The sequence below is a fragment of the Eleutherodactylus coqui genome, chromosome 13 (genome assembly GCF_035609145.1).
Source record: "Eleutherodactylus coqui strain aEleCoq1 chromosome 13, aEleCoq1.hap1, whole genome shotgun sequence".
Classification (NCBI taxonomy): domain Eukaryota; kingdom Metazoa; phylum Chordata; class Amphibia; order Anura; family Eleutherodactylidae; genus Eleutherodactylus; species Eleutherodactylus coqui.
In genome coordinates this window covers 103267691-103403503 of record NC_089849.1, presented here as the reverse complement: position 1 = coordinate 103403503, position 135813 = coordinate 103267691, and the positions used below count along the sequence as shown (strand labels likewise).

At 46.2% G+C, this 135813-nt stretch overlaps 2 protein-coding genes across 3 annotated transcripts; one reads left to right on the top strand and one right to left on the bottom strand.

Annotated features, from left to right (window-relative positions):
• Positions 1 to 17128: 17128 nt before the first annotated feature.
• Positions 17129 to 134198, bottom strand: LOC136587426 (zinc finger protein 850-like). Its single transcript, XM_066585994.1, has 22 exons — positions 134025 to 134198; positions 112334 to 112474; positions 108973 to 109155; positions 106932 to 107039; positions 97247 to 97301; positions 95514 to 95611; positions 94667 to 94781; positions 92409 to 93560; positions 85478 to 85492; positions 83412 to 83533; positions 69780 to 69971; positions 69577 to 69700; positions 69395 to 69489; positions 67528 to 67636; positions 63734 to 64938; positions 62040 to 62129; positions 26552 to 26647; positions 26145 to 26397; positions 25944 to 26041; positions 25802 to 25855; positions 21513 to 21624; positions 17129 to 19876 (listed from the first exon to the last, which is right to left on the bottom strand). Exons 2-22 carry the CDS (start codon positions 112409 to 112411, stop codon positions 18990 to 18992), a joined length of 5241 nt encoding a protein of 1746 aa, XP_066442091.1. The 5' UTR covers positions 112412 to 112474; positions 134025 to 134198; the 3' UTR covers positions 17129 to 18989.
• Positions 38196 to 48026, top strand: LOC136587462 (uncharacterized). Of its 2 annotated transcripts, none has more exons than XM_066586040.1 (2): positions 38196 to 38233; positions 45199 to 48026. In XM_066586040.1, exon 2 carries the CDS (start codon positions 45200 to 45202, stop codon positions 47543 to 47545), a length of 2346 nt encoding a protein of 781 aa, XP_066442137.1. In that variant the 5' UTR covers positions 38196 to 38233; position 45199; the 3' UTR covers positions 47546 to 48026. The 2 variants fall into 2 exon arrangements, with proteins under 2 accessions (XP_066442137.1, XP_066442136.1); XM_066586039.1 differs by lacking the exon at positions 38196 to 38233 and adding an exon at positions 41658 to 42980.
• Positions 134199 to 135813: the final 1615 nt, after the last annotated feature.

Sequence of the window (135813 nt, the reverse complement as noted above, 5' to 3'; positions counted from 1 at the left end):
CACCAAGAAGCGCTGGCTGAAGACTACATAAATGTGCTGCAGCTTCTGATGTAGAAGTGTGATGGAGTGGACAGCGCCTGTTAGGTAATGTATTGCTTTTTTTTTTTTTTAATGGATGCAGGGCTTATATTTCAAGCCCCCCAAAAATTCCGGCAAAAGAGCACTACAAAATTGCGATATCACCGCGAGAAAACGCAGCGATATCGCACAGAATACAGGTGCGATATAGCTGCAATTTCTCGCGGCGATGGCGATATTGCTGTCACCCGTGTGAATAAGGCCTATCACATCTGGCCATTTCTTCCTACTTTTGTGCTTTAGGGGTCAGTTCAAGGTTTCGGATTCTCTGCTCCATTTTTTTAGAGGAGAGAAATTGAAAAACAAATAAAATTGAAAAAAAAAAAAAATGAATCCATCCTTTTTTTTCATTGACTTCCATGGGGTTTCAAAAAAATGGAAAGCAAATGAAAAGCCTTCTGTACGCTTCGATTCCATCAGGTTTCTGTTTGTTTGGATGGAAAAATAATTCTGCTGACGGAGTTATTTTCCCATTTAAAAAAAATGTAAACCTGCTGGAATGGAAGCAAATGGAAGCCAAGTGTGTAAGCAGCCTTAATAATACTAGATTGACCCCACGTTTGCTGCGCAGACATAAAATGTTTGGAAGGATGGTTGTAAATGTTTTAAGAACCGTCGAGCCAAGAACAGACAAGCAGCTGAGACGCGCCCCAACGTGACAAGTAATTCCTTTATTTAGTTGTTACTCTAGGGGCATCAACCAGTTTGCTCAATTATCTGTACGGTGCACCGGAGAAGAACTTAGACACAATATGGAGTGGATGCTCGAAAACAGGAAGAAGAGGATCCAGCCGGCTGGAGGAGCCAGGAGAAGATCGGTGAGGAGAGGATGCGGTAAGAAGACTGCCTGGGGAGGAATAGGTAAGTATTGGGTTTTTTTCTAATAACAAAACCTTTTTAATCTCATCATTTCTGTAATATACTTGTATTAAAAATTGTGTTTTATCACTGTAAATCATGCCACTAGAGGTCTCCTTTCCAATTCTCTGCAATCCACAGTCTATTGTTAGGTACAGAGCTTCTATAGTAACAAGAACATTTCCATAACAACAGGGGGAGGGGCTATCTTCACATGAGGCTTTGTGCACTTAAGGGCTGCAGGCTGACAGATCTGTAGACACTGTGATAAAATTGTGCACAGTTTCTGCCTCTCCTGCTGTTACAGGGAGTTTATCTGTGTGTGTACACATAATGGTGAGTTTACTAACCATTTGACCAGAATGTCTCTAAAATGCCTGATCGCCATGGGAAAGCAGAGGCGTGGGCATTCAGATACTCGCTGCTAAATGAACCACAGACTGTGCAATGTGCTATGGGAAATAAGGGCAAGGAAGTCAGGGCAGTGTACTACTGGTAGAAAGCTAGACTTGCTACATGCCCCATTGTTAAAAGTGGATTACAAACAGCAGGGCAGCAGAAAAATGGAGAACACCACCTGAAAATCAGACCTTACAGATATGAAACCTGGTGCAAACAGCAGTAAATAAGAGGAGGGTAAGGAGAACCTGGTGTATTTTAGAAAAGTTGTTGAAAACTCAGATACATTTTAAAATTGCTTTACAACCACTCTGTCTTTACTAGTTGCTGCTAACCAGGACCTTTAACTGCTGCAGCCAATCACTGATCGCAGCATTGACCTACTATAAGCAGCGGTTGGGTGCAGCAGTCACATGTTCTGGTCAGCAGCAACCAGAAGTACAGAGTGGTGGTGAAGCAATTTTGAGTTGTGGGAAAACTCGTTTAAGATTTAAAGACCGCATCACCAGATACTAAGGACTGTGTTGCTGAGTTTGGAGTTGGTGAAAGACTACTAAAAGTCATATCATTTGTATAATTTCAGGCAGCAAGTCCAATTGTAAGAGACTGTTTGAGGGGTGTTGATAGCCCAATGTGTTCTTCAGCTATTAATATTCAGGACAGTAATGTTCAGGACATTCAAAAAGTGATGATGAGCCTTCGAAAGAAGAGAAACGGTAAACGTCGGTTTAGTAAGTCTTGCTTTTTGCTGTACTCCTGCCTCGGCCTGCTTACTACTGTGCCATTCTAACATTTCTTGCACCCTATCCTCTACAAGCCGTCTGTTACGTGTGCTGCTATTTGTTGTACTATGTACTCCTAGCAGCATAGTCAGGTGGTTGAGGGTTAATTGAGCTGGCTGGGTGTAGTATTTCCTGCTAGCCAATCTCCTGGGTCTGTGCTCACATATAAACCCAGCTCCTGGTAAGTCTCTGGCTGGTCCCTAGGGTGTGCACTCATGTTACTTCTGTGTCCTGTAACTTGTTATCAGTCATGTTCAGCTTGTTCCCACTCTATCTGTGTTTGCAAGTAGGTCTATTGTCTCTCTGCTTCCCCAAGATTGTTTGGACACCTGTAGTCCTAGTCTGCAGTACATGCAGCCCCCTTTTCCTTCCCCCTGTACAGGTGCAGCCTCCAAAGGTCTTATGTCTTTTTCTGGGTGTCAGTTGGTGTAACTGGACACTGTTCCCTATGTCAGCTTGTGTAGTTGACTGTCTGTTCTGTGTGTCAGTTGGTGTAACTTGACACTGTTCCCTATGTCAGCTTGTGTAGTTGACTGTCTATTCCCCCTGGTATGAGGACACATAGACTTGCTGTGAGTTTCATCTGTGTGCATGTGATCTTACTGGAGTCTGTCTGGCTGTGTGCCCTGTACTCTGTCCTGTTCCTGATGCAGCTGGCTCTGTGTTCAGTGCTCTATTCTGTCCTGTTGCAAGCTTTGCTGAGTAATCTGTCTTGCTGGTTCATGTCCGTTTGTACGTTTAAATTCTGTCAGTTTTGTGTCAGTTTGCTGCGTGACCTGCTATCTTTGTCCTGTCCTGTTTCAGCTTTCTGTGTGAACTCTGTCCGATTCTTCTGGACTCCTGGTTAGTGTAGGGACTAGCGGTATAACCAGGAGCCGTGAAGTGGCCCGCTAGCTTCAATGTTTTGTACAAAATGTCAACCAATATCTGGTATTTATATTCAGCTTATCATCTGTTCTATTGGTTGCATTGTGGCTGCTGTATGCTGTGTATGCTGTGTATCCTGTGGTTCTGTCTCTGTCATGTAGCATGTGTATGTCTCCTGTTCTGTGGCGTGGCCCGCACGATCGTAACATAATGCCTCCCCAGTTACGAAAGGGAGTGCATTAGGTGTTATGCATTATATGTTATATTCATCTAGGTTATATGTTGTATGTTGGAAAATATGAGACAGCGCTCAACCCACTGTAATGAAATGCCACTGCAATAAATAAATGGGACTTGCCTGGCGTAGGCGGGTGGGTCTCATAAGGGACCCCCCCACCTAACACCTCCACGTTCCGGTAAACGTTGTATATATCAAATTTCAATTCTTGGAAGACTTCAATCCAAATTTTCTAAGACTCCTCTCTCCAGTCCGGAAAACAAGGAAAACTGTGCAAAGAGCCAGCAAGGATCTGTCGCACCCCTAAGATAGGGATGCGACTCCGTATAAACAAATATAATGAAAAAAAACAAAAAAGGATCCAGCGCTCCAAAGCAGATCTCTTTAGCCCAGTAAATACAAGGCCCTTTAAACTTCAAAACTTATGGATACTTTTATTGAGAATATGTCCGACGCGTTTCGTCGCATAACAGCGACTTTTTCAAGTGACATATAAAACACATACTGACCTTATATACCATACATAAACCCATCTTACCTATGAGACACCTGCTGCTTATTCACTGATCGATAGTGCGGACCGCCGTCCCATGACTTCCGGTGAACGGAGATGTCAGTGGATGTCTTCCGGTTCATGTTAATCCTTCCAGATACATCCCCCACGTTAATTAACTGGTGGTATAGCGTATTGCTGTACTGATCACGTGACGTAATACGTCTCGTGATTCACCAGCGTCATGACATCATAACGCCCAGCGCAGGTCCATAAAATCAATAATAGAAGGATGCGTTACCATAGTGATGGAACGCATAATTCCCAAGCGCTTAGAAGCAAAGGTGCCCGGCGTAGGTCCTTCAAATCTACATGTGAAGGAAGCGTTACCATAATAATGGAACGCTCTCCTCCCGATTGGAACTACTGAAAATTATATATATACCACTTAGGTTTGGCATATCAATAAGTGAATAATGCAACTAAATACATTTAAAAAAATTTTTTCCCTTACACAATCATTATTACTAGAGATGAGCGAACGTACTCGTCCGAGCTTGATATTCGTGCGAATATTACGGTGTTCAGGATGCTCGTTACTCGTAACGAGTATCACGCGGTGTTCCGGTTACTTTCAGTTTCCTCTCTGAGACGTTAGCGTGCTTTTCTGGCCAATTGAAAGACAGGGAAGGCATTACAACTTCCCCCTGTGACGTTCAAGCCCTATACCACCCCCTGCTGTGAGTGGCTGGGGCGATCAGATGTCACCCGAGTATAAAAGTCGGCCCCTCCCGCGGCTCGCCTCAGATGTCTTGTGAGTTAGCTGAGGGAAAGTGCTGTTCTATTGGAGTTGCTGTAGGGAGAGTGTTTGTAGTGAGTGTAGGCTTCAAGAACCCCAACGGTCCTTCTTAGGGCCACATCTACGTGTGTGCAGGCTGCTGTTAGCAGTGGAGAAATTTTTTTTTCTTCTCAAAATCGGCAGTGCAGAGCATTGCACCCGGTATTAGGGACAGAAGTGGTGCTTAGGCAGGGAGAGTGTTAGGAGTGAGTGTAGCCTTCAAGAACCTCAACGGTCCTTTCTAGGGCCACATTTAACTGTGTGGAGTACTGTGCAGGCTGCTGTTAGCTGTGTTGCTAATTTTTTTTTTTTCTCAAAATCGGCAGTGCAGAGCATTGCACCCGGTATTAGGGACAGAAGTGGTGCTTAGGCAGGGAGAGTGTTAGGAGTGAGTGTAGCCTTCAAGAACCTCAACGGTCCTTTCTAGGGCCACATTTAACTGTGTGGAGTACTGTGCAGGCTGCTGTTAGCTGTGTTGCTTTTTTTTTTTTCTTCTCAAAATCAGCGGTGCAGAGCATTGCACCCTCCATTGATACTACAGGCACAGAATTGTGTAGGCAGGGCCACAACACAGTTATTAGTCATTGAATAGACGCAGTGGGCCTATCCTTTTAAACAAAAGGGAAGAAAGTATATTTGCCCTGCCTCTGTCAGTCCTAAGGGCTCTGGGTACGTGTGTGCTGCGTGGAGAACGTAAAAAAATCAGACGCAACCAGCTACGGTTGAGTGCAGCCTTGCGCCAATTTCTTTCCTGCCTGGGAAATACCTGCTCTGCCACAGTTAATAACTCTGCAACAGTAAAGTTCTGTGACACTTTTGCAGGGCCGCAACACAGTGTCAGTTATTAAACTTATTATTCAGTGAATAGACGCAGTGGGCCTATTCTTTTAAACAAAAGGGAAGAAAGTATATTTGCCCTGCCTCTGTCAGTCCTAAGGGCTCTGGGTACGTGTGTGCTGCGTGGAGAACGTAAAAAAAATCAGACGCAACCAGCTACGGTTCAGTGCAGCCTTGCGCCAATTTCTTTCCTGCCTGGGAAATCAAATCACTGCTAATACAGCATGCTGAGGGGTAGGGGTAGGCCTAGAGGACGTGGACGCGGCCGAGGACGCGGAGGGCCAAGTGAGGGTGTGGGCACAGGCCGAGCCAGTGCGGTGTCCAGGGGTAGAGGCAGGGCCAGACCGAATAATCCACCAACTGTTTCCCAAAGCGCCCCCTCGCGCCATGCCACCCTGCACAGGTCAAGGTGCTCTACGGTGTGGCAGTTTTTCACAGAGACGACTGACGAACTGTGGTGTGCAACCTTTGTCGCGCCAAGATCAGCTGGGGAGGCACCACCAACAGCATGCGCAGGCATATGATGGCCAAGCACCACACAAGGTGGGACGATGCCCGTTCACCGCCTCCGGTTTGCACCACTGCCTCTCCCCCTGTGCCCCAACCTGCCACTGAGATCCAACCCCCCTCTGAGGACACAGGCACTACCGTCTCCTGGCCTGCACCCACACCATCACCTCCGCTGTCCTCGGCCCCATCCAGCAATGTCTCTCAGCGTAGCGTCCAGACGTCGCTAGTGCCACAGTTTGAGCGCAAGCGCAAGTACGACGCCACGCACCCGCACGCTCAAGCGTTAACCGTGCACATTGCAAAATTGATCAGCCTAGAGATGCTGCCGTATAGGCTTGTGGAAACGGAGGCTTTCAAAAGCATGATGGCGGCGGCTGCCCCGCGCTACTCGGTCCCCAGTCGCCACTACTTTTCCCGATGTGCCGTCCCAGGCCTGCACGACCACGTCTCCCGCAACATTGTACGCGCCCTCACCAACGCGGTTACTGCCAAGGTCCACTTAACAACGGACACGTGGACAAGCACAGGCGGGCAGGGCCACTATATCTCCCTGACGGCACATTGGGTGAATTTAGTGGAGGCTGGGACAGAGTCAGAGCCTGGGACCGCTCACGTCCTACCCACCCCCAGAATTGCGGGCCACAGCTCGGTGGTGGTATCTGCGGCGGTGTATGCTTCCTCCACTAAAGCACCTTCCTCCTCCTCCTCCTCCAACGCAACCTCTGTCTCGCAATCAAGATGTGTCAGCAGCACGTCGCCAGCAGTCGGTGTCACGCGGCGTGGCAGCACAGCGGTGGGCAAGCGTCAGCAGGCCGTGCTGAAACTACTCAGCTTAGGAGAGAAGAGGCACACGGCCCACGAACTGCTGCAGGGTCTGACAGAGCAGACCGACCACTGGCTTGCGCCGCTGAGCCTCCAACCGGGCATGGTCGTGTGTGACAACGGCCGTAAGCTGGTGGCGTCTCTGCAGCTCGGCAGCCTCACGCACGTGCCATGCCTGGCCCATGTCTTTAATTTGGTGGTTCAGCGCTTTCTGAAAAGCTACCCCCACTTGTCATACCTGCTCGGAAAGGTGCGCCAGCTCTGCGCACATTTCCGCAAATCCCACACGCACGCTGCCACCCTGCGGACACTGCAACATAGGTTTAATCTGCCAGTGCACCGACTGCTGTGCGACGTGCCCACACAGTGGAACTCTACGCTCCACATGTTGGCCAGACTCTATGAGCAGCGTAGAGCTATAGTGGAATACCAACTCCAACTTGCGCGGCGCAGTGGGAGTCAGCCTCCTCAATTATTTACAGAAGAGTGGCCCTGGTTGGCAGCCATCTGCCAGGTCCTTGGAAAATTTGAGGAGTCTACCCAGGTGGTGAGCGGCGATGCTGCAATCATTAGCGTCACCATTCCTCTGCTATGCATCTTGAGAAGTTCCCTGCAAAGCATAAAGGCAGACGCTTTGCGCTCGGAAACAGAGCCGGGGGAAGACAGTATGTCGCTGGATAGTCAGAGCACCCTCCTGTCTATATCTCAGCGCGGTGAGGAGGAGGAGGAGGAGGGGGAAGAGACATCTTGGCCCACTGCTGACGGTACCCATGCTGCTTGCCTGTCATCCTTTCAGCGTGTATGGCCTGAGGAGGAGGAAGAGGAGGAGGAGGAGGATCCTGAAAGTGATCTTCCTAGTGAAGACAGCCGTGTGTTGCGTACAGGTACCCTGGCACACATGGCTGACTTCATGTTAGGATGCCTTTCTCGTGACCCTCGCGTTACACGCATTCTGGCCACTACGGATTACTGGGTGTACACACTGCTCGACCCACGGTATAAGGAGAGCCTTTGCACTCTCATTCCCGAAGAGGAAAGGGGTTCGAGAATGATGCTATACCACAGGGCGCTGGTGGACAAACTGATGGTAAACTTCCCATCCGACAGCGCTAGTGGCAGAAGGCGCAGTTCCGAGGGCCAGGTAGCAGGGGAGGCGCAGAGATCAGGCAGCATGTACAGCGCAGGCAGGGGAACATTCTCCAAGGCCTTTGCCAGCTTTATGGCTCCCCAGCAAGACTGTGTCACCGCTCCCCAGTCAAGGCTGAGTCGGCGGGAGCACTGTAAAAGGATGGTGAGGGAGTACGTAGCCGATCGCACGACCGTCCTCCCTGACGCCTCTGCCACCTACAACTACTGGGTGTCGAAGCTGGACACGTGGCCTGAACTCGCGCTGTATGCCCTGGAGGTGCTTGCTTGTCCTGCGGCTAGCGTCTTGTCAGAGAGTGTGTTTAGTGTGGCTGGGGGAATCATCACGGATAAGCGTACCCACCTGTCAACCGACAGTGCCGACAGGCTTACACTCATCAAGATGAACAAAGCCTGGATTTCCCCAGACTTCTCTTCTCCAACAGCGGACAGCAGCGATACCTAAGCAATACGTAGGCTGCACCCGCAGATGGAAGCATCGTTCTCTCTCACCATCCAAAACGGGGACATTTCTGCTTCATCAATCTGTGTATAATATTCCTCCTCCTCCTGCTCCTCCTCCTGAAACCTCACGTAATCACGCCGAACGGGCAATTTTTCTTAGGGCCACAAGGCTCACTCATATAATTTTTCTAAAAAATTTTTATACGTTTCAATGCTCTTAAAAGCGTTGAAACTTTAACTTCAACCAATTTTTCGTTAAACTGGGCTGCCTCCAGGCCTAGTTACCACTTAAGCCACATTAACCAAAGCGATTAATGGGTTTCACCTGCCCTCTTGGTTGGCCATGGCCAATTTTTCTGATGTACATTAGTACTGTTGATACAGCAATTTTTGTGGGCCCTCGCCTACAGTGTAATCAAATGAATTTTTAGCCCACCTGCATTACAGCTGACGTTACATCCGCTGTGTTGGGCAATGCAATGGGATATATTTATGTACCGCCGGTGACTTCCTGGCACCCACCCATGCTGTGGGTCCACAGGGAATTATAAATGCATCTGTTTCCACTTGTAAAGAACCCCAGTCTAACTGGGGCATGCAGTGTGGGCCGAAGCCCACCTGCATTAAGCACGACATTACTACCTCAGCTGTGTTGGGCAATGCAATGGGATATTTTTGTGTATCGCCGGTGGGTTCCAGGGAGCCACCCATGCTGTAGGTGCACACGGAGTTTAACCTACATGTGTCCACTTGTAAAGAACCCCAGTCTGACTGGGGCATGCAGTGTGGGCCGAAGCCCACCTGCATTAAGCACGACATTACTACCTCAGCTGTGTTGGGCAATGCAATGGGATATTTTTATGTACCGCCGGTGGGTTCCAGGGAGCCACCCATGCTGTCGGTCGACAGGGACTTCACAATAGGGAGTTGTACCTGCCTGTGTCTATGAATTAAAAAGCCCGGTCTGACTGGGGCATGCAGAGACACCTTGACAGAATGAATAGTGTGTGGCACATAGGTTCCCCATTGCTATGCCCACGTGTGCAGCTCCTGATGGCGGTGGCACAGGATTCTATTTCTCATTGCTTCTGTACAGCATTGTGGGCTATCGCCCCGCCTCTTTTAAAGAGGGTCGCTGCCTAGCCGTGCCAACCCTCTGCAGTGTGTGCCTGCGGTTCCTCGTCATGGCAGACGCACTTCTAAATAGACATGAGGGTGGTGTGGCATGAGGGCAGCTGAAGGCTGCGCAGGGACACTTTGGTGTGCGCTGTGGGGGGGCGGTTGGGCAGCATGTAACCCAGGAGAAGTGGCAGTGGAGTGTCATGCAGGCAGTGATTGTGCTTTGTTGGAGGTAGTGTGGTGCTTAGCAAAGGTATGCCATGCTAATGAGGCCTTTTCAGAAGTAAAAGTTTTTGGGAGGGGGGGGGGCCCCACTCTTGCCGCTATTGTGGCTTAATAGTGGGACCTGTGAACTTGAGATGCAGCCCAACATGTAGCCCCTCGCCTGCCCTATCCGTTGCTGTGTCGTTCCCATCACTTTCTTGAATTGCCCAGATTTTCACACATGAAAACCTTAGCGAGCATCGGCGAAATACAAAAATGCTCGGGTCGCCCATTGACTTCAATGGGGTAAGTTACTCGAAACGAACCCTCGAGCATCGCGAAAAGTTCGTCCCGAGTAACGAGCACCCGAGTATTTTGGTGCTCGCTCATCTCTAATTATTACCAATATTCATATATAAAATTCCATTAAAAAAATACCGTTAAGAAACTATATTGGCATTATTATAACAACGTTCATCTAAAATGTAAACGTGTATACCATGCAGATTTCATTATTATCTATAATTTACGTGACACCCTCATTTAAAATATATAAAATCTATAAATAATCCTATTTATAATAATATACAATATTATACCATTCATATAAATATATATTTTGTCCCAAGAGTATAAACACTAAAAGATTTTTCCTACATATCATATACACATGGTCATATTAACAAACCTGCCTACCTAGATAGAGATATCAAAACCACCTGAATAAAAGAGGAAATCCACATTAAAATTTCTCCAAAACCTCATTTAGGCCATGTGGGATAAGCGTGTTTAATTTATATATCCAGTACATCTCCTTGATACGTAAATGACTCACGGACCGTAAGGAGATGCTCTCTAATGGGGTAACCTTCAGGCTGGATGGATCACTATCGTGGTGGATTTTAAAATGCCTGGAGATACTGTGCTGCATGAATCCCTTTTTTATGTTGCTCTTATGCCTTGAAATCCTCGCTCTCAACACGTTAAGGGATCTACCAACATATTTTTTATGACATGGACATTCCAGTAAGTATATTACATTCTTGGAGCTACATGTAAGATGTTGTTTTAACTGGATCTTCTCCTCCTCCTGAGTAATTACTTCCATGATTCCATGAGTGATATGCGTGCAACTTTTACACCTCTTTTTTCCACATCTATACGCACCCTTTTTACAAATTTTTTCCTGTTTCTCTAAATGATCTCCTTCTCTTTTTTCTTTTTTTGGGCGTGATGGGGCCAACATATTTTTAAGGGTCTTGTTCCTTCTGAAGATGCATCTTGGATTTTGATCTATATATTTCCCTAAAAACGGATCATTTTTCAATAGGCTCCAATTCTTTTTAAGTATCATTCTTATTTCACTATGTTGTGAGCTATATTTGGTAATGAACATAGTCCTCAAGGATCTATTTTCTTGTATCTTTTTCCTATCCTCTCCTTTCCGACTATTTTCTGATATTACACATACCCGTTTGTAGGCTCCTTCTATCACTTCTCCAGGATAACCCTTCTCTCTAAATCTTTGTTTCATCACTTCCGCCTGTGTCTCAAAAATCAGATTTCTTGGAGCAATTCCTTTTTATCCTTCTGAGTTGGCCATATGGTATATTCGTTCGCCAACTCTTAAGGTGGCAACTACTGAACTCTAAAAAACTGTTTGTGTCGACTGGTTTGAAAAATGTTTTCGTACTAATCTTTTCTTCTCCATCAGAAAATATCTCCAAAATTAAAAACACTATACTATGGGAACTAATCGTGTCGGTGAACCTCAAATTATATTCATTTGTGTTCAAGATATCTATAAATTCTCTCAGACTTTCACGATCTCCTCTCCAAATCATTAGGATGTCATCAATATAACGTTTATACAGCCCAATACGTGGGTCCTTAAACCGGTTCCTCTCGAATATACCCATGACAAGATTGGCAAAGCTAGGGGCACATTTAGTGCCCATAGCTGTGCCTTTTATCTGCCTATAAAACACCCCATTATACGTAAAGCAATTATTACTCAAAATGAAAGACATGGCTTGTATGAGAAAATCCTTCTGCTGATTGGGCATAAGTGGGTCCTCATCCAGGACTTCTCTTATGGCCTCCAATCCCTGCTGATGTGATATATTCGAATACAGGGCCTCAACATCTAAAGTACACCAAAGTGACGAATTATGCCATTTTTCTTCCTTTAAGATCTCTAATAGATGGCCGGTATCCTTAATGAAGGACGGTAATGCTTTTACATACCGTTGTAGCTGTACATCTACATATTCAGATAGGTATGTTGTATGTTGGTATGCTTTATGCATTATATGTTGTATGTTATATGCATGTTTTGCTCCCTGTTATGTCTGTCTGACAGTCTGTTTCATGTCTGCCTGATCCACCCGTCCATTGGTTGTGGACGCCTGATTCCTGTATTTCTACCCGTCCGTTGGTGGGCGGACGCCTAATCTGTATCCTGTCCCCTAGTCCGTTGGTAGGCAGATGTAGAGTCCTGTCTGTCTGAGCCACTCGTCCATTGGTTTTGGACGCCCGATTCCTGTTCGGGTATAGCTAGTCTGTTGGTAGGCGGATGTTAGGGCCTGTTTGGTCTGAGTTCCAGCTCTGTTACCCGTCCTGCGTTATGCGGTCTGTATACCTGTCCCAGTGTCCGTCCTGCGGCGTGGTGCGCCCAGCGGACATAATTTGCTGTAGACCCCTGTATGGTATGTACCTGAGCTTTTCCCCTCCTCCTGCTGACTGGCTGGCGTTCGCACTAGGCCCGTATGGATAAGTCCTGTGCACGCTATGTCAGCAGGGTGGCTTGCCATGTCTTCCCCTCCGGCTACGTGCATGGTATATGTTACGTTTGCCCCCTCCTTCACAGGTGTTTGTGTGTCCACACTAGGCCCATATGTATAAGTCCTGTGCTACACCTATCCTGGTTACAGTTTTGGCAGTACTAGGCCATAGGGATAAGTCATGTACTGCGTCTGTCTTTTGAAGGAGTTGCATAATTTTTGAGGTTATGCTTAAAGGGTCCGGAGGCCCCTTTTTTTAAAGGGGAGGTACTGTTACGTGTGCTGCTGGTATTTGTTGTACTATGTACTCCTAGCAGCACAGTCAGGTGGTTGAGGGTTAATTGAGCTGGCTGGGTGTGGTACTTCCTGCTAGCCAATCTCCTGGGTCTGCGCTCACATATAAACCCAGCTCCTGGTCAGTCTCAGGCTGGCCCCTAGGGTGTGCACTCATGTTACTTCTGTGTCCTGTAACTTATCAGTCATGTTTAGCTTGTTCCCACTCTATCTGTGTTTGCAAGTAGGTCTATTGTCTCTCTGCTTCCCCAAGACTTTTTGGACACCTGTAGTCCTAGTCTGCAGTACATGCAGTCCCTTTTTCCTTCCCCCTGTACAGGTGCAGCCTCCAAAGGTCTTATGTCTTATTCTGGGTGTCAGTTGGTGTAACTGGACACTGTTCCCTATGTCAGCTTGTGTAGTTGACTGTCTGTTCTGCGTGTCAGTTGGTGTAACTGGACACTGTTCCCTATGTCAGCTTGTGTAGTTGACTGTCTATTCCCCCTGGTATGAGGACACATAGACTTGCTGTGAGTTTCATCTGTGTGCATGTGATCTTAGTGGAGTCTGTCTGGCTGTGTGCCCTGTACTCTGTCCTGTTCCTGATGCAGCTGGCTCTGTGTTCAGTGCTCTATTCTGTCCTGTTGCAAGCTTTGCTGAGTAATTTGTCTTGCTGGTTCATGTCCGTTTGTACGTTTAAATTCTGTCAGTTTTGTGTCAGTTTGCTGCGTGACCTGCTATCTGTGTCCTGTCCTGTCCTGTTTCAGCTTTCTGTGTGAACTCTGTCTGATTCTTCTGGACTCCTGGTTAGTGTAGGGACTAGCGGTATAACCAGGAGCCGTGAAGTGGCCCACTAGCTTCCATGTTTTGTACAAAATGTCAACCAATATCTGGTATTTATATTCAGCTTATCATCTGTTCTATTGGTTGCATTGTGGCTGCTGTATGCTGTGTATCCTGTGGTTCTGTCTCTGTCATGTAGCCTGTGTATGTCTCCTGTTCTGTGGCGTGGTTCCTAGGATCAGCTAGGGCCCAGATCCGAAGACCGCTGGGCTGCCCTTATTGGGGCAATGTTCCCCGCTTAGGTAGGGCCATGCCATCCTCCCGTGTAGCACAGGGTCAGTTGCCTGAAACCTGTGTGAATCCCATGGGACCCTGGTGCTACCTGTGTGCGTCCATCCCATCCATACTATCCCTTTTTGGGTGCGATCGTGTGGGCTCCCGTGCTTAGGTTGCCCGCACAATCGTAACACCGTCCCTCTGAAATTGAGTAGCAGAATACATGCTTGACCACTGCTTCAATCATTCATGGACCTTTGGGTTCCTGTCTTCATGATCAGGGGAGGTTGGACCTTCACTGATTAACTACTGTAGTTATTTATTATCCTGATGACAGGGTAAACATTTTTTGGGTGAGTCAACATATTTAAAGGCCAACTGTCCACCTACCTCTAAATTTGACATTGGTGTCAATATGACCAAGATCACTGGGGCCTCACCAGTCCTTCATAATAATCTATCAACCCAATCTATACTGTGTCAAACATGAGCGACAGACATTACTATTTAACAAGCCTCATCTTTGTGACAGATTCCCCATCTGTTCCCCTAATAAATGAATCCTCCACTACCAAAACCTGTTTGGTCTCCCCTACGCTACTATTCCCCTCATTAGAGCTTATTTATACAGGCGAGAATCCCACACGAGTTGTGTGTGATGCAAGACGCTCAAAACTCAATCCTGAAATGCATTCTTTTGAATGGACTTATTCATATGAAAAAGAACCACAGTACATTCTATCTTTGGGCGTTTCCGCAGAATGCCTCCCCTATTGGTTTCAATGGGACATTTAAAGACAAAGCATGGCACCCGCATCGGTCAACTTGGCAGACATGTTGGGGTGTCTCAGACCGCGACTGATAAGGACCAGTCTCCTTGACATTCTTCCTTCTACCCCGCCCATTGTCACCCAGCTATCTGCCTAATTTTCCTGTAACTGTAGAGAGAAATGGCAAAGGACTGGCCAGTCAGTAGATCATTACTGAATACAGGAAGAGACGGTCAGAGAAATGCAGTGTATCTTAGTGAGGACCCATCCACGTCACAGCCTACACCCGGGAGGGGGTCAACTAGCCAGAAGTGTTTTCCATCAGTAAGGATCAGTTAACACTGGAGCCTTCCATTGGATCAGCCACAAGTTTTCCTTTGGTGTTTTATGTGTTCCCATGACATCTCAGTATGTGTTATATGTAAACAATGGGCCAGAGTTGTGATGGTGAGCTTCTCACAGTGGAGAATTTTACATTACCCATTTCCAGGAACATTTTATAAATTGGGCCTCCACTGAGTTTTGGTGAGCACATATGTTCATATTTGCTACTTTCAGGTTACTTCCCCTCAAGTATGTACTTAAAGGTCTTTTCCAGGCAAAAACTATTGATGACCTATCCTCAGAATCGGTCATCAATTGTTAATTACCTGGGACCCGCAGCACAGGATCCCCGTCAATCACCTGATCGCCCAGCCTGGCTGTGCCTCATATGAGACAGGACTGGAAGGGATCTATATAACTTGCATCGAAGGGTGCTGAGATCTTAAGATTAATTGACTCCACTGTTATAAACCAAATATTCACCTTGCCGAGCTTTGTGTTGTAGAACTGATGGTTCTGACTTGACTTCTTTGTTATAAAGAGCTGGTGTTGCTTCAATTATTTACTGTTTTGGCACCTTGTGTTCTATAAAAAAAAAATTCTGGTTTTGAAAAAATATTGACATTGTAGAATTTTATTTAGTATTTACTTCAAATATTGGTATTAAAAAAATCATTAAATTTTTTTTTTCTACCCTCCTATGTGCACTTCAGTTTGAGACTCACTAGACTCTTGATATGTTTCCATTACAGTAATTGATGTGATATTTGCGTTGTCTTCTACCTGGTCCAGTGCCTGTTGCTGGTCTTTTTTTTGCTTGTACCCTCTAATATTTAAGATCTCCATCACACAAACGGTTTTTGCAGTGTTTAGCGCTGTGCTTTCACTGCGGCCGAAAAATAAAGTAAATTGTGGCGCTTTCAGCAACACCTGCGTGGGCGAGGCCTGAAATATAGGTTCTTATTTTAAACCTATGTTAATAAATAGCAATTTAGCTGAATGAATAAATACATTTATATCTCTAAACTACAGTACTTAATCCCCGTCTCCTTGGTCCATTACACCAGAAGTAATACTGGATCCCAGGCAAGGATCCTCATCCTCACCCTTTTCCTCCGAATTAACCTCCTTGCCCGTATTCGGTTCCGAGGTCGTGTGCAGCTCTTCGCTATCGTCCTCCATATTGCCACAAATGGGTATGAAATTGAAGGGGACTTCCAGGAAAATACTACAGTATTGATGACCCATCCTTAGGTTAGGCATCCCCGGCAGTCAGCAGATTGTCCAGCCCACTGTCTGTGTAGGAGGGTCAGAGCAGAAAGTCTCAGAGGCAGCTTCACTCCTACTGATTTCAATGTGGGGAAGCCATCTCTGAGACTTCCTGCTCCAACCCTGCTGCATTGACAGTGGGCTGGATGATCAGTCGATCAGTGGTGATCAACTGTTGATGACCAATCCTGCGCAAACCTAATCAATAGTGTTTGCTTGGAAAACACCTTTAATATCAGCCTCCTTTCCCCACTATTTGATTTTAAAAGAGGACATCATTACCCCTCCCATCACCTTCTTGTTATCCCATCTCTATATTAGTGAGTGGCGGCATTATCTCCCCCATCCTCCTTGCTGCCCTTTTCATTTCATTGTTTCTGAAAACAATCCCTACTGGTCTTGGTGGATGGGCCAGCATAGTTTCATGTTCTCCTGTACCTCTGAATGGCTGTCGATGAGGCAGTACCGACACCTAGGAATTTCGATAGAACCAATGTTGTAGAGAAAAATAAAAAATAAAAAAACTTCCTCCAAGGTGTAAAGCACTCTGGCCAACTCTGCTGGAAAAATGGTCATATCAGCCGTTAAAGGTCTTCCAAAAAAAGAGTCCTGCACAAACCCTCTTTGCTCCTGCACCATGTAGTGGGTCATCAGACTCAGCCCCATCATTAGGACACACTATATCCTAGTCGTTATGATGATAAATAAAATATTATGTGCTAAATGTAACCTTTAGGGCACCTTCAGACGACGGTAGATCGGCCGGGTGCCAATATATGGCGTCCCTCTCTGCAGGAGGCTGGAAGAGTCGGGAGCAGTGCCCTGAGCTCCCGCTCCCGCCCCCTCGCCACTATTTGCAATGGGAGGGGGCAGAGGTAAGGCCTGGATCTTAGCTCCACCCGCATCCCGCCCCCTCCCATTGCAAATAGTGGCAAGGGGCAGAGAGGGGGCGGGAGCTCAGTACACTGCTCCCGACTCTTCCAGCCTCCTCCCCCCGCAAGAAAGGACGCCGTATATCGGCACCCGGACGACATATGGTTGTCTGAAGGCGACCTTAGTGTCAGTTTTTAATGTCATCATGGGCTTTTGATTAAAATAATAGTTTTACATACAGTGTCGGGTTCTTTTGACCTGATGACATCACATTTTAAAATTTGTGTTGTGTTTTGTTTTAACACTGTATAACTGGCCTTACAAGGTGTCAGTCCAACACGCATTGCCGTTAGACTACTCACGGGTCCCGCAACATGCACATGGCTCGTGACGTTTTGTAGCCCATGTTTCCCTATGGAGCCTTCCTCTCTGCTGCATCACATCGCACGAAAACGTGGTTTTTGTACGGTGCAACTTTGCCAGTAGGTAATCTTACTATCAAAGCCATAACCAAAGCCCTAGCTGCAGAAAAAAATACTTATTCAAGTGATTCTGTGACTGTTCTTTTATCACACATTTTACTTTAAATCCCCGATAAAGTTTGGTAGGGATGTTTTGTGTTTATTTAGAAAAAAATCCAAAATGCAGGGAAAAGTTTAGAAAAATTAGCGTTTTTCAAACTTTGGCATTTTCTGCTTGTAATACAAATAGTCATGCCACACAAAATAATTATAGAAAATGTTATTTATGAACTTATGTCCATGTTATGTCACCCTCATTTTAACTTTCCTTTTTATGAGAGGAGATGCCTGACTTCCAAGATGGAAGGGAGGGCATAGCCATGCTTTGTTACAGCCATCACATGCCAGGAGACAATGCCGATTGGTCTCAAGGCAAAGCTCTATGATCTGGGCTGTCATTAGACTCTCAGATCACGGAGAACCAGCATAGCAGGGGGAGAACCTCTAGGGGGATTCTCTGTAAAAACATTATAAAATGTCCCTGCAAAGATACAGTAGATAAGGACGGCCTGGACACTTCTAGTCTATGGGTGGTCCTGAAGTGGTTATTCAGTTACATTTATGAGGAAAAAAAATAAGACACTTAGAATGATTCAAAATAATAAATACTACTGATCTACCTCCGATCCCATTCTGGCACTCCTCAGGTTCGCGGTTGGTCTCTGTGCTTTCTAATCCCTGATACATGGATATGCAATGGCTGTGGTCAACAGGGAGAAGGAAATACAGAAAACTAATGCAGGACTCCAATGAGGCTGAATGCAAATCACATGAATGTAAAGGCCGATAGAGACACGATTATCGATCAAAAATCCCTCAAAGCCGTCTTTTGAACGATAATCGTTGTGTCTAACTGCACGACAGTTTTCGTTAAGGAATTGCTGATCGTTGTCTTTCAGCTGCTACTATTGTTTCAGCTGTATCCCGCTCCCTGAACACAGGCGGGATATGAAGAACACAGCGGTCCAGCTGTGTTCTTCATACTCCACACGGAGAGCACAGCTGTATACCAGCTGAGCGCTCCGTGAACAGCCGGAGTATGAAGAACACAGCACTCCAGCTGTGTTCTGCATACCCCACTTGGAGCGCTTTGCTGTATAAAAGGTGGGCACTCTGAGCAGAGAACAGCTAGATGCAGAAGACAAGTGGACCCGGTTGTCTTCTGTATACCCCGCTCAGAGCGCAAAGTCATCTTTTGAGCGATAATCATTGTGTCTAAACCAGGCTTAACAGACTCCTGGCAAGACAGGGGATTCCAAATGAAAGGGACAATGTACTCCCCCCTCCATTGAATTAAAAAAATATATATATATATTTTTTCTTCTTCCCCCCTATAGTATGTGTGATGGGACTGCGCAAATGCTGGAGTGTGCAGTTAACAGTCTCTTCATATCAAACAATGTATCTATTGCTTGTGGGGATTCTATTCTCGAGAATACATGGTGCCAATGTACTGTCCTTTCTATCACTTCTGACAACGTTTCACCCAGTTACTGCGTGTGCTCTTTGATGATGTTTAACAAGACTCGATTTGTGTCCAAAGAATTTCCCACAGTCAGAACAAGAATATGGCTTCTCTCCGGTATGAGTTCTCTGGTGACCCAGAAGTTTGGATTTTTGAGCAAAACTTTTACCACAATCAGGACACTGAAACGGTCTCTCTCCTGTGTGGATTTTTATATGATTCACAAGAATTGATTTCTGCGTAAAACATTTCCCACATTCGAAGCATGGAAATGGCTTCTCCCCGGTGTGCATCCGCTGGTGGTTGACTAAATCCAAATTACTCGCAAAACGCCTCCCACACTGTGAGCATGCAAACGGTTTCTCCCCCGTGTGGACTTTCAGGTGTTTTAGTAGATCCGATTTCTGCATAAAACATTTCCCACATTCAGAGCACAAAAATGTCTTCTCTCCAGTGTGTATGACCTGATGCTTGACCAGATGAGACTTTTGGGTGAAACATCGCCCACACTCTGAACACGTAAATGGCTTCTCTCCTGTGTGAATTCTCTGATGAGCTTCAAGTATAGATTTATGCGTAAAACATTTGCCACATTCACAACATGAAAACGGCTTCAACCCCGTGTGAATCCTCAGATGTCGAGAAAGATTTGCACTGTTGTGAAAGCACTTGTCGCACTCGGCACATGCATGTATTCTCCTCGCACGGCCTGGACTACCTGTAAGGTGATTGGATTTACCATGATAACATGGATCACGATTGGGGAACTCAGACGAGAGAACGGAGGAAAGCTTCGCAGGCGCCGACTCTACTCTTGAGGAAGCTTCAGTTAAATCCTCATTTGCCATTTCATAATCTCTAGTTGAAATGAGCTCTTTAGGTGGACTCCAACATTTTTCTGCATCTGTTAAAAAATAAAATATATATATTTTTTTAAATGTGTGTTAGCCGTGTTACCGCTGGAGAGGTCCTATATGTGTATACAAGGCATCCCCTCATAAATCTTCTGTTCACTCTGTTGGTGGAGATTTTATAGGCTCCTATACAGAGGAGATTAGCAGCTGATCTCGTCAATTTCAACAGGTTCAGGCCCCTTCCACACAGGCGGATTTGTACATGCAATATGCAGAGAATAGAACCCATCGATTTCAAGGGGTTCGTTCACATGGGCGCATTTTTCCTGCGCATTTTGGTAGTGCAAAAAAACCTGCAGCATGCTTTATTTTCCTGTGCTTTTGCAGACCAAAAGTCGCCATAGGAGCCAATGGGATTGTGCAAATGCACGCAAAATACTCTAGGAGATGCGTGAAACACTGCGTAATTGCGTAAAAAAAACAAACATATCTGGAACTCATTAGACTAATTAGCCATTTCAGGTGGTGCGCATTTGTTCACCGCACACAAATGAACATGCCTTGTGCAGAAAAGTGCAGTAAACACACCAATACGCATACAAACAGGTATCGTTCATTCTCCACCCCCATTCAGTAAGCAATTATTGCTCCCGTTTGAAAGCACATGGGTGATAATCGTTAGGATGTCTCTCAGGTGCATAAGTGCCAAACAGTCGCCCGATGTAAATGTGCCCTTAAGTGTTTTCTAGCACAAGCCCTTTTATCACCTGTCCCTGTCTCCTCCTCACTGCACCCCCTGCAGTGAACAGACTTAATGGAGTGATGGACACATGTACAGTGCCGCTCCATTCAACTTTCAATGGATCTGCCAGAGTACATCAGCTGCATTGAAATGAATGGTGGAGTGCCAGCTGCACAGGCTCGGTCATTGCTCCGTTCAATCTAACATCACTTTGGGTGGCAGAAGTATCCCCTCAGAGATCAGAAGAGGGGAACACGAGTCCCCTGTTTGTGGGATTGGTGGCGGGGGAGGGGTGTCTCAGGCTTGGGACCCCACCAATCAGTTTTATCATCTATCCTATAAAGGTGATAAAAGTGTTTTCTGGTACAACCACTTTAACAGAGAGTGAGAAGAATAATATTGGTTTATGGGTACAGTCTCCTCCACAAGATAGAAACATCTTTGGGGGATGCAGGGTAGAGAATAGGGCCTCATATGTCCACGGGCGGGTCAGATGCCGCATGTGGGAGCCCACAGCGGAATCCGACCGTACCAGCAGCGGCGTCCCTCACGTTTTCTGTACTGCAGGTGGTCCGCACGGCTCGCCGTCGGACATGTGCAGTAAAAGGTTTTTTTTTAAAAAAATCTCCTGCTTTTTCCGCGGAATCCATGGCCCATCTGCAATTTCAATTGTGGATGGGCTGCAGATCGGACGGCTTCTATTGACTTCAATGGGAGCCATCCACACAGAATCCATGCTAAAATGAAGCATGCTGCGATTTCATTTCCACACGCAGGATCCGGAAAGCAAATCTGTACGTGTTAATAGAGGTGCAGACACCCATGCTTCTTTGATTCCGCAAATCAAATCCGCCCGTGGACATTGGCCCTTAAAGACACTTGTGGCGGAAGAACAAGGACAATACTAGGACGATGCTTCTCTGTACTTACATGTTACTACTCACCTGCACTTATATCTTCAGGACTGCCCTCCTCCTTGCATTGCTGATCGCCCAACAAATACTTCTCTTCTTCTCCCTCTACAACCTCAACTTTAATATGAATCAGATCTTCATCCTAAAAAACAAAACCCCGAAAGATTTACCTTAACCTTGGTCTTTTCTTGATTTGTTTTAACTTTTTCTAAACAAGCTAAAAGAACGCCAAGACAGCTTTGCTTTACATAAGGGGATGCATGCCCAACAATTCCTTAGCCACCACAACAGTCACATCAAAATTGGAAAAACTCTCCCAAAATGTCACTTTTTTATTGTAGATTTTGAATTTATGTCTCATGTAAATATATTTTTTAACACCTTAGTATCATAACTAATTTCAGTAAATCATTTCCCCTTTTGTGCTCTAGTGGTCAGAATTTGTTATTCTTTCGTCAATGTAGATGTACGATACCTTGTATTTTGTGGGACGAGCTCTAAAGTTTTTATATGAACCAATTGTGAGCACATATAAAGTATTGAATAACTTTTGTTAATTTTTTGCAGAGGGGGAGGGGCAATGAGAAATAAAAAGAATTAAGAGTTTGAGGGATTTATTTTTTCAATGTTCACAGTGTGGCATAAATATTTTTTACCTTTATTCTACAGGTCATTAAAGTTATGGAAACACCAAATTCATAGAAGTTTTATTATTCAGAGACACTAAGTGTAAAGGTTAGCACAAGAACAAACTCCAGCCATGCAGGTGATTATGGGATGCCAACTCCTAAACTTCAAGCATGTGCAAAGAGGATTACAGTATTACAGTAGAGATCCAGAAAAATATGCTGCTTTATTTATATTATCGCACATAAAGTGTAACGTGTTGTCAAGATTTTTATTTTTTTAATATTTAAAACCTTCTGTAAGGGGGGAAAAAAAACTACTTTAATCCCCCGGAAAAACGTTTAGCTGCTGCAGTTAGCAATAACGGCAACATCTGCAGGGTTAAATGACATGGAGGAATGATAAGATGAGCAAGTACTCATCCTCTCACTCTTCTGGAAAACAAAAAGACCCCAATATGTGACAATCAGAGAGCAAATTCTCTGATTGATAAGGGGTGGTAAGTAAGCCAATGTTACCCCTTATGTGGGACAGGGGGAGGCATATTAGCCTCTTACTCTCAAGCTCAGTACTATGGAGCAATTCCAGCAACCTCATTGGTTCCGATTCACAATTCCAGCAACCTGATTTGTTGTTTTGGGTTCCCTGGTCCGTTGTAAGTGCCGAGCTTGAGAGTAATATAGAGAGTAATATCAGTCGTTTAACCCCTTGAGTGGCGGGTTTCTTACCACCCTGTCAGACCCACCAGGGCAGGTTCTTTAAATGGTCTAATCATTTAATTTCAACTAATTTTGCAGTCGCGTTCCAAGAGCCATAACTTTTTCATTTTTCCGTTGACACGGCCATGTGAGGGCTTGTTTTTTGCGTGGCGAACTGTAGTTTTTATTGGCATCATTTTTGGGTACATTGACTATATTGTAAAACTTAAATTTTTTTTTTATTATAGCAGGGAGAGAAAACACATCCATTTTGCCATAGATTTTTTTTTTTTTTTTAACAGCGTTAATCATGTAGCATAAATAAGACAATCCATTTTTTCTGCAGACCGGTACGGTTATAATGATACAAAAATTCTTACTTTTTTCCACTTTTCTGCAATAAAAACCCTTTTTTTTGGAAATCTTTTTTTTTTCTAAATCGCTGCATTCAAAGTCCTGTAACTTTTTCATTTTTTGATGTACGGAGCTCTGTGAGGGCTTATTTTTTGCGAGACGAGCTGTAGATTTTACTGGTACCATTTCGGGGCACATACAGCTTTTTTGATCACTTTTATTGTGTTTTTAGTGAGGCAAAAATGCTAAAAATTAGCATTTTGCCTCAGTTTTTTTAGCTTCTTTTTTGCGTTTTTTTCCGTGCACAGTCAAAAGCACGTGCATCTTATTGTACGCGTTGTTATGGATGCGACAATACCAAGTATGTGGGGTTTTATTTATTTTTTACCTTTTTTTATGCTAATCTGAGAAAAAGCATTAAAAAAATGGTTTAACATTTTTTTAATCTTTGTTTTTTTTTTACATTGACCACTGCCCTGATGATCGCTGTCATAAGGCATGGCAGAGCTACTGCTCTGCCATGCCTTATCGCTTATACAGCGACCATAGGCATTGGTAACACAGGACGCCAGTGTCTGGCGTCCTGTTACCATGGCGACAGGCCGGGCTCTCGCGATAACATCGCAGCCGGAGACACAGAGGGAGCTCGCTCCCTCTGTGAACTCTTTCAATGCCGCGATCTACTTAGATCGTGGCAGGGAAGGGGTTAACAGCGGGGGGCGCATCTCCGATGCCCCCCCGCTGTTGCAGCGGGAGGCCGGCTGTGGCTGACAGCCGACTCCCGCTGCGGGATAGCGCGGGATCATATGTGATCTTCTGTCCCGTTGAAGGGGCCGCTCCAGCGGGCTCGCGCCGCACAGCGTCTAATCGAGCCAGGAGAAGGCTTCGGTCGGCGCCAGGGAGACGGCCAATATTTAATGCACGATATATATTACAAAGTGAATGTATATGGCCATACAGAAGTGTTTAACTTTACTTTATTTTGCGGGACAACCCCTTTAAGGGGTTAAATAATGTACTAACTTCCTTCTCTGGGCCACATGTGAAATTTTATTTTTTTTATTTTAAATTTTTTACACAGTAAAGGGAGACAAGTGTTTTTATTTTTTTATAAGTTTTTTTCCTTTTTTTTTTTTTTTTGTCCCTTTAGGGGACTTCCAGAGACCCATCATGACCCCCTGATCACATTCCGGGGGTCCGATGGTGACAGCCCATTACATGCTGCAGTCACATAGACTGCAGCATGTAAAGAGTTAACACAGCAGAGATTGGAGGTTTTCTCTGATCTCTGCTGTAAGAGATGGTGCCTGGCTGTCCTCTGACAGCCAAGCACCAGCTCTCCCTGCCACAGAGACCATGGGCTGGCTTCTGACAAGCCGATGGTCTCTATGGCAACTTGTAAACATACCAGTGCAGGAGTTTGAATTCAGAAGCAAGAGATTGCCGGCAGATCAGCAATATTTTCTTCTGTTTTTCAAAGCCCTTGCTTTGTTCTCTCTGGGACTGTGCAGGCAGAGCACAATGTCACAGCTTGTGGCATTTGCTCTGAGGCTCCCATAGTGATACATAGCCCGGAAATCTACCAGCAGTGGAGCTCGTCCCGGAAAATTTCCGGACATGCCACTCAAGGGGTTAAATTCAAACAGGCTCAGCTCATCCAAAACCACACTGCATTTTTCTGACAGAACTAGCTCTGTTTAGACTAAACTTTTTTTGGGGGGGGGGGAGGGGAGGGGAGTTTAATATATAGGCTACTGATTATCAGAATTATATGGGACAATTCTGATCAGTACATATTAAAGATTCTTTGCTATCAATCCCATGATGCATTGCCACAGCATCACATGCGCAGCTAGAGCCTGAACCTTCTCTACTACAGGGAAAACACTGCAATTACATTGTGTATACACCTAAATAAGCTACAGACCATAAGTATGCAGTCAAGAGGACGAGCTGTGAGCTCCTCTATTATAACTGTGTGACAGGAGCTGTGATCATTAGCAGTAAATGTTATGAGAGAGTCTGTGTCCTCTTCTGAGATCACATGACCACCTAAGAATAAATAGGCCAGAAGTTGCAGATAGAAAGGAATATCCAACCAAGGTAACACTAGCCGACTTATATTTACTGAGGACACATGATGGAAAAAGAAATAACTGGAGTAGGCCCCTTTTAGGAATTGCTGTGCATGCATGTCACTTATATAAAAGAATGGGGTATGAACTTTAGTTAAGACACACATGAAGGATGGGTTTCTATTTCCTCAGTCATCACTGTCCTGATGTACTATCCAAACACACACCCCAGTCATCACAGTAAATGACTGTGATGTCTGTGGAGGAAAGGACAGTATATGGTGTACCTGTGATGACTGTGGTTAGAGGAAAGTATATGTGCTATAATGAGTGGGTGGGTCTATAGTACATAGGAAGTATTATGCTTTAATGTAAATGAAGGGGAATGCCTTTTATTGACCAGAATAGAGAGACAGTATAAAGAACAACTCTTTGCTTTGATTATAGAAAATCGGGAGGTGTATTGTCTCTCCTTGAGGAGAGGACCTAGAAGGTGAGTGAGGAGACTTATAAGGCCATGCTAGCTCCTCTGGGTAATATGCAAATAAGGAAAATGGAACAATACCTCTGCAGCGCCACCTATTGAATGGCAGCATTTCTTCAAATTATTAATGGAGTCCTGTGAAAAAACATCCATTCCAGACTCTGTGGCAAGTTCTAAAGTGTTCAGAAAAATCAAAGCCAGTAAAACCCTCAACTTCAACTACCTGATGATCCTGTAGGACAGCGAGATCTTCTGCTAGAAGATCCTGGGAATACAGGCGGCTGGGACATCGCTCCACTGGATTTCTCTTACTGGACCCATCTGTAAGCAACACACAGTGACTGAACATATGTGATGATCAGATAGGAGGGTATCTTGGTGACCCTCTCTCTTCTCCCTACGATGCATGAAAGTCTCTTCTTACCCCGTGACGGGAGGTGCTGGTTGTTCTCCATCACGGCTTCCTTATACAGATCGCTGTCCACTTCTCCATTCAGCAGCTCAATGATCTTGTTGGCGAGTTCCAGGATCTTCTGCTTGTTGCTTCTCTCGAGCATTAGTGAGCGAGGTGAAGGAATCGTGATGGGGATGTGGTCCGTGCTCCATCCTCGTGACACATGGATATGGTTACTTGGAGTCGTCCATTCACCAGATGTCTTCTTCACTATGGTGCAATCCTGTATATGGAGGGAGACCCTGATAAATATCACTATATACATTCCCAGGACCCTTCACCTCTCCAGTCATGTCTCTATTATAAGGAGAGAGAAACAGTTGTGTGATGTGGCATAACTCCCAGGAGGTCATGTGGCAAGTCCAAGAATGCCTCACCTCTCCAGTCAGCAGGTGGATGATCTCCAGGGTCAGCTTCAATATAACTCCAGCTTTATCTCTCCGCTCTTCTTCCATCCTCAAAGTTTCAGCAATAATTCATCTTGACCTATAAGGAACAGATAAGCGATTGACCCGAGAAGCTTCTTCACATGACAAGTCACAAGAATGAGGACCTTGTCACACAGTGATCTGCAGCTCATCGCTCCTCAACAGGATGGAAAGTTACTTTATTTACTTGACAATAAATGTAAATTAAACAGTCCTCAGATCTTCTGATATAAATATACGGCTCTTAGTCCTGGGCTTTAATCCTGGCTGATAGCAGAAGTATGGCGCGGGATTAAAGCCTCAGCTCCTGCAACCAAGCAGAAGGAAGTTGGGTCCTTGGTAGAGATAAGCGAGCGTACTCGTTAAGGGCGATTTCGCAATCAAGCATCGCTATTTTCGAGTACCTGACTACTCGGGTGAAAAGATTCGGGGGGCGCCGGGAGTTGCAGAGGGAAGTGGGGGGGGGGAAGAGAGAGAGAGAGCGCTCCCCCGTTCCCCACTGCTACCCCCTGTTCCACCATGCCGCCCCCCGAATCTTTTCACCCGAGTAGCCAGGTACTCAAAAATAGCGATGCTCGATTGTGAAATCGCCCTTTAACGAGTACGTTCGCTCATCTCTAGTCCTTGGCTATCCGACACAGCAGAGGATCCGGAGAAGGGAGTCCGCTCCCCCGTAACATAATAACTGGATACAGACGGGACCCCCCAGAGTCCGCTCCCCCGTAACATGATAACTGGATACAGACGGGACCCCCCAGAGTCCGCTCCCCCGTAACATGATAACTGGATACAGACGGGACCCCCCAGAGTCCGCTCCCCCGTAACATGATAACTGGATACAGACGGGACCCCCCAGAGTCCGCTCCCCCGTAACATGATAACTGGATACAGACGGGACCCCCCAGAGTCCGCTCCCCCGTAACATGATAACTGGATACAGACGGGACCCCCCAGAGTCCGCTCCCCCGTAACATGATAACTGGATACAGACGGGACCCCCCAGAGTCCGCTCCCCCGTAACATGATAACTGGATACAGACGGGACCCCCCAGAGTCCGCTCCCCCGTAACATGATAACTGGATACAGACGGGACCCCCCAGAGTCCGCTCCCCCGTAACATGATAACTGGATACAGACGGGACCCCCCAGAGTCCGCTCCCCCGTAACATGATAACTGGATACAGACGGGACCCCCCAGAGTCCGCTCCCCCGTAACATGATAACTGGATACAGACGGGACCCCCCAGAGTCCGCTCCCCCGTAACATGATAACTGGATACAGACGGGACCCCCCAGAGTCCGCTCCCCCGTAACATGATAACTGGATACAGACGGGACCCCCCAGAGTCCGCTCCCCCGTAACATAACTGAATACAGACGGGACCCCCCAGAGTCCGCTCCCCCGTAACATAATAACTGGATACAGACGGGACCCCCCAGAGTCCGCTCCCCCGTAACATAATAACTGGATACAGACGGGACCCCCCAGAGTCCGCTCCCCCGTAACATAACTGGATACAGATGGGACCCCCCAGAGTCCGCTCCCCCGTAACATAACTGGATACAGATGGGACCCCCCAGAATCCGCTCCCCCGTAACATAATAACTGGATACAGACGGGACCCCCCAGAGTCCGCTCCCCCGCAACATGATAACTGGATACAGACGGGACCCCCCAGAGTCCGCTCCCCCGTAACATAACTGGATACAGACGGGACCCCCCAGAATCCGCTCCCCCGTAACATAATAACTGGATACAGATGGGACCCCCTAGAGTCCGCTCCCCCGTAACATAATAACTGGATATAGACGGGACCCCCCAGAGTCCGCTCCCCCGTAACATGATAACTGGATACAGACGGAACCCCCCAGAGTCCGCTCCCCCGTAACATAACTGGATACAGATGAAACCCCCCAGAGTCCGCTCCCCCGCAACATAATAACCGGCTACAGACGGGACCCCCCAGAGTCCGCTCCCCCATAACATAATAACCGGCTACAAACGGGACCCCCCAGAGTCCGCTCCCCCGCAACGTAGTAACTAGACGTACATTGGACACTGGTCAGCTCCTCCTGTATGATAAGCAGACAGGACTACGACTATTACATTTAGCGCTGTCCGTCTCGTTAATGGCTCTCCTCTTCTTCCACCTCTTTACCTGCCGCCGGGAAGACGTCAACTGCACCTACAAATATGCCTCCGGGCATCTGACTTTCTGGTACATACTAAAGGACCTTTGATGATGTCATGACCATGTGACCAGTCACGTGTGTGGGAGGAGTCAGGTTGTAGGGTTGTGATTAAATTTCCTTGGATTTCCCTTTACTGATCAGGACCTTCTTGCCCTCTAGTAGTCCTGAAAAAAAAAATAGTACACTCATTGTCAAAACCCTTCCCTCACCTAGATGTTGTCAGAATGGAATGAAACTTTCTCTGTGATTGTAACATGGATATAAGAAAGTGATTACATATCAGAGCAAAAGGAGAATTTATTGTGGAAAACCGCCCCTTGTAAACGGCTCTAGTACCCTGTTGTACCCCTCTAGCTTGGATACAAGATGTGATACAGGTGGGCATGGAGCCTCTAGTACCCTGTTGTACCACCTCTAGCTTGGATACAAGATGTGGTACAGGCAGGCATGGAGGCTCTAGTACCCTGTTGTACCGCCTCTAGCTTGGATACAAGATGTGGTATGGGGGGCATTGAGGCTCTAGTACCCTGTAGTACCGCCTCTAGCTTGGATATAAGATGTGATACAGGCGGGCATGGAGGCTCTAGTACCCGGTTGTACCGCCTCTAGCTTGGATACAAGATGTGATACAGGCAGGCATGGAGGCTCTAGTACCCTGTTGTACTGCCTCTAGCTTGGATAGAAGATCTGATACAGGCGGGCATGGAGGCTCTAGTACCCTGTTGTACTGCCACTAGCTTGGATACAAGATGTGATATGGGGGGCATGGAGGCTCTAGTACCCTGTTGTACCACCTCTTGCTTGGATACAAGATGTGATATGGGGGGCATGGAGGCTCTAGTACCCTGTTGTACCACCTCTTGCTTGGATACAAGATGTGATACAGGCAGGCATGGAGGCTCTAGTACCCTGTTGTACCACCTCTTGCTTGGATACAAGATGTGATATGGGGGGCATGGAGGCTCTAGTACCCTGTTGTACCACCTCTTGCTTGGATACAAGATGTGATACAGGCAGGCATGGAGGCTCTAGTACCCTGTTGTACCGCCTCTAGCTTGGATACAAGATGTGATACGGGCAGGCATGGAGGCTTTAGTACCCTGTTGTACCACCTCTTGCTTGGATACAAGATGTGATACAGGCAGGCATGGAGGCTCTAGTACCCTGTTGTACCGCCTCTAGCTTGGATACAAGATGTGATACGGGCAGGCATGGAGGCTCTAGTACCATGTTGTACCGCCTCTAGCTTGGATACAAGATGTGATACAGGCAGGCATGGAGGCTCTAGTATCCTGTTGTACCGCCTCTAGCTTGGATACAAGATGTGATACAGGCAGGCATGGAGGCTCTAGTACCCTGTTATACCGCCTCTAGCTTGGATACATGATCTGATACAGGTGGGCATGGAGCCTCTAGTACCCTGTTGTACCGCCTCTAGCTTGGATACAAGATCTGATACAGGCGGGCATGGAGGCTCTAGTACCCTGTTGTACCGCCTCTAGCTTGGATACAAGATGTGATACGGGCAGGCATGGAGGCTCTAGTACCATGTTGTACCGCCTCTAGCTTGGATACAAGATGTGATACGGGCAGGCATGGAGGCTCTAGTACCATGTTGTACCACCCCTAGCTTGGATACAAGATGTGATAAGGGCAGGCATGGAGGCTCTAGTACCCTGTTATACCGCCTCTAGCTTGGATACAAGATCTGATACAGGCAGGCATGGAGGCTCTAGTACCCTGTTGTACTGCCTCTAGCTTGGATACAAGATCTGATACAGGCGGGCATGGAGGCTCTAGTACCCTGTTGTACCGCCTCTAGCTTGGATACAAGATGTGATACGGGCAGGCATGGAGGCTCTAGTACCATGTTGTACCGCCTCTAGCTTGGATACAAGATGTGATACGGGCAGGCATGGAGGCTCTAGTATCCTGTTGTACCGCCTCTAGCTTGGATACAAGATGTGATACCGGCGGGCATGGAGGCTCTAGTATCCTGTTGTACCGCCTCTAGCTTGGATACAAGATGTGATACGGGCGGGCATGGATGCTCTAGTACCCCGTTGTACCGCCTCTAGCTTGGATACAAGATGTGATACGGGCGGGCATGGAGGCTCTAGTACGCTGTTGTACTGCCTGTAGCTTGAATACAAAAGGTGATATGGGCAGTGATGGAGGCATACAGGTTCACATTTCCTCTGAGCTTTTAGATCATGCAAACGCATAAGCTGTGGAAGTTGGCATCTCAGATGGTCTCATACATGTTTTATTGCCAACTAGCTTACCCGTCGCGCGTTGCTGCTAAGACAGACAGACATTCGTTTTTATATATCTAGATAACAACCAATTACAGCGCAGCTTTCAAGTTACCTCAGCGGTATAATATATAGCAACCAATCACAGCACAGGTTTCATGTTGCCTCAGCAGTATAATATATAGCAACCAATCACAACACAGCTTTCATGTTACCTCAGCAGTATAAGAAATAGCAACCAATCACAGCACAGCTTTCATTTTACCTCAGCAGTATAAGAAATTGCAACCAATCACAGCACAGCTTTCATATTACCTCAGCAGTATAAGAAATTGCAACCAATCACAGCACAGCTTTCATATTACCTCAGCATTCTCAATATCCAGCAATTGTCTAGCGAAACGTTCGGCGGATGCATCATTTTGTAGTTGAACACTCATCCCGTTGCTCGTAATGCCTTTTGCTTTTGTGCTTGAGATGGAAACCAAACGATCTTTGTCTGGGGGGCATAACTGTCGATGATGCTCGCACGCGCGCCACCTATCGTAGGATAGTTGTACTATGCCAGTAATCTTCCCAGGAGTGTACTCAACAACTTCCCAAAGTCTCATGGCGATTAATGCATGAAGGACAGACAGACAGACATACATTCATTTTTATATATATAGATGACATCAGGAAGTGAGAGAATTATATTCCGTACGTAAAATTTGGACGCTAATTCTTTGGTGCTTAAAATTGAATAATCGAGATGGGACCCATTAACTTTTCTATTTATGACATAATCAATGCTCGTGCCAAATTTCAAGTTTCTATTACATTGGGAAGTGAGAGAATTAGATTCCGTACGTAAAATTTGGATGCTAATTCTTTGGCGCTTAGAATTGAATAATCGAGTTGGGACCCATTAACTTTCCCTATTTATGACATAATCAATGCTTGTGCCAAATTTCAAGTTTCTATGACATTGGGAAGTGAGAAAATTAGATTCCGTATGTAAAATTGGACGCTAATTCTTTGGCGCTTAAAATTGAATAATCAAGTTAGGACCGATTAATTTTTCCTATTTATGGCATAATAAATGCTCATGCCAAATTTCAAGTTTCTATGACACCGGGAAGCGAGAAAATTAGATTCGTTACGTAAAATTTGGACGCTAATTCTTTGGCGCTTACAATTGAATAATCGAGTTGGGACCCATTAACTTTTCCTATTTATGACATAATCAATGCTTGTGCCAAATTTCATGTTTCTACAATATCGGGAAGTGAGAGAATTAGTGGCAATGATGGAAATCGAACGATCTACGTGGGGGGGCGTAACTGTCGACGACGCACGCATGCGCGCCATTTATCGTAGCATAAATGTACTATGCCTATAATCTTCCCAGGAGTGTACTCAACAACTTCCCAAAGTTGTGGCGATCGGATGAATCGTGTAGTAGCGCATAAAGGACAAACAGACACGCATACATTCAATTTTATATATATAGATAAATCTGGTGACCGGGCAGCCACGGAAGTGTGACAATGTTGTGGGGGCTTCCTGTGACCCCCTTGTGTGTGCGGCCGAGCATTATCCTGCTGCCTCTTGGAAGCCACCATGAGGAACATATGTGGCTGCAGGGTATTCTGAACATATCGCTGAGCTGTCATTGTCCCTCGTACCACTACTAGGGGTGACCGACTGTCGTGATAGTCCCTCAAGATCATCACACCAGCAGGGGGCAGTGTGTGGCTGCCCAGCAAAAGCATGATTGAGGTGCTCACCCGAGGTTTACAGACATGAACACGGCTGTCGTCAGTGCCAAAACTAAACTTGGATTAGTCACTGAAGAAAACCCGGTTGCAGTCTGTAGCGTCCAGTTTTGTCATTCACGACGCCGACGGTGTCAGAGGCCGTTCATGTAATGGGCAGCGTGAGACCAAATGTCTTTCAGTCAAGTGCCTGGAAATGGTTCCAACAAACACGTGTCTACGGATGGTGGACAAAGTAACAGTTGTAGCTGCTCCTGCTTGTCATGCAATCAGACAATCCTCTGTAGGGGGCATCCTGAGCCCGGTTGCCTTTTGTGCGTGTTCTCACACATTCACTGGCCCCAACACCTCCTAACAGTCTGGTCAGACGCTCCTCTCTACTGGTGGTCTGTTGGGGGTCCTGAGCCCCATCACCTTGTGTGCCCCTATCCACTGGTCCCAACACCTCCTAACAGTCTGGTCAGACGCTCCTCTCTACTGGTGGTCTGTCGGGGGTCCTGAGCCCGGTCACCTTGAGTGCCCCCATCCACTGGTCCCAACACCTCCTAACAGTCTGGTCAGACGCTCCTCTCTACTGGTGGTCTGTCGGGGGTCCTGAGCCCCATCACCTTGTGTGCCCCTATCCACTGGTCCCAACACCTCCTAACAGTCTGGTCAGACGCTCCTCTCTACTGGTGGTCTGTCGGGGGTCCTGAGCCCCATCACCTTGTGTGCCCCTATCCACTGGTCCCAACACCTCCTAACAGTCTGGTCAGACGCTCCTCTCTACTGGTGGTCTGTCGGGGGTCCTGAGCCCGGTCACCTTGTGTGCCCTCACACATCCACTGGTCCAAACACCCCCTAACTGTCTGGTCCGACGCTACTCTCTACTGATGGTCTGTAGGGGGCATTCTGAGCCCGGTCACCTTGTGTGCTCTCACACATCCACTGGTCTCAACACCTCCTAACAGTCTGGTCAGAACGGCCCAGGTGGCAAGGAAATTAATCAATACGACCATCCAGCTTCTCACATTCCAATAATCTCTTGGCGTCTAGTGGTCAACAAGCTCTACACAAGCGGAAAAAGAGGTCACTACACACAAGGGGCCCCTGAGAGCCTTTTATAGGTATCACTTTTAGGGCCTCAGATGGCAAGACCGTTCACCTAATCACGCCAGAACTCTATTGATTTGTATATCTGAGATGGAACTGCAGGATGGGTTTTGTATCAAGATGGCAACTCTTCCCAGGTGCTTGATTTGATAAAGAGTATAACAGTAGAACCTCAACTAACGTTATTAATCCGTCCAGAATCAATGGACTTTAGTAAAAATCAATGTTAGTTGAGGACATTGTTTCCATAGGAATTAATGTAAATCCAATTAATTGGTTCTAGACGTTCCAAAAACACACCAAACCCCAGTTAATAAAGAATAACTCTGGTCTTTAATACCCAAAACAATAACAATACTGAATGAATATAAAACACAACTGTAAAGAATAGATTAACATTGCAGGGACATCATTATAGCAGTAGGTATCACTGTGTTATCTGTGCTTTGACATAGGAGTGCAGGGACATCATTATATCAGTACGTATCACTGTTATCTGTGGTTTGACATCGGACTGCAGGGACATCATTATAGCAGTAGGTATCACTGTGTTATCTGTGGTTTGACATCGGACTGCAGGGACATCATTATAGCACTAGGTATCACTGTGTTATCTGTGGTTTGACATAGGACTGCAGGGACATGATTATAGCAGTACATATCACTGTTATCTGTGCTTTGACATAGGACTGCAGTGTTTATTTGCAAACGTTTCTTTACTGTACTCATCTGTACAGTACTTACATTTTGCAGTACAGTGGAGATTCAGGGGGCAGGCAGCGTTCAGCCGACACTTTGGGGATTCAGCTGCTGTACTGCGTCAGGAGGCAGGCAGACACAGCAACGTTCAGCCGGCGCTGTGTACTGTGGAGGAGGAGTAGGCGTGCACTGATGCAGGAGTAGCAGGAAGTGACCGGCGTCAGCTGGGCGATGGCTCTCTGAGCGCCGCCCGGGGTCATGGAGCAGTCGGCCCTCTTATCTCAGAAATGCAATTTTATTTGAGGGACCGCCGCTACCCTGACACATCGACTTTAGTTGAAAACAGCTTTACTTAAGAGCAATGCTACTCAAGGGTTTACTGTATTTAACCAGATCATAGTGAGGTGACTAAATCCCATGTTCCAGAAGGACCTGGTCCTTACCAGATAGACAGCTGCTGTAGAATTGGCTATTTCCCATCACTGGGAGGAAACTTTTTAGTCCCTAGTGGTCGGGTCCTGAACCATCCTAGTATTTAGCTGTTTCACAGTGATTTGACCAACTCCCATTCTCGTTAAGGTCCCACTCATTATCTTAAAGGGGGGTGGGACTTGTTATTTGTATAGCGCCAACTTATTCCGCAGTGCTTTCAGGTAATTTATTACCCAGTAAGCTGGGTACTCATTTTACTGACCTCGGAAGGATGGAAGGCCGAGCCACCCTTGAGCCGGCTACCTGAACCACGCTGAGATTGAACTTGCAAACTTCAGGTCATGAGCAAGAGCTTAGGACTGCATACTGCACCACGAGACACCCTTAAAGTTACAATAATTTATTTTTATTGGGTATGGTTTGTCATTTTTTTTAAGTGCACAAAATAATAAGTTATAGTAATAAATACATTTTAGATGTTTGCTACAAAAATCAACAATAAAACCTGATGAAATAAGTATCATCCTGTGTCTACTAATGACATACTGTGCCAATGGCTCTACAGATACAGTTCCTAAGCTAATTCTAGGCATGTGTTGGTTGTGATAAATATATATATATATATATATATATACAGACCCTATAAGTGAAAAAAACAAACAAAAGCAATTGTCAAAAAAAGGGACCTTTGTCACAAGTTGTCCATTTCTTAAGCCTGGTTTAGACACAACGATTATTGTATGCTTTTAGCGCAAGGTAATTGCTCAAACGTTGAGCGATCACCTTGTGCTCTGAGCAGGGGATGCAGAAGACAAGCCGGGGGCCCGCTTGTGTTCTGCATCCAGCTGTTCCCCGCTTAGAGCACCCGGCTGTCATACAGCCAAGCGCTCCGGTCGGGGGATGCAGAAGACAAACGGCTTAACGAAAACTGCACGATGTGAGTGCAGTTAGAACGATTATTGCTCAAAAGACGGCTTTAAGCGATTTTTGAGTAAAAATCGTTTTTTAAATCAGCCTTCACCTCATAGGACAACAGAGCTATTGAATGATAGTCAGGGTTACCTGTTTTTACTGTGACCACTGAGCCATTAGGTCACCACACAGCCCTCACCTGTATGCAGTGAAGAGCCTTTTGGCACTCATAGAAACGACTATTTCTCGAATTCCAGAAGGACCTTTTCCATATTTTACATACCAAGGTTTCATAATGATTCGGTCCTTTGGAGCGATGGGATCTAGCCGAATCATGTAAAAAGGAGTATTTGCATGTGTTATATATGAAGAAGGTTTCATAATGATTAGGTTCTTTATAGTGATAGGATGCAGCCAACTCACATAGAAATGACTATTCTACATCCTTGGGCAGAACCTTTCCGAGCCGGCTGTTCTATGTAGGAGGCATTGATGTGCCGTCCCGGTTCTGCAGTATACAATATGCAGGTCGAGTAGTTTTCACTTTTTTGTGTAGGTTTCCTTCTAGGCTTGTCATTTTACTGACTAAAGCCTCCCTCACACAGGCATTTGCAGAAATGTAGCAGTTTTCAATGCTGCGTTTACTGCAGATTCCGCCCGCTTTCAGCAGCGCTGGCATTCTTTATGCAGAGCTGAAAGCGCAGCCAAGGATGCTGGAAAAAAAAAAGCAATACTCACCTAGCCGTGGCTGCTGGTCTCTGCCGCTGATCCGGGCTTCTCCTGCACTTACAAGTCTATTGCCGTAGGCCAGGTTTAAGAACCCCGCTCCGGCAATAGATTGCTGTGATTGGTTCTCGGCGCTGGCTCGATGCCCAATCACAACTCTTCATTGACTGTCTCAGCCAATCAGAGCCCTGTGTGAGAGAGGCCCAATACTCATTAATTTATGGCGGTAGATCGGCGGCGCCTCTCCCCACGCAGCGGTAGATCGGCCGCGCCTCTCCCCACGCGGCGGTAGATCGGCCGCGCCTCTCCCCACGCGGTGGTAGATCGACCGCACCTCTTCCGACGCGGTGGTAGATCGACCGCACCTCTTCCGACGCGGTGGTAGATCGGCGGCGCCTCTCCCCACGTGGCAGTAGATCGGCGGCGCCTCTCCCCACGCGGCGGCTGTACCGAATCTCCACAAAGGCCACAATAGGCAGATGGCTTTGAGACTCCAACATCTGAGATAGTGAAGTCCGAGGAATACAAACTACCGCAATACTATAGCTTACTGCGGAGACAAATACAGCAGGACTGAAGGCCCTTTTACATGGAACAATTATCGTTAAAAAAACAAAAATCTTCAAACATAATCATTGAGTGTTAGCGCAGCCGGCGATCGGACAGGAAACGGAAAATCATTCGCTTTTCTTTCACGCAGCATAAAAACCACCCTTGTCTCGTTCACTAATCGTCCGGTTAAGCGGCGCTTGTTCAGTCGTCCTCCGTCACTTAGGCTTTATTCACATGAGCGTATGTATGCGGCTAAGTAGGCGCGTTTTCACGGCCAGCCAATATATGTGACCATCCGAGGCATCCGTTCACACAGAGTGTAAAAAGGTCGCGCCATAAAAAATACAACCTACGTGACTGAAATCCGCGCCGGCTATTATACGGGGGGTAAAAGGATAGTTCTGGATCTCTCTTCCAACCGATACACGCCGGAGACTCCCACAGACTCCTATGGGAGCTGGGAAAAGAAGGAAGGAGGAGGCAATTCAGCCGCGTCCAACACAGGGAGAAGATTAAGGCTCTATTCAGGCATCAGCAGTCATTCCGAGGATTTATGCCGAGCGAATGGATGAGAAAACCATCATTCAGCCCGGGAATCGTCCATTCATGCGAATTCACGAAGCATCGGCGCGAACGTAAATACGCATCCGCTGGTGTGAAGGAGCCCCTATACAGAGAATGTGAGCGATTCCCGTGTGACCGCGCCATGTGGCTGTCAGTAACCGGCCCCCCAGGCGGCTCGTTACCCGGCAGCCACCCTCTCGGTGACAGCCCCGCCGTCTGTAGGCCGCTGAGGTAAATAACAAGACGGCGGCCGCATTCCCGCCGCTTCTCCGGAGACGTGCAGGCGCCCCGCTGCCATCCTACAATCTCCCCTGACAGACCGGCCGCCTGCGGCCCTCTGCTGGGGGTTAGCACCACACCAGTGCCGGGGGCGGCCTCAGCACGGCGGATGTGATGCTACACTTCCGGAGGAGAAGGCAGGAGTCCGGGCGGTGAGGAAGTAGTGCAGGTAATGGCAGCCCTGCTGGATGGGACGGGTGTCCTGCTGCAGGGAGAGGGCTGAGAGGAGGCTGCCGGGCGGCCTCTAGTTGTAGAGCGCTACTACACCCCGGCGTCCTGTGCCCGGCTGCTACAGTGTAGGACGGGGAGCAGGCTGTGGTGTCCCGTGTGTGCCTGCTGTAGGACTGGGGGAGCAGGCTGTGGTGTCCCGCATGTGCGGGTTCGCCTGCTGTAGGACTGGGGGAGCAGGTTATGGTGTCCCCCCTGTTGGGGTCTGCCTGCTGTAGGACTGGGGGAGCAGGCTGTGGTGTCCCGCGTGTGGGGGTCTGCCTGCTGTAGGACTGGGGGAGCAGGCTGTGGTGTCCCGCGTGTGGGGGTCTGCCTGCTGTAGGACTGGGGGAGCAGGCTGTGGTGTCACGCGTGTGGGGGTCTGCCTGTTGTAGGACGAGGGGAGCAGGCTGTGGTGTCCCGCGTGTGGGGGTCTGCCTGTTGTAGGACTGGGGGAGCAGGCTGTGGTGTCCCGCGTGTGGGGGTCTGCCTGCTGTAGGACTGGGGGAGCAGGCTGTGGTGTCCCGCGTGTGGGGGTCTGCCTGCTGTAGGACTGGGGGAGCAGGCTGTGGTGTCCCGCGTGTGGGGGTCTGCCTGCTGTAGGACTGGGGGAGCAGGCTGTGGTGTCCCGCGTGTGGGGGTCTGTCTGCTGTAGGACTGGGGGAGCAGGCTGTGGTGTCCCGCGTGTGGGGGTCTGTCTGCTGTAGGACTGGGGGAGCAGGCTGTGGTGTCCCGCGTGTGGGGGTCTGCCTGCTGTAGGACTGGGGGAGCAGGCTGTGGTGTCCCGCGTGTGGGGGTCTGCCTGCTGTGTAGGACTGGGGGAGCAGGCTGTGGTGTCCCGCGTGTGGGGGTCTGCCTGCTGTGTAGGACTGGGGGAGCAGGCTGTGGTGTCCCGCATGTGCGGGTTGGCCTGCTGTAGGACTGGGGGAGCAGGCTGTGGTGTCCCGCGTGTGGGGGTCTGCCTGCTGTAGGACTGGGGGAGCAGGCTGTGGTGTCCCGCATGTGCGGGTTGGCCTGCTGTAGGACTGGGGGAGCAGGCTGTGGTGTCCCGCGTGTGGGGGTCTGCCTGCTGTAGGACTGGCGGAGCAGGCTGTGGTGTCCCGCGTGTGGGGGTCTGCCTGCTGTAGGACTGGGGGAGCAGGCTGTGGTGTCCCGCGTGTGGGGGTCTGCCTGCTGTAGGACTGGGGGAGCAGGCTGTGGTGTCCCGCGTGTGCGGGTCGGCCTGCTGTAGGACTGGGGGAGCAGGCTGTGGTGTCCCGCGTGTGGGGGTCTGCCTGCTGTAGGACTGGGGGAGCTGAATTTTAAAGGGTTATTTTGTGTTTTAAAATCGGGGTCTTATCTGTCATAAGAGATCATCCATATTAGATCGCTGGGGGTGGGGCCTGACTCTGGTGCGCTTGTGATGTGTATCAGCTTCAGTCTGGTTCATACTTGTCCCTGCTGTACTGCTTGTGGGGGACTGCTCTGCCCCTCAAACACTAGATCTGCAGAGTATCCCCACCAGTGTGATATGTAGGACTTCTTGTAAGGATAGGCCCTCAGACGTAGGCTGCCTGTCCATGGGCGTTTTTGCATAGTGAACGTTTTCCATAGCAAAGCGCAGCCCCCCTGTCTACGAGCGAAGAATCATTGCCATTCTCCACTCGCGGGCGGCAAATTGCGGCGATTCTTCGCGGTGAGCCTGTCAGATAGGCTGACAGCGGAGATCCGTCTGCCGGCTCCCGCGGCGAACAACAACCTCAGAAGGTTGTTGGATCCTGCTGCCGTACATAAACGAGAAGCTTGAGGGTTAATTAAAGGGGTTGTCCTATCTCATCAAGTTATCTCTTTACCACAAGACATGGGACAACTTGCTGATCTGTTGGGATCGGTGAGCCGGTGCGTCCTGAAGTACAGTGGTTGCACATCGCGGCTCTGCCCTAGTCACCTCAGTGGGACCGCTGCTGAGTTCAAGCACTCGGCACTCTCCTGTAGTCCCATTACAATGAATGGACCGGAGGCGCGCATGCGCAGTCTCTACTGCCAGGACTTTGGGATCAGTGAAGGTCCCAGCGGTCGGACCCCCACAGTTATCCTGCGAATGGTATCGGTGTGGCACGTCTTCACATTCACAAAGTGTTTGGGGTCTTCTCCACATAACGTGTAACAGGGGTCTCATCAAATACGTCTCACAGTACGACCTACCTTCTGGTCCAGAGCAACCAGTTAAGGCCGAGTATGTGCAGGAAGCGCAGATCTGAGCGCAAAAACTACATCTCCCATAATGCCCCTCTGTTAGTTATTGACCAGGTCACGGCTATCGATTACTAACGGAGAACTAAGTGGGGGGGGGTATCCCTCCAGTTGTGGAAGACAAGTTATAACGTTATATTGCAAAATGACATGTTATCACCTTATGACGTATACGAGATAGCTTTCACCTTGATTAACCCCTTCCCACCTCAGGGCCTAAGTGTACATCCTGGCAGGGTGGTACTTAACACAACAGGACGTACACTTACACCCTGTGGATGCCGCAGGATCAAAAGAGATCCCGCGCTATCCGGCAGCGGGAGCTGGCTGTCAGTAATAGCAGGCCTCCCACTGCAGCAGCGGGGATGCATTGGGACAGCGACCCCCGCTGTTAACCCTCTGTGACGTCATCAGACCCCCTCGATACAGAACGCCAGATACAGATGTCCTGCTTTGTCATTGCCTATGATCGCTAACACAAGTGATAAAGCAGAAGTCCTGCAATGCTTTGTCATAGCAGCTATGGTACAAATCCAACAGGGATATAAAAAATGTAAAAAGATGAAAACAGTGGAAAAAGAAAAATATTTTTTTAAAAACCCCTATTAGTATAAAAAAATTAAAATCCCACATAATTGGTGTCGCCGTATGCGTAACAAGTTGTACAGCAAATTGAACACGTCTTTTATTCTGCACGGTGAAAAGCGAGCCCCCCCAAAAAAACGCACTAAGGCCTCATGTCCACGGGCAACATAGGATTTAAAATCCGAAGCGGATCACCCACATGCGGATCCGCACTCCATAGGGATGCATTGACCACCCGCGGGTAGATAAATACCCTCGGATGGTCAATAAAAGGGAATTTTAAAAAAATGGAGCATGAAAAAAAACGTGACATGCTCCATTTAGGTGCGGGTCTCCCGCGGGGACGGCTCCCGCAGGCTTCTATTGAAGCCTATGGAAGCCGTCCGGATCCATGGGAGACCTAAAATAAGAATAACTTACCCGCAGCGGACCGGGCAGTTCTTCGCTTCTTCACAGCCGGATCTTCTTTCTTTGGCCGGGCGGATGTGCCTGGCATGTACATCCGCAGGCCGAAGAAAGAAGATCCGGCCGTGAAGAAGAGAAGAACTGCCCGGTCCGCTGCGGGTAAGTTATTCTTATTTTAAGCGCTCATGTCCGCGGGGCAGGAGGGACCCACTACGGATTCTGCATGGAGAATCCGTAGCGGGTCTGATTTTCCCCGTGGACATGAGGCCTAAGTGATCAAAAAAGCCATATGTACCCAAAATGGTACCCATAAAAAATGCTTGTCACGCAAAAAAAAGCTCTTACAGAGCTCCGTCCATGGAAACGTAAAGTTATAGGATTTTGAATGCAGCGATTTACAAAAAAAAATGGCAGAATCGATGCGTTTTCTCTCTCTACAATCATAAAAATGGTAATAAAAGTTTTACAGTATAGTCTATGTACCCAAAAATGACACCAATAAACACTACAGTTCGCCACGCAAAAAACAAGCCCTCATACGGCCGCGACGGCGGAAAAATTAAAAAGTTATGGCTTTTGAAAAGTGGAGATGAAAATCCCCCCAAAATTGTTGCGTCCTTGAGGGGTTAATGGTGGTGGGTTTTTTTTTCAAGTTTTCACCCATGTACTGGATTGGTGAAAACTGATAGGTTAGTGAGGGTGGAATGCCAGCGATCCCAAGACCAGCGGGTTCGGTCGGTCTCCAAATGAAGTGAGCCGAGGTTGCACAAGCGCAGCGCTGCCCTGCTCAGTGAGAGCCCGTGAGATTGCAGTGTGCCAATTCATTGGACCGGATGGAGCGGCGTGGCACCTGCGCGACCTCAGCTGCTTTCATTTGAGGCCTGACTAGATCCTGTTTTTGGGATCCTTAGTCAGACTCCCACTAATCTATCAGTTTTCGCCTTTCCAGTGGATGGGTGAAAACCTCAAAAAACATTCTCTTTAGAATACCTGTTTAACTACTAAGAATAGTGATTGTTATTTATTAGCCCGCTTGCTTCACAGATCCTGGGGTCAAAAACCTGCAACTTTGGCTCAAGTGCAAAAAATTGTGACCTTTTTGAAAGTTTCCACTGCTCCTGGTAGTTTTTTTTTTTTTAGATGGGTGGGGCTTAGAGTTAGGGGCGGAGCCATTGGTGGCCTGACAAGTTTATTATAAATTCTAGCTGAAATCTACGCTATTTTGTATCTGGTGTAGATGTCATTTTTTGGCACACGGGTGGCCTGAAAGTTCTGACACATGTAGTGAGAGACTTGTACCTCTTAATAGATTTGTCGCGCTGCACGCCAGCGCCATCTTTACTTAGAGCGGTGTATAAATATGCCCCCGTGTCCGCAGTGTTGTGGGTTTCGCCTCATGTTCTCTCTCTGTTTCATTTCTAGATCATTTTATCCTTTTATTTCTGGGCGTTTGCACCAAGTTATCCTTGGATTCCTCATCAGTCCAGGTAGAAATCATCCAGAGGCGTCTGCAGGGGGTTGCCTAGTAATCTGTGGCTAATGATTTCCATTTCGTATTGAGGTCCGGATTCTTCTAACCCCACTGGGCACAGCGCCACCATTGTGCACGATGAAGGGGTATTGCCACCCTGGAACGCGCTGTACTTGCTGGTTGTGATAGAGAAGTCGGGTTAAACGCCTTGACTGTGGTTTACTCCACGTTTTCGGACGTAAACGCCACATCTTGGTTTTCTAGCTCTCGTCTCCCCTGGTACTTATTCACGTTCACTCGCTTGTAGGGTAGTCTTCGCCCAAGTAGGCAGCACACTTCACACCATCATTGGTAAAGTCATCCTTTAAGATTACCACCAGTGCACCATTTGCCGAGGCCCCTACAGGTGCGGGGCTCTGCCATTAGCATCTCTCACACAACTGCTTAAACCTTTTAGTCGGTTTTACACGGGCAAGAAAATCATGCGATTTTCTTGCGATGCCACAGTGCTACAAACCGCATGTATGTGAAGCCCAGGCTTTCCAATAGGTTCCTTCACATTAGCCGTGTTTTGTAGGCGGCTACATTGCAAGAGAAAAAAAGTCATGGGTTGCTAAATATTGGTGTGATTTGCGCTGTTCTGTAGCCCTATGGAGCCTTCCTTTCTATTGCACCCTATTTTCGTGCAGTGCGATACAACTTTTACAGTAGGAAGTCCTACTGTAAAAGCCCTAAAATAAGCCCTAGCTGCATTAAAAAAATAAATAAATACATCACCTAAGAGGCTCTGTCGGCTCCACCGCACTTCTCGCAGGTTCACAGCACTTGTTTGAAGTCTTCTGTCAGTGCTTCCTGGATTGGAGGTTCAAAATCCCTGCCTCCAGAAAGCGCTGGCTGGGACTGGCTGAGATGTGGTGCTCAAGAATCAATCAGAGCCAGCGCTCTATGAACCATTGAATGGCTGTAATTGGTTCATTGAGCGCTGGCTCTGGTTGGCTGAAGACTGAAGATAAGTGCCAGGGGGCCTGCAAAAAAAAAAGTAGTGCAGCAGAGCTGACAGTGCTTCTTAGGTGATGTGTGTGTATATATATATTTTTTTTACGCAGCTAGGGCTTATTTTCAGGGAAGGCTTTATATTTCAAGCCACCCTTTACCCCTGAAAATCCCAGCAAAGAGTGCTACATAGTTGCGCGATTTGTATCGGCACACAATCCTGATATTGTAGCGAGAAAACGCAGTGATATCACACAGAATAACAATGCGATATTGCTGCGATATTCGTCACCTGTGCAAATGTACGGCGCATTGCCTAGGGCTTTAGGCTGCTTCTACACAGGCTACAAATCACACGATTTTATAATGATGTGACAGCACTACAAAACGCGTGTATGTGACGCCCGTGCTTTCCAGTGGGTTCCTTCACATTAGGGAGGTTTTCACTGATGCTATGTTGCTACAAAAAAAAAATCGCTGCATAGTGAATACAGCCGTGATTTGCAAATTTTTTTTTTTTCGTAGCTCATGTTTTCCTATGTTTATCGCATCGCATGGCATAGCAAGTACTTGGGATTTTCCTGCTATGCGATACATTTTTAACATTAGAAAAGCCTATTAACTTGTTATAAAATCGTGCAAAAAAATCACAGGTAGCAGCGACAGGATGCAAGGTTTTTCACAAGAAAATAGCATCACTGACGCTACAAAATTGTGTGTACAAAACTGCAATATCACTGTCGCCCGTGTGAAAGAGACCTTAATCGCAGTTGATAGTAAAAATATGGTGCGAGATTAAAGCTCCTGCAATCTACCAGAAGCAGGTCGGGTCCTCGGCTGTTAGATAAGCCAAAGACCCAGAGGAGAAGGCAGGAGTGATTTTTAACCGCTTTTGTCTTCTCCTTTACCTTACATGTGATTGTCCTTCTCCTGGGCACACCCTGTGTTGTGCGCTTCCATCTTTTTCTATTACTGAATATAAAAAATTACAATAAAATTTTTTTTGGGGGAAAAAAAAAAGTTCTTGCACATTTGTCACTTTTTCTGTTATGTGTTCAAGAAAGTCAAATGAAAAGCTGTAATGGCGACCATCTTGGTTGCCGCCTAGCTTTCCTGGAGATGGTTATAACTAAAAAGCGGTGGAATAGATATTTTAACCTTTTTATTAGCTTTATTTTGGGGGGTATAAATGAAACACTCTTAAAGAAAAATCTCTAAAAGCGGCTGTTTTGTCCTTGCAGTATGCCTGTCTGCATTGTCGCTGGATGTCCATCAGGAGGTCGCCAGAAAGAGCATGGAGTCATCGTTCATGTTTTTCCAAAAGACAAGAACATGATCAGGGCATGGCTGGTTCAGACAGGACAAGATTTCGGAGATCTGGACCAGTTTGTGAATAAGGTTTATGAGGGGAAAAAAACGGACAGCTTCAGACTGTGCTCCAAGCACTTCACTCCTGATTGTTACACACACTTGGATGGATGGCGCAAAGTTTTGAGAAAAGATGCCGTCCCCACCATCTTCCATCCTCCCAGTTTACCATCTAGTAGTTTAGGGTGCAATGGAAAAATTCCTGCTCGAAAACGACGCAGAATGGACCGAGATGGTTACCTAGGACCGCTTGGGTTTTGTGAACATTGCGGGCAGCAGTCAATCAGTGTCCCGAAAGTTGTCTCTGTTGGCGTTAACACCGAATCAGTCATTGTAAAGTGGGACCGCTCCACACAAACTGATCCAAAAATGAACACCAGGGCAGTTGCTGTAGAACATAAAATAAAGACCTATCGCAAAAAAATTCAGTGCAATCTGCCCTTTAACAAAAACAAAATGAAACTCCCAACTAGTGATGGCAACAAAACGCCACATGCCAATTTGGTTTTTAATGCAAAAGTAAGTTCACAGGGTGGCAACATGGTGCCCTCTCGTGATTCATCTCCAACCATCCGCACCCCAGTGGCTTTACCCTCCCTTTCAGTCGATAAAGGAACTGTTGTGCAGAATATCATTGTAGAAAAGACCCCCGATTCCAGATCACAACAAACTTCCCAAAATGAGCCTAGGCCCACGTTTCAAGCCTCAGATGTTGTGCAATCTTCCACAGAGGGTGACATTGAAGAAGCCCACCACAAAAAAAGTATCCAAAAACAAGGCATCGTGAATCCAGAAATTCTCAATCACAACTTGATAACCGAAAGAAAATTTATTGTTTCTGAATCGTGCCTGGATGCCCTGATCACAATGGTGTCCTGCAAAGGGCCCGGCCCGTGTGGGAAACCCATCATGAAAATCTTCAAAAAAAGAGTTGGAACCTTTGTTAGTGTATATGTTACCTGCGCAGACAACCACCGCACACATCTATGGGAAAGCCAGCCTAAGAAAGGCAACATACCTGTAGGGAATCTGGCTCTCTCAGCATCGATTTTATTTAGTGGCGCTACCTTTAGGCAGGTGCACAATTTGTTTTACCATATGGGCCTTGAATGTGTTCGAAAATCCACCTACCACAAATATCAAAGAAAATATTTATTCCCAACAGTGCAACAACATTGGAAGAAGGACCAGGCCAAAAATCTGTCACGTTTGGGCAATTCTTCAATATGTGTGGTCGGTGATGGACAATTTGATGGCCCAGGCCGCAGTGCCAGGTATTGTCTGTACACATTAATGGATGCGTCCACTAAGAAAATACTTAACATCCAGATTGAGCAGATGCGGCCCGGAATTTCATCTACCCACTTGGAGAAAGAAGCTTTTCAAAAATCCTTAGAAAAACTTAAGAAAAAAAACGTACGCATCAAAATAATCTGTACTGACAAATGTGCTGGCTTTAAAAAGCTGATCAAGAATGATTTTAAGACTATGGTCCACCAGTTTGATGTGTGGCATATGGTAAGATCCATAGGGGCAAAGGTTCTTTCGGCAAGCCGAAGAAAGTATTGTGGGGACCTGAGCGCATGGGTGAGCGCTGTTAAGGATCACTTGTGGTGGTCCGCTAGCACATGCGATAACAATCCGGAACTGCTTCTTGAAAAGTGGAACTCGTTGCTAAACCATACGGCAAACGAGCACACTTGGTCTGGCAACAAACTATACCACCACTGTGAGCATGGGTTTGTAGAGCAACATCGGCTGAGGAGGTGGCTTCAGTGGGGAAGTGCTGCCCACAACTCCCTTCGAGAAATTGTGCTGAACCCAAGGTTACAGAATGACCTAAGGCACCTCTTCACATTTTGTCACCCGGGTGACATTGAGCTATTCCACAGCGCAATTTCAAAGTACCGTCCGAAGAGAGGCGATTTTGTCAGGGACAGCGTGAAGGCCAGGATTCGATTGGCGGGTCTACACCACAACTATAACCTTCACAGAGTCCAACCTGAAGTCAGGAAAGCCACCACCAGATCTTTAAGCCGAAGGCGTCAAGCTGTTTGCAGCAAGGACAGAAAGCATCAGTTCCTGTGTGCGGTTTATGAGCCAAGCAACCAGGGGTTCTTATTGGGAATTATGATGGATGTCTTGGAGTTGGTAGATGGAAACAGAAGCTTCGGCTGTAGAGAAAAGGTTTCGGCAACCCCATTGACAATGGAACTCTAGACCACATGTCTAACTAGATGTAATAACATTATTATGTATATTTTGCGTTCTTTTGTCAGTATATTGAAATGAGCTGACTTCACCCTCACATTAAATTTTTTTATATAGAGATATATATATATATTTTGTACAAAAAATTTATACATCAAATTTGTAAACGAGAAATGGCTCCATCAAAATCAGATTAGAGATCCAGCCACGGCATTCCCAACTAAACCTTGAGAATGGGTAATTGCTGGTAGTGACCACCAGTAAAAGGTGGTCGTTCATGTACAATTACTCTTCATTGCACTAAAAGGGAGGTACCGAACCCATCAAAAGGAAGGTGAGATGGTGACGTTCTTGTACTTGGTAGGGTTCAACGTGCCAACTGCCTATTCATATTATGATAGTTGCTTCTGGGACAATTGTATGTTTTGTAATATTTTTCTGAGACGCATTATTTTAGTGTCCTGTAAGTCAATAAAATCTTAACTTTCTATTTCTGTGGTTTGTCTCTATAAACATATATATATTAAATCTCATGTCCACGGCACGCATGGATATTTCATGCGGATGCACTGCGGGGAAACATAAAATTGATTTTTATTTCCTTGTGGGAGATCGCAGATTTTTTCCGTGTGGATGTAGGGTAGAAGCAATCCGCAATCCCACCTCCCAGCCTTTTCCCCACCTCCCTAATTGCTTCTAACTTTCAAATCCGCAGCAGATTCGCAAATGCATTTAACCCTTTGCAATCCAATTTGTATCCCGGTTCTCCTAGGGGGCTTACTCTTTTTCTGCCATTTTACAATGGCACTATATGTTGGCTAAAGCCAGTACTGCATGAGGTGACACGTTGAATAGGCTCCGACAGCAGAGAGGCTGGCAATATACAGTAAGAGAACCCTGACGGACGTCTTACAACATCATAGCTGTACAGCTGTTACAGTACTAGTGGGATGCTTAGGTACGCACGGTGCGGGGCTCCCTGATCTACACCCACGCCACTGTCCCTTCCTGGAGATGGCCCTGATGGTGGACACGTCCAGGCCGCCAACTCTGACCCTATGCTTACTAGGGGGGACAGGCAGGGACTGCAGTACCTATACAAGAGACAACTACCCACTAGCACCGACAGGAAAGGCAGATGACAAGAACCAACATGAAACAATACAAATAGAGCAGAGGCAGATGGTAAGGCCTGGCTGATAACAGCGAGGCCTAGTGGACAAACTGACAGAAGGAAGATACAAACAGAGAGGTCTAGCGGACAAGATGACAGCAGCAGGATACCAAATGAGGCAGACTAGCAAGCAGACTGAGGGAATGGCACAAAGTATCATGGCCAGATTACCAGCAGGTCAGAGTAGCTGGACTACTCAGCAGACACTAAAAACTGAACAATAAAAGCAAGGTCTAGCGGACAGGCTTGGCCGATAACAGAAAGTAAAGCAGACAATAGCAAGGTCCAACGGACATGAAAAACAGAACAATAATCGGCCAATCACAGGCAGCATGAGCTGGATCTAAGGGTGCATTCCCACGAACGTATATTGGCTCGGTTTTCACGCCGAGCCGATATACGTTGTCCTGGTGTGCAGGGGGGGGGGGGGAGTATGGAAGAGCCAGGAGCAGGAACCGAGCTCCCGCCCCCTCTCTGCCTCCTCTCCGCCCCCTCTCTGCCTCCTCTCCGCCCCTCTGCACTATTTGCAATGGGGAAAGGCGGGCAGGGGTGGGGCTAATTTGCGGGACTTAGCCCCGCCCCCAGCCCGCCTCTCCCCATTGAAAATAGGGCAGAGGGGCGGAGAGGAGGCAGAGTGGGGGCGGTAACTCAGTTCCTGATCCTGGCTCTTCCATCCTACCCCCCCCCCCCCCGCACACCAGGACAACGTATATCAGCTCGACGTGAAAACCGAGCCGATATACGTTCGTCTGAATGCAGCCTTATAGGGAGATGGGAGAAGGCGATAGATAGACCTGTCAATCACCAGCACACTACTCAGGCACATAGCAGGGTAATTAACCGGACTAGAAGCCACAGGAGATGTTAACCCTGGCTAGTCTGGACAAAACAAGGTGTGCTAGCAAAATTAACCATGAGCAGACAGGTGTAACAGCCTTAAATCATAATGTCAGACAGTGGATTGGAAACGGTTAAATGTATTTGCGGGTCCTAAGCTCCCATAGAGATGAATAGAGCCAGATCAGTGGGTAAATTGAGCATGCTGCGATTGATTATCCACGCGTGGCATCTGTAAATCATTTAAAATCAAACCCGCAGGACGTAAATGTAGTGCGGATCCGATAAATAAAACCCGCCCGTGGACATTGGGCCTTATACACATGAATATGAAAAAAAGGTTCTGGGACAAGCTTTGAAGGGAATCTGTTACCTTTTTGATCACCTCCATAAACTAAAGTAATGATTAAATACTGTGGTTTGGTTTCAGTAATGCACATTACATGAAAAACCTTCAGATTGGACAGTTTTTACAAAAACAAGGAAAAATGTGTTCAAAGTATTCTGTCAATGAGTACTAATTAAAATCAAAGATACTTAGAGAGCCTTGCGATGTACACAACCAGCCTGTTGCAGCTGTCACCGAGGGGAAATGTAGAACTTAAAATATGATTTTAGATATTTTTATCACTAGGTTTAAAATTGGGCATTGCAAAATTAGGAATATCTTACACCATTCACACATTCTTTTGAATGACCCATGCTTAATGAATAATAGATACAAGTTTATAGAATTAATATACACGAGTGAACAAAATATTAACAAGTGAACAAAAAAATGACATAATGGAGAAATCCCTGAGTTCCACAGGATAGGTGCAGCATAGGAGAAGTCCTGGAGATGGGACTGAGAGGAGGTCCTACGTACCCTGTGATATTACATGCAATGTTTTATCTCCACCAGTGTTCTCCCTTGGAATATTCCTTTATACCGTTTTTCAATTGCATGTATGTCCTGGTGAAATTGGCGCTCATCTGATAAGTCACTGCAGCTCTCTGGTAAGTACTGTTAGATCGTTTTGATAAATGAGGTCCGTGGTTTTAATGATCAATATACTGAAACAAAATGGTACAATATTGAATATAGTCAAACCTCTAGTTTCGTTGAAATTTGTCCGAAAGCAATCCGCCAAACTAGATAACCAATGAAACTCAAGGCAATTATTTCCATAGGAATCAATGTAAATCCAACTAATTTGTTCTAGACGTTCCAAAAAACACACCAAACCCCATTTAACCCCTTGAGTGGCGGGTTTCCTACCACCCTGTCGTGCCCACCAGGGCAGGTTTTTTAAAATGGTCTAATCATTGAATTTCAACTAATTTTGCAGTTGCGTCTCAAGAGCCATTACTTTTTCATTTTTCCATTGACATGGCCATATAAGGGCTTGTTTTTTGCGGGACAAGTTGTGATTTTTTTAAACAGGGGGGAGGAAAAAAAGAAATGGGGAAGAAAGAAAAAAAGGGGCCATGTCATTAAGGGGTTAAATAATGCATTAACTTCCTTTTCTGGGTCATTACGACGCATGGATACCACATGTGTGATTGTATTTTTGATTTTTTTACAAAGTAAAGGGAGACAAGTGTTTTTATGTTTTTTATAATTTTTTCCCTTTTTTTTTTAATTTTTTTTTGTCCCTTTAGGGGACTTCCACAGGGACCCATCAGGACCCCTGATCACATTCCGGGGGTCCGATGGTGACAGCCCTTTACATGCTGCAGTGACAGCCCTTTACATGCTGCAGTCACATAGACTGCAGCATGTAAAGGGTTAACACAGCAGAGATCAGAGGTTTTCTCAGGTACTAGCTCTTACAGCAGAGATCAAACTGTCCTCTTACAGCCAAGCACCAAGCTCTCCCTACCACAGAGACCATCGGCTTGCTTCTGACAAGCCGATGGTCTCTATGGCAACCTCTAAACAAAGCAGGAGGTTGCCGGCATATCAGCAATATCTTCTGCTGGTTTTTCAAAGCCCTTGCTTTGTTCTCTGTGGGTCTGTGCAGGCAGAGCACACTGTCACAGCTTGTGGCATTGTGCTCTGCAGCTCCCATAGTGATACATAGCCCGGAAATCTTCCGGGCTATGTCACTATGAGCAGTGGAGCTCGTCCCGGAAAATTTCCGGGCGTGCCACTCAAGGGGTTAATAGAGAATGTTTTTTTTTAATACCAAAAACAATAATAAATGAATATAAAAGACTGCTGTAAAGAATAAATGAACATTTAACATGTTATTATGTTTTATCTGTGCTGTTACATAGGACTGCAGGTCACATCTACTACATCATCTGTCCTTAACGTTATCATTGTGTTCTCTGTGCTGTTACGTAGGACTGTAGGTGACATTATCTAGCCTCAGTGTTATCACTGTGTTCTTTGTGCTGTTACATAGGACTGCATGTAACATCATTATCTGTCCTCGGCGTTATCACTGTGTTATCTGTGGTGTTACATAGGACTGCAGGTGACATCACCGTGTTATCTCTCCTGTTATCACTGTGTTATCTGGGTAAACATGGCCACTTACATTACACTGCAGTACTGTTTTACTAGCGCCCACAGCGACGCTGGAGAAGGGTGGGGAGCATTTCAGCATCAGGAGGAACATACGCTGAGCATGAGATCACGTGGGCCGTGTCAGCAGCGAGGTCACGGGGGCCGGCTGCAGCCAGTGAAACTAGAGGCGCAATTCTGGCTTGCAAAATCTGTGAAACGAAACCAGCTAAACTAGAAGACAACAAAACTAGAGGGTTGGCTATATGCTACTTTCTCATGATGTTTATAACTCTATTATCTTTCCTAACAGACAGTTTTGGTTGCCGTACTTGGATTCAGCACCCTGAATATAGGTAAGAACACTTGTAACACGGTGTCATCAATGGATAAGAGCCTTTACTGGCCACAATACAAGTCATAGACCAGGTTTACGGACTGAGAGGAGAATGGGAAACATTTGGGCAGCACACAGTATAGGTAACAGCAGTAATGGCCCTTTTACGCACAATGAGAAATAAATGATTGACGTTAGTCCGAGCGGACCATCTGGTGACGTCATCAGCAGCTCTCCTGCAGCCCGCTTAGACAGGCAGATCATCATTGAGAATCGTTCACTTCTCGTTCAGGGTTTCATGTTCCTATATAACACACTGAGCGGAGAGTGTTTAAATGTAGTGATAAGTGAACGGGCCAACAATGTAACTGAAGAGAGATGAGCGAGCATACTCGCTAAGGGCAATAGTAGTAATACGTAGATATAACTCGTCAAACTGAAAAGTGACAGGTACCATGCCCCGTCCCTTATGTTAATGTGACAGCTGCCCCCCTTCTGGAAGCAGGGAGCTGCATCAGCCTAGGTTATTATGCCGCCCCCTTTAGTTCAGTGAAATTAGCATGGGATAGCAGAAATGTCAGTCCTATAACGTGTCAATCATAATACACTCCGCGGAGCAGAGTATATTCTGAATATGTCCAGATTAATCTACATCCAAAGCCTATTACGATTATTTCCAGCTTTATCTACAGCTGATATTAAGTAAAAAATGAGTATATTATGAGACTTTATCTACAGTCTCTTATTTCATGAAGTTATCTATCTCCATGAGAGTGTATTATAAATCCCCAGCCTTTTAGCCCCCACCTTTTTTTGAAAAACATACCCCTTCATAAAGTTAAAGGGGTTGTCTCGCGGCGAAAGCGAGAAAAAATTTTTTTCACTTACCCCCGCATTCTGCCCTGTTAAAAATAAAGCATAGGTTAGTTTTTAAAAAGCACATTGCACTTACCTGCATCAGCGTTCTGCAGCTTCTTCTATTCTTCTTTTAAAGATGGCGCCGCTGGTCTTCTCCCACGTTGCACCGTGGGTCTTCTCCCATGGTGCACCGTGGATTTTCTTCTCCTTCCTTGCGTTCCATTGCCAATTCCAGCCTCCTGATTGGCTGGAATCGGCACACGTGACGGGGCGGAGCTACGATGACGACGCGGTGAGCAGCTCTCCGGCACAAGAGGCCCCATTCACCAGGCAGAAGACCGCACAGCGCAAGCGCGTCTAAAAAAGCAAGAAGCCAGCGAAATTAGACGGATCCATGGCGACGGGGACGCTAGCAACGGAGCAGGTAAGTGAATAACGTCTGTATGGCTCATATTTAATGCACGATGTATATTACAAAGTGCATTAATATGGCCATACAGAAGTGTATAACCCCACTTGCTTTCGCGGGACAACCCCTTTAAGCTTTTATCCCTCAGTCTTTATGTCAGGAAGCTGCAGACCCCCACAACCCCCACCTTTTTTTGTTTTCACAACAAGAGAGAACGCAGGAGACTGATGCAAAGTTTTAAAAAGCTTTATTGAGTACACGTGCGAATACATAAAATATTATTCATATAGTTACATGGGTAATAACATAATTATATTAAATATGTCGTATGAGGTAAAGCATTTGTATAAAGTTAAATGCATCCTATAAGAGGTTTTGAACTGCAATGTACAGAGTCCTCAGCCAGCAAGGCTCCTTTTTCATCAAATAATGCATGTGTGAAGTAAAAGTATCTTTTTTCTTACAATTTCAGAAGAAGGGGTGTTAAAGGGGTTGTCCCGCGCCGAAACGGGTTTTTGTTTTTTTTCAACCCCCCCCCCCCCACCGTTCGGCGCGAGACAACCCCGATGCAGGGGTTAAACAAGAACACCGGACAGCGCTTACCTGAATCCCCGCGCTCCAGTGACTTCTTACTTACCTGCTGAAGATGGCCGCCGGGATCTTCTCCCTCGGTGGACCGCAGGGCTTCTGTGCGGTCCATTGCCGATTCCAGCCTCCTGATTGGCTGGAATCGGCACATGACGGGGCGGAGCTACACGGAGTCGGCATCCTGCACGAGCGGCCCCATTGAGAAAAGAAGAAGACCCGGACTGCGCAAGCGCGTCTAATTTGGCCATTAGACGCCGAAAATTAGACGGGCACCATGGAAACGAGGACGCTAGCAACGGAGCAGGTAAGTGAAAAACTTCTTATAACTTCTGTATGGCTCATAATTAATGCACAATGTACATTACAAAGTGCATTAATATGGCCATACAGAAGTGTATAGACCCACTTGCTGCCGCGGGACAACCCCTTTAATATTAACAGTTTTTTAATTTCTTAATAAAGAAGAACTGGGTTTACAAGCAGTTGGCATAATTTTTATGTAAGGGTTGTACCTTTGAGAAAAAGTGATTACTTACAAGGGTCTCTCTCTTAGGCTTGGGACTCACTCCAATCACATTCAAAATGCAGTCGCTATGGGATATCTCTCCTTCTGCTCCATCTTCACCACAAGGAAGCTGAAGGTGCTTCCATGTGGCTCTGTGTTAGACTCTCTCAGATTGAAGACAAGATGGAAACTAGACCACAGATTGAAGAACTGACTCTTTCCTGCTCTCTATCACTCCTAATTATTCCCTCACTTATACCACATGACATGACAGACCAATAAATTCACAGACAGGCAATGATTTTATTAGCGTTAACCTCCCAAGCACCGCAGCTGTGCAACACACATACTGGAAATGACAAGATAAGCTTGCACAGTGCATCCACATAGGACAAACGTATGACATTTATGGAGGGGACCAGGATGATGTTCTGGGACACTATAATAATTATACAATATATTATATGTACCCCAGAGTGGTGCCATTAAAATAAACAACTTGTCCCAAAAAGAAAAAACAAGTCCTGAATACAGATAGGTCAACAAGTTATAGCTCTTGCAACAGGATGATGAAAATCGCTTGGTCCTTAAGTAAAAAAATCAGCTTGTTATTAAGGGGTTAATACTGGGACTAGGAAGGCAAGAGACATTAAATATATTCCTTCTGAGTTTTTTTTATACATCAGGCACAGTAGTTATGAGGTGGAAAGGGGGAGATTCTTCAGAGACGTACCCTGCTGACACTTGGCTGGGGCTAAGCAGTCTGGTTATTTATATTCAATTGCTTAAAGAAAGGCTTGTCAATGTAAATATGTTCTATAATTTACTCGTCAGGGTTTGTAATGCACTTTTGAAGCACATGCCTTTGTAAATCAGTCTATTTTTTGTGCATGTATGAATAAATTGATAAACTGGTCACAAAGGCAAAGAGATACAAGTGCACAGATAGAAGGTTGATGCATGCAATTCTTTTTGAAGGTTATTTCCTAACTGCATCTGAAAATTGCTGTTCTAAATAATAATAATGTATCCAGTGTCATTCTACAAGTAAGGCCGCCTGCAGACGAGCGGGTCGGATCCGGCAGCGAGAATTCTCGCCGCGCGATCCGACCCGAGCGCCTGCAGGGACGAGCGCGTACTCACCCGCGCCTGGCGGCCCCGGCTCTTTCATGTGCCGGCTGCCGCGCAGCCGGTGCATGCGCAGACCGGAGCCGGCGGCCGGGTGAGTGCGTGCCCCGCAGAAAATTAGGACATGCCGCGGTTTGTTTGCCGCGCGAGATTTCGCGCGGCCAAACCGCGGCCGTCTGCATAGGAGTGCGTATTTTAATGCACTCCTATGCAAACTTTCAGCGGTGGAAATCCGCGGCGGGATTTCCGCTCGTGTGCAGGCGGCCTAATACACAGACTCATTCAGCTACTTCTTGTACATCCTTACGGGATCTCAGCAGCGAATACCGTTTACTATTGTAGATGAAAGTCTTGTACTTCCTGTCAAGCACTATATGGTCGGTGCCCTTAGAAGTCAGTTCTCAGTTCCGTTCTCTTGTAATGGAGCCAATTAGTTCTGTTATTAGGTGGACTTTTAACAGAATTCAAGATTAGAGAATATATAGGACCTCAAAGGTACAACCCTTACATAAAAATTATGCCAACTGCTTGTAAACCCAGTTCTTCTTTATTAAGAAATTAAAAAACTGTTAATATTAACACCCCTTCTTCTGAAATTGTAAGAAAAAAGATACTTTTACTTCACACATGCATTATTTGATGAAAAAGGAGCCTTGCTGGCTGAGGACTCTGTACATTGCAGTTCAAAACCTCTTATAGGATGCATTTAACTTTATACAAATGCTTTACCTCATACGACATATTTAATATAATTATGTTATTACCCATGTAACTATATGAATAATATTTTATGTATTCGCACGTGTACTCAATAAAGCTTTTTAAAACTTTGCATCAGTCTCCTGCGTTCTCTCTTGTTGTGAAAACAAAAAAAAGGTGGGGGTTGTGGGGGTCTGCAGCTTCCTGACATAAAGACTGAGGGATAAAAGCTTAAAGGGGTTGTCCCGCGAAAGCAAGTGGGGTTATACACTTCTGTATGGCCATATTAATGCACTTTGTAATGTACATCGTGCATTAATTATGAGCCATACAGAAGTTATTCACTTACCTGTTCCGTTGCTAGCGTCCTCGTCTCCATGGTGCCGTCTAATTTCAGCGTCTAATCGCCCGATTAGACGCGCTTGCGCAGTCCGGTCTTCTCCCTGGTGAATGGGGCCGCTCGTGCCGGAGAGCTGCTCCTTGTAGCTCCGCCTCGTCACGTGTGCCGATTCCAGCCAATCAGGAGGCTGGAATCGGCAATGGACCGCACAGAGCCCACGGTGCACCATGGGAGAAGACCCGCGGTGCATCGTGGGTGAAGATCCCGGCGGCCATCTTAGTAAGGTAAGGAAGAAGTCGCCGCAGCGCGGGGATTCGGGTAAGTACTATACGTTTTTTTTTTTAACACATGCATTGGGTTTGTCTCGCGCCGAACGGGGGGCCTATTGAATTTAAAAAAACCCGTTTCGGCGCGGGACAACCCCATTAACTTTATGAAGGGGTCTGTTTTTCAAAAAAAGGTGGGGGCTAAAAGGCTGGGGATTTATAATACACTCTCATGGAGATAGATAACTTCATGAAATAAGAGACTGTAGATAAAGTCTCATAATATACTCATTTTTTACTTAATATCAGCTGTAGATAAAGCTGGACATAATCGTAATAGGCTTTGGATGTAGATTAATCCGGACATATTCAGAATATACTCTGCTCCGCGGAGTGTATTATGATTGACACGTCATAGGACTGACATTTCTGCTATCCCATGCTAATTTCACTGAACTAAAGGGGGCGGCATAATAACCTAGGCCAGTGATGGCGAACCTTTTAGAGACCGAGTGCCCAAACTGCAACCCAAAACCAACTTATGTATCGCAAAGTGCCAACACGTCAGGGGGCGGGGCTTATCACGACATGATTTTACCCCCGTCGTTCTAAAATGGGCAGGGCTGCTTCAAAATAGACAGGGTGCAGATTCTGACTGCTTTTTGGATGTGGAAAATTCTGCAGCATTTCCGCATCCAAAAAGTTGTCAAAATCTGCACCCTGTCTATTTTGAAACAGCCCTGCCAGTTTCTGCCGCATGTAAACATACCCCAGTGGTAATAGTGGCCCTCCTAGCGATAATAGTGACCCCCCCCAGTGGTAATAGTGACATACCCCAGCGGTCCCCCAGCAGTAATAATGCCCGCTTCCCCCCCAGCGGTTCCCACAGCAGTCATATTACCCCCCCCCCCCAGTGGTCCCCCAGCAGTCCTAATGCCTCCCCCCCCCCCAGCGATTCTCCCAGCAGTCATGCCTCCCCTCCCCCGCTAGCGATTCTCCCAGCAGTCATAATACCTCCCCTCCCCCCCAGCGATTCTCCCAGCAGTCATAATACCTCCCCTCCCCCCCCAGCGATTCTCCCAGCAGTCATGCCTCCCCTCCCCCCCCAGCGATTCTCCCAGCAGTCATAATGCTTCCCCTCCCCCCCAGCGATTCTCCCAGCAGTCAGAATGCTTCCCCTCCCCCCCAGCGATTCTCCCAACAGTCATAATGCTTCCCCTCCCCCCCCCAGCGATTCTCCCAGCAGTCATAATGCTTCCCCCCCCCAGCGATTTTCCCAGCAGTCAGAATGCCCCCCCCCCAGCGATTTTCCCAGCAGTCAGAATGCCCCCCCCCCCAGCGATTTTCCCAGCAGTCAGAATGCCCCCCCCCCAGCGATTTTCCCAGCAGTCAGAATGCCCCCTCCCCCCCCCCAGCGATTTTCCCAGCAGTCAGAATGCCTCCCCCCCCCCCAGCGATTCTCCCAGCTGTCAGAATGCCCGCCCCCTGCCCCACATACTTACCCCTCCTCCTCGCGGGAGCGCCGCTCCTCTCCTGCCTGATCCCAGGTGCATACTGAAGGCAGTGTGCTGCTGTTGGATGCCTTCTCCCCCTGCTCTTGCGGAACCAAAGTAGGAGACGTCGGGGGACGGGGGAGAAGGATCCTAGCTGCACACTGACTCAGTGTACGCCGGGATCAGCACAGAAAGCAGCGCTGAGTGAATATCAGCAGGGGAGCCGCGGCCCCTGCAGGCATTCACTAAGGTGGTGAGCGGCAGATGGCGGCGCGTGCCAGCAGGGAGGGCTCTGCGTGCCGTCTCTGGCACGCGTGCCATAGGTTCGCCACCACTGACCTAGGCTGATGCAGCTCCCTGCTTCCAGAAGGGGGGCAGCTGTCACATTAACATAAGGGACGGAAAGTGACAGGGGGCGTGGTACCTGTCACTTTTCAGTTTGACGAGTTATATCTACGTATTACTACTGGCAATTACTCAATCGAGCATTGCCCTTAGCGAGTACCTGCCCGCTCAGAAGAAAAGGTTTGGCTGGCGGCGGCGGGGAGGAACAGAGGGGAGATCTCTCCCTCTCCCCCCCGCGACCCCCTGCTACCTGCCGCAACTCACCTGTCACCCGCGCCGGCACCCGAATCCTTTCTTCTGAGCGGGCAGGTACTTGCTAAGGACAATGCTCGCTCAAGTAATTGCCCTTAGCGAGTATGCTAGCTCATCTCTATAACTGAACGACAGACTAAAAGTGCACAATTCGCGTTTGGTCGTTGCCTCGCGCTTAAACCGAATGCTTGACGCTCACACTTGCTCGTTTGAATGCTAATCATTACCTCTAAACGCAGCATTGTTCATTGGTGTGAGGATAGTTAGACCGCTGCTCCTGATTACAAGGCCCGGGCTGTGGGAGAGATCGGCTGATATCATGGAAACTACATCACCAAAGTAAAGTAAGTGACTCACTGATGGAATCCGGGTGTCTGTCACTACTTTATGCCGTCCCCATACAGAGGAGCATAATTCTGGTGACAGACTCCCTACGCATGGGAAGCCTCGGGGTGCTGCCATTAATAGTTGACACCAGGACGCCGTACCAAGTCGCCAGACAGAGTGCAAGCATGAGAATAGACAAGCTAAGGTTAGGGCAGGTGGAATTCAAGCAGTATAGAAGAGGGGTAAATGATAGCATACAAGTTGGGTCACTGCCAAGGAATACGCGTTGGGGCTTATTCACACAACCGTATTTATGCAGGTATTTTAGCGCGTAAAAAAGTTGCACATAAAACACGACCCTACGACGCATTCCTGCAAGTCAATGTTGGACTCTTTATACAAGTGCATGCGATTTCCTCAGCCATGTAAAGAAGTATTATATAGCTAACCATTGGTGTCTGGTTCAGTTTTTGCATCATTCTCAAGGGGACCTCTGTAACTAGTAATGCTATCCCATGTACATCTCTGCAATACCTGCAGCCTTTGATCAGCCATTTGAGGGTGCATTCTGCTTTAACGCTTTCTTGTTGGGAAAAATGCTTTTTTTGTTTTTGTTTTACACTGGACTTTTCTTTAAACTTTTTTTGACACTATCTTTTTAGTCCCTGAAGGGGGACTTGAAGATGGAATTGTTCGATCGCTAGAATTACTTAAGCCCCATTTACACGCAACGATTATCGCTCAAAATTCGCTCAAACGATGTTTTTTGGGCAATAATCGTTGTTTGTAAATGTTACCATCGTCTGCTTTTCATCCAAACGATTTTTAATTGAGTTCAAAATCCATTGTTTGGACGGTGAGCTGATAGCATTGTATTCAGCTACAGTCCCATGGGAGAACAAAGGGGCTATATGCAGATAACAGACCACCAGCTGTTTTCTGCATACAGCTCAGGGAGGCTCATTTACATGCAAATAAAGCTAAGAAGCTGCTAATGAGTATTCGTGCCCATTAGCAGCTTATGCAAAATGATCGCTAAAACAGTCAATCATCCTATCTTTTGAACGAACTTTGAGCGATCAACCTTACGTGTAATTAGGACTTTATGTAGTGCATTTTACAAAGCCTATGACAGCAGCCTATTAGACTCCACAGGAGAGGGCGCCTAATAGGCTGAGTAACAGGGCAAACATTGAGGCCTTTTGTCAGGCTTCCAGCTGCCATAGAAACCCATTGGTACTTTGCAATCGCATTATGGGGTGCCGATGGATGACAGAAGGAGTCCCATCCTGCTGGCATTTGCTTACATGCTGCAGTTACTATTGATTGTGGCATGTAAGGGGTTCAACTAGCTGTTAGAGCAGGAGCCTGGCTGTCAGTAATCAGTCAAGCCACTGCCTTAAAAAATATGTGCGGGTGTAAAGTCCCATTAGTGGGGTCAGTAAAAAAAGCATATTGCGTCCTCCAACAGATTAAGGACTCTATAGTGATGGGGTCAGTTCCACAGAACTGCTGTATAGCAAATATTTAAGAAGCGAGCCTAGAAACTATAGGCTGAAAAGGTTACGTTCTGATGTGGGTAAAATGCTTGAAGGGTTTCTAAGATGCTATCCTGGAGGACCTCAGTGAAATACATTTAACTACGTATCCGCATCAATCCTGCCAAACTAATCTGATCAGCTTCTACGAGGGGGTAAGTTCTAGACTGGACCAGGGAGTCATTGGCTGTTGTATATCTCAATGTTTCCAAAGCATTTGATACTGGTGGTTATAAGTAGTACATATTCTGATTGGGTCACCGTTACTAGTGGGTACCACAGGGGGCAGTATTGGGCCCAATTCTTTTTATATGTGTGTAAATATATATCATATAAATGACCTGGTAGAAGGATTGTACAGTAAAATATCAATCTTTGCAAATGATACAAAATTATGTAAAGTAATTAACACAAGAGAAGACCATATACTATTAGGAATGGATCTAAATAAGTTGGGGGCAAAAAAATGACAAATGCACACGGGCAGGAAATATGTCACCGTTACACACTAAATGGGAACCACTGGGAAACATTGACATGGAAACAAAGGGTATGTTCCCATGTGGACTTTCCATGCAGAATACTATGCCTAATGCGACTTATATTTCAGAGTTTCCCCACCAGAGTCTGGACTGTCCAAATAGAAGTTGCACCAGCAGCACAAACAAAATGTAACCCTATTAAGGGGAGGCAGGGTCTGCACTATTTTGGAATTACCCAGAGTCCGGACTGCACATCCACAGAAGTCCCCGACTCAGACTACCTTTCACACTAGACGGAGTTCACTGCAGTGAAACGATGTCTGCCAACAAAGCTTACAGAAGGACAAGCTCTCTCTAAATCTTTTACACTTCAAGCACATTATAGGGGTTTTGTCAATACTTGCCTATTCCTCCTCCATCAGTCTTCTTACTGGATCTTCTCCAGTCCTCCAGGTTACCTCATCGCAAGCCATCCGGATCCTCTTCTTGTTATAGAGCGTTGATTCTCGGCATTCTTCTTCCTGTAGATCAGTGTAGGTTATGTCACTAGTGATGGAACGTTCACTGCCTAGCAAGGAATGCCGAGCTATTGCCAAGACTGTGCATGCGCACTGTCTCGCTGCGAGTGTTAATATACAGCACGCATGTGCAGTCTCGCTGCAATAGCTCAGCATTCCCTGCTAGGCAGTGAACGCTAGGTCACTAGTGACTGGGTGTACTGCCCTGCAGGAAGGAGAATGCTGGTAATGTACGCTTCGTCACAGGAAGAAGAAGAATTAGCTGGGCTGGAGGTGATGTGACCCGGGGGACTGCAGGAGATCAGCGGGAAGAAGATGCGGTAAGAAGACTGCCTGGGGAGTAATAAGTATAGAATTTTGTTTTTCTAATGACAACGCCTTTGACTGCCAACCAACAGTTTAGATACTGCACTGCAGCTGATTGCTGCAGGACTAACCAAGGCAGCATAGGAGGAGCGGGAAAGGAAGTCCTGACCAGTACAGTACTGGTAGAATGGCTGCTTAAGTCACATCCCCCACCTGGATTGCAAACAGCAGGGCAGCATAAAAATTGTAAAATCTACATGGAAAACTGCATTGATAAAGGTCAAAGTGGGTGCAAATAGCAGCAAAGCCGCAGCCAGTGAAGACCTGAGCTGCTTTTAAATGTTTTTGAACTCTCAGGTACGCTTTAACCCTTTGCAATCCAATTTTGGATTCCGGATTTCCTAGGGGGCTCTCTCTTTCTGCTATTATACAATGGCGCCATCTGCTGGCTAGAGCCAGTACTGCAGTATGAGGCATGCTGGAGAGGCCCCCAGACAACAGAGCGGCCAGTAATATACAGTAAGAATACCCTGCCGGACGTCTTCCAACATCGGAGCTGTACAGCCTTCAATCAGAATGTCTTTAGACGTCAGACAGTGGATTGAAAAGGGTTAAAGGGATTCGATCAACGGGTTCATGAAGTTTGACTGGAAGCTAAGCTCTGAGTCACTGAGATGGGCCGCACTGACAGCTTTCTCCCAATGCACAAAAGGGGAGAGTGAGCTGTCAGTCTGCATGATGTAGGCAGGGAGAAGCCAGCAGAGCCTGCCTCCATGATTCAGAGCCCGCCTCCATAATTCAGAGCCCGCCTCCATGATTCAGAGCTCAACTGAGCCAAACTTAAAAGAACCTGGTGACCGAATCCCTTTAAGGGCGTGTTAGATCATCTATATTCCAGTATGTTGGGGGTCACTATACAAATGATCTGATAGTTAAAATAGTTATCACTTCCCTTTCTGAAACAAGAAGTTGGTTCGATTGTTGTAAGAAACATTTATTTCACTTTTTTATTTCCAAGACACCGAATGAAACCACAGCAAACCGCATACTGCAAACACTGGGAACTGTAAGTATTACCTATATACACTCAATATATTGCTTGTGAGATAAGTCTCTTTAAATGGGAAAATTAATGGCCCAGTAGAGAATTTCATAGTATTGCCACGGAAATCACTGCATCTGAATGGAATTTTCCCACATCTTCTCACTTGATTGAAGGGAAACAGATTTCCCCTCTCATAACTAAGACAACTTGGCTTTACAGTCAACCACATTGCCAATCATCTTAATTTTCTTAATTAAGTGATGTCTATGGTCAGTAACGTATCTTTTTGTATATTTCCTGATCTTAGGATGCCGTATTGCTTCTCGTCAACATGAATTAACTGATGATTCAAAAGCAATGACTTCCTTGCAAAGCATTTACCACACTCTAGACATGAAAATGGTTTCTCTCCTGTGTGAGTTCTCTGATGATAAATTAGTGTTGATTTTTGTGTAAAATACTTGTGGCATTGTGGACAAGAAAACGGCTTCTCCCCGGTGTGAATTCTTTGGTGCCTGACCAGATCAGACTTCTGAGCAAAACATTTTCCACACTCAGAACACCTAAATGGCTTTTCGCCAAAGTGAATTCTCTGATGTCGACCGAGTTCCGATTTCTGCAAGAAACATTTGCCACACTCTGAACAGGAGAACGGTTTCTCCCCGATGTGGACCCTTTGATGTCTCTCAAGGAGCGATTGTTGTATAAATCGTTTTCCACACTGGGAACACGAGAAGGGCTTTTCTCCTGTGTGAAGTCTTAGATGATTAATAAGGGCTGATTTTTGGGTAAAACTTTTGTTGCATTGAGGGCATGAAAACGGTTTCTCTCCTCGGTGAATTCTTTGATGCCTCACAAGATCAGATTTCTGAGTAAAACATTTCCCACATTCTGGACATGGAAACGGCTTTTCGCCTATGTGTATTCTCTGATGTCTAGAAAGTTCTGATTTCCATGTGTAACACTTCCCACAGTCGGAACAAGCAAAAGGCTTCTCATTGATGTGAATTCTCTGATGTCTTTCCAGAAGCGACTGCTGTAAGAAACGTTTCCCACACTCGGAACACGAAAATGTCTTCTCCCCTGTGTGAAGTCTTCGGTGTCTGAAAAGGTTGGCTTTCTTTGTAAAACATTTCCCACATTCGAAGCAGGAATATGGCTTCTCAGCTGTCTGGGACCTTTGAGGTCTGATAAAATCAGGATTTTGAGTAAAATATCTCTCGCCTCCTGAATATGTAAAACTGTCTTTTACTGTCTGAGCAGAAAAGTTATGTATTTTGTCAGAAGGTTCTTCATGATTAGGAGGGTCAGATGTCAGATCTACAGTTTCAAGTATAGGAAGTAGAGTTGGCGTAATATGGTTTTGTCCCAGAGAGGCTTCAACGATTTTAATATCCCATATTTCACAGTCAGGAGATAAATTATTACTTCGCTCCAGGATCTTTTTTCTATTCAATATATCTGTTGAAAAATATAAATTAACAATTCATAATTAGTTTATACTTGAACATGTAGTTCAGGGGTGTGCAAGCTGTGGCTGATGATGCCCTACTGTGTAGCTCAACACATCAGACGGCAGTTTAGAAAAACATGGTTGTCTAAGGACAACTGTATCTCTCTGATGCAGACATCAGAATGCCATCGTTGGTTAGCTGCTCTATGCTCTCTTCCTAAGGCCTCATTACCACAGCCATGTCAGACTCCGCCAGCAGAATATCGCAGCGGAGTCCGACTCAGCGTCACACAAAGACCCCATACTCACCTCTCTGGATCTGCCGCGAAAGTCCCGTCTGGCGAGCTGGCGCACATGTGCAGTGCAGCGCATGACGTGCCGGCGGTGATGCACAATCATGCGATACATCCGCTGTGCTCACAGCAGAAGTATCGAGTGACGAACGGCTTCCTTTGACTACAATGGAAGTCAGCCGCACGTTTTTCCGCGGCAAATAGAACATGCCGCGATTTCTTTCACGCTGCAGAATTCCGCGGTAGAATTCTGCAGCGTGAAGATTGCAAAGCAGAACGCTATTAGATTCAATAGAACCTAATAGCTGCGGAATAATGCCGCATTAGCCCTTAAGGTAGATTATCGCCCGAACTCTCGCTAGAAATTTGGGCGAGAATCATCCCATATACATGCGACCGCAGATAGGGCTGTGAGCAAGACATCGCTCACCTGTCACTCATTCTTGGTTTTCAACAGAACTAAAAAAAACAAGCAACTACCGGGCCACGTAAACAGGAGCATCTCAATGTATGAGCGACTCCGGTTAACTGTGAATGGAGGTGGGGCCGGCCAGAACAATCCTCAGCTGCTCCGCCTCCATTCACTTGAACGATTAAGTGCCTGACAGCCATTCCACGGCAGTCTGTGAGATAGCTGTCGGGCACTTATTCGCCTGACAGTTGTCCCATACAAAGCTGCCCTTACACTGATCATAGATATGACTACATATCTTGGAAAATACATGTGAACACCCAATGTACTAATCATCCAGAGTGTGGCTGTCACCTCTATGGTTGGTGCTGGCACTGTTTTGGGGGAGATAAGGTACGTCTATAGATGTTCCATTTTAAGCGATTTCAGGAGCAATTTAGATAGATCAGTTCCTGTGTTATGCCTGGTATAGGCCTGAGGGGAAGTGCTGCCTGGCATGCTCTCTTTGTATCTCTAGATCATGTTTTGAAAAGCTCATAATTTCCATGTTATTCCAATAGGTGGGAGTCCCAAAAGTGGAACCCTCACTAGTTATAACATATAATGTTGATACCCCATAAATGTCTCAAAGGAAAATATAAGTGTCTTTGGTAGTAATAAGCCTTTAAAAGTTGTATTCCATCCGAAGGATATGGTATAAATGTCTGACTGCTGGGACTCCTGAGAGCTGTGCCCATGCATGTCCACCACTTCTGTGGGATGGACCGAGATTGCCGAGCACATTGATCTCGGCTTGTCCCATAGAAGTGAATGAGGGGCAGCTGTGCATGGCACCGCAGCTTCATTCACAGGGACAATCCTGGGCGCATTTCTCAGGATTCTGGGGGTTCCAGCAGTCAGACCTTAGCAATCAGACACTTATCTCCTGATAAATGTCTTTAGTGCTAAATTCCCTTTATGATTCATTGCAGCCAATGGAAGTTGTACAATCTAGTCCTTAGACCAAAAAAGGTTGTATACATGTTTATATGAGTCTGTTAAACAGAAGGGGCAGATTTCTTGAACACTTTTTAGAGCACTAGGACATTACAGGATATAGGCATTAAATAGTCAGAAGGGTTGTTGAGCCGGGTATCTTCTGACTGCTGGTCTTGGGGTCCGCAAGGAACTTTTCAAATGTTGATCCAGGGATTATTCTGACTGCCACTATGGAGTCGGGAAGGAATTTTTTTCACCTCGTAATGGGGTGAATTGTTTTTTTTTTGCCTTCCTCTGGATCAACAAGGGGGGTGGAACAAAGCTAAACTGGATGGACATTTGTCTTTTTTCAGCCCAACATACTGTGTTTCCCTGAAAATAAGACTCTGTCTTATATTAATTTTTTGCCCAAAAAGAAGCGCTAGGTCTTATTATACTAGCAAGCTCGGTCCAGGTCCTTCCCATAACTCTACAGAGCTCCAACACGTTTCTTGCAGTCCTCGGGCGCCCACAGAAGATCACTTCCTGGTTATGGGATTCATAAATCCCACCTCCAGGAAGCATTGGCTCTGATTTGCTGAGCAGCATTCGAGAACCAATCAATGCAGCACTCGATGAACCAATGTGATGGCTGTGATTGGTTCATCGAGCACTGCATTGATTGGTTCTTCGACAGCTACTCAGCCAATCAGAGTCATCGCTTCCTAGATCCCTACAATCTGGTAGCCAGACAAATTAGTGGTACAATATTCTGGATGGTTTTATTATTCTATCCCAGTACTACAGAAAATGTCCAACACACAGACGGGCCCTCGTCATAACTATGCTGCTCGTGTACGGGAGATTGTAGGGTGTCTTCTAAAGTCTGAGTAATAGGCTGTTGTAGTGGCCAAGCAAGAATATGTAATACCCACCTGTACTGTCACCTGTAGAAGTGTTCTCTTCACACCGCTGATCACCCCTCACATATGTCTCTTCAGCTCCTCCTATAGTTTCAACTTTAATAATAATCAGGTCTTCACCCTTAATAAGCCATAAAATAAAAAGAACACATGGTCCCATTTATTAAATTATGCCTGCGGCCCAAATCCTAGAAGATGACTGTATGTAGTCGTGTAAACTCAGTAGTTTGTAGTCTATACCAGCATTTCTAAAGTACCCAGAACAGGTCGGGTTAATTCAGTGCATCATAGGTACTCTCTCTCTCTCTATAGGATCTCTACAGCTTTGCAGGTACACAGGGGGAGAAAAAGGGGAGAATGTAAGGATAAAAAATGCAACTTTTGGGTATGTTCACATGGCGCATATTCTGCACCAAAATACTCCAAGGCTGGGCTCCCACAGGGTGGATTTGCTGCGGAATTTCCCTGTGGAATTTCGCTGCGGCAAATCCGCCTGGAGTCGCTAATCCCGGGATTAGCCAGCCATGTAGACGAGACTTGTCAAACATTTCGGCCACACGGGGCGGACAATCTGTCGCAGCAAAACCATCATTAGCCATTGCTGCGGCGCGGATGCCCATGGCATAGCATATAAATTCTTTTTTTTTTTTTTTGTTCTGTTGTGACCTTGTTCTTTTCTATGGGAGAGCCAGCCGCAACAGAAAAGAATGCGGCGAAGCCGCTCCAAAACCCGCGGCAAATCCCATGGAAGTCTTGCGGTTCTTCGGTGTGACAAAACTGCGAGACTTCCGAGGTGAAGCCGTCCCATGGGAACCCAGCATTACAATACATGTTGATTTGTAATATGAAACAGTGTCCCTGCTTGATGCATATTTAAAATATGTCACAGGAAAAAAAAGTGACACGTCTCACCGTTTTTTGTTTTGTTTTCCGCGTCAGATTCTGGCTTTGCAATCAATGGGACTTCAAAATATGCGTTGCCAGGTTTGGACATATAATTTGACATGTATCCGCCTCTAAGAATCGCGAGTTTTCGTATTTTAACACACATTTTTTTCTGGCCCATCAAATAAGCCATGTGAACATAGCCTAAGGGCTCTTTAACATAGGACAATTGTCCCAATAAAATCACACAGGAGCAATGATCACTCAGTGAATAGAGGCGGAGATCTCTTCCGGTCTCCCGCCTCCGTTCACAGTGAAGAGGCAGTCGTTTATAGATGAAGGACTGCCTGTTTACACAGGCCAATTGGCATTTGATTTTTATGTCTGCTCAAACTAAACGACAAACCATAAGCCCTCCTTCACACAGGCGACAAAGTCACGTGATTTTGTATCATTGCTACGATGCTACAAATCGCATGTATGTGAAGTCCATGCTTTCCTATGGGTTCCTTCACACGAGATGTTTTGTAGCATGCTACAAAACGACACACAAACCTCCCAGGTCTGGCGATATGCCCGCGACACGCGAGGTTTTGTAGCCCATGTTTCTCTATGGAGCCTTCCTCTCTGTTGCATCGCATCGCACGAAAACGCGGTTTGCATGCGATGCGATGCAACTTTCACAGTAGCAGATGCTACAAAATCGCGTGATTTTGTAGCATCACATGCGACTTTGTAGCGCTACAAAATCGCGGTATTGCTGCGAGAAACTCGCATCGATATCGTCCGGTGTAGCGATGCGATATCGCTGCGATTTTCTCGCAGCGATGCCGTGTCGTTCGTGTGAAGGAGGCCTAAGTGAACAAATTGTCGTTCAGTTGCTGGCAGCAGTTACACTGAATGGTTATTGTTCATATTCCCACGATCCAACGAGAATCTGAACGATACCTCTGAGGGTGTACACTCCAGTGGGTATCACTAGAAAACCCTTTACCTCCCCACACAGGGCACTGTTGTATTTCTTTGTACAATGCTGGGAATACAGGGGGCTGGGACATCTTTCTGATGGGTTTTTCTTACTGGATCCATCTACGGAAAACACAAAGTGACTGATTGCTATATGTATATGTGATTATCAGAGGATGTAGTATCTAGGTGACTAATGTGTACCCTTACCCGGTGATCTGAGGGGCTGGTGGTCCTCCATCATGATGTCCTTGAACAGATCTCTGTGTCCTTCTAAATACTCCCACTCCTCCATGGAGAAATGGACCGTGACATCCTGACACCTTATAGGAACCTGACAACATAATGATACGGTCATCATCCAGCCATATTATCCCCCACGTATAATGTCCCAGCATTCCCAGCAGCCTCACCTCTCCAGTCAGCAGCTCAATGATCTTGTTGGTGAGATCCAGGATCTTCTCATCATTGTTTCCCCCATAGATCTGTGAATGAGGTGAAGGCTCCATGATGGGCCTCTGGGTCCCGCTCCATCCTTCTGACAAATGGGGAGAACTGGTGAGGGGGATACACTCGCCAGATTTTTTCTTCACTATGGTGCAATCCTGTATATGGAGGGAGACCCTGATAAATATCACTATATACATTCCCAGAATCCCTCACCTCTCCAATCATGGCCCTCTGTGCTAAAGCTCTTAAAGGGGTTTTTGCAGGCAGCACCAGATATCAGTCCGGGATACACCAGGGTTGGAGCGGAAGCCACTGCTCTGACCCTTGTGTAGTAGCCGCTGCCCGTAATTGCAGGCTGGTATCCCATTAATTGCAGTGAGAGCTGCGGTACAGGAGTCGGAGCAGTGGCTTTCGCGTCGATCCCAGTGTATCCCGGTACCCACAGCCAACGTTGCCTGGAAAACCTTTTTAAGGATTGGCCTAATGTGGGCCATCAAGACCCAGAGAATTTTCTCAGTGGAAGACTAGTACAAGATTAGAAACAGATTAAAAGGGGTCATTGGGAGGCTGGGCCAATAGATCTCATGATAAATTAGGAGCTATCTGGGACCCTTGGCCTAAACTGATTTCAGTATAAATGCTTCTCTGAGCTCTAAATGGGTCCACTGCAACTTGTACTTGTTTTATTACTGGGGTTTGTCTTTGCCTTTGCTCTGATAGCCTCCTGTCCTAACCAATTCTCTTCTTTCCCTCCTTACCATCTATGTCCTCCACTCCTTTCACATCCCTAACTCACTATCCTCCTCCACCCCCCCTACCCCATTTCTCAAACAATTAACATGTCAGTATAACTATCGCTTATTTCGTATCTTGCTACGATTGTTCTCAGTAAGAGAAACCATGTAATCATGTAGATATGAGACCTTTTAATGGCTAACAAAAATACATGATGTTATAGCGAGCTTGCGAACCTACGCAGTGTTCTTCCTCGGGCATAATGGAACAGATCTAAAGATGTATTTATATAAAAACATATACAGATGATCACCTAGGAGGGCACAAACATGGTGTGCTTAGTTTGTACTTGAAACAAATTCCAGAACAGGATAAGAGGGCAAACGTTGTGATTAATAGCACTTAGATTAATACCAGAAAGGGATAACAGTAAATATTTAATTAGTCCAGTGACAAGGAATGTGAAAGTTTTATGGTTTCTAAATTGATGTTAGGGGGTCAGCAGGCCAGCGAGTTACCTCTGCTCTGGGTTTCTCATAATCTCCACTGATGTAAACCCCCCTCCGAGATTCATTCAGTTTCCGATAGTATCAAAGATGGTTATAAATTTATATTCCCAAATTCTTGAGACGTTGGGACTTAAAATTGCCTTTAAGTATAAGAACTTTCATGTGTTCAATGTCGTGTCCGTGACTAGAAAAGTGCTCGGCCGCAGGTAATTCTGTCTCTCTTTAATCGTGTGGCGATGAGATCTCATCCTGGCTCTGTTTTTGTCCTGTTTCCCCAAGATAAAGCCCCCGGACAGGACATTTACTGCACAGGATCAGGTACACAACATCGGACATGGAACATGTGAATGTCCCCGGGATCTTATAGTCCTGCTGTGTGTTGGGATTTGTATCCTGTCTGCGGTCTGTACATGTCAGCAGGTCTTGCAGCTCCTTACTTTACAGGAATAAGTTCCTTTTTGTGTTATCAGAGAGCAATGCACCCCCGATTTATAAGGTTTGTCAAATTTGGAGGTTGCCTGTAACGTAGGAGCAGAGGGTCTGGGAATATAGTTCTCAGGCAGTCATCCTTGTGTAGGTATGGTGGAGTTTCTTTGTGGTTTTCCTTAGTACCTCTAGCTGCTCTAGCTGTGGATTGTAGGTCACTACTAGAGGTACATAATAGTTTCCTTCCTTCTCTGTGTATCAGAGTAGTTGATTTCTGGGTATACTGGTGGCTCTGGTGATTTGGTCGTCTATTGAGGTTGGATGGTAGCCCTGGTTTAAAAATGTCCTTTTATGGTGGTATAAATGTTCCTCTCTGTCTGTTGGGTTGGAGCAGATACAGTTGTATCTGATGGCCTGGCTGTAGACAATGGACTTTTTGATGTGTTTAGGTTGGGAACTGTCTCATCTGAGGTATGTCGGCCGATCAATCGGTTTCCAGTATAGGGATGTCTGTATTGAGTTGTTCGAGATTTTTATGGTGGTGTCCAAAAAGTTGATTTCTGTATACAAGTAGCTTAACGTTAGGTTTATGGTGGGGTGGAATGCATTGAATCTTTCATGGAATTTTACTAGCTCTTCTTCGCTGTTGATCCAGATGATTATGATGTCATCAATGTAGCGGAAGTAGGCCAATGGTTTGCTGGAGCAGGAGGCCAGAAAGTCATTCTCCAGTTTGCCATGAAAAAGGCTGGTATATTGCGGTGCCATTTTACTGCCCATGGAGGTTTCAGTGAGTTGCAGGAATATCTTTGCCAAAGGAGAAATAATTGTGTGTGAGGATAAATACTGAGTAGTAACACCGATTCAGAGGTGACCCCATTGGTCTCAATGTGTGTCTGGCAGGCGGTCAGTCCATCTTCATGTGGGATATTTGAGTATAATGATTCCACATCCATGGTGGCCAGGATTGCGCCATCCGGGAGGGGACCTATGGTTGACAGTTTATTCAGTAGGTCCGTGGTGTCCTGCAAGTAGCTGGTTGTATTTCTCACTAGTGTTTTAAGGACCCCTTTTACCCATTCTGAAATTTTTTCAATGAGGGTTCCCACACCTAAGATAATCGGCCTCCCTGGGTTGCCAGCTTTGTGTGTTTTGGGAAGCATATAGAATTTTCCAACTCTGGGGTTCTCTGGTATCAAGTCTTAAAGTTTTGTGGAGCCCACAGACGGGTTTCTGATGACCCTTCTTAATTCCCTCACACATTTCTGAGTCGGATCTTGATCCAGTTTGGTGTAGTATCTGGTGTCCGTCTGCTTCTTTCATGTAGTCTGATGTATTCATGAGGACTATAGCACCACCTTTATCTGCAGGCTTAATGGTGAACTCCTTGTTGTTCTTAAGTGCACAGATGGCCCTTCTTTCCTGCATATTGATATTAAATGCTTCATTTCTCTGCTTGTCCAGTATAGTAGATTGCACCTCATGTCTAAGGGAGTCTATATATTTGTTTAAAGTGGGGTTGCGGCCAAGTGGGGGTGTCCAATCAGACTTCTTCTTGGCCCCTTGTTTCTCCTGTGTTTGGGTCCTTGAAAGACCTGTGTCCTCTTTGTCATGGAAGAACTCTTTCAGTCTTAGTCTCCCCAAATATTCCTCCATGTGGCTACAAATTTCTGTTTTGTCGAGCGTTTAACCCCTTGAGTGGCACGCCCGGAACCTTTCCGGGACGAGCTCCACTGCCCACAGCGATATAGCCTGGAAGATTTCCGAGCTATGTATCACTATGGGAGCTGCGGAGCACAATGCCACAGACCTCCACAGAGCAGTTCAGGTCTTTGAAATAAGAAGCAGGGAGGTATTGCCGATCTGCCCGCAATTTCCTGCTTTTAATTTCAAACTCCTACTTTGTTTACAGGTTGCCATAGAGACCATCGGCTTGTCAGAAGCAAGCCGATGGTCTCTGTGGCAGGGAGAGCTGGTGCTTGGCTGTCAGAGGACAGTCAGGCACCAGCTCTTACAGCAGAGATAAGAGAAGACCTCTGATCTCTGCTGTTAACCCTTTAAATGCTGCAGTCTATGTGACTGCAGCATGTAAAGGGTTGTCACCATCGGACCCCCGGAATGTGATCAGGGGGTCCTGATGGGTCTCTGTGGAAGTCCCTTAAAGGGACAAAAAAAAAAAGTTTAAAAAAAAAAGTTTAAAAATTATTAAAAAAATAAAAAACAAAAAAAACACTTGTCTCCCTTTACGTTGTAAAAAATTAAAAATAAAATTTCACATGTGGTATCCCTGCGTCGTAATGACCCAGAGAAGGAAGTTAGCACATTATTTAACCCCTTAATGACACAGCCCCTTTTTTCCCCATTTCTTTTTTTCCTCCCCTCTTTTTAAAAATCATAACTCCTTTATTTCTCCATCACCCTCGCTGTATAAGGGCTTGTTTTTTGCGGGACGAGTTGTAGTTTTCAATGGTGCTATTTATTGTACTATATAATGTACTGAAAAACTTTTACAAAATTCTAAGTGGAGTAAAATGAAAAAAAAAAATGACATTCCGCCATCTTTCAGTGCGTTTTCTTTCTACGGCGCACAAGCTACAACAAAAATGACATGATAACTTTATTCTATGGGTCAGTACGATTACTACGATACCAAACTTGTATAGGTTTTTTTTTTGCTGTAGTACTTGTATTTTTTTTCAAAGACATTTAATTTTTTAAAATTATTTTCTGCTGCATCTTCTGCGCGCAATAACTTTTTTATTTTTCTGTCGATGTACTTGAGCAAGGGCTCATTTTTTGCAGGATGTCCTTTAGTTTACACTAGTACTAATTTAGAATACATACGACTTTTTAATTGCTTTTTATTGCATTTTTTCTGGGAGACAGGGTGACTAAAAAAGTGCATTTGTGGCGGTTCTTTATTTTATTTTTCAGACTACTTTCACCGTGCAGGAAAAATAATGCACTACTTTGTTAGATCTGACATTTACGGACGCGTTGATACCAAATATGTATTTTACTTTTATGATTTAGATTTTTTTATTATAGATATGACAAAAGGAGGGTGATTTAAAATGTTATTCCTTTTTTTTTTTTTTTTTTTAAAGTGTGAAAAAAACGTGAAAAAGAAAAAAAACTATTACAATTTGGTATTGGCATAATTGTACCGGCCTGAAGACTGACTTTAATATATTATTTATACAGCTCAGAGAATGCAGTGAAAAAAAAAATAAAAAACATGCCAGAATTACAGATTTTGTTAATCTTGCCACTAGAAAAAACGGAATAAAAAGCGATCAAAATTTTACATGTTCCTAAAAATTAGATAAATGAAGGCTAGAGTTCATCCCGCAAAAAACACGGCCGTCTAGAGCTCTGGAAATGGAAAAATAACATTAACACGGCTCTTGGAATGTGGCGACACAAAAGCAAACCATTAAGAAAAAAAAGGTTTTCAATGTACAAAAATAGCAAAACATAAAAACTGTATAAACTTGGTATCGCCGGAATCGTGCGACTCAGAGAATAACGTTATCACACTATTTATTCTGCACGCTGAACGCCATAAAAATGAAATCCAAAAAACGAATGGCAGAATTTCTTTTTTTCCCCCAATCTCCCTACTAATTTTTCTACAAAAGTTATGCAATACATTATATATATCCAAAAACGATGCCATCAAAAAGTTCAACTTGTCCCGCAAAAAACAAGCCCTAATGTGGCCGTGTCAGTGGAAAAATGAAAACGTTATGGCTCTTGGAACGCGACCGCAAAATTAGTTGAAAATAAATGATTGGCCCATTTAAAAAACCTGCCCTGGTGGGTCTGACAGGGGGGTAAGAAACCTGCGACTGAAGGGGTTAATAGGACAGAATGAAAGTCCCCTGAAGAGCTCACTGGCCTCCACATTAGTGGGGTTGTGAGATGACAGATTGATAACACAACTATTGGAAAAAAAATCCTCAGGAATTCCATCATTGTTCTTTGGGTTTGGTTTTTGCAGCGTTCACCATTCGGTAAGAATAACACGAAACCTTATCTAGATTAGCACAATTACGGCCGGCTGTCTACGGGCGATGCGGTATCCCGTGGAGAAGCTCCGCCGCGGGAGCAACCGCCCGGGAGCATGAGCCGCCACCATATCTCCGCCGGTCAGCCCTATCTAATAGATAGGCTGAGCGCGGAGAATCGGGGCAGTTCGCAGCATGCTGCGAATTGCCTGCCGCGAGCGGAGAATCGCAATGATTCTCCGCTCGTGGACAGGTGCCGGCGCTTTCTATAGCATGGAAAGCGTCGGCTGGGGTGATTTGCCGGCAGTTTACTGCCGGTGAATTCACTGCCGTGGACAGGGGGCCTACTGCAGTACCAAGTTTATATAAGTTGGGGTTTTTTTGTTTTTCTTTTACTATAGCACAAAAATGAAGAAAAACAATTTTGTTTTTCGAGCAACGGAGATATGTGAGGTCCTGTTTTTTGCAGAAAGAGTTGCAGTTTTTGTAGATAGCAGTTTCAGCTACATGTGACTTTTGGGTTGCTTTTATTGCGTTTTTTTAGGCGGCAAACAAAAAAAAATAACAATTGTGGCATTACTTTTTAGGCCACTCACACGTGTTCACTCAAACTCCACTCGGAACCGCGGCATTTCACCGTGATTTCGAGCTGAGTTTCTTAACAAACATCACAGCATTTGACAGCGCTTTTTAACGCACCCCAGCATTGTGATGGGTGATAGTGTGCGTTAAACGCAAAAACCCTGAAAAATAGACAGCACTCGAAAATCACGGCGTTACAAGCACTGCGTTTGAGCGCAGGTCTGAGAAGCCCCATTGAAATCAATAAGAAAGTTGTATTGCGGTTAACGCGGCACTCGGGATGCCGTGGTAAAAAGCTGTGTGCGCAAGAGTGTCCTTAAGGTTATTTTTACGGCATTCATCAAGCAAAGATAAGACGGTAATACCTAATTTATGCTGCTTTTTTAAACATTTTATCTATTTAAAAAGGGTTGTTCTTTTTTTTAGAGAAAAATCTGTATTCTTAATTTTTACATTTTTTTTTTAAATTTTTAAATTAAACTTCAAATAACTTTTCTTGATGCTATTTACTCCCACCTGAAAGGATGAGGTCTCAGCACCACACAAAGAAAGACCGAATTACCTGTGGCTTAGCATTTTTCTAGCCATGGATAGAACATCTGAAGGTTACTTACTAAATTAAAAGGCAACTGCAAATCTCAATGTCCTAGAAGGATTTGTGAGAACTAATTTATAACCATTTTTGACACTCTCAATACAGGCATAAATATTTTAAAATATTTTATGACAGAGTGGAATATCTGGAGCAGAGATAACACTCTGGCCTGGTGACCCCCTAACACTAATTTAGAGACCGTAAAACTTCCACATCCTTATCAGTGGACTAATAAAGTATTTATACTGTCGGCAGAGTGAGTAAAGGCCCATTTACATGCAACGGTTATCGTCTGAACGAACGAGTTATTTTTTTTCTTTCGACTGCTGAGCGTTTACACGTAAAGATAATAGTTTGAAATCCTCTCCATCTCCCTCGTTATCTATGTAAACATTGTATATGTTGTTTGCTCATGTGTGCATGTGTTTATGCAAAGAATCTCTGGCCAGGAGGTTTTTAACTAGTGCGAAGAAAAGCCATTGTCTTCTCCCACATGAGTAAACAAGTAGTCATTGTGTTTAGCATGGCAATCACCCTTCCCCTCAAGTCGTTTGAAAGACTAAACGACTGAACAAATGTCATTTAAACCAAACTACTATTTTTTATGCAGTTCAAAACTCAGCGATACACGACAAGTGAACGAAGAGTGCACGATGGCCAAGCGTTTACACGTAACGATTATCGCTCACTTTCACTCGTGTTGAACGATTTTGAACCAATGTTTTTTGCGTGTAAATGGGCCTTAACCCCTTAGTGACCAAGCCTGTTTGCGCCTTAATGACCAGGCCAAATTTTGCAAATCTGACATGTGTCACTTTAACATGGAAAAACACCAGAAAGGTTTTGCATATCCAAGCGATTCTGACATTGTTTTTTCGCCACATGTTGTGCTTCATTTAGGCGAAAAAAATAGACCGATAGAAATTGTGTTTATTTATTAAAAGCGCCAAAATTGGGAAAATTTTGAAAAAATCGTCATTTTTTCACATTTCCAACTGCAATATCTTAAATATGTGCAAACATAATATAGAAATTTTTGCTAAGATTTATATTTCCACCCGTTTACTTTATTTTGGGCGCACATTGGAAAAACTTTCGTTTTTTTTTAACTATTTAGGAGACGTACAAATTTAACATTACTTTTTAGCATTTTGAGGAACACTTTGTTTTCCTATACCAAGCCGAGATTGGAAAGGCTCATGAGTGTCAGAATAATAGATACCCCCCCAAATGACCTCATTTTAAAAACTGCACCCCTTAATGTATTCACTGAGGGGTGTCATGAGTATTTTGACCCCACAGTTTTTTTTCAGGAATTAATTCAATTTAGAGGAGAAAAAATAAAATTTCATATTTTTGCAAATCTGTCATTTTAAAGACATATTTTTTTCCTATAGTTTACATGAAAATCAGGATTTACACCCCAAAATGGATACCCCTATTTCTCCCGTGTGCAGAAATATACCCATTGTGGCCCTATTGTTATATCTGAGTCCACAACGGGGCCCAAAATGAAAGGAGTAGTCAGTGTCTTTCAAAACAGAAATTTTGCTTGAAGTCCTTTTAGGCCCCATAGCACACATGTAGAGTTCTTGAGCGACCAAAACCATAGAAACCCCCCACAAATGACCCCATTTTGAAAACTAGACCCCTTAAGGAATTTATCTAGGGGTGTACTGCATATTTTGACCCCACAGTTTTTGAATGAATTCAAACCAAGCAAAAGGAAAAAATTGTGATTTTCGTTTTTTCGGCAATTCTGTCATTTTAAAAACAGCTTTTTTTGTACAGCACACATATGAAGGAAGACTTGCACCCAAAAATGGATACCCCTGTTTGTCCCGTGTTCAGAGACATACCCATTGTGGCCCTAATCTTATGTCTGGATACACAACGGAGCCCAAAATGAAAGGAGCGACCGGTAGCTTTCGGAACACAAATTTTGCTTGAAGTCCTTTTAGGCCCCATTGCCCACTTGTAGAGTTCTTGAGCGCCCAAAACCATAGAGAACCCCCACAAATGACCCCATTTTGAAAACTAGACTCCTTAACGAATTTATCTAGCGGTGTACTGCGCATTTTGACCCCACAGTTTTTGAATAAATTCAAGCAAAGCAAAAGGAAAAAATTTGGATTTTTGTTTTTTTGGCAATTCTGTCATTTTAAAAACAGCTTTTTTTGTACAGCACACACATGAAGGAAGACTTACACCCCAAAATGGATACCCCTGTTTGTGCTGTTTTCAGAAATATACCCATTGTGGCCCTAATCTTATGTCCGCATGCACAACGGGGCCCAAAATAAAAGGAGTAATCGGTGGCTTTCAGAACATAGATTTTGCTTGAAGTCCTTTTAGGCCCCATTGCCCACTTGTAGAGTTCTTGAGCGCCCAAAACCATATAGAACCCCCACAAGTGACCCCATTTTGAAAACTAGACCCCTTAACGAATTTATCTAGGGATGTACTGCATATTTTGACCCCACAGTTTTTGAATAAATTCAAGCAAAGCAAAAGGAAAAAAATAGGATTTTCATTTTTTGGGCTATTGTGTCAATTTAAAAACAGTTTTTTTTGTACAGCACACATATAAATGAAGGCTTTCACCCCAAAATGGATACCCCTGTTTGTCCCGTGTTCAGAAACATACCCATTGTGGCCCTAATAGACTTACAGGACCCATGGCTAGGCCTACAATGAAAGGAATACCCGTTGGATTTCAGGGTACCACTGAATAAATTTCAGGCCCCATTGCCCACTTATAGAGCCATTGAGCGGCCAAAACTATAAAGAACCCCCTCAAATGACCCCATTTTGAAAACTAGACCCCTTAACGAATTCATCTAGGGGTGTACTGCGTATTTTGACCCCACAGTATTTGAATGAATCTAAGCAAAGCAGAAGGAAAAAGTTACGATTTTCAATTTTTTTGACAATTTTTTCAATTTAAAAACAGTTTTTTTGTACAGTGTACATAGGAATGAAGACGTTCACCCCAAAATGGATACCCCCGTTTGTCCCGAGTTCAGAAACATACCCATTGTGGCCCTAATCTACTTACAGGACGCATGGCAAGGCCTATAAAGGACGGAACACCTGTTGGATTTTAGGGCACAACTGAATAAATTCCAGGCCCCATTGCTTATTTGTACAGAATAAAGATTGACTCCCTAAAAATTCCCCCCCTCCCCCTCCACGCCCTTTTTGGCGTTCGCAAATCTTAGATAAAAGTAAAAATGTGAACTGTGTAGTATTTCCAATGACAGGGGTAATTACGGAGGCTGGTTGGAATGGGCCCATGGGGCAATAAAACCGGGTATCCCCCCCCCCCCTCCTCTCATGCTTTTTGGGGGTATTTCATGACCTCAGCGGCGGGGATGGGGTGTAAAAAGTGGCGTTCCGTGAGTCTCCGTAAGCTTGATGAGGTGCGGCGGTCTCACACAGAAGGCGCTCAACAAGGTGCTCCTGGAACTGCAGGAAAGCGAGCGTTCCCGGGGCTTCTTGTAAAATACGTCTCACAGGTAGCGGTCTGAATAACGCCGGGCTCACGCGGGTGCAGGCGGAATCCGCTTGCGGAGGCCCACAGCGGATCCCATCTGTGAGCCCGGCTGTGACCCTGCGTACGGCTGCGTAATGTACTGCGCATAACTGCCTACTCACACAGGCGGTCATGCACAGTACACCTTTGTTTGTATTTCCCGCACCATCGCTTAGCGATGACGCGGGTACCCGCAGCCCGTATACAACGTAGTTGCGTATGGGCTGCGGGTATATTCGCAACCATGGAGCACAATGGGCTCTATGTTGCCGATATCCGCAGTAAAATAGAACCTGCTGCGTTCTCTTTTCTGCGAGTGGATAACGCAATTCTGACCCGCTAATGTGAGCGGAATTGTGTAATCCAATGCGATTGATCTGCGTATTACCACGGATCAGACGCATGCGGAATCCGTCATTCCTATCCGGTCATGTGAGACCGGCCTAAGGTAGATCGCTACCTTTTTATCACGTGACTGGGGAACGCTCAACGAGGCCCCTGGTCACTGCTCCAGGCTCTCGGCGACCGTTGGTCGCTGGGAGCAAGGAGATTTTAAGTTTCCTGGGCTCCCTGACTCCTGCGCATGTGTCCGGCTTTTTGCCGGCAATCGCATGTGCAGAATCCTGGAAGGTCCACGGAGGAAGATTGCGTCGGGATTCAAATACGCAGGCCTCCGGTAAAAAGTTTCATCTCCTCTCACCGATCGCATCAGTGAGGGGAGATGAAACTTCAAATTTTTTTTTTTACTTTTACGTGATCGCCATTATTGGATAATGGCGAACACGTGACCAGGAACCGCTCACCGCGGACCCCCATTAAATCTCCATGCTCTTGGCTACGTTTTGTAGCCAGGAGCAGGGAGAATTTAAATTATCCTGGCAATCCACAGCTTTTGCGCATGCGCCCGCCATTTTGGCGACGGGCGCGTGTGCAGAAGCTGTGGTAAGGTCCGCGGATAAATCTGGGGGCCTTAGGTACGTACTTTCATCCTCCCTCACGGATATGATCCATGAGGGGAGATGAAACGTACGCTTTTTAAACTTTTTTTAACTTTTTTTTTTTTTAACTTTTTTACACTTTATTTTCACTTTACATGATCACTGTCATCCATTGGATGACAGTGATCATGTCCCCGGTATAATCTCTCTGCTCCTAGCTACACATGGCAGCCAGAAGCAGAGGGATTTTAAATTCCCCGGGGCTCGAGCCCGTCTGTGCACGCGCCCGATGTCAATCATCGGGCGCGCATGCGCAGACGGGGATTCGGGTCCCGGGACATCGGGACACCGCTGAGGACTGGGGGTGAGTATTTTCACCTCCCCTCATGGATCCGATCCATGAGGGGAGGTGAAACTGACTTTTTTTAAACTTTTTTTAAACTTTTTCGCGATCGCCGCTAACCATTGGATAACGGCGATCGCGGTACCGGGGACCGCTCACCGCAGTCCCCGCTGACATCTCCTGCCTCCCGGCTACCTACAGGAGCCGGGAGCCAGGAGATTTTAAATCTCCCGCGCCGCCGAGCCTTCTGCGCATGCGGCTGACGTAATGCCGCCTGGCGCGCATGCGCAGAAGACCGGCTTCGGGCCCCGGAGCGGCAGGAGAGCGGGGAGCAGCGTGCCAGACCTCGGTGAGTAATTTCAGCTGCTCCGATGGATCCGATCCATCGGAGCAGCTGAATCTTTAACTTTTATGTACATTTATTTACTTTTTTTGCGATCGGCGCTATCCATTGCATAGCGCCGATCGCAATGCCGGGGGGGGCTCCGAACAGCCCGGGATGACAGCTCCATGCTGTCAGCTACCTGCGGACACCGACAGCATGGAGCTGTCACGTCCACAGCCCGAGGGGCACTATTCTCTGCAGGAAGCATGTTTTTACGTCCTCAGAGAATAGAGCCCACTTCGGGAGGACGTAAAAACACTATGGGCTGGTCGTTAAGGGGTTAAGGGTCGTGCCAATTATAGTTGTTTCTGTGTTTTTTGTTGTTTTTTTTTTACAGGGGAACGATCATCGCTAATGAATGTAGGTGGAGCGGCTGGGGATTGTTCTGGGCCACCCATCTCTATTCATAGTAAGTGAACGACTGCCTGTTCACACGACCGATCCATCATTCAATTTTCTGCATGCAGAAACTGAACGACGAACGAAAAGTCGTACAAATTGTCGCTCTTCATTCAGTAGGGGGCACGCATTTACATTGAATGATTAGTCAGTGTAAAAGGCTCTTAGGAAGAGTTAAGGCCCATTTAGAAACAACGATTATCGCTCAAAAGCCACCTGTTGAGCGATAATCGTTGCATGTTAATGTGCCCATCCTTCCGTTTTCTGCCGAACAACTGTTCTCAGATCGGCTTATAAACCATCGTTCAGCAGAACAGCTGATCAGCAGGACCGCACGCTGTGCTCTGCCTGGGGAGAGCTGAGAACAGCTGATTGCGTTGTCTCAGCTGTCAGCCCTGACGGCAGAACACAAGGAATTTATTCAGAGAACAACAAGCAGTCCTCTGAATAAATTCAGCTCCCGGCGGCTCACAGGCTGCTAATTGGTACTAATAGACATTAGTACCAATTAGTAGTTTATGCAAAATGATCACTCAAAAGCCATCTTTTGAGCGATGATCTCTGTGTCTAAATGGGCCTTTAGAGAGGAGAGATGATAACCCTTTGTCTGTCCAGACCAAATGAGCTAGTTAATGACAGTCAGTTACTAGTCTAGACTGCTGCCGCGTACCGCACTCACCAGTCAGTCCAGTACTCCTCTGAGGCTCTGACCTCTTGAAGATCCAGAAGCCATAGGGGGGAAAGAAAATCATGCGGGACTGACAATGACAACGAAAGGGCCATGCTGAAGGGTGGGCAGAGCTTACATGAAGTTTCCAACCCATGTGTTTGAGCCTGCAAGGGAGTCGGAAATGCGCCTGAGTGACATCAGCAGAAGCAGGGCATCAGACATCCTACCGTCCGGGCTGGGATAGGTAAAATAGTTGTAGGGAGGTTGTTGTGCCTATATGGGGGCTCCTCTGAACATGCTGTAGATCAGGCAGCAGCCCGGGACCCCCTTGAGTAATGGGAAACACGGGGCCTGGAGCCACTGCTCCAATTATAACTCGGCCCTTATCACATGATGCAAGTCCAATCACTACCCTGTTTCTGTAAGACACATGTGAGGTCATGTAACGGAACTTAAAGAATCTCTCACCTCTCCGGTCAGCAAGTAGATGATCTCCAGAGTGAGGTTTAGTATCTTCTTGGTCATCTTGCTTCTATCCTTGACCCTTCTTCTAGGAGCAGAGAGGCCCATTGTATTGTGAAGAAAGGATCCTATACAACATGAAAATGAGTAAAGCTAAAGAAGCCTCCATGGACAGATTAAGGGTCCTTTTACACCAAACGATAATCGTTCCGTCTAAAAGGCCCTCTGTCTCACTCCCAGGTGTCACCACGGACAACGATCTGACACAGGATGGCATCATCCGGGAGTGAGGAAGACTGCAGGAACAGGGTGAGGGGACACTTCAAAGAGGCCTTTAAACACTGACATAAACTTAGGCTTAAGGCCCATTTAGACAGGTGCAAACAATGCCCGACACTCGCCCCCACACATACTCACTCTGGTGCTGTTCAACAAGAGTTCGTATTGCTGGCTTACAGCAGGACGGCTGCAGGAGGTTTCTCTCCTCACTCTCCCCCGCCCCTCTCTATTGACTTAACATAGCGGCAGTTCAGTACTGAACGGCTGCTATTTACACTGAACGATCAGCGATCTGCTGATCGCCCATCGTTTATGCAGCCTAAACGATGGGCGATGAGCTGATCGCTGAGTGTAAATAGCAGCTGTTCAGTACTGAACGGCCGCTATGTTCAGTCAACGGAGAGGGGTGGGGGAGAGCGAGGAGAGAAATCTCCTGCAGCCACCCCGATGTGAGCCAGCGATACTAGCTCCTGTGCAGCAGCACGAGAGCGAGTATGTGTGAGGGCGAGTGTGGGGCATTGTAATTTCATGCAGAATACGAATTTAATAGAACCTGCTAATTCCAACAGGTTCATTCACATTTCTGTATTTTGCACGCACATTTCGTTTCCGCAAAAGAAAAAAATTGAATACTATTTTTCTGCGTTTTTGTGCATCAAAGATCCCCATAGAAGTGAATGGGGTGTGTGCAAATGTGCATGCAATACGCGAAGAGATGTGTGAAACATTGCGTAACTGTTAGTCTCTTCACGCTTCCGTCTGCTCATCTGGCCAGGGGTTCCGTCATAAACGCTGAAAAATATAGTGCAGCACGCTTTCCTATTTTATCCGGTAAAATGACAACTCATTATAGTCAATGCGTCCCGTCAGGCGCCACTACAGGCCCAATGTTCACCGGCCAATCTGATATGCGGAAGATGATCCGCAACTCAAGTCACTTATAGGGAAGCACGGCCGTCTGCACTGGGATTAAAGCAGGCGGATTTGTTTTGCGGACATTTTAGTCCAGAAAACAAATCCCAGCATGCTCCATTTCAGTGCGGTTCCCGCACGGACGGCTTCCATTGAAGTCAATGGAAACCATCTGATCCGCAGCCCGTCCGTAATTCAATTGCGGTTGGGCTGCGGATTCCGTGGAAACGCATGAATTACAAAAAAAAACCTCCACTTCCATTGTGAAGAAAATAGAAGACCCGGACGGGTAAGCAGGGTCCGCGGGCAGGGTGGGAATCCGATCTGCCTGTGGGCATGAGGCTGCACACAACAGGGATGAATCCCACCCTGTGCCCGGCGGTGCCCCCGTGTACCTGTCCGGATGCTTCTTTATTTTGTACTGCGGATGTGCCGGCCGGCGCAGTACAGATAATGCCGCACTGTTGCTAGGCGATGACGCGGATTCTGCGACTTTTCCGCAATGATGATTTTGAGCAGGCTGCGGGTTGGACGCTTTTATTGACTTCCATGGAAGCTGTCCGCACGGACTCCGCCTAGAAATAGAGCGTTCTGCGATCCTTTTTTTCCACCATGAGAGGAAAAATAACGCAATTGATTTCCGCTTGTGGGCAGGAAAAAGCGCTTTTCCATAGCATGCTACGGCAAGTATTTGCTGCGGAGTCCGGAGGCGGACGGCTGCTCCAGATTCCGCAATGCAAATCCAGCCGTGTGCTGGCATCCTTAATCTGTCACTTTGACAGATCCGGCAGCCATTTTACTTGCGTTATTCTACTCCATAACGGAAGAGAGGAAAGGAAATCTGAACAGGCCCTAAGCGTGCTGAATATGGGAGACATTACCTCTTCTAAGGAACACTTAGCTCACTGACATGGGTGCTGCCTGTTGGCACTGAAAAAAAGAGAAAACAGAGCATTATGGGATTTGTAGTTAGACATTTGTCACTATTAGCATTTCTCACAACAGCTAATGAACACAGCTGTGGACCACAAGAAAATGGCCGCCTCCAAACCCTTACTACTGCAGCCGTGAACCGGTGGGATGGGGCCTTCGCTGAAGCCATTAGGATTCCCTTTTCATCACTTACCCGGAGGAATAAAGGTAGAACGACAGCTGCATATTCTTCCTGGGGCCGGTAAGAACCACAACAAAATGGCCGCCGGGTGATGGAGTAGCAGACATTTAGGTGACTGTAAAGCCTGGCGGTTATTTCACCTCTAGTGCTCACGTAGCACTGAGGGTGGCGGGCAGTGACGTCACGTAAGCGAGGCCGCGAGCGGGCAGGCATATTTCCCTTTTTAGCCGCAGTTCTCCGGCGCGGCGCATTCAGCCAATCAGCTGGCTGGAATCGGCACCACTGCGCACGGGCTGTTGTTGCACCCTGCAGGAACTTTCAAGATGCCACGTCACGTGATCACACAGTGGGCGGAGTCAGGCTCTGAGCTGTTGCTCTAGTAACTGTATTACACATCGCAGCATGTTGTGGTAGAAAGGGCGGGAAAACCACGTCATGTGACTCCTTCAGGCATAAATATATGCTGCCCGACCTGTGGCGGCTTCTGTACCTCATAGTCCTTACAGTCTATGTAGTGTGAAGGCAGCAGACGGGCCAATGACCACAGGTTCAGTTTGCCCCCTTCTGTCTGTGCAGCTTCTCTTTACAACATGTAGGCCGGCTTCGGTTGCGTAAAAGTAACCGCTGCACGCTCTATTCTCCTGCACATTTGAGCACTAAAAGTCCCCGTAAAGTCACAATATGCTGCAATTAGCCTTTATTAGTTGCTCGGCGCATCAGTGCATATTTTTTACCGTGTGCAAAAAACGTCAAAATATACGCCAAAGCAAACACATAAAGCAACAGTGGTTCTGCAAATATGTATCTGCTCGTGAAGTTACCCTGAGGGGGTCTCACACCCACGGATATGAATTGCGGATTCCACACTTGGTACAGAACATCCGCGGGCATTGAAAGGCATGCATTTTCGAATTTTTCTTTCACGCTCGTAAGAATTGCATATTCCATGAGTGGAAGAAAGATGGTAGCACATTCTATTTTAACGCGGATTGTACGCGGACGGCCTCAACAGATGTCTATGGATGTGAGCGATCCGCAGGCCAAGCGCCATGGAAACGCTCGCAACTTGATAAGAGGATAGATAGAAAAGCTGGAATGCTGGCTGCAGGGAGAGATCTGTCAGTGCGGACAATACGCTGTGCGTAGGCGGGAAAACCGTGCGCTTCAGCGATCATTGGCAATTATTTTCCGCAAAGGATCGCAGGTCTTCCGCTGTGGAAATCTGCATGCGGCATCCGACCCGTACATGTGAGCGTGGCCGGACCGTTATAGGGCACGAGGCTGTAGTAACTGTGTATTATTCACGCTTCTTGCCTACATAATACGCAGTACCAATCTCCCACTGAATCCCAACAAGCTGCGTGAAATACTGCCATTTTTTTTTCATGCGCATATGTTCTATTTTGGCGAGTATTACACACGCATACATGGCAAGATAGTGCATGGGATTGGGAAATTTACTAAGCCCGGCATTTCCTGCGACGGGTTTAGGCCGAATGCACATGGGTACGGCCTGCCCACAGCCAGGGACCCTGCCCACCTGGCCGTAGGGTCTTCTGTACTGCGCATGTGCCGGCGCACATACACAGTACAGATTTCCCTGTGCCGTCGTTGTCATTCCAGACGGGACGCAGATCGGACAGCTTCTATTGACTTCAATGGAAGCCGTCCATGTGGGAAACACTCAGAAATGGAGCATGCTACTATTTTTGTTTCCCTCCATGGGCAGAAATCGCAGTTGATTTCCACTGGTGTGCGTAAAACAATTGCATTCTACGGGCAGACGTCCCCCGCAGATTCCGCAGCAAAAATCCCCTTGTGCATTGGGCCTAAGGGCTTCTACCCACTTACGTTTTTTCAAGGTGATTGTCAATGGGACTTTCTATTGTTAAAAACGCAGCACAAGTTTGTGCTTTTCTGCAACAATCACGTTAAAAAAAAAACGCAAGTGGTTAGGAGCCCTAAGGCCTCATGTCCACTGGTAAAATAAAATTTAAAATCCGCAGCATGATCCACGCCGCATAGGGATGCATTGGACACCTGCAGGTAGTTAAATACCTGCGGATGTCATTTTCCCCTGAGGCGCAGATTGCCTCTGCGGGAAAACACCTGCAGCATGCTCTATTTTAGTGCGGGTCTCCCGCAGGCTTCTATTGAAGCCTATGGAAGCCGTCCGGAGCCGTGGCCCACCCTACCTGAATTTCGGCTCTCCGGCGCGGTACCGCGGGAAAGCAGGAGTTAAAAAAAAAAGAGGGCACGGCGCATGCGCGCGGCTCGCTGCCGGCGTGCCGAGCACATCCGCCGGGCCGAAGAAAGAAGATCCGGCCGCGACGGAGGGAAGATCTGCAGCGTCCAGACAGGTAAGTTTAATCTTTTTTTTAGCCTCATGTCCGCGGGAAAGGAGGAACCCGCTGCGGGATTCTGCATGAAGAATCCGCGGCGGGCCTGATTTTCCCTGTGGACATGAGGCCTAAGGGTGCATTCACACGGGCGAGTCTCACATGTGAGTTCTGTCCTACCGCTATATGGACAGAACTTGCAAGTGTTAATAAATCATTGATTTCACTGTATTTATTCACAGGAGCGATGCAAGATTGAAAAATCGCTGCCGGTCCTATTTTGGGGCAATTCCTTGTAAAGAATTGCCCATTATTTCCTGTGGGATTAAAAAAAATTAATCGCATACCGCACAAATACGCATATGCTGGTGTGAATACGGCCTCAGGATATATACACTTATCCTAGTCATGCCTGAATTCAGTTGTCGAGTTTCCCACCACGTCTGCTGCTTTGTTCCAAGTTTCTCTTACCGTACTCATAATATTCTACTACGTTGCTTCTGATTCCCCCCTCCCAACTAATCCCAGATCGTGCCCCCTTGTTCTAGTGTTCAGCTTCCTAATAGATATATTTTCCTCCTGAACCTCATTTCTATCTTTAATATATGAAGGTTTCGCTCCCGTATCTTTCCTGATAAGGAGAAAACTTAAGACCTTCCACCATTTTTGTAGTCCTTCCTTGGACTCCTTCTACTTCATCCATGTCTTTCTGTAAATGAGGTCTCCAGACCTGACCCCAGTATTCCAGATGTGGTCTCCCCAGAGCTCTGTACAGCGGGATCACAATCTCCCTCTTTCTACTGGTCATACCTCTTGCTCAGCAGCCGAGCGTCCTACTTGCTTTTCTTCCTGATCGCACTGTGGACTCATTTCGAGGCTGTCAGAAATCAGAACCCATAATCTTTCTCTTCTGAAGTGCTGGATAATACAGAATAGTTGATGCAATACTAAGGCTGGGCGCCCACGACCATGTCAGTATAGCATATAACGTGCACGCAGAATACGCTGTACCAATCTCCCCATGGCGGCTATGTTACCACTCACACAAATTGTGCATAAGAAAAATTGTAGCATGTTCTATCTTGGCGGATTACACATGCATACACGCCAAGATAGTACATGGTGATGACCGGCATGCACCCTGTACACGAGATTTCTAGAATGTCTGGCATATACAGCCCTGTTTAGATTGTGCTAAAGCATCGCGGTAGGGTTAAAGGGGGTTTAGGCTAGGTTCACCCAAGACGGATTTGCAGCGGAAATTTTGTTCGGCAAATCCGCCCGCGGCTTCTAATCCCGGGATTAGCCAGCCATGTGGACGAGATTTTGCAAAGCCGGGCAGAACCGGCGACACAGCACAGAATTGACAGCCACAGCATGTCAATTCTTTTTTTTTTTTTCTTTTTCCGTTGTGGCCTCACTCCTCTCTATGGGGAGAGAAAGCTGAAATGCCGCAGATTTTGAAGCCGCAGCTTCCTTGCGGAAATCTCGCAGCTTTTCGGTGCTGTCAAGCAGCAGGATTTTCATCTTGTGGGAGCCCAGCCTTACCACTAAAGGCATTTAAGCTAAGGCAACACTATGAAGTCTGTCCCAGAAAATTGACTCAACACTAAAATTTTTGCAACCTAATGTCACACGACCGTTTCATTGCTAAATCGCAGAAAAGTTGTAGTTGTAAGCTACTTCCATTGATGTAAATGGTTAAAAAGTTACTTGGGACCTGCGACCAAATTCCAACCCAGATGGATTTTTTTTCAACCTGCGATGCTGAAGGTTGGAACTCTGACATTGCAGTACCACAAGCTATGTGTGACTGTGTAGCCCTAGCCTAATCTCCTAGCCCCAGGATAAATGTCTGAGCGCTGGGCTTCCCTAAATGTGCCTGTTAATAGAGTTCAGTAACTGCTGTCCTTATATACACCTGTACAATACATCTCGGTGTATGTATACAGAGACGGGCACCTCTTAATAAATAACCCAGTACCCTGCTCTGCACTGGCAAGTATGCAGATGGGCATCCCTTCCTTCGGTAGAAGCCTCTGGTTAGGCTTATATCCTTAGTCATCTTGCATGGCCTGTTGGAAGGTTGGACCTCAAAGCGACCCTCTTTTGGCTGCATCACTATTCTGACTACCCGATGCAGACTGTGCGTTACTATACATCAGTAGTCTAAGACACTACATGCTGCCCATGTGGTCAGCGCTAGCCAATCAAAGCAGCATGTAATCAGATGAATGATACATACAGTGTCCAACTTGGCAAGCTCTACCAGGAGAAACTTTATTCCCAGAGACCCATGTTATAATGTAGCATTCATAGTAACATAGTATGGCTGCCTGCAGACGGCCAGGTCGGATCCCGCTGCGAGAATTCTCACAACGGGATGCGGACCAGTGCCCCTTCACAGCCCTGCGGCTCACCCGCTCCCGGAATTTCCTCTCTGCGCTGTTTGCTGGCTGCCGCCCAGCCAGTGCATGTGCAGAGAGGAGCCGGCCCGTCACCACTGATATTTCTGTGCCGGTCTCTGCGAGACTCGCACAGAAATAGAGCATGCCGCGATTTGTTTTCCCGCGCATGTTTTCACGCAGACACATCACAGCCGTCTGGCTAGGATTGCGTTATCTAATGCAATCCTATGGCAGCGGGCACGAGCAGAAATTCTGCGGGAATTGCTGCCTGTGTGCAGGGGGCCTATGTAAGACTGAAAAAAGATCTCTGTCCATCCAGTTCAGCTTATTACACCCCACCCCACCCCACCTCCCCAATTCTGATCCAGAGGAAGGCAAAGAAAGAAACAAAAACAATGCAATAGAAGCCAATATTCCCAATTTAAGGAAAAAAATTACCTTATCTTGAGCCAAGAACCAAATATATAAAAATATAACTGACAAAAATTGGTTCATATGGTCAGAGTCATGCAGGGGTGCACATCCCTTCTTCCTCCTTGCAAATGTTTAAGTCTGTTTTCTTTTGTGTCATCCTATTTTGCTCCTTTAACCGTTAAACTTCAAAGTGAAAGGTACAGCGCTCATTGAGAGTAACTTAAAAAAGATGTACAGAATAGGCAACTAAGCATTTTTGCAAAAGCGTTTTATTAGCCTTCTCTGTGCAGTTAGATGAAGACTGTGTTGACGAATCCATCTTCAGCTAGCTACTATAACAGCATAACTGAAGAGGGCGCTCCAGCTGTGCCTGCACTGTTCTCTCTAGTGCAGGCTCAGCTGTTCCATATAACAGTGCATTAATAAATGTCTGCTTTATATTTTATTTTAAAGCCTGCTTGGTCCCACAGGGTTATTACTCTCTGGTCTCTGCGGCTCTGTCACCCTGCAGCCGTGCTGCAGACGGCTTTCCCCCTTCACTGGCCCCGATGCTGTGTCAGTGAATCGAGTGTACAGCACAATGTGTCACAACCCAATGCACCAAGACCCTGATAGTGCATCAGATCTGGCGCTGAAAGGAGGAAGCTGTCTGCACTACAGAACAGCCTCTCCTAACACAGCGCCCAGGGGACACAACTGTGGAGGCACGATACTAACAACACAAGTGCTAGGGGGCACAGGAGGACCAAGTAGGTTTAAAAATAAAGATATAAAGCAGATATTTATAAATACACTTTTAAATAGAACAGCAGGAAAATGGAACTCCCTTCACAGATGTGAAGTCAGTCTAATATGGCCATGTACATAAAACCTAATCATGCACTTTTACATAGTAGTGTATATCTCATGTTTTTGTTATGTTGGAGATTTTTGTACCGAGAATCTATTGGCTGCTGTTTGGACTATATTCCACTGCACAGAAACCCAGGAAGTTTGCCGTTTGGAACAATGCGGAAACTGGCATTTTTGTCAAGTTGTGTAAGGGCAAGTGATCAACAATACCTTTTTCTCTATAGTGCTGGCATCAGGTCAAGCGATGATGGTGTCTATATTTTTCGAAGATGTTTTGAGGCAGAAGCTAGAGACACCTGAGACATATGTTGGTATTCAAGAATCTAGGAAAGGGATGTCCTAATATCTATACGATCCATACCTTTACTCACTTTTGTATAGATCAGCCACACACAACCTCCATTATTACCCATCTCCAGGGTATATTTAATCAATGATGATTAAGACTTGTGATGAAGCAAATCGGTTTCTACGTTCAAGATAATCTCTTATACACTAATGGCTTCCAGCAATAGAATTAATGAAAAGTCAGAATGTACCGATTCTTGGAAGACAGATATAAATTGGGGGGGAGGGCACGAAAATAGCTTAACAAGTTGCGGTCAAACATTCAACATATGAAAATAGCTTATCATCTATGAGCATTCGATGGGGAACTTCAAGATTGGATTTCTGTCCATCTAACACTCTGTGCTACTGTTCCCATATTTATGAGATTTTTGATGTACGATAAGTTCAGGTTTCCTTGTAAAACATCTCTCACATTCAGTGCAAGAAAACGGCTTCTCCCCTGTGTGAATTCTCAGATGTTTTCCAAGGTCTGACTTCTGGGTAAAACTCTTCCCACACTCCAAACACATAAATGGCCTCTCTCCTGTGTGCGTTCTCTGATGAGTGACGAGAGTAGACTTCTGCGTAAAGCATTTCCCACAATCCGGACATGAGAACGGCTTCTCCCCTGTATGGATTCTCTGATGCTTAACCAGTTCTGATTTCATTGCAAAGCTGTATCCGCACTCAAAACATGAAAAAGGCTTCTCTCCCTTGTGAATCCTTTCATGTCGAATGTGTTCGGACTTGTGTGTAAACCGTTTCCCGCACTGGGAACACAAAAATGGCTTCTCCCCTGTGTGAATTCTCTGATGTTTACCGAGTTCTGCTTTCCTCGCAAACCGCTTCCCACAATTTGAGCATGAAAACGGCTTTTCCCCGGTGTGAATTTTCTGGTGTTCAACAAGATTAGACTTTTGCGTAAAATATTTCCCACACTCGGAACATGAAAACGGCTTCTCACCAGTGTGAATTCTCTGATGTTTAAGAAAATCTGATTTCTGCCTGAAACTCTTTCCACAATCAGAACACGAAAAAGGCTTCTCACCTGTGTGAATTCTCTTATGCCGTACAAGTTCCGATTTGTGAGGAAAGCGTTTTCCACAATCAAAGCATGGAAAAGGCTTCTCTCCGGTGTGAATTCTTTCATGTCGCGCACGTTCTGATTTATGGGTGAAGCATTTTCCACACTCAGAGCATGAAAACAGGGTCTTTTTTGAGTGCATTTTCTTATGACGAAGCAGGAAAGATTTTGTTGGAAAACACTTGCTACATTCAGAACAAGCATAGATTGTATCCTTTGTGTGATCTGCACTTTGAGTTTCAACGTAGGACTTATCAAAAGAACGTTCCTCGGGATGTGATGAATCGAGAGATTGATCTGTAGTGTCAAGGACTTGAGCCGTCATGGAGTTTTCTCCTGAAGAATCTTGGGAAAAGTCATTATCTTCACTTTTACAATCCGAAGATAACAGGAGCTGATCATCTGAGACATTTGTGTGCGGACCTGCTTACAAAAAGAGGAAAAAATCATTGTAGATAACATTACATTCATAGAGATGATTGACCACTTCCAACTAAGGCCTCCTTCCCACGAACGGATTTACGCCGCGTAAATTCGCGGCAAAAATCCGCTGCGTGGCCCCCTGCTATTAGGTTCTATTGAACCTAATAGCACAATGCTCACGATGCGTAATTCCACCGCGGAATTACGCACCGCGATTTCTCCCGTCCTCACCCGCAGCATGCTCTATTTGCTGCGGGTGAGGACGGGCTGTACGCGCTGACGGCTTCCATTGCAGTCAATGGAAGCCGTTCGTTCACGCTATCTCCCGCTGTAACCAGCGGGAGATAGCGTGAAAAAACGCTTCCCCACCTACCGCCGCAGCGTCATTTGACGCGGCCGGCGCGTCACGTGACACTGCCGGCCGTGTCACGTGACGCGGTGGGCGTGTCACACGACGCGACGGCGGTGGGCGGGGAAGCGTCTTCACGCTATCTCCCGCAGGTAAGTATAGGGGCTCTGGGGGGGCGCCGTGACGGGCTTCACTGCGTAATATTACGCGGCGGAGCCCGTCACGCTCGTGGGAAGGAGGCCTAAAAGAGAGATGCCTCCGTTTTCAAGTAGACCTTATAAGGATGGTAAATTGTTTTATATAAAATTTTATCTCCCTGATTCTGTAATTTAGTGCGTAGGGTTTCAATTCCATGAAAGTGCTTAGCACTCATAGGGACAGCAGCGAAGGCACACAAAATATATGCTGTGCTGTTTATAACTACTAGGTAGAGATGAACGAGCACGCTCGGATAAAGTAGTTACTCAAGTGAGCATTGCTCTTCTCGAGTAACTGCTTACTGGTCCGAGCAGGCTAGGGGGCGGCGGGGGTGAGAGATTTCTATCTCTCTCTACCCCCCGCCAACGCCCGCCGTCCCCGGCTTACTGGTCCGAGCAGGCTCGGGGGTAAGTAGTTATCTCTACTACTAGGGAAGCTAGTAATTCCCAAGTCGTCCAATGCACTAACAAAAAAAATGTTGAATATAAAAAAAATATATATAAAATAGTATAATTTGTGATCCATATAAAGGTTTGTTTGCTTAGTGCTCATCACTGACCTGTCCCAATAGCTACAGCAGTTTCCTCTTCCTTAATTTGTCTATCATCCATGAGATAGGTCTCCTCCTCTTCTTCTTCAACAACTTCAATTTTGATGTCAATCATATCGTCACACTGAAAAGAGCAAAGAATAACTTTGTTCAAGGGACAAGAAATTTCATAAAATATTTCCCCGCGGTCGGGTTCCAACTGGACTGATTTACTTAGAATTTTCTGCAAAAGAAAATTCAAAACAACAACAAGAAAAAAAAGACACCAAACATTGTGGTTTTGTCGCAGATTTCACCCTCTGTAAGACCTCATGCACACGGGCGGATTTGAATTGCGGAATCCGCAATCGGCACCCGTGCGGGAGATGCGCTGTTCAAGTCGCCCATAGAAAAGCAATGGAGAGTCCTCAGCTTCACGCACACAGGCGGATTTTTGATTTGCGGGTACCGCAAGTGTAAAATAAAGCGCAGTATGCTACATTTTAACGCGGGCTCCATTGATCTCTATGGAAGCGTTCGATCCACAATGCATCTGCAATTACATTGCGGATTTGTAGGTGGATACTTCTCAGGTTGCTTGGAGAGCAGGCAGGGAGGTGGGGGAAGGCACCATTGGGCTTGTGATTTTTTTTTCTGCGCGGACGATCTGCATACATCCATGTGGAAAAACCATCGAATGCCTGGCGGGAATAGAGCCCGAGGCTACACAAATATTCCACATCGATTTTAACAGAGATTTCACCACCTGAATTCTGCAGTACAAACTGACACGCTGAAGATTTATCCAGATAGATTTCCTGCATCAAATCCATCCCATGTGAATACTTTGTCATTTAGCAACTCCTTGGCCGACTACCTGACTGTCCAGAGGAACATCAGGAGCTTCTTCTGAACAATCCTGTGAAGACAGAGGACTGTTACTTCTTTCTGGCGTACTTCTGTCACTGGATCCATCTAGAAGAAACATACAGGGGTTGAAGTAATTGATTCTAGAGGATATTATATCTGGTGTGTCGTAGGTGACCATCAAAGACTGAAGACAGCTCTTGCTTCCATTAAAGGGAGTCTGTCAGAATGTGAGCCGCATAAACCAAACATATGGGCTCATAGAAGCCAACAGGCTGGACCCAGCGATGTGACGCACAGAGAGCCGAATTCACTGTGTAATGTTCCTTGGGAATTCCGCCTCTAAAAACGGCATCAAAATTCACATATTTTGACATGGATTTAGTCCTGCTAATCTGAGTGTGAAGTGAATGGAATTGGCCATTAACTCCTCACCCCTGATGTCCCCTCAGGGATGGACTCTGAAGGTCTCCTCTGTTGGAAGGCCTCACATGAGAAGACTACACCATATCCTACAGGGTTCAGATTTCCCAAATTTCATAGATCTCAAAAGAAAGGCCCAACAACAAGCAGATGATCCTTGTTATGAGCTCAGATGAGCTCAAAATCTGTTCAGGAGATAGGAAGAATGACAGTTTGAGCGATCATTTTACATAAGCTGCTAATAAGCACTAATGCCTATTAGCAGCTTATTACCGTCATTTGCATGTAAATTAGCCTCTAGAGCTGTAGGCAGAGAACAGCAGGTGATCTATTCTCTGCATACAGTTCCTTTGTTCTGCCACAGGGCTGCAAGCTGAATACAATGTAATCAGCGCTCCCTGTGGAGAACACAGCATGCGGTCCCTGCTATCAGCTCTCCAGCTAAACACTGGATTTTATACTCACTTAAAAATTATCGTTCAGCCGAAGAGTGAAAGATGGGAGCATTTACACACAACGATTATCGCTCAAACATTGGCTTTTGAGTGATAATCGCTGTGTGGAGCTTAATATTAGCCAATATTAGTCTACCGAGGCTTCCTCGACAGTTGGATGGATTCAAGAGGTCAATAACATAATGATGACCTAGGTTGTCCGATGCCACCAATTCCTGAGTAGATTTCTAGCTACACAAAGCCTCCCTTCCATTCTAATTTTTTTTTCTTCTGCCATTCCACTTGCTTACTTCTTTATACTGCCTTCCCAGTATATTAACCCCTTAACACTATACGACATAAGTTTACGTCATGGCAGCATGGTACTTAACGCACCAGGACATAAAGTTGCGTCATGTGGATCCCGCAGATCAGAAGCTGAGCCTGTGCCATCCCGCAGTGGGAGCTGGCTGTTACTGATAACCGGCCTCAGCTGCAACACTTGCGATCAATGTGAGCATCCATCTCCACATTTAACCCCCTACATGCTGCAATACGGGAAAGAAAATAAAAATTGCAGCATGCCCTATCTTTCGGCGTGCTCTCGCATCGTCCTTACATCGCACTCGCATCGCCCTTACATCGCACTCGCGTGCACCTAGCATGCAGTGCAATGCTGCCGCCAGCCCCATTGAAAACACTGGGCGATGCGAGGTCGATCCCCCCCCCATTGTGGTGTAATACAATGCAGGAAAGAAAAAAAAAAACATTCATGAGTATGACCCCATTTGTGCGTGCGAGATTTGTAGGTCTAGCAACGCACAAGTCTCGCCCATTTGAAGCCGGCCTTATGATGCGATGTTTAAAAGTGAAAGACTCCTCTTACCTGGAGACGGGAGGGGCTCATACAGGTCATTGTTGTCTTCGATATAGTCATAATCCTGTGTGAAAAACAGAGAGTGACATCTAATAAGACACCTAATAGACAGAAACCTGTTCTCCAAATGTTAAAGAAATTATATTGTGATAGACATGATGATTAGTTAGTATAAAATGTCTATTGATTTGTATAAACCAAATGTATTATGCTATTGTAATGACTTTTTAACTTAGTGGAGGTTAATGGCCACACAATCTCATCATGGTATTTGCTAGACAATGGCATGGTGAAAGATGTGTGGTGTAATGTTAGCTGAGTACATAAAGTTGCACAAACAGCCTCTAAGAGTTAAAGGTCATAGTGTTATATGTATACTCGTCCAATACTGAGTGTTTTCCTAGCCCTCTTCCACCCCCCCACACAGACATTGCTTAAGGTTGCCTGCATGCTAAGAAGACAAAGTCCAAGCTACATCGGGCTTGAGGAAGGGTGGGCAGAGAGGCGGGAGATTCTATATGATCCGACAAATGAGAATCTTATATGTTACTGATGTAATCTGTCGCACACCCATTAAAGGGCAGGTGTCATGTGTTATAATAAAAAGGCTGAGGCTCTACACATTGTAGAGAGTCTCCCGGTTTAGACCAGCATTTGTGTCTGATCTGGTCGATGATGTGTGCACACTATACAATTTGGAAGCTACAAAATACCCCGAAACCTGCTGGAGAAAATATAATCCAGCTCAGTGGCGTTCCTGTGTGCGCGGGTGGATCTGTGAGGTCAGAGCCTGGAACGTATAGAGACCGGCAGATAGCATGCGGAACTTAGGGGCCCAAAAATCTACAGAACACGGTAAGATTGCTTTATTTTAATCCACCTGTGTCAAGCTGATTTCCAACTGCTAATCTGCCTGTATCTGATCCAGACTAGACCTTCACTGAAAGGCAGGTAATAACTCTAGTTCTGTCCACCCGATTATCACCATGTTGCCTGTCTAGGGGTATTTTGTATGCTGTGGCTGCTATGTCTGAGACTGTTAAAAATTGTGTATACAAGACCAAGAGATAAATTCTGTGAGGGTTAATGTGTCAGAAGGGCGGACTTGGCTGTTTAAGTCTGAGGGAACACGCCAGAGAGAGACACTTACTCCTAGGTAACTAGTGTGAGGTTAGGAAAATTTATGATACGCATATGCACCTGTATGATTGAGCGTGTTATGTTCTCATATGTGAAAAGGTATAAACGCGGGAATTATAGCCGTGCTTTGTGTGTCGGCTGAAGGCTCCAGAAACTCTTGGTCATTGAAAATAATAAGTCTTTGTGTGTTTCAGACGTTTAGGTTAAAGAATGTTCAGTGTTTATTATTGGGAGAGGGTTACTGATAAGAGAGTGGACTGAAGTTAAGCCACTGAAAGCTTTTCCCAGTTAACCCGTTTGTTCCCTTTGCCTATAGGGTTAATGTGAAGAGGTGGAATTTAGTAAAGGAGTTTTACTGTGTCTAGAAAGTTCAAATAGGATAGAATAAGCAGGCAGAATAGAATGAGGGATCAGTACAGGATGTTTTGGAATATGCAAAACATGTAGAAACGTTTTACAAAGAAAAGGATCAGGAAAAGTTGCAGAAAGAAATGTCAGGTTATGGACAGATAAGCAGAAATGAGTATGGTAAGATAGACTGTAGAAAGTTTTCAGAAGATGAGCAGGAAGCCCAGCAGAAAGAAAGGTGTTTTAGCTAGTTTTTTTGCTAGGAGGTGGTATAATGTAGGAAAGAGATTCAAGAGGGGAGAAAGTATAGTGGGGGATGTGTATTGCTTATGAACAATGTAATGCCTTTGTGTTGACTACAGCCCCTCCCTGTAATGGCGGCCGCACTTGCAATGTTTAACCCTTTCCAATCCATTTATTTTTTCTCACCCATTCTCCCCAGCTCCAAATAAATTGGAGCTGGGGAAAATGGGTGAGAAAAAATACATTTTCCCTGCACCCTCCTGAACTGACAGAGTTCAGGAGGGTGCAGGTGCTCACTGCACCGTGGAGGGACCTGCTTACCTGTCAGACGTCTTCCGCATTCTCCTTCTGCCTCCCGACTCGGCGATCATGTGACCGCTGGGGTCAGGTGGCACATGGCGGTCACATGATCGCCGGGCCGGAAGACAGAAGGAGAACGCGCAAGACGCCGGTCAGGTAAGCAGGTCCCACAGTGCAGGCTCCCGGCTCGGAGTTCATGTGACCGCCGGGGGTCAGGTAACACCGGCGGTCACATGATCGCCGGCCGGCCGGAATCTCTATGCATTACATAGCGCTAATTGAGCGCTATGTAATGTGTAAAGGAGAAGGCAGAAAGGGTTAAAAACCCTTTCTGCCTTCTCCTAGGGGGTCCTCGATGGGGACCAGTGCACAAGTGTATCTGCACCCGATGTGTCTGCCGATCGGGTGCAGATGCACTCCTGCACTGCACTGCAGTGTCGGGCCTGCCCCGACATTGGAGCTGTGGAGGAAAATGATGATGTCGGGGCAGGCCCGACATTGGATTGGAAAGGGTTAAAACCCCACATAGTGTGACTCTGCAGCAAATGTGGTGAGCCCTGCCCCCACCCTGAAGTTACTTCCCCCCCATGTGCTCACTTTCAGGGTGTGTGATGTTACTTCCGGTCCCTCTCCATCCGGGACAGGACCTGGCCCCGCCCCTTCCTCCTCCAGCAGCCATCTTGCCTCACCTGGGAGATTTGTAGCCCTGCCCCTTTCTGCCTCTGGCGGCCATTTTGCTGCACTTGGGAGGCCTACATTCCCCAATACCACTGTATCCAGTGCTAACATCATGATTGTCTGAAGTAAGGTTTTGTTTGACCGGACTTTGTTACACTCCAAGATGTGGCCACTTTGGATGTGTGATAAGTTCAGGGAAACAAACCTTTGTGAAGATGCAGCTTGGGACGTAGTAGATGACTAAGCTGGTTTATAGTGTATGGAAGATTGGAGTTGATGCATGGGAGACAGAGGCCGGGAATACATGACAGGGGACGCTCTCTCATGTTCTCAGGGGCTCTGTTTTCCACTGCCTGCTTCTCCAATGGATGCTCAGACAGATGATGTTATGGAAGGCTCCTACAGATGGAATAATTTCCCTTTAGTCACCCAGCGAACTTTTTCACGCAATTTGATTAAGTAATTTTACTTTTTATGTGAAGAAAGAGGGACTGAATTGCCCAGAGTAGGATGTTAATTCATCCGTATTCTTTAGTTTTTCCTTAAAGGGGTTGTCCCGCGCCGAAACGTTTTTTGTTTTTTTTAACCCCCCCCCCCGTTCGGCGCGAGACAACCCCGATGCACGGGTTAAAAAAACAAACAGCACAGCGCTTACCTGAATCCCGGCGGTCCGGCGTCTTCATACTCACCTGCTGAAGATGGCCGCCGGGGTCTGCTCCCTCCGTGGACCGCAGCTCTTCTGTGCGGTCCATTGCCGATTCCAGCCTCCTGATTGGCTGGAATCGGCATGTGACGGGGCGGAGCTACACGGAGCCGGCATTCTGCACGAGCGGCTCCATTGAATACAGCAGAAGACCCGGACTGCGCAAGCGCGGCTAATTTGGCCATCGGAGGCCGAAAATTAGTCGGCACCATGGAGACGAGGACGCCAGCAACGGAGCAGGTAAGTATAAAACTTTTGATAACTTCTGTATGGCTCATAATTAATGCACAATGTACATTACAAAGTGCATTAATATGGCCATACAGAAGTGTATAGACCCACTTGCTGCCGCGGGACAACCCCTTTAAGTCTTTTGTATATTCTAGTGTCAGTCTACACTGAAGCTATAATTATATTCCGACAGGAGAGTGAAAGTTAAACACTGGACATTCCCTGAAATACTATTACACTGGGTGACGTAAATTTTACTTGCATTGCGCCCCCTTGTGTTAAAAAATGCTAACTGCACAGACTTCGCTGCATACAATGTCACCTTGACCTACAAAGTGCTTGTTTTTGTGCCTCTTGGTTTCCTTTTTCAACTTGTACTAGTTTGAACACAATTACTCTTTTTTTTCCATTGAGTATTCCGGTTCAAAAGGGGGGAGGCATAGGTGATCTGGGTCATAGATGATCTAGGTGTTGTAGATCAGCTATTGGGTTTAAAATAAATAAATAAATTAAATAAGATAAAAAGGAAATAAATGATTTTGTGCTACAAGATTCTGAGCCATGTGAAATAGAACATCAGCACGATTATTTAGTACTAATACAGTAAGAAACTGCAGGTATGCAAACAGTTACCGGAACCTCTGTTGACGACGCATATGTTGAGCTTTTTGCAGATGGTACCAGGGTGAGGATTGATGACTCCACATCGGATATGCAGTGGTCACACAACAAGATGTCCTAGAAGCAGAAGCTCTGCATCCGCATGTCTCAGCACAAGAAGCGGAACTGAAGGCCCTCACTGAGGCGAGTAGAGTGGCGAGAGGTAAGACGGCAATCCTTTACACTGACTCCTGGTATGCATTTGGCATAGCTCATGATTACGGCCCAATATGGAAGGCCAGACAGTTTTTACCTTAGCAGGACAACCAATTGAGAATGGTGCAGCGGTGCAGAGTCGCATGGAGGCCCTACTTCTACCTGACAAAGTTGAGAGTTCGCACCGATTCCTACACTGGAGAGGCGAGAGACGACACCCTCGCTGACAGCATAGCAAAGGCAGCGGCCCTCAAGCCGTGGAAGAAAGAAGAAAGATACTGACAGCATGAGTCAGTGGTAAAAACTTTGGACATTGACAAAAATTTGGACTTTGATATGCTAAAAGACTTTTACAGTTACAAGCCAGCAAGGAAGGAAAGGATAAATGGACTAATATGGGAGCAGCAGAAACAGGACCGTGTATGGTGAACAGTCAACAGCACTTGCCCACCACAGTTCCTGTATCCCATGATGGCCCAGCTGATGGACGGAAAGACCCACCTAGTAAAGCAGCAATGACGTCGACGCTTGAAAGAGGACGGGCGACTTCTGGGTTCTCTGTAGCTGCTGCATTATTTGTCCAGTTTAGCATGATCTATGCCATAGGTGAGTCAGGGCAGAAGTAAATTTGGCACATCACACTTGCCGGGACCACTCTACCCATTTCAGGGATTGCAAATTGACTACGTTCAGCTCCCACTTGTTGGGAAGTATGAATACGTGCTTGTTGTTGTTGATGTCTTTGCAGGTTGGAGGTCGACCCTGTTACCAAGGCAAACAAGTAGGTAACCGCAAAGAAGCTCATGAACGAGGTAAACTGTGAATATGGGGTACCAGAAGTGATTCAGAGTCAGACAGAGGTATAAACTTCGCAGGTGAATGTAACATGTCATGTCTGCTCTGGGTGTATCCCAGGCCTTTTACATACTCTACCATCTTTAGAGTAGTGGAAAGGTGGAGAGACTTAGTGGCACGCTAAAAAGTAAGCTACTTAAAAATGACGCCACTTTGGAAAGACTGTCATCCAATAGCCTTATACAGTGTTAGATATGAACCCAGGGGGGGAATCATACATTATCTCCCTACGAGATTGTTTGGGCTAGCCCCAAGACTAGGTTGTTACTATCCTCAGTAGTTACAATTACAATCTGATGTGTTGACTAAGTATGTGATTTCCGTTGCTAAAGAACTAACCAAAGCCTATGCATAGGTGTTCTCTTCCAGACTCAGAGGCAGACACTGAGACACATATCTTGCAGCCTGGGGATTGGGCGTGCGTCAAGAAGTTCCTCAGGAAGCACCCTCTTGAGCCCCGATTTGATGGCCCCTACCAGGTGCTTCTGACTACTGCCACAGCTGTGAAACTAGCCGAAAGACTTACATGGATCCATGCTTTATACTGTAAGAAAGCTTCAGATCCGGGAGACCAGTCTTAGTTGTGCCAAAGACATTACTCTGGTTAGTGCTAGTGAGAGAGGAGGGTGGCAACTGGAATCCTTAGTCGGAAGAATATGAGGGTATGGTTACCTTCTGGTATAACTCGTCCAATGCTCAAGTAGCCGCATATTCCTTCGACTATTGTACTGTGGTCCCGTGTCTAGGCGCAAGATCCCACTGCAGGCCAGATTTAGCTCAGTACAGCTAGTTATATGACTTATATACCCGGGGAATACAATATGTTCGCGCCACTGATAACGTCTGGGGAGAAGACTGCCGTTATTGGGGATTAGTGGGATGGAACGCAGGAACAGACTAGTCCTATAAACCGTGAAGTGCCTTAAATAAGAAAGATAAGAGCGGGAAATCCCTAATTAGTCGTATAACCCTCCTTGAGAATAATAAGGACAGCAGGTATTGGAAGGCTGAACTTAGTATGTTACTTGGTTTTAATGCGGTTGTTACACTAACCATGGGAGATCCAAGCCCAGGGGATGGGGGGACTTACAGTCTGGGGACATACTGGTACGGGAGGACAGATGCCTTAGGGAAGTTTAAAATAAGGGATATGGTAGATGCACCCGAATGGAAGCGTTCACTTAGTCCCGTGCCCATAATTAACCCCCTCCGCCGTAAGATAAAGACCTTGACGAACATGATGATCATAGCCGACCCTACTTTTTGCGGACACCTTGACAGTAGCGACTGGCTACTCTGACCAGAATCTCTGGTTGGAGTTGATGAGGTACAATGCTAACGGGAGCAACAAGTCTAACTGTTGCGTGTGAGGTAGTGCCCGACCACACTCGGGGATGGTCCCCCTAAATCTCCCTGTAGATGCTGAAGAGTGGTTTATTAGTCTCTTCACGACCATTTCCGCTAATTACACTGTCCGTGAGAAGTGGAAGAAGGAATACTCTATAACTACTTAAGTGTTTTGCACCGGAGAGAGTATTACTGACTACCCTGGAAACTACACCTGCCAGGCAAATAGGCAGGGTGGAGGGAGATTTTGGGGAACTCACCAACGGGTATTGCTCCTCCTACGGTACGATAGGAGGGGAATGGATGCAGAATCAGGTCCAGTCCCCAGGAGACGTTTACTGGCTTTGTGGAGACATGAGGTAGAGGACCCGCCTGGAGGGTAATTGGACAGGGGAGTGTGCCTTAGTAAAGCCCTTATGCTCCTCCACATCCTGTCAGACAGCATTGAGGATAATGAAGTTACCCCCAATAGTTAATTTATCTCGATCCAACTCAGTCTGTGTTTTGTGGTTATCCTGTCATGTTGGTCTATCCTTGTTTTCCGCATAGGTACGGCGGTTCCTTCCAGTCTTGTCACTAGGTAGTGTAGGGTCAGTGCAGGCGGCCTGGACGTGTCCACCATCCGGACTATCTCCAGGAGGGACATTGGTGTGGGTGAAGATTAGGGAGTCCCAGGCCGTGCGTACCTGTGCACACTACTAGTAATGTAACATTATACTAGAGCGAGAAGAGAGACCCCTGGTGGTAGTTTTGATCTACACGTGTACATTGACGTCATAGGATAGCCAAGGGGGGTACCTGGCGAGTTTTAAAATTAGAGACCAAGTTAAAACTAGATTCGAGTCCATTTTCCTGATCATTATGGTAAATAAACGTTGACTGGATTAATTATGTTTATTATAATTAGCAGTGGTTTATAAATTATACTAGAGACGCCTTATAGGGACTAGTCGACCAATGGGACCTACCTCGACTATGACTTTTCAAAATAGAATGGCCTTCGATATAATTTTAGCTAAAAAGGGGAGTGTCTGTAAGATGATAGGGGAGACTTGTTGTATCTACATCCCAGACGACACGTGACCCGCAGGTAAAGACGCAGTTGCCATTAAGAAGCTGACCGCACTAACTAAAAAGAGCTAACCTTTGGGACCAGCACTCGCCATGGATGAGCGGGTGGTAAAGGATCTTGGCACAGACGGGCGTCGCTCTTGTGTGTGAACTGATGATTACCTTTTCTGTTCTAGTCTGCTGTGTTATCCCCTGTGTCAGAGAGACCTGTGAAACTGATGCTGGAAAAGCTACTCCCACAATGAGTTCGCTGGATGCATCCCCAGAAGGAGTGGACAAGTCCTACACCCCCTTGAAGACTCTAAAACGAACCTTCAGCGCACTCCAGTTATAGGCTCACGCGCAGAGAACTGTGAAAATTAGATAGAGAGTTAGAGGATAGACATTTTAAGGGGGGGGATTGTGATAGACATGATGATTAGTTAGTATAAAATGTCTATTGATTTGTATAAACCAAATGTATTATGCTATTGTAATGACCTTTTTAACTTAGTGGAGGTTAATGGCCACACAATCTCATCATGGTATTTGCTAGACAATGGCATGGTGAAAGATGTGTGGTGTAATGTTAGCGGAGTACATAAAGTTGCACAAACAGCCTCTAAGAGTTAAAGGTCATAGTGTTATATGTATACTCGTCCAATACTGAGTGTTTTCCTAGCCCTCTTCCACCCCCCCCCCACACAGACATTGCTTAAGGTTGCCTGCATGCTAAGAAGACAAAGTCCAAGCTACATCGGGCTTGAGGAAGGGTGGGCAGAGAGGCGGGAGATTCTATATGATCCGACAAATGAGAATCTTATATGTTACTGATGTAATCTGTCGCACACCCATTAAAGGGCAGGTGTCATGTGTTATAATAAAAAGGCTGAGGCTCTACACATTGTAGAGACTCTCCTGGTTTAGACCAGCATTTGTGTCTGATCTGGTCGATGATGTGTGCACACTATACAATTTGGAAGCTACAAAATACCCCGAAACCTGCTGGAGAAAATATAATCCAGCTCAATATATTTAAATATAAGGGGTGCAGTTATTAATTCCCAGAGGTCAACTTGTCGCAGCGTTAGAACAACAGGGTTCTACTTGGACAAAACTGATTTTCACTGCCCGATATCGCACTCACCCATGTGAAATTAGCTTTAAAGAAGTGAAATGGGAGGCACCGTATTGCTGTTTGCCTCAAGCAGCAGCGAGGCTAGGTCCACCCCCGATTGTTCGCATGCTCATTCAGGCGGGAGCAGATAGAGCCCTGTTGTCCTGATGAAATTGCAAATAGATAGAATTTGGTTGCACAGCGATTTCTCCAAAAATATTGGTCAGATACCAGTGATAAGATTCCAGCAGCGAGATCAACGTTGTTCGAACTCTTGTGCACAGAGAAGTCCTTTTGCCAAACAGTGCAGATAGAACCCTGTTTGTTTTAACAGGACACCGTGTAAAGAAAAAAGGGGAGTGCAACCAAATGGCGTAATGCCTTCATTTATATAAATCACAGAATGCTTATTTTGTTCCAAAGACCAAATATCTAAAACAGAATTAAAAACATGCAAAGAGATGCATCCCAGTAAAATGGTTCCAAACCAATCATCTCCCACCGAAGTGGGTAAATAGAAAAGTGCAATCCCCCTAATAAATATTAACCCTTTGCGATCCAATTTTGGATTCAGTGTTTCCTAGGGGGATCTTTCTCTTTCTGCCCTTATACAATGGCGCCATCTGCTGGCTGGAGCCAGTACTGACGTATGTGACATGCTGGAGAGGCCCCTGACAACACAACGCCCAGTAATATACAGTAAGAATACCCTGCCGGACGTCTTCCGACATCGGAGCTATACAGCCTTCAATCAGAATGTCTTTGAACGTCAGACAGTGGATTGGAAAGGGTTAAAGGGGTTCCCCGAGTTATTTTTTTAATTCTGCTGCCCCATCACTAAAAATAATAAAAGAGCCAATATTCACCTCCCTCGACATCACCAGCGCCGGAACTTTGTTCTCCGTGCCAGGTCTGTGTTTACAGGCTGCAGTCCTGTTTATGGGACATCCCAGGCAGCTGCAGCCAATCACAGGCTTTAGCGTTTCAACGACAGGATGTTTAAGAAAAAAAAAACAAAAAAAACTTTGAAAACCCCTTTAAGAAACAAAATGCATTTATGTGCACATAAACACAGAGCAATCACTGCATTAGGAACATGACCAGGGGTGTGACTATAGGGGATGCAGGGCATGCGGTTGCACCCGGGCCCAGGAACCTTAGGGGGACCATAAGGCCTCTCTTCTCCATATAGTAAGCCTAGTAGTATGAATAAAGCATTATAGTTGGGGGCCCTGGTGCAGGTTTTGCATTGGGGCCCAGGAGCTTTAAGTTACGCCTTGAACATGACATCTTGTAATCAGAAATACAGTGCCATGTCAGGTAATGTTCTGACCTGTCCTCTGTGCAGCAGAAGGCAACATTCATGGGTAAATGTGGAGACATGAGTGACTTTGACCACGGGCAGATTGTTGGTGCCCGGAGGTGTGGTGCCAGTAATTCTGAAACAGTCGCACTTGTTCTCTGTTCCCAAACCACAATGTTAAGAGTGTATCAAGACTGGTTGAACCATGGACAGACACCTGACAGAAGACCACACAGCGGCGAGTGAGTATTGGGTGGCACTCCTGGTATCAGGAATAATGTGCCACAGAGCACCAATTTACCCAGCAGTACAACAGAGGTGAAGTTATACAAATTTCTACAATGACCATGTAGTGTGCCCCACATCAACTGAGATTCAACAAGAGTGCCCCGGATGACTACATGTCATCATCAACAATGCCTCGCATGGGCCCAGAAAAGATGTTAACGGACCTTGGACACATGGTAGGAGGTCATTTTGAGTAACGAATCCCGTTTCCTGCTGAACCGTAGGGGTGGTCAGGTCCGCATCTGGTGTAAACCATATGAAGCCGCATCGCATGAGTGAACCGTTGGGCTTCAACAGGCCAGTAGTGGTGGTGTTAGTCTGGGGAGCAGTTTCCTGGCATGGGCTAGGACCGTTGATCGTTCTATAAAAATTCTTGAATGGTGGATCTGTGAGCTGACCATCTGCACTCATGTCTTCAGGAAGTCTTTCCCAACCACAATGCCATCTTTCAATAGAAAAATGCTCTATGGCATAGAGTTTGAATCTCTAGAATGTGGCTGGAGGAATACGACAATGAATTTTCCACACTACCTTGACTCCCAAACTCATCGGACTGTAACCCCATTGAGCAGGTTTGTGATATGCTGAAAAGGGCTGTGAGATCTGCTTCCACTTATCCACGATGTGTACCAACTGACGGAGCTGCTGTAGCGGGCATGGGGTGAGTTGAGTATGGAGGATGTTCGCCACCTTGTGGAATCTGTTCCCCAATGTCTGAAAGCAGTGATAACCCAAAAAGGCTGGACCAACCCATTATTGAGTAGGTGTTTCTAATGCAATGATTGTTCAGTGTATGTATAATATATATATAGCAAACGCTATAATCAATTTACAGCATAAAGCTGGTGACACCACAGTTTTTGCATCTATAATACAGACATGTGTCCTGGCCTGACCACGAATATCCTGATCTGAACTCGAAACATCATAGATTCCTACGACACTCAGATCAGGAGACCCGTGGTCAGGCCAGGACAATGATCCGGAACAGTGGTGTGTCAGTGGCGTAAAAGACACTTAACATGTACCAGGAAATGATTAAGGGTTACTCCCATCTTGAAAACCTGATGGCTCATCACTAGAAAATGCCATCACTTTATGATAGCTGGGGTTCCAACCTCTTGGACGCCCCAATCCATCCTGAACACAAAGGTTCGGCATCACTGATTTAGCACCGCACGGATAGCAGGTAGCTGTGTTTTTACGGCCCTATGGATTAAAGCCCAGACACTCAGAACGCGAAAACACGTATGTGTGGTCGCTAAAGGCTTAACAAGACATCACTTAGCATTACTGTTTAATGTCCTAGTGCTCACCTCTCCAGTCAGCAGCTCAATGATCTTGTTGGCGAGTTCCAGAATCTTTTGATCGTGGATTCTCTCTTGTACCAGAGAGCGAGGTGGAGGCATTATGACGAGGCTCTTGGCTTTCTTGCACCCTGCAGCTACCCTGCTGTGCGTTTTAGACTCACTTGACGTTTTCTTCACTATTGTGTAATCCTGTGGATCAAGCAAAACACAATGATTAATGCTACTAGAGGAGAGTCCTTTGCCTTTCATATTAATATATGCATTAACTAAACATCAATTTTTTGCTGCAACTCACGATTGACCCTTCAGGTACCCATATAAAAGGTTTTTCGATATTACTGATGTAGTACACTGTTGTTACTTGGCACCATGCTATGCTCTTGGAAAGAAGCCCCAGTTTCTTGACTGTGTTGGGTTAAACTACAGCAAAAAAATCTTGTAAGATTATCTAAATACTGTGTTTCCCCGAAAATAGTTCCCACCCGGATAGTAAGACCTATCGGGTTTTCGGGGGAGGCTTGAAATATAAGGCCTCACCTGAAAATAGGACCTAGCTAAAGTGACACCCTCCCACCCCCCACCCCCGCAAGAAATCAATACTCACCTGGTCTGCGGCGTCCCGATGGTCTCCGGCGGTGCTGTGATTGGCTCATCGAGCGCCGGCTGTCATTGGCTGCTGGCGCTGAATAAACCAATCACAGTGCTCGCTTTGCTAGAGCTGGGGTATTCAAAGCCCTGTCACCAGCAGAAGCTCCGCTGTGAGACGAGGAGGAGGCAGTGCCGCCGCCAAAGACCATTGGGACGCCGCAGACCAGGTGAGTATAAGGCCCCTCCATCCCCCAAAAATAAGACACTGTGCCCTTTTTGGGGCAAAAAAATAATATAAGACAGTGTCTTATTTTTGGGGAAACGCGGTCGGAATCCCCAAGGAAGCCTTGCAGAAAAGGCTATAGGAAAGAAATGCAAGTTATCACAACCCAGAAAAGAGGACCAGATAAACTACATTATCTCACAACACGGATCTCTGGCAGTAAAGTGAGAGTAAATGACCCGTATAGAAGGTGGGAGGAGCAGTGGCTGATAATTATATTGTAGAAAGTTTCTTATTTTCGCTTACGCCAGCGGTTCCCAAACGTTTTCAGCCATGGAACTTTTGAACAAAAGTTTCTCGTGGAGCCCCATGGAGGGTGTGGTCAAGGGAGGGGTTAGGGGCGGGGCTTATCAGGTCATATAAAAAACACACAGGAAGGAGCACTGGGTGGGCTATTAATATACATTATTTTTAAAATTACCATGCTGTGGAATTAAATCCCGCCCCATATGTCGGTGTCCACACGGGTTTTGTGCAGATTTTTTCCCACAGTGTCTGGATGAGATTTTCAAAATCTCATCTACTTTGCTGCTGCTGTAAATGCAGTGGAATTTCCATGCAGAGTATCTGCATGGTAATTCCGTGGCAATTCCGCCCCATGTGAGCCCAGCCTTCGGGCGCCTTCACAGTGGCGAGAAAATCGTGTGAGATTTGTGCGATGTGAGACGCACAAATATGAAACACAGTTGATTCACATTTGCGATCTTTTTCTGCATAGCACCGTGTTGCAATGCTATGCGAGAAACACATTGCAGGATGTTCTATCATTTTGCGATATTGCCCATTGTTTTCATTGGGGCCGGCAGCAGCAGTGCCGACCCCATTGAAAACAATGGGAGAACTTCACAATACTCTTGGGACACTGCTAGAGTGGTGAGTAGAGCGGAGACCTAGACCCTCTGTCACAGCCCCTGACAATCGCTCGTCGAGCCCCAAGGGTTCCACGGAGCACACTTTGCGAAACCCTGGCTTACACTATTGATTTATGCAAACTTTGTTGAAACGGCATGGCCTAAACGAGAACACCGCTGAGTATGAGGTGGCTGGGCTGACAAAAAAAAAAACTGAACTCGGCGGAGCTACGCAGTATTCGTAACTCTGATAGAAGTCAATGAGAGTTCCACAAGCAACATTTCACAGTGAGCTATACAGTTCCTGCATCTCCTGAGCAACAGAAACACCACAATGTGATGCTGTTCGCATAACATCCATGGATTTCTATCAGAGTTATGGAAACAGTGTAGCACTCTGCTATATCTGCCTATCAATCCACCCCCCACCCCCAGTCGCTGCATCCATAATGAAGAAGCTCAAAAAGCTAGGATCTTGCATGAATCACAAAAGGGACAGTTGATTGAAAATGGTGAATAGTGAAGAACTATTAAATGCTAGCACGTGACGCGTTTTGAGGCAAAGCAGCCCCTTTCTCACACAGCTGAACTATATGGTGTACATTAAAAGATGTGAATAGTAAAATAGTCGTAGGACAAAACATTCTTCACTATTCACCATCTTCAATCGACTATCCCTTTTGCGGTTTGTGCCAAGATCCTAGCTTTTTGATCATCTTCTCGCACCTGATACCAATATAGCCTGCCGGCTCTGTCATGGCACTCGGATGACTTTTCCATTCCAGAAGCTCTGCCCCCCACCCCCCCTCCTCTTTCATCTTCCAAGTTTTTGGTTTATGTGCTTCAGAGCTGCATTCAGGGTAGTCAGGCACAGTTGGAACCCAATAAAGTGAGGGGCGTGCAAATCCCACCTCTGGGACCCTATCCGGCTATGGCACAGAAGTCAGAGACTGGGATAACCCTTTGGGGCGGACATATGAAATGTTGGTCTTTGACTATTTATATACATGTGGGAGTCATAATATACACAACTGTGTGATAATAAATAGCTTCACCGGGTCAATATTCCCAAATTTGTATTTGTAGAATCATTCCGTTTGTAGAACCCGTACACAACTGTATATCTTGCACCTTTCTGAAATCCCCTCACCTCTCCGGTCACATCTGTTTAATGCATTGCAATAAGGCCTCATTCACATGACCGTATGTGTAGAACACTGCAAGGACCCCACCGCGTATGGCAGCGAGGGCACCGCAGATCACTGTGTATCTCAGTCATATGCAGAGTGACTTCGCCTTTTTAAAAAAAAATACCTCACTCTGTTTCATAGTGGGGTTCCGTATGCATCGTCGCATGTATTGCGTATGGACAGCATTGCATACGCTGCCCAGAGAAAAGAATAGGGCTCACGCTGCACGATACATGGTGAAATAGAGCATGCTGCGATTTTTTTCTTGCGTGTATCTACTTGCAACGTTTACACGCTAACGTGAATGGATCAGTGAAAGTCCATTTACTTCCATAGACCCCATTCACCACGTCTCGTGCAGCCATGCATCGCTCATGTGAAATCTGCGTCGAAATCACAGTCACGTGAATGAGCCCTAAGACTCAGATCATGTGACAAGTTCAAGAATGCCTCACCTCTCCAGTCAGCAGGTAGATGATCTCCAGGGTGAAGTTCAATATACTCTCAGACACATGATTCCTGTCCTTGTCCATCTTCACTGGTTCATGTGATCTATTCAAGAAGTTCTAGAAGAAGCATTCATCCAGTCACTGCATCTGGTGATAAAATGGTGAAATTCATTATTATAAAAACATAAAAAAAGGAAGAAAAAAAAATCGGAACAGAACTTATATCCTAAATTTAACTGCCAGGTGTCTTTATTTCTACTATGATCTCAAAAAGATGGCCAAAAAAATGGATCGCGCCAGGATTGCTTCACATATAGAATCTTGTCATTTCTCTTATTCCAGACTTTATTTATAACTAGAATTGAGCGAGCGTACTCGGTAAGGACAGATACTCTAGTGAGTATCGTCCTTACCAAGTACCTGCCTGCTCACCCGCAAAGATTTGGGAGCGGGCGGGGGAGAACTCGCTCTCTCCCCTCCGCCTCCCTCCTGCTCACCCCCGCAACACAGCGCTCACCCCCGCCGGCACCCGAATCTTTGCGGGCGAGCAGGCAGGTACTCAGTAAGGACAATACTCGCTCGAGTATCTGTCCTTACCGAGTACGCTCGCTCATCTCTAATTATAACGCATTTTGTGGTCACGCCAATCCCTTCATCAAGGGAGCACACAAAACCCAAAATGTGCAATGCAAACTGGAAAAATGTGCACTCTAAAGTGGAACAAACCACTCAATCCACAGATCGAAGTTCACCTACTACAATACTACCCGTGTGGTGCCGTCTCCATGTTTTTCAAAGGCAAAGTTTTTGATTTTTTTTTCTACCCATCCACAAAAACCAGGAACTACAATAAAAACCATTTTTAACAAGTAATTTATTTTTTGTTGCCAGATTATTTTCTTTCACCCGGGTAGCTGTATGTGGGCTTGTGTTTTGCAGGATAAATCAGGTTTGTAATCTTGAGGTATATATTACATATTGATTTATGATTTGGGAGAGGGGAGAGATACACGGGATAAAGGAAATTCTGCCGTTGTTTAAAAAAAATAATATATAGATTTTTTTTTAACATTTTAGTAGAGTTAATGTATTCTTGTGATTTCTGACAAGCTGCTTTGGAGTATTCAGTATATCACAGCAATATAGTATGTCAGTAAAATGCTTACTGACAATTGATTAGGCTGTGCCTTCGGTACAGCCCAATTTGCATTTAGCCATGGCAGACACGGAGGCCTTTTTAGCCTTATGCTGACAAGGTTACACATCAGCACAACACCGCTAGCTGTCACATAGCGGGACTGTCTAATCGCAGAGGTGCTGCAGACAAATAGCAGGAATCGAGATGATCTCTAAGCCAAGTCACCCTGCTATAGTGATCACACAGGCAAAACTCCTGTGCGTTAAGGGGTTCATCCACTTAGAGGACTTCAGACATCTTAAAGGCAATCAATCGGCTCAAACCCACTGTCCAAACTGCAGGCATGATGTTATAGGGTAGAAGGAGCCGAGCGGACTGATATGTAGTTTTATGTAAAAAAAATTCTGTATACTTTTTTATCCTGTATTTTAGTCATTTATATCTGCTCATTCTGAGCTGAAGAGTCCAATGGGCGGAGCTATCAGTAATTGACAGCTGTGTATGACTGTACGTACTGGGGGAGTTCTCAATCACTGATAGAAGTACCCAAACTTTTTAACACTTTATTTACAAACCCCAGGGTCTACTCCTGTACTACAATAACCAGACACAAACAGGACAGCAGAGTCTACTCCTCCTGTACTATAATAACCAGACACAGACAGGACCCCAGAGTCTACTCCTCCTGTACTATAATAACCAGACACAGACAGGACAGCAGAGTCTACTCCTCCTGTACTATAATAACCAGACACAGACAGGACCCCAGAGTCTACTCCTCCTGTACTATAATAACCAGACACAGACAGGACCCCAGAGTCTACTCTTCCTGTACTATAATAACCAGACACAAACAGGACAGCAGAGTCTACTCCTCCTGTACTATAATAACCAGACACAGCCAGGACAGCAGAGTCTACTCCCCCTGTACTATAATAACCAGGCACAGACAGGACAGCAGAGTCTACTCCTCCTGTACTATAATAACCAGACACAGACAGGACCCCAGAGTCTACTGCTCCTGTACTATAATACCCAGATACAGACAGGACCCCAGAGTCTACTCCTCCTGTACTATAATAACCAGACACAGCGAGGACAGCAGAGTCTACTCCTCCTGTACTATAATAACCAGACACAGACAGGACAGCAGAGTCTACTCCTCCTGTACTATAATAACCAGACACAAACAGGACAGCAGAGTCTACTCCTCCTGTATTATAATAAGCAGACACAAACAGGACAGCAGAGTCTACTCCTCCTGTATTATAATAAGCAGACACAGACAGGATCCCAGAGTCTACTCCTCCTGTATTATAATAACCAGACACAGACAGGACCCCAGAGTCTACTCCTCCTGTATTATAATAACCAGACACAGACAGGACCCCAGAGTCTACACCTCCTGTACTATAATAACCAGACACAGCAAGGACAGCAGAGTCTACTCCTCCTGTACTATAATAACCAGACACAGACTGGACAGCAGAGTCTACTCCTCTACTCCTCCTGTACTATAATAACCAGACACAGACAGGACCCCAGAGTCTACTCCCCCTGTACTATAAGAACCAGACACAGAAAGGACCCCAGAGTCTACTCCTCCTGTACTATAATAACCAGACACAGACAGGACAGCAGAGTCTACTCCTCCTGTACTATAATAACCAGACACAGACAGGACAGCAGAGTCTACTCCTCCTGTACTATAATAACCAGACACAGACAGGACAGCAGAGTCTACTCCTCCTGTACTATAATAACCAGACACAGACAGGACAGCAGAGTCTACTCCCCCTGTACTATAATAACCAGACACAGACAGGACAGCAGAGTCTACTCCCCCTGTACTATAATAACCAGACACAGACAGGACAGCAGAGTCTACTCCTCCTGTACTATAATAACCAGACACAGACAGGACAGCAGAGTCTACTCCTCCTGTACTATAATAACCAGACACAGACAGGACAGCAGAGTCTACTCCTCCTGTATTATAATAACCAGACACAGACAGGACCCCAGAGTCTACTCCTCCTGTACTATAATACCCAGATACAGACAGGACCCCAGAGTCTACTCCTCCTGGACTATAATACCCAGACAGGACCCCACAGTCTACTCCTCCTGTACTATAATACCCAGACAGGACCCCACAGTCTACTCCTCCTGTACTATAATACCCAGACAGGACCCCAGAGTCTACTCCTCCTGTACTATAAATAACCAGACACAGACAGGACCCCAGAGTCTACTCCTCCTGTACTATAATAACCAGACACAGACAGGACAGCAGAGTCTAAGCCTCTTGTACTATAATAACCAGACACAGACAGGACCCCAGAGTCTACTTCTCCTGTACTATAATAACCAGACACAGACAGGACAGCAGAGTCTACACCTCCTGTACTATAATAACCAGACACAGAAAGGACCCCAGAGTCTACGCCTCCTGTACTATAATAACCAGACACAGAAAGGACCCCAGAGTCTACTCCTCCTGTACTATAATAACCAGACACAGACAGGACCCCAGAGTCTACTCCTCCTGTACTATAATAACCAGACACAGCCAGGACAGCAGATTCTACTCCTCCTGTATTATAATAACCAGACACAGCCAGGACAGCAGATTCTACTCCTCCTGTATTATAATAACCAGACACAGCCAGGACAGCAGATTCTACTCCTCCTGTATTATAATAACCAGACACAGACAGGACGGCAGAGTCTAATCCTCCTGTACTATAATAACCAGAGACAGACAGGACGGCAGAGTCTACTCCTCCTGTACTATAATAACCAGACACAGACAGGACCCCAGAGTCTACGCCTCCTGTACTATAATAACCAGACACAGACAGGACCCCAGAGTCTACGCCTCCTGTACTATAATAACCAGACACAGACAGGACCCCAGAGTCTACTCCTCCTGTACTATAATAACCAGACACAGACAGGACCCCAGAGTCTACTCCTCCTGTACTATAATAACCAGACACAGACAGGACCCCAGAGTCTACTCCTCCTGTACTATAATAACCAGACACAGACAGGACCCCAGAGTCTACTCCTCCTGTACTATAATAACCAGACACAGACAGGACCCCAGAGTCTACTCCTCCTGTACTATAATAACCAGACACAGACAGGACCCCAGAGTCTTCTCCTCCTGTACTATAATAACCAGACACAGACAGGACCCCAGAGTCTACTCCTCCTGTACTATAATAACCAGACACAGACAGGACCCCAGAGTCTACTCCTCCTGTACTATAATAACCAGACACAGACAGGACCCCAGAGTCTACTCCTCCTGTACTATAATAACCAGACACAGACAGGACCCCAGAGTCTACTCCTCCTGTACTATAATAACCAGACACAGACAGGACCCCAGAGTCTACTCCTCCTGTACTATAATAACCAGACACAGACAGGACCCCAGAGTCTACTCCTCCTGTACTATAATAACCAGACACAGACAGGACAGCAGAGTCTACTCCTCCTGTACTATAATAACCAGACACAAACAGGACAGCAGAGTCTACTCCTCCTGTACTATAATAACCAGACACAGACAGGACCCCAGAGTCTACTCCTCCTGTACTATAATAACCAGACACAGACAGGACAGCAGAGTCTACTCCTCCTGTACTATAATAACCAGACACAAACAGGACAGCAGAGTCTACTCCTCCTGTACTATAATAACCAGACACAGCCAGGACAGCAGAGTCTACTCCCCCTGTACTATAATAACCAGGCACAGACAGGACAGCAGAGTCTACTCCTCCTGTACTATAATAACCAGACACAGACAGGACCCCAGAGTCTACTCCTCCTGTACTATAATACCCAGATACAGACAGGACCCCAGAGTCTACTCCTCCTGTACTATAATAACCAGACACAGACAGGACAGCAGAGTCTACTCCTCCTGTACTATAATAACCAGACACAAACAGGACAGCAGAGTCTACTCCTCCTGTACTATAATAACCAGATACAGACAGGACCCCAGAGTCTACTCCCCCTGTACTATAATAACCAGACACAGACAGGACAGCAGAGTCTACTCCTCCTGTACTATAATAAGCAGACACAAACAGGACAGCAGAGTCTACTCCTCCTGTATTATAATAAGCAGACACAAACAGGACAGCAGAGTCTACTCCTCCTGTATTATAATAAGCAGACACAGACAGGATCCCAGAGTCTACTCCTCCTGTATTATAATAACCAGACACAGACAGGACCCCAGAGTCTACACCTCCTGTACTATAATAACCAGACACAGCGAGGACAGCAGAGTCTACTCCTCCTGTACTATAATAACCAGACACAGACTGGACAGCAGAGTCTACTCCTCTACTCCTCCTGTACTATAATAACCAGACACAGACAGGACCCCAGAGTCTACGCCTCCTGTACTATAATAACCAGACACAGACAGGACCCCAGAGTCTACTCCTCCTGTACTATAATAACCAGACACAGACAGGACCCCAGAGTCTACTCCTCCTGTACTATAATAACCAGACACAGACAGGACCCCAGAGTCTACTCCTCCTGTACTATAATAACCAGACACAGACAGGACAGCAGAGTCTACTCCTCCTGTACTATAATAACCAGACACAGACAGGACCCCAGAGTCTACTCCTCCTGTACTATAATAACCAGACACAGACAGGACCCCAGAGTCTACTCCTCCTGTACTATAATAACCAGACACAGGAAGGACAGCAGAGTCTACTCCTCCTGTACTATAATAACCAGACACAAACAGGACAGCAGAGTCTACTCTTCCTGTACTATAATAACCAGACACAAACAGGACAGCAGAGTCTACTCCTCCTGTACTATAATAACCAGACACAGCCAGGACAGCAGAGTCTACTCCCCCTGTACTATAATAACCAGGCACAGACAGGACAGCAGAGTCTACTCCTCCTGTACTATAATAACCAGACACAGACAGGACCCCAGAGTCTACTCCTCCTGTACTATAATACCCAGATACAGACAGGACCCCAGAGTCTACTCCTCCTGTACTATAATAACCAGACACAGACAGGACAGCAGAGTCTACTCCTCCTGTACTATAATAACCAGACACAAACAGGACAGCAGAGTCTACTCCTCCTGTATTATAATAAGCAGACACAGACAGGACCCCAGAGTCTACTCCTCCTGTACTATAATAACCAGACACAGACAGGACCCCAGAGTCTACTCCTCCTGTACTATAATACCCAGATACAGACAGGACCCCAGAGTCTACTCCTCCTGTACTATAATAACCAGACACAGCGAGGACAGCAGAGTCTACTCCTCCTGTACTATAATAACCAGACACAGCGAGGACAGCAGAGTCTACTCCTCCTGTACTATAATAACCAGATACAGACAGGACCCCAGAGTCTACTCCTCCTGTACTATAATAACCAGACACAGACAGGACAGCAGAGTCTACTCCTCCTGTACTATAATAACCAGACACAAACAGGACAGCAGAGTCTACTCCTCCTGTATTATAATAAGCAGACACAAACAGGACAGCAGAGTCTACTCCTCCTGTATTATAATAACCAGACACAGACAGGACCCCAGAGTCTACTCCTCCTGTATTATAATAACCAGACACAGACAGGACCCCAGAGTCTACACCTCCTGTACTATAATAACCAGACACAGCGAGGACAGCAGAGTCTACTCCTCCTGTACTATAATAACCAGACACAGACTGGACAGCAGAGTCTACTCTTCCTGTACTATAATAACCAGACACAGACAGGACAGCAGAGTCTACTCCTCCTGTATTATAATAACCAGACACAGACAGGACCCCAGAGTCTACTCCTCCTGTACTATAATACCCAGATACAGACAGGACCCCAGAGTCTACTCCTCCTGTACTATAATACCCAGACAGGACCCCACAGTCTACTCCTCCTGTACGATAATACCCAGACAGGACCCCAGAGTCTACTCCTCCTGTACTATAAATAACCAGACACAGACAGGACCCCAGAGTCTACTCCTCCTGTACTATAATAACCAGACACAGACAGGACATCAGAGTCTAAGCCTCCTGTACTATAATAACCAGACACAGACAGGACCCCAGAGTCTACTTCTCCTGTACTATAATAACCAGACACAGACAGGACAGCAGAGTCTACACCTCCTGTACTATAATAACCAGACACAGAAAGGACCCCAGAGTCTACGCCTCCTGTACTATAATAACCAGACACAGACAGGACCCCAGAGTCTACTCCTCCTGTACTATAATAACCAGACACAGCCAGGACAGCAGATTCTACTCCTCCTGTATTATAATAACCAGACACAGCCAGGACAGCAGATTCTACTCCTCCGGTATTATAATAACCAGACACAGCCAGGACAGCAGATTCTACTCCTCCTGTATTATAATAACCAGACACAGACAGGACAGCAGAGTCTACTCCTCCTGTACTATAATAACCAGACACAGACAGGACGGCAGAGTCTACTCCTCCTGTACTATAATAACCAGACACAGACAGGACGGCAGAGTCTACTCCTCCTGTACTATAATAACCAGAGACAGACAGGACGGCAGAGTCTACTCCTCCTGTACTATAATAACCAGACACAGACAGGACCCCAGAGTCTACGCCTCCTGTAATATAATAACCAGACACAGACAGGACCCCAGAGTCTACGCCTCCTGTAATATAATAACCAGACACAGACAGGACGGCAGAGTCTACTCCTCCTGTACTATAATAACCAGAGACAGACAGGACGGCAGAGTCTACTCCTCCTGTACTATAATAACCAGACACAGACAGGACCCCAGAGTCTACGCCTCCTGTAATATAATAACCAGACACAGACAGGACCCCAGAGTCTACGCCTCCTGTACTATAATAACCAGACACAGACAGGACCCCAGAGTCTACTCCTCCTGTACTATAATAACCAGACACAGACAGGACCCCAGAGTCTACTCCTCCTGTACTATAATAACCAGACACAGACAGGACCCCAGAGTCTACTCCTCCTGTACTATAATAACCAGACACAGACAGGACCCCAGAGTCTACTCCTCCTGTACTATAATAACCAGACACAGACAGGACCCCAGAGTCTATTCCTCCTGTACTATAATAACCAGACACAGACAGGACCCCAGAGTCTACTCCTCCTGTACTATAATAACCAGACACAGACAGGACAGCAGAGTCTACTCCTCCTGTACTATAATAACCAGACACAGACAGGACCCCAGAGTCTACTCCTCCTGTACTATAATAACCAGACACAGACAGGACCCCAGAGTCTACTCCTCCTGTACTATAATAACCAGACACAGGAAGGACAGCAGAGTCTACTCCTCCTGTACTATAATAACCAGACACAAACAGGACAGCAGAGTCTACTCTTCCTGTACTATAATAGCCAGACACAAACAGGACAGCAGAGTCTACTCCTCCTGTACTATAATAACCAGACACAGCCAGGACAGCAGAGTCTACTCCCCCTGTACTATAATAACCAGGCACAGACAGGACAGCAGAGTCTACTCCTCCTGTACTATAATAACCAGACACAGACAGGACCCCAGAGTCTACTCCTCCTGTACTATAATACCCAGATACAGACAGGACCCCAGAGTCTACTCCTCCTGTACTATAATAACCAGACACAGACAGGACAGCAGAGTCTACTCCTCCTGTATTATAATAAGCAGACACAGACAGGACCCCAGAGTCTACTCCTCCTGTACTATAATAACCAGACACAGACAGGACCCCAGAGTCTACTCCTCCTGTACTATAATACCCAGATACAGACAGGACCCCAGAGTCTACTCCTCCTGTATTATAATAACCAGACACAGACAGGACCCCAGAGTCTACTCCTCCTGTACTATAATAACCAGACACAGACAGGACCCCAGAGTCTACTCCTCCTGTACTATAATAACCAGACACAGACAGGACCCCAGAGTCTACTCCTCCTGTACTATAATAACCAGACACAGACAGGACCCCAGAGTCTACTCCTCCTGTACTATAATAACCAGACACAGACAGGACCCCAGAGTCTACTCCTCCTGTACTATAATAACCAGACACAGACAGGACAGCAGAGTCTACTCCTCCTGTACTACAATAACCAGACACAAACAGGACAGCAGAGTCTACTCCTCCTGTACTATAATAACCAGACACAGACAGGACCCCAGAGTCTACTCCTCCTGTACTATAATAACCAGACACAGACAGGACAGCAGAGTCTACTCCTCCTGTACTATAATAACCAGACACAGACAGGACAGCAGAGTCTACTCCTCCTGTACTATAATAACCAGACACAGACAGGACAGCAGAGTCTACTCCTCCTGTACTATAATAACCAGACACAGACAGGACCCCAGAGTCTACTCCTCCTGTACTATAATAACCAGACACAGACAGGACCCCAGAGTCTACTCCTCCTGTACTATAATAACCAGACACAGGAAGGACAGCAGAGTCTACTCCTCCTGTACTATAATAACCAGACACAAACAGGACAGCAGAGTCTACTTTTCCTGTACTATAATAACCAGACACAAACAGGACAGCAGAGTCTACTCCTCCTGTACTATAATAACCAGACACAGCCAGGACAGCAGAGTCTACTCCCCCTGTACTATAATAACCAGGCACAGACAGGACAGCAGAGTCTACTCCTCCTGTACTATAATAACCAGACACAGACAGGACCCCAGAGTCTACTCCTCCTGTACTATAATACCCAGATACAGACAGGACCCCAGAGTCTACTCCTCCTGTACTATAATAACCAGACACAGACAGGACAGCAGAGTCTACTCCTCCTGTACTATAATAACCAGACACAAACAGGACAGCAGAGTCTACTCCTCCTGTACTATAATAACCAGATACAGACAGGACCCCAGAGTCTACTCCCCCTGTACTATAATAACCAGACACAGACAGGACAGCAGAGTCTACTCCTCCTGTACTATAATAAGCAGACACAAACAGGACAGCAGAGTCTACTCCTCCTGTATTATAATAAGCAGACACAAACAGGACAGCAGAGTCTACTCCTCCTGTATTATAATAAGCAGACACAGACAGGATCCCAGAGTCTACTCCTCCTGTATTATAATAACCAGACACAGACAGGACCCCAGAGTCTACACCTCCTGTACTATAATAACCAGACACAGCGAGGACAGCAGAGTCTACTCCTCCTGTACTATAATAACCAGACACAGACTGGACAGCAGAGTCTACTCCTCTACTCCTCCTGTACTATAATAACCAGACACAGACAGGACCCCAGAGTCTACGCCTCCTGTACTATAATAACCAGACACAGACAGGACCCCAGAGTCTACTCCTCCTGTACTATAATAACCAGACACAGACAGGACCCCAGAGTCTACTCCTCCTGTACTATAATAACCAGACACAGACAGGACCCCAGAGTCTACTCCTCCTGTACTATAATAACCAGACACAGACAGGACAGCAGAGTCTACTCCTCCTGTACTATAATAACCAGACACAGACAGGACCCCAGAGTCTACTCCTCCTGTACTATAATAACCAGACACAGACAGGACCCCAGAGTCTACTCCTCCTGTACTATAATAACCAGACACAGGAAGGACAGCAGAGTCTACTCCTCCTGTACTATAATAACCAGACACAAACAGGACAGCAGAGTCTACTCTTCCTGTACTATAATAACCAGACACAAACAGGACAGCAGAGTCTACTCCTCCTGTACTATAATAACCAGACACAGCCAGGACAGCAGAGTCTACTCCCCCTGTACTATAATAACCAGGCACAGACAGGACAGCAGAGTCTACTCCTCCTGTACTATAATAACCAGACACAGACAGGACCCCAGAGTCTACTCCTCCTGTACTATAATACCCAGATAGAGACAGGACCCCAGAGTCTACTCCTCCTGTACTATAATAACCAGACACAGACAGGACAGCAGAGTCTACTCCTCCTGTACTATAATAACCAGACACAAACAGGACAGCAGAGTCTACTCCTCCTGTATTATAATAAGCAGACACAGACAGGACCCCAGAGTCTACTCCTCCTGTACTATAATAACCAGACACAGACAGGACCCCAGAGTCTACTCCTCCTGTACTATAATACCCAGATACAGACAGGACCCCAGAGTCTACTCCTCCTGTACTATAATAACCAGACACAGCGAGGACAGCAGAGTCTACTCCTCCTGTACTATAATAACCAGACACAGCGAGGACAGCAGAGTCTACTCCTCCTGTACTATAATAACCAGATACAGACAGGACCCCAGAGTCTACTCCCCCTGTACTATAATAACCAGACACAGACAGGACAGCAGAGTCTACTCCTCCTGTACTATAATAACCAGACACAAACAGGACAGCAGAGTCTACTCCTCCTGTATTATAATAAGCAGACACAAACAGGACAGCAGAGTCTACTCCTCCTGTATTATAATAAGCAGACACAGACAGGATCCCAGAGTCTACTCCTCCTGTATTATAATAACCAGACACAGACAGGACCCCAGAGTCTACTCCTCCTGTATTATAATAACCAGACACAGACAGGACCCCAGAGTCTACACCTCCTGTACTATAATAACCAGACACAGCGAGGACAGCAGAGTCTACTCCTCCTGTACTATAATAACCAGACACAGACTGGACAGCAGAGTCTACTCTTCCTGTACTATAATAACCAGACACAGACAGGACAGCAGAGTCTACTCCTCCTGTATTATAATAACCAGACACAGACAGGACCCCAGAGTCTACTCCTCCTGTACTATAATACCCAGATACAGACAGGACCCCAGAGTCTACTCCTCCTGTACTATAATACCCAGACAGGACCCCACAGTCTACTCCTCCTGTACGATAATACCCAGACAGGACCCCAGAGTCTACTCCTCCTGTACTATAAATAACCAGACACAGACAGGACCCCAGAGTCTACTCCTCCTGTACTATAATAACCAGACACAGACAGGACATCAGAGTCTAAGCCTCCTGTACTATAATAACCAGACACAGACAGGACCCCAGAGTCTACTTCTCCTGTACTATAATAACCAGACACAGACAGGACAGCAGAGTCTACACCTCCTGTACTATAATAACCAGACACAGAAAGGACCCCAGAGTCTACGCCTCCTGTACTATAATAACCAGACACAGACAGGACCCCAGAGTCTACTCCTCCTGTACTATAATAACCAGACACAGCCAGGACAGCAGATTCTACTCCTCCTGTATTATAATAACCAGACACAGCCAGGACAGCAGATTCTACTCCTCCGGTATTATAATAACCAGACACAGCCAGGACAGCAGATTCTACTCCTCCTGTATTATAATAACCAGACACAGACAGGACAGCAGAGTCTACTCCTCCTGTACTATAATAACCAGACACAGACAGGACGGCAGAGTCTACTCCTCCTGTACTATAATAACCAGACACAGACAGGACGGCAGAGTCTACTCCTCCTGTACTATAATAACCAGAGACAGACAGGACGGCAGAGTCTACTCCTCCTGTACTATAATAACCAGACACAGACAGGACCCCAGAGTCTACGCCTCCTGTAATATAATAACCAGACACAGACAGGACCCCAGAGTCTACGCCTCCTGTACTATAATAACCAGACACAGACAGGACCCCAGAGTCTACTCCTCCTGTACTATAATAACCAGACACAGACAGGACCCCAGAGTCTACTCCTCCTGTACTATAATAACCAGACACAGACAGGACCCCAGAGTCTACTCCTCCTGTACTATAATAACCAGACACAGACAGGACCCCAGAGTCTACTCCTCCTGTACTATAATAACCAGACACAGACAGGACCCCAGAGTCTACTCCTCCTGTACTATAATAACCAGACACAGACAGGACCCCAGAGTCTACTCCTCCTGTACTATAATAACCAGACACAGACAGGACAGCAGAGTCTACTCCTCCTGTACTATAATAACCAGACACAGACAGGACCCCAGAGTCTACTCCTCCTGTACTATAATAACCAGACACAGACAGGACCCCAGAGTCTACTCCTCCTGTACTATAATAACCAGACACAGGAAGGACAGCAGAGTCTACTCCTCCTGTACTATAATAACCAGACACAAACAGGACAGCAGAGTCTACTCTTCCTGTACTATAATAGCCAGACACAAACAGGACAGCAGAGTCTACTCCTCCTGTACTATAATAACCAGACACAGCCAGGACAGCAGAGTCTACTCCCCCTGTACTATAATAACCAGGCACAGACAGGACAGCAGAGTCTACTCCTCCTGTACTATAATAACCAGACACAGACAGGACCCCAGAGTCTACTCCTCCTGTACTATAATACCCAGATACAGACAGGACCCCAGAGTCTACTCCTCCTGTACTATAATAACCAGACACAGACAGGACAGCAGAGTCTACTCCTCCTGTATTATAATAAGCAGACACAGACAGGACCCCAGAGTCTACTCCTCCTGTATTATAATAACCAGACACAGACAGGACCCCAGAGTCTACACCTCCTGTACTATAATAACCAGACACAGCGAGGACAGCAGAGTCTACTCCTCCTGTACTATAATAACCAGACACAGCGAGGGCAGCAGAGTCTACTCCTCCTGTACTATAATAACCAGACACAGACAGGACAGCAGAGTCTACTCCTCCTGTACTATAATAACCAGACACAGACAGGACGGCAGAGTCTACTCCTCCTGTACTATAATAACCAGAGACAGACAGGACGGCAGAGTCTACTTTTCCTGTACTATAATAACCAGACACAGACAGGACCCCAGAGTCTACTCCTCCTGTACTATAATAACCAGACACAGCCAGGACAGCAGAGTCTACTCCCCCTGTACTATAATAACCAGGCACAGACAGGACAGCAGAGTCTACTCCTCCTGTACTATAATAACCAGACACAGACAGGACCCCAGAGTCTACTCCTCCTGTACTATAATACCCAGATACAGACAGGACCCCAGAGTCTACTCCTCCTGTACTATAATAACCAGACACAGACAGGACAGCAGAGTCTACTCCTCCTGTACTATAATAACCAGACACAAACAGGACAGCAGAGTCTACTCCTCCTGTACTATAATAACCAGATACAGACAGGACCCCAGAGTCTACTCCCCCTGTACTATAATAACCAGACACAGACAGGACAGCAGAGTCTACTCCTCCTGTACTATAATAAGCAGACACAAAAAGGACAGCAGAGTCTACTCCTCCTGTATTATAATAAGCAGACACAAACAGGACAGCAGAGTCTACTCCTCCTGTATTATAATAAGCAGACACAGACAGGATCCCAGAGTCTACTCCTCCTGTATTATAATAACCAGACACAGACAGGACCCCAGAGTCTACACCTCCTGTACTATAATAACCAGACACAGCGAGGACAGCAGAGTCTACTCCTCCTGTACTATAATAACCAGACACAGACTGGACAGCAGAGTCTACTCCTCTACTCCTCCTGTACTATAATAACCAGACACAGACAGGACCCCAGAGTCTACGCCTCCTGTACTATAATAACCAGACACAGACAGGACCCCAGAGTCTACTCCTCCTGTACTATAATAACCAGACACAGACAGGACCCCAGAGTCTACTCCTCCTGTACTATAATAACCAGACACAGACAGGACAGCAGAGTCTACTCCTCCTGTACTATAATAACCAGACACAGACAGGACCCCAGAGTCTACTCCTCCTGTACTATAATAACCAGACACAGACAGGACCCCAGAGTCTACTCCTCCTGTACTATAATAACCAGACACAGGAAGGACAGCAGAGTCTACTCCTCCTGTACTATAATAACCAGACACAAACAGGATAGCAGAGTCTACTCTTCCTGTACTATAATAACCAGACACAAACAGGACAGCAGAGTCTACTCCTCCTGTACTATAATAACCAGACACAGCCAGGACAGCAGAGTCTACTCCCCCTGTACTATAATAACCAGGCACAGACAGGACAGCAGAGTCTACTCCTCTACTCCTCCTGTACTATAATAACCAGACACAGACAGGACCCCAGAGTCTACGCCTCCTGTACTATAATAACCAGACACAGACAGGACCCCAGAGTCTACTCCTCCTGTACTATAATAACCAGGCACAGACAGGACAGCAGAGTCTACTCCTCCTGTACTATAATAACCAGACACAGACAGGACCCCAGAGTCTACTCCTCCTGTACTATAATACCCAGATACAGACAGGACCCCAGAGTCTACTCCTCCTGTACTATAATAACCAGACACAGACAGGACAGCAGAGTCTACTCCTCCTGTACTATAATAACCAGACACAAACAGGACAGCAGAGTCTACTCCTCCTGTATTATAATAAGCAGACACAGACAGGACCCCAGAGTCTACTCCTCCTGTACTATAATAACCAGACACAGACAGGACCCCAGAGTCTACTCCTCCTGTACTATAATACCCAGATACAGACAGGACCAAAGAGTCTACTCCTCCTGTACTATAATAACCAGACACAGCGAGGACAGCAGAGTCTACTCCTCCTGTACTATAATAACCAGACACAGCGAGGACAGCAGAGTCTACTCCTCCTGTACTATAATAACCAGATACAGACAGGACCCCAGAGTCTACTCCCCCTGTACTATAATAACCAGACACAGACAGGACAGCAGAGTCTACTCCTCCTGTACTATAATAACCAGACACAAACAGGACAGCAGAGTCTACTCCTCCTGTATTATAATAAGCAGACACAAACAGGACAGCAGAGTCTACTCCTCCTGTATTATAATAAGCAGACACAGACAGGATCCCAGAGTCTACTCCTCCTGTATTATAATAACCAGACACAGACAGGACCCCAGAGTCTACTCCTCCTGTATTATAATAACCAGACACAGACAGGACCCCAGAGTCTACACCTCCTGTACTATAATAACCAGACACAGCGAGGACAGCAGAGTCTACTCCTCCTGTACTATAATAACCAGACACAGACTGGACAGCAGAGTCTACTCTTCCTGTACTATAATAACCAGACACAGACAGGACAGCAGAGTCTACTCCTCCTGTATTATAATAACCAGACACAGACAGGACCCCAGAGTCTACTCCTCCTGTACTATAATACCCAGATACAGACAGGACCCCAGAGTCTACTCCTCCTGTACTATAATACCCAGACAGGACCCCACAGTCTACTCCTCCTGTACGATAATACCCAGACAGGACCCCAGAGTCTACTCCTCCTGTACTATAAATAACCAGACACAGACAGGACCCCAGAGTCTACTCCTCCTGTACTATAATAACCAGACACAGACAGGACATCAGAGTCTAAGCCTCCTGTACTATAATAACCAGACACAGACAGGACCCCAGAGTCTACTTCTCCTGTACTATAATAACCAGACACAGACAGGACAGCAGAGTCTACACCTCCTGTACTATAATAACCAGACACAGAAAGGACCCCAGAGTCTACGCCTCCTGTACTATAATAACCAGACACAGACAGGACCCCAGAGTCTACTCCTCCTGTACTATAATAACCAGACACAGCCAGGACAGCAGATTCTACTCCTCCTGTATTATAATAACCAGACACAGCCAGGACAGCAGATTCTACTCCTCCTGTATTATAATAACCAGACACAGCCAGGACAGCAGATTCTACTCCTCCTGTATTATAATAACCAGACACAGACAGGACAGCAGAGTCTACTCCTCCTGTACTAGAATAACCAGACACAGACAGGACGGCAGAGTCTACTCCTCCTGTACTATAATAACCAGACACAGACAGGACGGCAGAGTCTACTCCTCCTGTACTATAATAACCAGAGACAGACAGGACGGCAGAGTCTACTCCTCCTGTACTATAATAACCAGACACAGACAGGACCCCAGAGTCTACGCCTCCTGTACTATAATAACCAGACACAGACAGGACCCCAGAGTCTACTCCTCCTGTACTATAATAACCAGACACAGACAGGACCCCAGAGTCTACTCCTCCTGTACTATAATAACCAGACACAGACAGGACCCCAGAGTCTACTCCTCCTGTACTATAATAACCAGACACAGACAGGACCCCAGAGTCTACTCCTCCTGTACTATAATAACCAGACACAGACAGGACCCCAGAGTCTACTCCTCCTGTACTATAATAACCAGACACAGACAGGACCCCAGAGTCTACTCCTCCTGTACTATAATAACCAGACACAGACAGGACAGCAGAGTCTACTCCTCCTGTACTATAATAACCAGACACAGACAGGACCCCAGAGTCTACTCCTCCTGTACTATAATAACCAGACACAGACAGGACCCCAGAGTCTACTCCTCCTGTACTATAATAACCAGACACAGGAAGGACAGCAGAGTCTACTCCTCCTGTACTATAATAACCAGACACAAACAGGACAGCAGAGTCTACTCTTCCTGTACTATAATAGCCAGACACAAACAGGACAGCAGAGTCTACTCCTCCTGTACTATAATAACCAGACACAGCCAGGACAGCAGAGTCTACTCCCCCTGTACTATAATAACCAGGCACAGACAGGACAGCAGAGTCTACTCCTCCTGTACTATAATAACCAGACACAGACAGGACCCCAGAGTCTACTCCTCCTGTACTATAATACCCAGATACAGACAGGACCCCAGAGTCTACTCCTCCTGTACTATAATAACCAGACACAGACAGGACAGCAGAGTCTACTCCTCCTGTACTATAATAACCAGACACAAACAGGACAGCAGAGTCTACTCCTCCTGTATTATAATAAGCAGACACAGACAGGACCCCAGAGTCTACTCCTCCTGTACTATAATAACCAGACACAGACAGGACCCCAGAGTCTACTCCTCCTGTACTATAATACCCAGATACAGACAGGACCCCAGAGTCTACTCCTCCTGTATTATAATAACCAGACACAGACAGGACCCCAGAGTCTACACCTCCTGTACTATAATAACCAGACACAGCGAGGACAGCAGAGTCTACTCCTCCTGTACTATAATAACCAGACACAGCGAGGACAGCAGAGTCTACTCCTCCTGTACTATAATAACCAGACACAGACAGGACAGCAGAGTCTACTCCTCCTGTATTATAATAACCAGACACAGACAGGACCCCAGAGTCTACTCCTCCTGTACTATAATACCCAGATACAGACAGGACCCCAGAGTCTACTCCTCCTGTACTATAATACCCAGACAGGACCCCAGAGTCTACTCCTCCTGTACTATAATAACCAGACACAGACAGGACAGCAGAGTCTACTCATCCTGTACTATAATAACCAGACACAAACAGGACAGCAGAGTCTACTCCTCCTGTACTATAATAACCAGATACAGACAGGACCCCAGAGTCTACTCCCCCTGTACTATAATAACCAGACACAGACAGGACAGCAGAGTCTACTCCTCCTGTACTATAATAAGCAGACACAAACAGGACAGCAGAGTCTACTCCTCCTGTATTATAATAAGCAGACACAAACAGGACAGCAGAGTCTACTCCTCCTGTATTATAATAAGCAGACACAAACAGGACAGCAGAGTCTACTCCTCCTGTATTATAATAAGCAGACACAGACAGGATCCCAGAGTCTACTCCTCCTGTATTATAATAACCAGACACAGACAGGACCCCAGAGTCTACTCCTCCTGTATTATAATAACCAGACACAGACAGGACCCCAGAGTCTACACCTCCTGTACTATAATAACCAGACACAGCGAGGACAGCAGAGTCTACTCCTCCTGTACTATAATAACCAGACACAGACTGGACAGCAGAGTCTACTCCTCTACTCCTCCTGTACTATAATAACCAGACACAGACAGGACCCCAGAGTCTACGCCTCCTGTACTATAATAACCAGACACAGACAGGACCCCAGAGTCTACTCCTCCTGTACTATAATAACCAGACACAGACAGGACCCCAGAGTCTACTCCTCCTGTACTATAATAACCAGACACAGACAGGACCCCAGAGTCTACTCCTCCTGTACTATAATAACCAGACACAGGAAGGACAGCAGAGTCTACTCCTCCTGTACTATAATAACCAGACACAAACAGGACAGCAGAGTCTACTCTTCCTGTACTATAATAACCAGACACAAACAGGACAGCAGAGTCTACTCCTCCTGTACTATAATAACCAGACACAGCCAGGACAGCAGAGTCTACTCCCCCTGTACTATAATAACCAGGCACAGACAGGACAGCAGAGTCTACTCCTCCTGTACTATAATACCCAGATACAGACAGGACCCCAGAGTCTACTCCTCCTGTACTATAATAACCAGACACAGACAGGACAGCAGAGTCTACTCCTCCTGTACTATAATAACCAGACACAAACAGGACAGCAGAGTCTACTCCTCCTGTATTATAATAAGCAGACACAGACAGGACCCCAGAGTCTACTCCTCCTGTACTATAATAACCAGACACAGACAGGACCCCAGAGTCTACTCCTCCTGTACTATAATACCCAGATACAGACAGGACCCCAGAGTCTACTCCTCCTGTACTATAATAACCAGACACAGCCAGGACAGCAGAGTCTACTCCCCCTGTACTATAATAACCAGGCACAGACAGGACAGCAGAGTCTACTCCTCCTGTACTATAATAACCAGACACAGACAGGACAGCAGAGTCTACTCCTCCTGTACTATAATAACCAGACACAAACAGGACAGCAGAGTCTACTCCTCCTGTATTATAATAAGCAGACACAAACAGGACAGCAGAGTCTACTCCTCCTGTATTATAATAAGCAGACACAGACAGGACCCCAGAGTCTACTCCTCCTGTACTATAATAACCAGACACAGACAGGACCCCAGAGTCTACTCCTCCTGTACTATAATACCCAGATACAGACAGGACCCCAGAGTCTACTCCTCCTGTATTATAATAACCAGACACAGCGAGGACAGCAGAGTCTACTCCTCCTGTATTATAATAACCAGACACAGACAGGACCCCAGAGTCTACTCCTCCTGTACTATAATACCCAGATACAGACAGGACCCCAGAGTCTACTCCTCCTGTACTATAATACCCAGACAGGACCCCACAGTCTACTCCTCCTGTACTATAAATAACCAGACACAGACAGGACCCCAGAGTCTACTCCTCCTGTACTATAATAACCAGACACAGACAGGACATCAGAGTCTAAGCCTCCTGTACTATAATAACCAGACACAGACAGGACCCCAGAGTCTACTTCTCCTGTACTATAATAACCAGACACAGACAGGACAGCAGAGTCTACACCTCCTGTACTATAATAACCAGACACAGAAAGGACCCCAGAGTCTACGCCTCCTGTACTATAATAACCAGACACAGAAAGGACCCCAGAGTCTACTCCTCCTGTACTATAATAACCAGACACAGACAGGACCCCAGAGTCTACTCCTCCTGTACTATAATAACCAGACACAGCCAGGACAGCAGATTCTACTCTTCCTGTATTATAATAACCAGACACAGCCAGGACAGCAGATTCTACTCCTCCTGTATTATAATAACCAGACACAGCCAGGACAGCAGATTCTACTCCTCCTGTATTATAATAACCAGACACAGACAGGACAGCAGAGTCTACTCCTCCTGTACTATAATAACCAGACACAGACAGGACGGCAGAGTCTACTCCTCCTGTACTATAATAACCAGACACAGACAGGACGGCAGAGTCTACTCCTCCTGTACTATAATAACCAGACACAGACAGGACGGCAGAGTCTACTCCTCCTGTACTATAATAACCAGACACAGACAGGACCCCAGAGTCTACGCCTCCTGTACTATAATAACCAGACACAGACAGGACCCCAGAGTCTACGCCTCCTGTACTATAATAACCAGACACAGACAGGACCCCAGAGTCTACTCCTCCTGTACTATAATAACCAGACACAGACAGGACCCCAGAGTCTACTCCTCCTGTACTATAATAACCAGACACAGACAGGACCCCAGAGTCTACTCCTCCTGTACTATAATAACCAGACACAGACAGGACCCCAGAGTCTACTCCTCCTGTACTATAATAACCAGACACAGACAGGACCCCAGAGTCTACTCCTCCTGTACTATAATAACCAGACACAGACAGGACCCCAGAGTCTACTCCTCCTGTACTATAATAACCAGACACACAGGACCCCAGAGTCTACTCCTCCTGTACTATAATAACCAGACACAGACAGGACCCCAGAGTCTGCTCCTCCTGTACTATAATAACCAGTGATGCTGTCACTGGAGGCTGCTGGGCTGTATGGTGACAGCAGACACTGGGATGACACTGCCGCCTGCTCTCCTTGTACATGTCGGCCCTTCTGCTGTACTGTGGCAGCGGCAGAGGTGACATTGGCAGGTAGAATACATTACGTTGGGTGACAGCGTTGAGGCTGGGGCTCCTCCTCTGCTTTTCTCGGCTTCTTGCCGGAAGTAGTTATTCTATTTCCAGTCTCTGTGCTCCCAGCTGCATATTTCTGTTTTCAGCCGCACTTAAGCAGCCCTGCTGATTAGAGCCACCTGATTGGCTCTTCGGCACCACGTGTCTACACAGCGTTCACGCGGATTGCCTTCAGCAGCCGTGCACTACACACTACAGTTAAGCAGCACGGGGTTAGGGTTACCTAAACCTAACCCCAACCCTAAGCCTAAACCTAACCCTAAACCCCAACCCTAACCCTGTGCTGCTTAACTGTAGTGTGTAGTGCACGGCTGCTGAAGGCAATCCGCGTGCACGCTGTGTAGTCACGTGGTGCCGAAGAGCCAATCAGGTGGCTCTAATCAGCAGCGCTGCTCAAATGCGGCTGAAATTCCATAAATGCCTTCCAGCTTGGTAGATGCTACATCCTAGTGAGCGAAAGGACCTCTGATGACATCACACCCATGTGACCAGAGCTATGTGGGAGGAGCCATCCTGGAGTTTGCTAGGAAGTGTTCTTTCCTGAGTATGCTGAAATTGTTTTTTCATTCTGCAGTTTCTTTTTTGCAATACTTTTATATTTGTATTTTTCACAGATAGTAATAAAGAAAGCTTACTATAATAACTTATATTGCAGGGGGGAGCCGTGAGGGGAACTAGCTGGAACTAGCATAAAAAATGGGCATTAATGTGGGCACACAACCGTGATTGAAAGGGTTAAACGGGTTTGGACCACCGAAGTAGCTGCCAGCACACAGAGGGTGATGCCTCACGTCAGATATAGTTGTGTTCAACCTGGTCAAAGCAGTTCTGGGCATGAAAGCTGGCATCAGAGTGGGCAGATAGTTTTACTGCTTTGGATAAGTAACTGGTGTTCTCAAAGGGTTAAATAAATTCGGGCCGCTGAGCTAAGACTGCTAACACACAGAGGTTGATGCCTCATATATAGTCGAGCTCTGCCAAACTCAAAGTAGTTCTGGGCATGAAAGCTGGCAAAGTGGCATACTTATTCAAATAATTAAAGAGGCATTTTGCACATTTCGACTTTCATATTCCTGGGTTGTTGTCAACTGCAGCTGGAGAGAAGAGCCATTATGGAGCTCGCTAGAAAGATTGTTGGTTTCTTGGACTTCCTACCAGTGGCTGCAGACATCTGTATTGTTTACTGGAAGACCATCAGCCTGAGGTGGGCCACAGCTGCAATGTTCTGTGGGGACTCTGGACACATGTTCTCCCAGAGATGCAATACTCTGCAGTACTGGAGTTATTGTGTGCACTAGAATGCAATGCTCTGCATGACCTGGGTGCTCAGAGTGCACTAGGATGCAATACTCTGCATAGATTGGTGGCTCTGTGTGCCCTAGGATGCAATGCTCTGCATGGATTGGAGGCTCAGTGTGCCCTAGGATGCAATGCTCTGCATGGATTGGTGGCTCAGTGTGCCTTAGGATGCAATGCTCTGCATGGATTGGCGGCTCAGTGTGCCTTAGGATGCAATGCTCTGCATGGATTGGCGGCTCAGTGTGCCCTAGGATGCAATGCTCTGCATGGACTGGGTGCTCCGAGTGCCCAAGGATGCAATGCTCTGCATGGTTTAGAGGCTCAGTGTGCCCTAGGATGCAATGCTCTGCATAGTTTATAGGCTCAGTATGACCTAGGATGCAATGCTCTGCATAGTTTATAGGCTCAGTATGACCTAGGATGCAATGCTCTGCATAGTTTATAGGCTCAGTATGACCTAGG

Bases quoted from the DNA above. Each gene is read 5' to 3' on its own strand.
- LOC136587426 (XM_066585994.1), bottom strand. From the start codon at position 112,411: ATGGACAAGGACAGGAATCATGTGTCTGAGAGTATATTGAACTTCACC. The intron at 69,490-69,576 runs GTAAGGGTACAC...TGTTTTCCGTAG, and splicing joins CCAGCCCCTCAGATCACCGG to ATGGATCCAGTAAGAAAAAC. The intron at 26,648-62,039 runs GTAAGAAGACTG...TCAAGATGAATT, and splicing joins GGAGGACTGGAGAAGATCCA to ATTGCTGAAACTTTGAGGAT.
- LOC136587462 (XM_066586040.1), top strand. From the start codon at position 45,200: ATGCCTGTCTGCATTGTCGCTGGATGTCCATCAGGAGGTCGCCAGAAA.